Source organism: Chenopodium quinoa, unplaced genomic scaffold (genome assembly GCF_001683475.1).
Source record: "Chenopodium quinoa cultivar QQ74 unplaced genomic scaffold, ASM168347v1, whole genome shotgun sequence".
Classification (NCBI taxonomy): domain Eukaryota; kingdom Viridiplantae; phylum Streptophyta; class Magnoliopsida; order Caryophyllales; family Amaranthaceae; genus Chenopodium; species Chenopodium quinoa.
This window is the reverse complement of record NW_018743292.1, coordinates 4,591,991-4,734,834: the sequence shown is the minus strand read 5'-3', so window position 1 is coordinate 4,734,834 and position 142,844 is coordinate 4,591,991. Positions and strand designations below refer to the sequence as shown.

Genomic DNA, 142,844 nt, shown 5'->3' with positions numbered 1-142,844 from the left:
TAATTTGGGTAGTTGACATAGGCGTCATTTTTGTAAGTGGGATTTTAGTGATATTTGACGGATTCACTAAAAGTAAAATGAACCACCTTGATTGAGGAAAATCACCCCGATTAGTGATTACCAAAAATGTCCTCTGAACAAGACAATTCAACAAATGCGTCCCAATTGACGACTTTTTTAGTGGGTCAAGGTATTTTTTTAAAGTGAAATGATAAGGGTTCACTATATAATCTCACTTTAGGTTTAAAATCGCTCAAGGGTAATTTTTGTAATGGTTTAAAGGTTATGTGTTTAGGCTAATAGAATTGACCAAATAAAGCACGACACCTGTCAAGGCCTTACTTCCAAATAAAAGGGAACAATAAACTATTTAATCATATTCGATCTCAATTAATCCATCGGGTAATTATAATGGGATGTAGGCTTATTTTTATGGAGATGGATAATTATCACAACCTTATACAATTAAATAATTAATCTTAACCTCATGCTTGGAAATGAGGCCATAACCTTATATTAATTATCATTAATTATTAAAACAAGTATGCAAAGTTATGATTCATTCTTGTATTACAAAAGGGTTTGAAATAAAGTGTTCGCAAAAGTATAAAAGATTTTATTTCTAAAATCGTCTTAAAATGAAATTAAAGTTTCTTAAAACGTTTTTTATTTCTGAAATCATCTTAAGATGAAATCATATTCCCAAAAACTCTTTTATTTCTAAAATCATCTTTATTTCTAAAATCATCTTTAGATAAGGTTAGGTTCTAAAAACTCTTTTATTTCTAAAATCATCTTTTGATGAAATTAAGTTCTCTTAAAAACTCTTTTATTTCGAAAGTCATCTTTAGACAAGATTAAGTCTTCTTAAAAATTGCACTTAATTAATAAAGCTTATAAATTAAAATTACATAATATAGTGTAATATAAGTTCCATGACACCATTAGTTTCTTAAAAATAATTTAATACAATTTTTTTAAAAAGTAATTAAGAGAAAAACGTGCCTTTTTTACATTTTAGATAGCTTGAACGAAAAAAATCATTAAAAATCATAGAAAAATCGGAAAAAATTATTGTGGGATATGGTTGGAAAGCTCTTGAAAAATCCTATCACTTGAGCTAAAGAAAGGGAACTGGTTCAGGACATAAGAGGTGTTACATTGGAGATCTTTAGGACGTGGTAGGTTACTCTTTATCCTTGACCATTCTTTACATAAATTCTTACTTTTTTAGATCTTTAAACTCATCTTGAGAAAGAAATTATTCTTACTATATATTTTAGACAAACACATGACTGCATTAACAGTTTAACACTTTATATTTTAATACATTAGACAAAGATGAAATGCAAATGCAACTAAACCCCCCCTTTTTCCACATCCTATCACCTCACCAGTAGGGTTGGTTTTCTAATATGGAGTAATGAAAGATTTAGTGCTAATTTAACACCTAATATCGTCATCACTCCTATTGGTAACATCACATGAAAACAAACACATTAGTTAAAATATTAATAATGATTAAGAAAATTAAGAAAGGAAGAAGAATAATACCTTGAGCTAGATGTAGCTATTTTTAGATAACACCTTTGGCTTACCAAGATTAAAGGATGAGATCTCCTTAATTAAAGTGAATCAAGAGAAGGCTAAGTGATATTTTTTGGGAATTTTTGAGATATTAAGATAAACTAGTAATAATAAAGCTAATGAACCGTTTTTTTTTTAGATTTTTGATTAAAGAAAATAAACTTGAATTAATTCTTGAAACATAAAGTTAGATCTTGAGCAATATACTTTTTCTTTTTGTGTTTAATATAGACTAAAAAAAATTTGGTTTAAACAAAGATAAGAAATAACAATAACACTTGAACTTAAAATAAAATTTTTTTTTGTGGTTTTTTATAGAAATTATAGATAATAACAATACTTAAATAAAAGTAGAATTATTAATTAGTTTATCTAGATGACGCTTTTTTATAAGCTAATAAAGCTAAATTAGAGAGATTTTAATTAAAGCAAGAGATTAGCAAAGAATTTTTTAGAGAATTTTTAGAGAGAGATTTAGTAGGATTTTTTTGGTGTGTTGAAATGAGAAAATTAGGGGGGTACTTATAGGAAAATAAAAGGGTTAATTTGTAAATTAAAAATAAATAAAAGATAATTAAAGGATTTAAATTGTAAATATCTAGATTTTGGTAATAATGAAAATCTTTTTATTAAATTCCTTTGTTTTATATGTAACAAACTAATTAATCTGTTTTACAACACTTAAACTGATAAAATAAAGAAATCGTAACTAAATCAAACTCTACTAATCATATAAAAAGGTTCTAAAATGCCATGGTATTACAAAAAGAAAAAGATATAACTAAGACACGTCAAAACTCAAAAATGCTCATGTGATATATGTATGACAGAGTACCTAAACCACTTAAGTGATTATTCATGATCCTCATAATTCTTTACACTCACCAAGGTAATGAAACAATACTTATAAAATAAACATCTCCCTAAGATATCAGCTCTGAAATTTACTCAAGGGCATAAGGTTACAATACTAGTAGGGTCAGACAAAATATTTTCAAAGCTTATGTATTCATAAGAAATTAACTCTTGTCCCTATTAGACAGTACATATAAATTTACAAAAGGACATCTAATCATGCGACAAAATCTTATAAGCACAATTATTATAAACAATAAAAAAAATGACCCTTACTAACAAAGGTGAGGTATAAAGTAATGTGAATTACCATATATATATGCTATGTAATGTCATACAATATAAAGTAGACGCAGTCAAGGGTAAAATATAATATGTAAAGTCATACAACATAAAGTCACATGGTCAAGGGTAAAGAATTATTCCCTTAATAAGATAATTTTAAAAGGTGTAAACTTTTATCCCGTCTTACTCTATTAAAACACAAATTTAATTTATCAGGGTCGTATTATTTCACTATTACAATTACACATCAAAATTTGACCAGAGATACAAAACTAGATCAAAGCAAAATGTATAAACAAAAAAAAAAAAATGAAAATATCTCACAACCAAGAGACACGATCCACAAAGCAGGGCTTTCATCATGCAAGATACCCATAACTATTCTGTTACAAACTCAAATGAGCTACAGTACTCTTATTCCACCATGCACTCCAAGCTCCACAAATGATCTAGTGTGCTCACTATGCACTCCGACCACTTATACATTTATCACCCTTATTAACTCCTATCCACATACGCGCTTTTTAGTGATAGACAGTTATTGATACAATCGATTTGAATTGATATTTATCGGATCCAATATTAACTGCGAGATAAAAAAGTCAGTATTATTTTAGTATGTGGCTCATAGTGGTAAAAAGTGTACATCCAAGGAGGCTCTTTTAGCACTATGACGTTTAGTACCTTTTTAGGTGTAGCAAACTTTATTGTAGGAAAAAAAAGAATGTTTGTCATTTCCCTACCTTTGTTGAACATTAGTCTTTGGAGTAGTTTACTTTATAAGTAAGCTGACCAAAAATTGAGTATTATGCACAAGTCGTAAAAATTACTATATAAAATAAAAGTAATCTAACACTCTAAATGAAAATACTAATACACTTACCATACTTTAAAGGGTTAAACAATGCTTATTTATAGCTCAGTAAAAAAAATGACACTTTTCCCTGGCGAGACAAAATGTCGTACTTGTATACTATACGATTGTCATACGTATACATATAAAACTACGGTATAATATACACATTTTTTTTTTTACTATAAAAAGAAGATTACCCTTATCCAAATCTCTACTCACCACTTATTTCTTATCTCCTTCTATCTTCCTTCTTACCTAAAAAACCAAGCAAAACCACCATTAGTTCGGACACCATGTTCCAAAATAACCAAGAAGATCAACCTGTCTTCACCTTTGAAGAAGACATGAGGATGATACGGGTGTAATTCATGTAAATTGTGGGGTTAATGGTCCTCTTAATGGCTGCATTAATTTACTTGCTAATTAGCAAGTGAAGCCCGAAATTATTTCGATGAAGCCCGAAATGCAGGTGATGTTAGTTGTACTTCAAAGATTTGTAATTTAGTAGTTTAGAAGTACAAATTATAACATGTATTTCGGAAATTGTGAATAAAAATTATTATTATTATTACTCGTTTTTTTTTATTATTATCTTAAAAATTGTCACTAAGTTTATAAAACTATTTTAGCATATGCTTATGTTATTACCACATAATTAAAAAATGATAGCAAAATAAAAATAATTATTGCAAAAATAACAATTATAATAATAAAAATAATATATAATAATATTGATGATATTAATAATAAATAATCACAATAGTGGGATCAAAATTTGGTGTCTACACAACTCCCAAATACTTTTATATATAAACCTTTTGCACGGTTCCCACTACGGTACATGTTAACATAAATTCCACTACCCACAATAGCTACATTCATATCCCCTATACCAATTGGCTGTTGTTGTAGTGGTGATTGAGACTACATTTGGTGGGGAGGACCGCGTGTTCGATCCCTCGCAATAACAATTGGGAAGGGACTGGAACGTGGAACCTAACCACCCATTACTGATCCCAAACCCGGATTAGGGTGAACTAGGTGGAACATAAAAAAAAAAAAAAAAAAAAAAAACATATCCCCTGTTTTTTATTCATCTTTCCTTATTTCTACGCATAAATCCCCTGCTTCCTTCTTCTTTTTCTCCTTACTAATAAACTAGAAATATTAAAAACAAATGTAATCGATTTAGGGTTTGCTTCAAATTCGTCTCCTACAATTGACTCAAACTTTAATGGCGAATTTAGTTTCAATTTTATTATTTTTCTCTGATTTTTTTTCTTTATTTTACTGAATTTTTTTTTAAGTTGTTTTTTTCCTTCGAAAATCGATTATAAAATGCTTTCATCCTTTAATTTTTTTTGTTCAATAAAATACGTACATTCGGAGATTCATATAATTTCTTTCATTTTTTGTTTCAATTTCTCCTCTATATTCCCCTGTTTCTCCACTAACCTCTGTTTCTCCTTCCTCCTTTACTCTCTCCTCGCCGTATGCGGCGTTTTTTGATTTTACGAAGGCTATCTCATTAGGCCATCCACTGCTCTATCCTTTTCATGGGATTTTACAAACACCCTTGTCAAGTTCTAGAAAAATCCAATACAAATGGGTAAAACAAAGACGAGTCTCGCTACTGGGTCTTCGTTGGTACCATCGTCGAGATCCGAAACTCATTTTTGAAAGAAAAATAACAGAAAACATATTTCGATGAACGCTGCAGTAACGCCTGCGAAATGGGTTTTTATTACTGTGGTTGCACGGCTTGTTGCTGTATTTTAATATTTTTTGTTGATCGTTTTTGGAAATTTCCTAAAAATTTAAATAAAAAGACCAATTTGGGCGTTTTTGGGTAATAATTTAGATCGTTAAACCCTAAACTAATGTTGCCAATTGTTTTTCAAAAATAATTATTCAAAAATTCTAATTCAGTTTCTTTCAAAAAATAAAAATCAGTTAAAAAAACTATGCAACCCTAAACCCTAAACCTAACCCTAAACCCTATCCTTAAACCTTAAACCTTAAACCCTAAACCTTATCCTTAAACCCTAAACCCTAAACCCTAACCCTAAAACCCTAACAATAAGCCCTAATCCTAAACCCTAAAACCTAAACCCGAAACCCTAACTCCTAATTCCTAAACCCTAAAACCCTAACTGTAAACCCTAACCCTAACTTTAAACCTAAACCCTAACTTTACCCAAACCCTAATTTCCTAACACTACCCATAAACACTTAGCCAAAACCTAAAACCCTAACCATGTACCCCAAACCTAAATCCTAACACTAAACCTAAACCTAAACCTTAACCCGTAACCTAAACCAAACGCTAAACAACCCTAACTAAACCTTAGCCTTAGACCATTAACTTAAAGTAAATCCTAAACCCTTCACTAACCATAATTGCAAATTTTTTTCGAAGGAGGGGTGTATGATGTGTGATCATAATCCAATATAAGTTTATTTAACGATTCTTGGAATAATTAAATGTTTGTGAAGAATTTTGCAATTATTTTGTAAATTTTGAAGATCCATTGAGTTTGTTGAGAACCTACATTATCCTTTAGTTCGTTATTATTAAAAATTAGGTTTTTTGCTTATGAGTTTTTTATCTTTCACTTGAAAGGTATTTTTCTAGATTTAGGCTTTAGGGGTTTCAATTAGGATCTTTGTTTATTTGTTTAAATAAATTATGTTAGGATAGAATTAGTAGTTGGTTATAAATATAATTGTTAATTTGTAAGCCAAAATGAATTAGATTTATGATTAAGAAAGATTATCTAATTAGGAGATAAATTAGGATTTGAATTTCTAGTTAATCTTATTTTAGGATTATGATTCTTAGTTATATATCTTTGTACGAATTTTCCTCGTATGTAAAAATTTGGGTGCATACCAATAAAGTTTTTCAGCGTGTGTTTTGTAAAATTATGGATGCATCCCTACTTTTTAGGGGTCGTTTGGTTTGGTAAATTGAAATGGATTGGTATGGGATCTCATACTAGGGAGGTATGGATTCTAAACCCCATACTTGTCTAAACTTGTTTGGTTTATTCTTTGGAATAGATTGTGAATCTTAGGGGGTAAGGTGGGTATGAGATTTCAGGGGAATGAGGTGGAATTAGAAACCCTTCGTATGAGATTCCATACCTAAATTTGTCTAATCAAACAATAAAATGGATGGAATGGACTCTAACTCCATTCCAAAAACTCCAACCAAACGACCCCTTAAAAGTTATGAGAAAATACTTATGAATAGTGTGAGGGCAATTATATCCTTAAAATGTTTGTTTACCTATATGTTCCTATTGATATGATGTTAATTGCATCTAAGCTTCTCCTTATGTAATTTAATGATTTAACTCTTATGAATAGAGTTTGAACAATTATATCCTCTAATAAATGTTTGTGCGTGAATATTTAAATAATAGTGCAAATATTTATACCCCTATAAATATTAATTTACATATTTTCCCTAATTAATATTGCAAACAATTAAAATGGCTTTCTAAAGATGACTAATTGTGGTGCGAGCGCGTTAGCCACCAAGTACCAATAAAGTTTTTAAAGTGTGTGTTTTGTTGAAAGTGGCGTTGCCTTTTAGTTTGTTTGACCACCCACACTTGGCTGATGTTTAGTGTTCCCCTACTAGTTTTACTAAAATGAATGGGTACCACTGCCAAATCGCGTACAACTAAGTCTACTAGTACTAGTGCCAACAAGACACTTTTGAGCTGTTATTATATGCCAGTTGGACATCCTATCCAATTGTACTACTCACTAGCTTTGTCATTAGTCTTAATTACTAATTTTATTTTATTCTCCATAATTAGTTTGCTTTCTAATACTCCAAGCTTCATAGTTTAATTTTTTATCTTGTACTTTTATTTATGTTTTGATCGAAACATTTAGAATCAAGTATATGTACTATTATCTACTCGAATTTTATTTTGTATGAAGATACATATACTTATATAGTTATATGTACTCTATATTATATCTTATTTATTTAGTGTATATTTTATTTTATAATTACTGAAAAAGAACGCCAACTTGGGATGATTTGATAGTGCATCACCATAAACACCGCAAATGATCTTTATATTATATTGTATAATTACCGTTTATATCAAATAAAACATGAATCCATGAGGTACTCGACCTTTCAATAAGCAAAAAATAAGTTATTTTTTAAATGCATGAAAATTATCAACCAATATTGTAATCGATCTTCGTTGTCACACGTAATTTTATAATTAGCACCGCGCATATAATTGTCCCCTTTTCATGGGAAGTAAGTAAAGGAGAATGCAAGACGAAGCCATTTACGAGAAGATTATAGACTAAAGAGTGAGAAAAGATACGTCCATAATTTTCCATCAAATGTAGTGACGCTATTTGGCGTAAAATTCATAAGTATACGTATTAACTTTCAATTGCTTGCATCACTCGATAGACTAGAATACTAAAATAGTGATTAATTAGATTGCATTGTCACCTTTAATTTGTTCTTTTTAGTGGAATTTGGAAGCTCAAGATTTATAAAATAATTTCACTTTTTTGCCTTTTTAATTTCGCCGCTCCTACGAGTCATCTTGGTAATTATTTAAATTAATGGTGTGTTAGACTAATAGAGCACTAAACATCATTATCATCATTAAAGTCTGATTTATATGACGTTTGACCGACAATATTGTAACGGCATAAGCTCCCTACACTGTTTTACTGCCTCTGTAAAGTGTAAAGGGCAAAAAAATGTCAATGAAATTAACAAAAAAGAATTTCATTTTTGTAAAATTTATTAATTTATTGGGGAAAAATGTGGTGTGAATAGATTTGGACAAGTCATGATAGCTTAACACTAGTCAAATTATTGGTGCATGGTAATTATACCATGTTTAACTTAGGGTAACTTTAATTCCAAGACTAAAACTCATACTCCATACTCCACCACATCAGATTTCCACTAATTTTTAATTACTTTTTTATCATTCAGATTCATACAAGACTTTCCACTTTCAAACATTATTCCAAAACTCACTCCAGATTTACTTATCCAATTAATATTAATAACATTAATTTATTTATATATTTATAAATTATTTTTTAAATGGTGAGTTGGCAGCTCACTATTGGACAACATAATTATTTTTGTCCTTTTGTATAATCTCAAGATGAGTTTTGGAATCCAAAACTCATCTCAAGACTATATATAGTCTTGGTAGAGATTATTGCTAGAGTCTTGCTCAAGATTTGTCTAAAGACTCATCTCAAGACTAGGGATAAACTTATCCTTAGCAAGTACAGGTGTTTACTCATCAACAAAAACGACATACGAGTAGTATAAAAAGGCAACTTTGATCCCCAAAATAGCAATTACGGAGTATGATTTAAAGCCTTTTTGAAAATTCTTGAGAAATTTATAGTTGGATGTTTACATTCTTACAATGTTTCGCTTTTTGGATATGTGTACAATTACCATTGTCTTTTTTTTTTTTTTTTTTTTTTTTTTTTGACAATTACAATTACCATTGTCATAGAGAAATGAATGTTCTAAAAACAACTTGAATAAGAAGGATTGCACTTAGATGTTGAATTTTAAATTATGCATAAAACCTATGAATGATTAATTTTCTCCTTTAATAGGTTATAAATTATGCATAAAACCTATGAATAAGAAATGATTTTTGTGGATAATTACACGGAATAATCAGATTTGGTTCATGTAGCCGACCCTACTTATGGGATTAAGGCTTTGATTGATTGATTGAATTGGTTGGGAGTCATTTTTATATTGGGAGGATCACCCTTTCAATTTGAAGTTTTTTCAAAATGTTATACTCCCTCTGTCCCTATTTTTTTGCTCCATTGCCAAAATTTGAGTCAAACTTTGAAAACTTTGACCATAAATTCTCGTTATTCTACAATAGGTAATATAGTCATGTGGAATCTTGTTTGGTTCGTCTCATTGTATATTTAATTAATACCAACTTTTTATAATTTTCTCCCATGTAAAAATGGAGATATAAACGATTTAACACGTGTCTTGGAGACCGTGAAAAGCCAAATGAGGCAAAAATAAAGGGACAGAGGGAGTACTAACAAGTAACAACTAGAGTATTTTGCCCATTTGGGTAGCTTAACTAAGCTTTATTAGTTTCTAATTAAGAAAAAAACAACTACAGTACTTTTCTTCTTCTTCTTCTTTTATTTTTTATTTTTTTTTATTTCTTTTTTTTAAATTTTTTTTTACAGGTTCTATTTGTTCTTTATCATCCCATTGTGGAGTATAAAAGGTCAAAAAATTTAAAAGCAATCCAAATTTATTAACCACAACCTACCTTAATTTACATTTAAGCCATTTTAAACTTAGAAAGAACTTATAGACTGTTTCAGGCCCTAAATCACTCAACTCACCCTGAATTACTAGTTTCATGTAAAATTACAACTAGTGTGTGGCTCGAAAGATGCACCAGATTTTACTTTGAATATCAATACATATTATTTGAGCTATAAAATCATAAACTACATAATTACAAAAATTAAGTGAACAATAATAACTAACAAAACTAAATAAACACTCTCAAATTGATGTACAAATTAAAGTATTTAGTGTATTATAATTGAATATGAAGCATGATTTAAATATAGCAAAGTTGGTAAGAACATTAATTCATTTGCTATTGGCATTTTTATTATGTTCAAACCTTGTAATTAGCATTTTTATTGACATTGAATGTGAAGGGTGTCACGTGGTACATATCTTGTATTAGGAACGCTTTTGAATAGATAAGTATAGATTTTAACTTTCCAAATCTAACACACTCTTTCTTTTACTAGGGTAAAAAAACCGGAAACACACATGAACACAACCAAAGATTCAAAATCAGAGCCAAATTAGAGCTTAGACACTTGAATTTCCAAACCTCCTACAATCAATAAACACAATGACTTAAATAATCAATTAGGACGATAATCAGTCACATTCCAAAAGATGCAAAAGCAAAAACCAAAAGAGAAATCCCAAAGAATACCTTCCAATCCAATCTCAATACTTCGCTTTTACTGTTTGTGACCCCAAATTTTTGTCTCATCACCTACCACTGATAACTCCACACCCACCACTCTCTCTCCTCTTTCTCTCTCCTTCACACAACCATTTTTCACAGATATACTCTCACTTCCCTTAAATTTATATCATAATTTTAATTTTTTCCCCAAATTAATTTTTATTTTCCCATGTTCCTGTTCTTCCCACCTGAAAAATACCACCTTTCTTGTTGCCATTTCTGGGATTTTAGGGTTTTTACTGTTGATTATTTTTCCCAACTAGTGTGGTGGGAGAAAGCTCCATTTCAGCTTAGATTTAATCAATTTTTGCCTTTTCCTGTCATACCCAGAAATTATTTACAATAATATATAATAAATTTAACCTTCCCTTTTGTTTTAAGTTAGAGTTTTCTGAAAGTTCATTCAGTTTTGTATGAAGGTACTGTAGTTTTAATGGTTGTCCCACTTAATGGGCTTTGCAGAATTTCTTGTTGGAGATCCAAGTTGGGTTTTTTTTTGGTGTGATTAATTGGGTTTTGTGATCTTAATTTCACATTTCAATCTCAGGTAATTAAGCAATTGAGTTCTTTATTCAAGTTTATTTAGCTTTGCTAATTTTTAATCTTTATGGTATGTTATTATAGTTCATGTGGGAGGCTGGAAGTTTAATGGGTTTGTTTTACCTGCATTTGGATTACTAATTTTGCTAATTGATGGGGTTGTAATTTTTAGTTGTAGTATAGTTTTATTTATTAATTAGCAATTTAGATGTCCAAGCAGTATATGGTTGTTCACTTCATTCTTGGTTTACTGTGCTTCTGGATGTAAGACTGAAAATTGAATGTGAGTGTATATATGTGTTCACCTTCAAGGTTTTTGATATCCGAATGAGGAACTCGTAAGGGCTATATATATAAGCATTAAATACATTTCTGAAGATAGCACTCGTATTAGTTTCAAAATAACTTGTATGTTGTTGCTGCTGAGTGATATACTATTGGTTGTTGCTGATGAAATTACTGATTGGCATTTGTTTGGAGCATGGATTCTAAAATATTTGGATTTGCTTTCCTGAACTCCTGAATTGTTATTAGGTATTTTGGCTTCTGGAAAATGGGTGATCTTAATGCTCAGTTATCTAAAAAGGTTTTTTTCGGCTTAAAGGTCTGGGAAGTAATTGGGATTGTTGTTGGACTGTTCATCATTATTATAATTGCCCTCATACCTCTATGCCTGCGCAAGAAAGCTAGGAGAGCTAAAGGAAATATACCCGTTACTCAAATCCCTTCGGTATCCAAAGAAATTAAAGAAATTCGGGTTGAGCACATAGCAACGAATGCTTATGTTCCTAATGAAGGGAACTTTATGACACTCAAGGACAAATTCAGTGACAGGGAATCTGATAAGGTGGCCGTCCATGGAGATTCGGGGAAAATGAGAAACGGAGATGTTAGCAGCCAGTCGGGATCATTTCATCGTTTGGAAACAGGTGGTTCCATATCAGGGGATGAAGGGGGCTCTGGGTCATATCTTATGTACAAACCATCTTCCTCTCATCCAATCACAGCTCCTTCTCCACTTTGTGGTCTGCCTGAATTTTCGCATCTGGGTTGGGGTCACTGGTTTACGTTAAGGGATCTTGAGGTTGCAACAAACAGATTTGCAAAGGAAAATGTCATTGGTGAAGGTGGATATGGAATAGTATACAAAGGAAGCTTGGTCAACGGTACCCCTGTAGCTATAAAGAGAATTCTTAATAACCTGTGAGTCAGGAAGTGATCTTATTATCTCTCAAGTTCATTAGACCATGCTATTTTACATGTGTATATATGAAGAGTTTTCTAATTCAAGTTATGCTTATTTTCATGTGTATGATGAGTTTTCTAGTTCAAGTTACTGAATTTTTTATTTTATTTTATAGAGGCCAAGCTGAGAAGGAATTTAGAGTTGAAGTGGAAGCCATTGGTCACGTTCGTCATAAGAATCTAGTCAGACTGTTGGGTTATTGTGTTGAAGGAACTCACAGGTACTTCCCTGGTTTTTTTAATAATTGTGTAACATGGATTTGATCTAAGCCATATCATAGCTGTATGGTATATTTAAAAAACCACAAATATCTGACATCATCCTCTTATGAGTTTCAGGATGTTAGTGTATGAGTATGTTAATAATGGCAACTTAGAGCAATGGCTTCATGGTGCCATGCGTCAACATGGATATCTGACTTGGGAGGCCCGGATGAAAGTGCTGCTTGGCACAGCCAAAGCGTAAGTTGATCAAAGTTTGAAATTTTGAATTGGCTTGATGATTAAAAAAATATGAATTGCTTATCTGCTCCTAATTTTCCCTGGTTGGAAATTAAGTCATTTATAAGGAAAGAACTCCTGGTCTCACTAGACCTAATTTAATTTACTACTTTGCTGCACAAATTGTAGCATATTCGTATATGTAGGGTAATGCCTGCCAATGGTAAGAATATTTGTTGGCAGAGCTGCTATGGATATGTGTGGCAAATCAATAGATAAGAATTACGAAAGGTGCGAAACCACCACCTAATAGTGGATTAGTGGGTGTACTTACTCCCCCTTGTTTTCCCCCCTCCCTCATCCTATGGTCTTCCCCCCTTTTCCATCTTCTTCTCAGCTGCCAGGTTTGATGGTGGCCTGCAAACGTCCTCCGTCTTCCACTTTAGGCCAGTCTCAATAATGACTACCATTCCACTATTGACCTCCTCTTCCCTCTAATGTTTTCTAATTCCCTTTCCTTCCTAAAGGGCCCTAACCATCATTTGTGATTTTGCTACTCCTTTTTGCAATTGTAAGTCTACCTCTACTAAAGTTACCTACTTTATGCCACTCCCCCTAATGTCTTCTAATTTCTTTCCCTAAGGGGATCTAACCATCATTTGTGATTTTGCTAAACCTTATTGCAATTGTGAGTCTACCTTTTCTAGCAGTTATCTACTTCTAATCTTCTATGCTAGTATGCAATATTGTGGTTTGGTGTGTTTAATTCTTTCACATCTTATGGTGACTCAATAACTTTCCAGTTTATGTGTTCAATTCTTTCATATCTTATGGTGAATCAATAACTTTTCAGTTTATGAGTTAAATTTTCCCTTTTGATTTTCTTGATCAATGTTTTTTAGTGAGTACTTCAAGCATCTTTAAGTGGTATGAAGTTGATTTTGAATCAGGATTTCAGTGAAGCTACTATCAATGGTGAAGCTACGTGTTTGGCATCTATAATCCTCCTCCCCCCCAATATGAATATATCATCGTAGAAGAAGTATAATATAAAGTAGATTAGACAATGGAGACTGGAGGGGAGAGCAGATCCCTGGTAGATGTTTGGAAGAGGAAGGAGGGTGGGGAATAATTTGGATGAGTGGGATAAGAATAGAGTAGAGGTATCATTGGGTTGTTGCTAGTTTGCTACAATCTGAATTTAAACTCATATTAGCTGGTGATTGATTGGATAGTACTATTGTTTTATATCATGTGGGCCTCTGTAATGCTTTGAACTGCGGATTTACCGTTTGAAATGTTTTTCTTTTTTGCAGTCTTGCCTATTTGCACGAGGCAATTGAGCCAAAAGTTGTACATCGAGATATCAAGTCGAGCAATATTTTAATTGATGTAGATTTCAACGCAAAGGTATCTGATTTTGGCCTTGCTAAACTTCTTGGTGCTGGGAAGAGTCATGTAACAACTCGAGTTATGGGAACATTTGGGTATGGTGCTTATACATTGTTGACTTTGGTTATATGTCCTGTATCCTGACTTCAAATGACTGCTAATAGCTGTGTATTCTTGTTTTATTCTATTGCCAACTGTTAGAAAGATGCTTGACAATTAATCTGGTCTCCATTGTTCTTCATCTTCAGATATGTGGCACCTGAGTACGCAAACACTGGACTTTTGAACGAGAAGAGTGATGTCTATAGCTTTGGGGTCTTGGTCTTGGAGGCAATTACCGGAAGAGATCCTGTGGATTATGGGCGTCCACAGCAGGAGGTGTGTAATACTGTGTTTTTTTTTAATATGCTCTCTGTTGCAGTTGCTGCTTGAACTTCTGTTGGATGAACTTACTAATACGAAGCATTTACTAATACCAGGGTAATTTTTGGTGTTTTCATTATTGCCAGTTTCTGTTTGGGAATTAGGCCAATTCCTAGTTGCCATTAAGAATTATCAGTTACTACGTTACCTATTGATAGGTGGTAAACCCTGGTAATACTGTAGAGCCAAACTTCCTATGATAGTGAAAGTACGGAAACATGCCACCTTATGTCTTTAGTTGAATTATTTCTTGCATTGTAGCTTCACTTATTGATCTAATTGTTTCTAGGTTGGTCGTCTATGAGCTATCAAGTGGCCTTGCATTTTTTTGATATTGGAAGGCACTTGCTAGTGCTACTAGTGAACTGTCATAAAGCAGCCAAAAGCAGAATTTTGTTCTTGTTTCAAATTAACATACTCTCTTATACTAACAATGTTTTTGCAAGTACAATTCAAGGTGTCAGATGATAATTTAGCTGGACTATATGCCGTGATGGTTGCAGGTAAATTTGGTTGATTGGCTTAAAATGATGGTGGGAAGCCGGCGGTCTGAGGAAGTTGTGGACCCAAATATTGAAGCAAAGCCGTCAACAAGGGTACTGAAGCGTGCTCTGCTCACTGCGCTGAGGTGCGTTGATCCAGACTCTGACAAGAGACCCAAGATGGGCCAGGTTGTTCGTATGCTTGAATCAGAGGAGTATCCCATACCTAGAGAGGTTAGTTATGGCCAATTCCACTTTAATGTGGTTCTTAAAGTTACATGCACCCTCAACTTTTTGTGTGTAATTAATTACTTGAAATTATGTTTTCATAAGTGTAAAGACATTGTTGCTCTGTACTGCACAGTTCTCCTTAGGTTTTTATTTGTTCTGGTGCTGTGGTGCATTCTACTAACAGCTTTCCAAATCTTGTCATGTTGCTTCAAAAGTCAAAACCATCGGGGTGTCATCTGATGATATGATTTATTTGGCAGTTTCCAGCATCTATTGAGCTCCTTCCTCCCCAATCCCCTCCCATTAAAACAGAGAAGATAATAGAGAAATAAGAAAGCAACTTGTATAGAAATTCTCATCACTAGTAGAGTTGTAAGCCTGACTCAAGAACAACCCGACCAAACCCAAAGTGACCTAAATCCTGATACACAGGGATACACTGACTCCGCATGGCCCAAATTCGTTATGATCCTACCTCCTTAGGGCTCTCTCATGACAAAAAAAGAGTTGTTATCTTTATTAATGCCTTGCATATGTTTGTGCTGTTTGAGCGAATATATTCCATTTGTTGTTGCTACTTGATTAACATGAATATGCTTCTATACTCTGAAACACCTTTACATTACAAAGGTTTAATTCAACATATGAAGTATTTGCACAGATTGTTAGAAATTATGGAGTATGTTAAACCTGATCTTGCCAAACCTTAATTATTGCACATATCTTTGCCAATGAGTAATTGATAATCCTGAGTTGTTTGTTGTCACCTTAAGTCAACCACAGTTGATTTTGATAAATGTAGGAAGTTCTTTTTGCTACCTCTTGTGATTCCAGTCTGCTCTATCATCTGTATGATTAATTAAGTTGTTGGCTGCAGTAATTACAATTCCTTCTATTTATGTCTGTCACCAGTCTTATTACACTCAACAGCGATATTTAGCTCTTCAATACTATCAGACTATCAGTTTTTTTTAATTACATAGTATGCATGTAGTATCAGCTTTGCTTTAATTGTCATGTTTTTCTCACGCTGCAACTTGGCACAATGGTCACCCTTCCTTCGTCCACTAACACATGCTCATTGGATTTTCTTTTTTTGCCTTGTATTAGCTTCTTGATGTACTTTGTTTAAAATTAACCTTTACTTCTATTGCCTCCTTTGTTGGCTTCTTGTTGAAATTAAGGCCTTTTTCTTGATTGGAATCTGGCACTCCCGTATGGCTCAATCTTGATTTTTATTTATTTATTTAGACTAGTTCATGGAAAAATAAGTTTAAATTAGAGGCATTAAGTTAGTTAAGTTCATACAAGGGCTACCAGGTTCATTTATAGCCATAAATTAGTTTATTTAGGTTTAGGTAAGTTAAGATTAGCTAAGCCGTCCAAAAAAAAAAAATTTATTAGATAAGTGCAGACATGGATATTTCAAGTGAAAGAACAAATATTTATACATGACTTCTGGATTTCATATATGAAATCATTATTAGCTGGGTCACCCTTACCCAATCAGAAAAGGTTGTGGTACTGTTTTTTCTAGAATACCTTTGGAAATTGACAAAATTTTGCCAAATCTTACACTAAAGTTTCAGTTTGACTGAGTTAGTTCTGGGCTGATAAGTTAAATACATTTCAAGGCTAATAATTTAAGTTTAACGAAAGTTCTGTTCAACTCAACTGTTTAAAGTTAATGAGTTAATATATAGCACAAAAGTAAATTTGAATAAGATCAGTTTTAGGGCCACTAAATTGTGTTCAGGACTAGTAAGTTCAAGTTGGTTGAAATAGTTCAGGATTTTATTTGAAAAGAACATGGCTTACTATCGGATGATTTAGCATATGGAGTGTTGGAGTAGAAAGATTACCTTGACTCATGTAACAACATGAAATTTCTTCCTTCTTTTTCCTACCACATGTTATAAGGTACTTTCTACTGCATTCCAGGATTGCCGACACAGAAGGGCTCGGGCAAATAGTGCAGAGATTGAATCCTCCCAGAGGGATTTATCGGACACAGACAAAAGTGATAATCCAGACTCGAAGTCAGATGGAAGAAGGCTCCCACGAGCATCAGGATAAACTTGCACGCTATTCATGTAAGAGGATCATGATGGGCTGATTCCTGTGATTTTGTCACTCAGATGCTTCCGGCCAACAACCGGCACTGCCATATATATATAAAAAAATTTCTTCTGTTTCTTCTTATCTCGAGCGCTGGTGGAGGGGAGTTCTACTGTAGAAGTCTGTCTATTTTTTTGTCTGTATCATTTTTTCCCCTTGGCTTCTTAATTTTTCTTCTTCTTTTTTTTTTTTTTTTAGTATTAGGTAGACATATTAATTTGTGTATGAAAGTGGTACGGTGAGAAGTTATGAACTCTTTTTTTTTGTTATAATTTAGAGAGGGGGGGGGGGGGGGAGGAGGGGTTGTACAGAAGTACAGTCATTCTAAGCAATTCAAATTTGTTTTATGTACTGTGCTTGTGCTTTTTCCATTGAGATTTGAGATATGAATATGATAGTATTAGATACGATTTCATCAATAGTGATAAACTGATGGTGTCAAGCCAAGAAAAGAGTGATCATAATCCAATCTTCCATCTTATTTTATTCGCTTGTATTCTTAATTTTTTATGAATTTCCTCTATGTTCAAGGGATGTTATTTGGCAACTACAGGTTATTAAGAAAGAGGACATGTTTATACTGTGTAAGATACTCTCTATGTTTAGGTTTAAGAGTTTTCATGAGTTAAACTCGTGTAAGCATTGCTAGCAGATCAAAATTTAAACATGTTATTAGTGAAGAAAGAATCACAATTGACAATAATGTAAACAAGATTTTGAGATCAAAGGAGAATGTCTTAGTGTTTTTTTTTTTTTTTTTTTTTTTTTTTTTTTTTTTTTTTATGTCTTAGTTGTCGTTAATATGATACTCTTCGTATTTTGCAAGGGGTGAAAATCAAACCTCGGTCATAGTAAATGTGAAAGAATTTTACTAGTAACTAATAAGTCAACTTTGATTTGAAGTACTATTAATGATTATTAATAAAAAAAACCTTTAAATATGAATATAATTTAACCATTATACGTAGTACAAAAAATCAAGTGGTACTAGCTCTAGTAGGTTGTGGAATCAATCCCATTAAGAGCTTTTTCAGGATGGAGATTCTCTTACCTCCCTAAACTCCTTAAAAGCTATAATCGTTAATTTGGGTCGAGCTAACCTATATGAGGTCCTAACCTAGCCCAACACCACTTCAGAATAGCGCAATCAACACCAGCTCAAATTTCGGTTGAACTTCATTGTGATGTTGAAGACTTAAAAGGTATATGATTTTTAATAATCGGTAATCAACATTCATCAAAAACTAAATTATATACCTATTACCTAATTTAAAGTTTCCATTGATTTCTTAAAAAAAAAAAAATATAATATATACTTTCCATTGATAAACAAATTTCATTTCTAATTCCTGCATTTTTTTTTCTTGAATTACAGGCGGAATATCATTTAGCAGTTTCAACAAGATCGTGGGTCAATCAAATTTCAAATTTTGCAGGCACATTTTTCTTGAATTACAGGCGGAATATCATTAATCGTCGTAGTAGTTGCATTACCGTGTTTGGGAAAATGACACCCTATTGATCACCTGTTGCAACACAATGTTAAATCAGAGAAATTGTAACACTTTCTTTCTCCGAGTAGTATTTAATACTTATTAAGGCAATGTTGTAATGTTGAAAGCTTAATGAAATAATGAGGGAGGGAATCGTTTGGTTTGCAGTTGGCATCATTGCTTACTTCTGAACGCATTTTTTTAAAAAACTTCAACACCCATTGCTATAAAACTCTTGATTATTATGTACGTTAGAATGATAACACCCTTAAATTATAGTACTCTGAGTTGACTCCTATATTATATAATCCTCTCTCTTTGTAATTATTAAATTTGTACCTTTCGTTGTGAATTTTTGCATGTAAATGTCTTGTCAAAACATAAGAAGGCATAATTAATATGTTATTAGCTCGTTAAACAACAAATTGTTTGTTGCTGCTTGTCAATTGTTTAACTGTAAATTCAACGTGCAAAGTGTACTGCCTATTGTTTATATATCAATAATATAGCCTTATTTTCTTACCATATGTCCGAATCCTGAATTTCAATATTATTAAAGGACCTAGCAGGAACGTCAATCTATTCAACTTAAAAAAAATTGAAATTATGTTGCTTGTACAGTTGTACTCGTATCATTTTCATTTTCTATGATTAAGTTGCTTTGAAGTCTGATTGAAATTATACATTCTATGCCTGCTAATATTACGTAATTTATGTAATGATCATGTTGCATGTCACGTTTAGTACAATTCAATCAGTATGCCATATGTAAAATTCAATTTCAATTCCTTGTAAAATTAAATTTTATTTAGATATTGATGCACTTGTCATGTCTTCCCCACTTTTCCTCTAATGTTTTCTAATTCCCTTTCCCTCCTAAAGGGCCCTAACCATCATTTGTGATTTTGCTACTCCTTTTTGCAATTGTAAGTCTACCTCTACTAAAGTTACCTACTTTATGCCACTCCCCCTAATGTCTTCTAATTTCTTTCCCTAAGGGGACCTAACCATCATTTGTGATTTTGCTAAACCTTAATGCAATTGTGAGTCTACCTTTTCTAGCAGTTATCTACTTCTAATCTTCTATGCTAGTATGCAATATTGTGGTTTGGTGTGTTTAATTCTTTCACATCTTATGGTGACTCAGTAACTTTTTAGTTTACGTGTTTAATTCTTCCACATCTTATGGTGAATCAATAACTTTTCAGTTTATGGGTTAAATTTTCCCTTTTGATTTTCTTGATCGATGTTTTTTAGTGAGTACTTCAAGCATCTTTAAGTATAATATACATGGCCCATAGTTCTCGAATTTTAATTAAGCTGTTCCAGAAATTTGAACTACTGTATCACACACATGGTATATTGTTCCATAGACATGAACTAGTGTTCCAATTGGATGATATGCCCATTATTGTCGAATAGTATTTATATTGTTCCAGAAATATGAACTATTGTCCGATAAATATTATATATTGTTTCATATATAAGAATTAGTATTCCAATTACATTAATGCCCATAGTTCTCGAATTTTAATTATGTCGTTCCAGAAATTTGAACTACTGTACCACATACAGATTTGCTCTTTTTTTGCACTACTTCGAAAATTCTACCAAAAAAATATCAAACAAACTCCAAAAATTCTGAAATTTTGTATGCTTATTCTACACAAAAAAAAAAATAATCAGATTCAAAAAAACAATCGCTTCAAAAGCTTTCTTTATGAGAGAGAAATCTTCATTTGAAATCTGTCTCTTTCATTTTTTTAAAAATAAATATTCAAAAAAAAATTAAAAAAATGGAGAGAGTTTTTTTTTTTTTACATTTTCTATCTTTGCAGTAATATTTAAAAATAAATAAATAAATAAATAAATCTAAATTTACGTGTATATACACGTAATCTTCTATATCTTTCAGCAATCAAAATTAGGTTTAATTTTGTGTTTTTCTCTCTAACAATTTCCATAATATTTACTCCCTTCGAGTTTTTTTAAATGTTACATTTTGACTGGCACATAATTTTAGGCAATTTAATTGACTCAAATAAAATAAGAGGTAAGTGAAATAATTGGAGTATTAAAATATTGTAAAAGAAAAATTGTGGGGTTCATAATTTATTGAAAAGTAATAAATATGAGAGAAAATAAATAATAAAAAAAATAGTTATAGACTTATACTGTAGTAGGTTTGGATAAGAGTACCATGAAAGAAGAGAAATATAATATTATAATAGAAATTTGGAGTATATTTTTCTCTTTACTCTATAACCCCTTTACTTCCTAATTCCAGTTTTCCAATTACTTGGTTTGCAAATATGGACCAAAAAAATCGTGAGAGTTGAAATCTAATGGTCATGATATAATTTTTTTTTTTTTTTACAAAATTAACTAAAATTACTTCCTTCGTTTCTTTTTAGTTGACACTTTCTTTAATCACGTGCCAATACACAAATTTTACCATTAATGTCTTTAATTGCTGATAAATAAAATTATGAAAAGTTAATATTTTGAAAAATAAACCGTGACGAATCTAACAACATTCCAACTAGAGTATAATTTTCATTTTTACTAGAGTGTATGTATAGTGTTAAAGTCAAAACGTATTAACTCAAAATACGGAGGCAGTAATTAACAATTCCCTCCTAAAAAAATAAATCCCTCCAAAACGTCTACAGTGGAGTAGTTTATACGGAGTAATCTATCTACCTCATGAACTGAAAGCCTAAAACCAGGTATTCTGCACTTACGATTAAACTATACTATGAATTGATAATGTTGAAGGAGCAATTTATGTTTAAAATATCCTATTTTCGCAATCTTTACATAAGTATCAATTACACATACTCGTATTTTATTAGTAATCGGTAATCTAAATTCCCCATAAATTGAATTAAAAATTGTCATTGATTATCAAATTTCAATTCTAATTTCTGCATTATTTTTCCTGAATTACAGGCGGAATATCATTTAGCATCTCAACAAGTTCGAGGAACAATTAATTTTCAAATTAAGCAGGCACAATTTTTTATTTCTTTACTTTAATTAAGAATTTTATCTCAATTTCTTAGTATTCCTTGATTTTATATGCTGTCTGAATTTATCTGCATATTTTAGGAGTTGGGTAGTCTTTTGCAAGTAAATTATTGCGAAGTATGTAAATGGCAATTTTTCTGTTTAATTTTTGCTTGAAATTTGAAGGATTCTCCTGAATATTCAAAGCAAATGTATTCACCCCAGGAAAAAATTTAGAACTTGATTAGTTTATTGTAGCTTAACTTCCAAACTAATCCTCCAATAATTACAGCCAAGAAGTAATATACTTGTATAGACGGAGTATCTATTTTAATACTCCGTAGCTGAAAATTTGGTCGTCGAGGGTTATACTTAGGGTGCTCGTCTTGTACTCTCTCCGTTGGGATGTAGTTATCGCATTGTCCCAAGCCCTTGTTATTCTTAGGGTGCTTGTCTTGTACTCTCTCCGTCGGGATGTAGTTGTCGCATTGTCCCAACCCCTTGTTATTAAGAGCATGACATGATCTTACCCAAATATGTAGAACTTCGTATTTGTCATTTCTATTCACCCACAGGCCCAAATACTTAATTTTAGTAGTGGCATTATTGACATTCTGAAGTAGTATGTGTGACATAATTTTGGACGAAGGGAGCATCTGTCCGTTGAATAAACTCAAGAAAAAGCTATCCTTTTACTATATTTCTACTTAAAAAGGAGTTAGGCTGAGCACAAGTTAGGTATCAAATTTTAAGTTTTAATTGTTATTATATTTGACGATTTGACTCATAGGGTTTCTCTTTATGCAGCCCTTTTACCTTAAGAATCTGTATGGGAATTGGGAAATGCTGTTGATTACTTTTTGCAACACAGTGTTCAATCTGAGAAATCCTAACACTTTCTTTCACCAAGTATTATTCAATACTTATCAACTTATGGCAATTTTGAAAGTTTATTGAGGACGGCATTTGGTTCTCGGTAGCATCATTGCTTACATAACTAAACACACTTTTTGTTATTTGTTTTGTTAAACTTCAAAAAAATCTATTGCTATAATACTCTCTAAATTATTATATATTGGTTAGATAGATAACACCCTCAAATTTTAATTCTTCTAGTTGATTCCTATCTACTATACTCCACTGTCTTTCTCTCCTTGTATATTTTTATTCTTTATTTTTCATTGTGAATATTTGGATGTTAATGTCTTGCCAATGCATAAGACGACATAATTAATCTGTTATTAGCTCTTAAAACTACAAAATGTTAATTATACTGCTGCATGTCAATTGTTTAAATGTAAATTCAACGTACGATGTACTTTATACTATTTTTAAGCTAATGGAATGACCTTTTTATTTATTATCAGTCCAGGTCTTGAATTCTTTATTAATTAAGTACCTAGCTTGATTGCAATTCATTGGTGTTAGTAAGCTAAAATTAATTATCTTGTGCAGCTGTACTCATATCACATAATATTCATTTTCTGTTATTCATTAGATTGTTCTATGTCAGTCTTAGGTTATGCAAATTAAGTGATGGTCATGTTGCATGTCATTCTTAGTACATGCATCCAACCAGTGTCCCATATGTGAGAGTCAAATTTGTGATTTTTTATTTTTTTATTTTTTTATTTTAAAAATCTGAATTTTGTTAGACACTGGTGTGCTTGTTATGTTATTTTTTTGCATGTGTATAAAATAATATCATAACATTAAATGAATAGATAAATCCCTCTCCTATTTTCCATTGTCTTCTTTGCGTCCTTTCCTTTCTTGTGCTTTACTATGTCTCAATTATTTGGTGATGAAATTGAACCTCAGCATTCTGAACTGGCAGAGCTTGGTAAAAGCTCAAGATTGTCATTCCGAAGTCACAAGTCCAGTTTCAGAAGAAATACGCCTTTGGACTCTTCAAAAGATGTCCTTGATGAGGAGTTTGCTCAGGAATGGGCTAAAATTGAGAGGTTACCAACCTATCAAGGATCGAGGATGTTATTGTTTGATGATGGAAGCACAACTAATGCCAAGGGAAAACGGATGATTGATGCCTCTATGCTTGGACCTCTAGACCGCTGTCAATTCATTGAGAAGCTCATCAAGCAGATTGAACAAGATAACCTTCGGTTGTTGCAGAAACTTAGGAAAAGAATGGAAAAGTAAGTTTTATCACTATTATGCACGATATATTGATATGAGTAGAATATGTGTACTTTCCCATTGCTAGATATTTGCCTTTTTAAAATCTAGTACTTCTATTGTATTGTTATTTTGTTTTTCAGCGGGAAGGGGGAATGTGGTGATGTTAAATTAGCTAAAAAAGCCAAAGAGACTTTGGCCACATATTCGGAATATTTAGATTTTGTGACCGCTTGTCTCACTAGATTCCCCTTTACTTACCTTTATGAGTACAACATGTGTGCTTCTCTTCATATTTAAGGTTACCTTTATTTTCATTGTTGGATCTTGGAGGATGGAGGGTGGGTGGGATGTTATTCCATTATGGATTTATGGATGTCCTAAGAATGTTTGCAAGATTTCATATAATATATTACTTTCTCACATCTACATCAACATTTACTTTTAAATTTCCACTTCTCTGTAATGTAAATAATGCTAATTAGAGCATATCCTAATCTGAATGGGATTCAGATTAGTGTATATACTTTAGCAACAATGGAGTAATACTGAATCAATGGCTGAATTTTTTTCTAGATATTTAGTAATATTATATATGACAATGTAATCTATATATACTTGGTTTAATAAAATGGCTAAATTAAAATTGATTAGGGTAATATTGGAAAATTAAAATAGTTACTTCCATAAGATTTATTTAATTAAACCTAATTACTGGGATAAATTAGAAATTTATAGATAGTATGTGGTCTGGGCATATGCTAATTTAGCAAGACTGGGCTTCTTAGTGACAGTTAGATTCAGCTCCTTTTAGTTCTCACTTTTTTTTGTAAAATATTATGATAAATATGGAACTTTGGCTAGCTGCAGGTAATATTTTTGGTGGAACCATGGAATTACGATTACCATTGAGAAATAAGATAAAGCCATTTCGGATTAATACAAATATGTCTTGTGGAGGTGTTCTGTTGTGGCATAAAGCTGAATTTTCCTTTTAATGACCTACAAAAGTAGTGTGCAAGTGCTTCATGATCTTTCTGTCTACTTGAAGTCAAAAGGGGTTGCAGCATATAAAATGTTTAGTAGTTTGTATATTTGCAAAGGTGTAGTGACCCCTATGGCCCTATGTACTCATTTGTCACAGAATATAGGATTCACTGTATTTTATAGTTGTAGAATTTACATCTCATAAGCACGGAATTTAATAGTCAGTGAAGTCATATTGTTTGCCTACTGTTTAAATTATTTAATCTAGCAGCTTACTTAGTTACCTTCATGTATTACACTGATTATGATGCACCCAAAACTAAGTGGATGTATCAGATTGTAGCCGCTAGAATGAATTGAATGCAATACTTTATCACTTTTTGAATTATGGTCTTCTCTAAACTTTTGCAATTCTTCTCCTGTGTAGAGTTGGGTTACAATTTCCTGCTGTCAAGGTGAAGTATAAAAACCTTTTTGTGGACGCAAGGTGTAAGGTTGTGGATGGCAAGCCCCTTCCTACTCTGTGGAACACTTTTAAAAGCAGTCTCTCTGTAAGTACATGAAGAATTTGGAGAATTGCATATGTAATCGTAGCTCTTAGTTGTAACTTGCATTATGTATTTATGTCGTTCAGTCATTGTTTGGTGTCTGGATTATGACTTCATTTACCAATATTTTACGAATGCATGAAGCTCAATAGACGCTAATATTATTGGACATTATTATTTTCCAAGCTAAAAAAAATGTCGAATTTACCAAAAGGAAGACTTTAGTCAGTGGCTCTGAGTTATCTACTTGTACGGTCCTGTTGTACAGGTCTTTTCCAAGTTATTGGGGTCTCAGCTGCAAGAAGCAAAGCTTAGCATTATTAAGGATGTCAGTGGTATCATCAAACCTGGGAGGTCAGTAAATAATTTGTCTACAAATTGAGTGTTTTAACTTTGTGCTAAAAAGAGTCAGACAGAACAACCGTTTCATGTATAGAAGCTTGTATGTGGTCTTCCCTCATTTGGTGCTAAGAATAGCATGAAAGAAAGAGCAAACTACTTTTATGTGAAGAAGGTTGCGTGGCTCTTCCCTTATCTGGATCGAATATTTTTTTGGTCAAGTGTTGATCAATGTCATGCTGCTGCTACATAATACGATCTTTCAATATATATCATTTGTCAGGGTGCTTTCAGTATTATGTTCTCTCCTTGATAAAGTTTTGTGCTGATTAATTCGTATCAAAAGCCAGTATGACTTACTGGTTCAAAGATGATCACATGCAGATAAGTTAGTACAATATTCATTTTCGTTCTTGTGGGTGGCCTTTCCAACCATTATCACAATTCACATTAATGTAACACCCTAATTCTGCTGGAAGCATGACAATATCTGGCTATGGTGTTTGTAGATATTTTCTAATATTCTCAGACTGAAGTGTTTGAGACAACATTACACTACCATACTCCTTTACTGCTAGTCTTCTTCTAATTTATGATAGAATACTGATGTTATCTGTCATAATTTATGGGTTTGCTTTTTCCTTTTCTTCTTTAGATGTGCTTAAAATGGCATATCACTAATCCTATGTGGCCAAGTTATGTGGAAGCAAATTAAAGAGACATGAATGGGGAGTGGGGAAGACACAAAGTGTAAATTCCTTAATTCAAGCTTTCACCTCATATATGGGGTCTGCTACTCTGCTGTATAGCCCTATAAAGAACTTGCTTAGACTTAAATTTTATTGTAACTTGTAACTTTCGAATTTGTGAATTTTTAGCTTTCAAGAATTCCTAGTTTTTTAATAGCTTCAGTTCTCTATAAGGAGTAGCACGGTAATACATCTATTATTCTGCAGATTGAAGTTTGGAGAGCTTCAACTAATTGACTGTGTTGAAATCTATGATATCTATCTCTATGTTCAGAGTAACTATGAGGCTACTAGCTTTGAGATTCTGTGGGATTAAAATGCTGTCAATTCTCAGCTCTCCTGATAATTACATAACATCTATAAGTCTGTACATCTTATTATCATATGTATACTAATTTATTTGAGTAATTTCTATTTTTTCTTGGGGGATTAAGGTGGGTGAGTTGGAAGGGTTGCTAGTGTACAATAGGTGAACACTAAAATAGCTGTATTAGAATTCTTAATATCAACTCACAGATCTCTAGATTATCAAGATGTATTACGGTTATCTTTCCAAAAGTCTTCTGGACAAGTGCCTTCATGTAGTTGCTGGTGTTTTTGCAGGATGACTCTACTACTTGGTCCACCTGGTTGTGGGAAGAGCTCCCTTTTGTTGGCACTTTCAGGAAACCTTGACAGCTCTTTGGAGGTTATAATTAAATATTATGACCTTGCTTTTTCTCTTATACACTTACATGATATTGTCTAGTGCAGTTAAAATATACTCCGTACTTTTTACTTCTGTATTTCCTTATTTCTTGCTTTTTGGTTCTGGAGATGGGAGGTTTTACTCGAGGCTTTACTGGACTTAAGCTGTTAAACCTCATCGTTATCAAATGCATGATTCTATTTTGAAAGATGGGGCTAGGAGTTTTCATTTTCGAATGGAACCAGTGTTTTGCAACTCTTACACATATTGTTTCTTCTTCTTCTTCTTTTTTTTTTTTTTTTTTTTTTTTTTTTTTGGCAGCTTAAAGGAGATATAGAATACAATGGGCACAAATTTGAGGATTTTATTCCTCAAAAAACTTCTGCTTATATAAGCCAGCATGACCTGCACATTCCTGACATGACTGTGAGAGAGGCTATTGATTTTTCAGCTCGTTGTCAAGGTGTGGGTAGCCGTGCAGGTATGTTTTATTCTGTTCCTTATTAATGGTTTTTTTTTTTTAATGACCATTCATTACGTCCAAGTAATAATGGAAGTGTGTTGCCTCTTTAGACTTGTTAATTGAGGTCTGTAAACGGGAGAAGCAGGAAGGAATCATTCCAGATGCTGACATAGATGCGTACATGAAGGTATTCCAGCTATGACTTTGTCTTTGCAGTTCTATGTATGCTGTATTGCCAATCTGATCCCTTGCTTCCTTCAATTAGGTATGATCTACTTTTTCGATTGCACTAGTTGTATCTAAGTTTGAATTTGACAACTCTCACTATGCTTTCGACTCAGGCAAAATAGCATTGCAATTGCATCATATTATAAGTTGAAAGGTTTGTCTGTGGTTAAAGATAAGTAAGTGATTATCCTGTTAAAGCTCCCTGTGATATGTGAGCTATGAAAATTACCTCAGTTTGGCATCTTGCTTTGCACTTTAAATTTAAATACTTCCTCCTTTTGTTTAGATGCATCACTTTCTATGTATGGAAGTTTCAATTTAGATGCTTTACTTTCCTTTTTAGTTAATAAATTCTCTCTATCTCTCTCATATCACATGGGTGCTCTTTTTTATTTCCCTCTATCTCTCTCATCTCCAAAAATTGCCTAGGAGTCTGTGATTTTATAAGCAACAACAACAAAGCCTTAGTCCCAAAATGATTTGGGGTCAGCTAACATGAATCGTCATAAGGAATTGTACGATATAAAGAAAAGGACATTACAAAATATTATTTAAAAGAGTTTGAAAAAAAAGTGAGTAAAGTGAGTAAATGAAAGAGCATTTAAGAAAAATTAAGGGAGTTTTAAAATTAAGGGAGTCTGTGATTTTATAAGTAATGCATCTTAAAAAAATGAAGGAAGTACCAATTTAATATAAATCAATCCAGCAAAGGAAATGCTCTTGATTCTAGTCTTTCTTGTGATTATTTTTTAAGATTTGATTCTGGTTGCACAGATTTTAGTGGTGAATAACCCTGTCATTATGGTCATTGAAGAAAAAATAACTCCCACAACCTCAACAAGTTAATGAGTTCCTCGTCCGCTGATCCTGAGTGTATATTCTAAATAGAAACTCCTCAAGAAATTGTCTGTATCTTCTTATTCCTGGAATCTCTCCTCCTTCACGAGGATTATATGAGAGTATATGAGGCATTTGCTTATTTTTGTCTATTTTCATTCAATTACCTAATAGTGGAACTGACAGTGCTCTTCATCCCTTCCTGCTAAATCTCTAAACTAAGTGTTTAAACTTTGAATAAATCAATAAAGTAAATCATACATGTGATGTAGTATGAAAAGAGTAGCATAATATTTTTTTGGTAATGTTAATCTCTGATTTTACTATAGTAATGTTTTTATTAATTTTTATTTTCTGAAGTACCATACTACTTAGTACACGTGTGTATTGACTCTTTGTTTACACAGGCAATAGCTGTCGAAGGATTAAAGAGTTCCCTGCAGACAGACTATATACTAAAAGTAAGTTTTTTGGAAAACCTGCTTCAAATTTGATTTTTTTAGTTTGCTGCTAATCATGCACTCGACTACTTGCCATCTGTTCTCTGGCAGATTCTTGGACTTGATACATGTGCTGACACTATGGTAGGAGATGTTATGAGGAGAGGTATCTCAGGTGGTCAAAAGAAAAGATTGACTACAGGTGCTTCATTGAATTGTGCATAAAATAACTATTCTGTAACTTAAATTAGAACATACCCCATCAGTCTGAACTCTGAAGATTTGTTGTTATAATGGAATTTTATAGGTGAGATGATTGTTGGGCCAACCAAGGCATTGTTTATGGATGAGATAACAAATGGCTTGGACAGTTCTACTGCATTTCAGATTGTCTCGTGTATTCAACAGTTGGTTCACATAACAGATGCATCTGCATTGATTGCCCTTCTTCAGCCAGCACCAGAAACCTTTGATCTTTTTGATGATGTAATTTTAATGGCAGAAGGAAAGATTGTGTATCATGGACCTCGTGATTGTGTCCTGGAATTTTTTGAGACCTGTGGTTTTAGGTGTCCCAAGAGAAAGGGAATAGCTGACTTTCTTCAGGAGGTAACAATTTTCAAGTCTGGTATGTGGTGATGTAGACTTATTATTATGAAGTGATTGCAGAGGTGCAATTTCCTCCACTTTATACCCTTTTTTCTACAGGTAATTTCGCAAAAAGACCAACCACAGTACTGGTTTCGTGAAGAACCTTATGGCTATATCTCTGTAGATATGTTTTGTGAGAAATATAGGGTATCTCAGGTTGGAAGGACTTTATATGAGGAGATTTTGCAGCCACCTGTGAAGACGCAGGTTGATGATTGCGCCATCTCCTTTTTCAAGTTTTCTCTGCCAAGAGGAGAACTTTTCAAAGCTTGTATGTCAAGGGAATTCCTGCTTATGAGGAGAAACTCTTTCGTATATATATTCAAAATTATTCAGGTACTGTACAGTGTGCTGCTCCATTTCTTTGCTCTCTGGATTTTTGTTTTGACCGATAAGTTCAATTGTTGCTTTTTATTCATGCATTTTCCGTGGCACGCCTGTATATGCTTGTTGTGTGTATATGTGTGCATGCGTGTATTGTTTAAACATATATATAACCTTTTCTGGCTTAGTTATATAAATAGCAGCTATAAAACTACGAGGTTACTGATTCAAACTTCAAATATCTCCTGTACTCCTTCCCTTAAATGTAGTGTGTATATATATATGTAAGAGCTAAATGTAATTGCAGCCTAATTATTATTTTTTTCCTGATATTTCCACTTGCAGTTGGTCATTATAGCTCTGATAACAATGACTGTATTCATACGTACACGGATGCAAGTTGACATTCTTCATGCAAATTATTATCTGGGTGCTCTCTTCTATGGTCTTATCATGCTTCTTGTTGATGGATTTCCAGAACTGTCAATGACTGTCATGAGACTTCCTGTTTTCTTTAAACAGAGAGACTTATATTTCTACCCTGCTTGGGCTTATGCAATTCCTGCCACTATCCTGAAGATCCCTTTGTCCATTTTGCTAGCTGTTATCTGGACCTCACTTACTTACTATACCATTGGATATGCTCCAGAAGTTGGAAGGTAAGTTTTGAGGAGTTTTGTGCTGTGTACCAAAAGTAGTCAATATATACCCCAAGAAAGGATGCTTCATCACAATGATACCATATATACATCTACCCTAATCCATTGAGGTGAAGTAAATTTGTATGCTATCGTCTTATAAAATCGCCTTTCACCCTTGTGAATGAGAAACCTCTTTCTCCCTCTGTACATATGTGGTTGTGCATATAGTTCCTGGTGAATTGGTGATATAATTTGATTCTTAAAATTGACTTGTCAGACTGAAGTTTTTTTTTATGTAGCTCAGCTTACCTTATGCAAAATTGCATACATCTATACCTTCTTCAACACTTCTAATGCTGGGTTCTTCCTTGGTTTTTACTGTCATTGTTTGGTTGCTGTGTCTGATTCTAACACTCATCGATCTTAGTACTTTTTAAAAAAAAAACAAAAAAAAAAACTGTGGTTAACTGGTTGGAGTAAATTTTTGAGAAGTTTCTGTGTATGTCAGGTTCTTTTGCCAAGCTCTTCTATTCTCGGGTGTGCACTTGGCATCAATATCCATGTTCAGGCTCTTGGCTTCTCTGTTTCGTACCACAGTTGCTTCCACTTTTGCATCCGTTATCTTCATACTGTTTGTTTTCATATTCAGTGGATTCATATTCCCACGACGTAAGAATACTTGTGAAGTTTTACCTAGCAGAATTTCTGACATCTGATATATTACTTACCTGTGTGTTAACTTGCAGCTTCGATGCCAGTATGGTTAAGATGGGGATTTTGGGTTGTTCCACTTACTTATGGAGAGATTGGTCTCGCAACTAATGAATTCCTTGCTCCAAGGTGGCAAAAGGTAAGCTGTTGAAGGCATGACAATAACGATGCAAGTTTATGAGTGAAGATTTGACCTGCTAGATTGAACAATAGGATTGTATGATTGATCTTTTGATTTGGTGATTTATCTCAAGGATATATCAAGAACCTGCTACAAGATTATCTTGTTGGCCATTCTTGTTTGTGTATCTATGTGTTGGGACTGATTATTGACAACTACAACAGCTAGCTGGCTATCAGCTATTCAGCTCATGCCTTCTTGGATAATGATATTCTAGCTTGGAGTGTCATACTGTAATCCTCTCTAAGTTGAACGAGATCATTTGATGGGCATCTGCTTTCAATGCCTAAATATTTAGGCTATGGGCCTCTGACACTTCAAAGTGTTGCTGGTGTTTAAGTACTTGATGTATGCTGTCCTCAGCCGTTGCTGATTCTTATTCTTATCTGTAGATGCTTGCTTCAAACACAACGATAGGTCGTGAAGTTCTTCAATCCCGTGGACTAATGTTTGATGGTTACTTTGTCTGGGTTTCGGTTGGCGCTTTGTTTGGGTTTTGCGTACTTTCCACTCTGGGGTTTACTCTAGCATTAACTTTCTTAAAGGGTGAGACTCTTTTGACTTTTCCTGAAAAAAAAAGTCATAGTAGCATTACTGATTTACAATTTTCTTGATTATATTTGTAGCTCCGGGAGCATCTATGGCTTTCATCTCAAGAGAAAAGCTTTCTCAATTACAAGGATCAGAAGATCCATGTCAAGTAGACAACGAGCTAAAGAGTTGTGGGAAGAAAAGTTGTGTAGAATCTAATAAAGGTTCAAAACATCCATCTGAATTTCCAGTTAATTAGCATTGCTAGTGTGGACATTTTTTTTCTTATAACATTTTGTCGTCCAGCATTCTAAAACGTCTGGTAATCATGGCAGGTTATATGATCTTGCCATTCCAACCCTTTACTGTAACATTTCACAATGTGCAATATTACATTGATACCCCAATGGTAATCTCAAAACTAAAATTTTTAAGCTTGAGGTCCCCTTCTGCAGTAAGTGTTTCATAAGGACTCAGGAAAGTGAATGTGTTATAATAAATTTTCTTCTCTTAGGAAATGAGAGAACAAGGCTTTACTGAGAAGCTCCAACTTCTGCATGACATCACTGGTTCTTTTAAGCCAGGTGTCCTTACCGCGTTGATGGGTGTCAGTGGAGCTGGAAAGACGACTCTTCTTGATGTTCTTGCTGGAAGGAAAACTAGTGGAACCATTGAAGGGGAAATTTGTATTGGAGGGTATCCTAAGGTGCAGGAAACATTTGCACGAGTATCAGGCTATTGTGAACAAACAGATATACATTCTCCAAATATTACCGTTGAGGAATCACTGATCTTTTCTGCCTGGCTTCGGCTTCCTGATAATGTTGATTCAAAAACCAAAACAGTATGACAGTTATTCACATGGAAAGAGTTGCAAGTCTAGTTCCAACTTATTATGAAGATTATGTTGCAAAATTATCTTAATTTCTTTTCAGGAATTCGTTAACGAAGTCCTACAAACTATTGAGCTCAATGAAGTTAAAGATGCCTTGGTTGGCTTACCTGGTATTAATGGTCTATCAACTGAGCAACGAAAGCGGCTCACTATTGCTGTGGAGCTTGTGGCCAACCCATCAATTATATTTATGGATGAGCCTACAACAGGTCTGGATGCAAGAGCAGCTGCCATTGTAATTCGAGCAGTAAAGAACGTTGTTGCTACTGGTAGAACTGTTGTTTGCACCATCCATCAACCAAGTATTGACATATTTGAAGCATTTGACGAGGTAGGATACGTAGGATACTTGTCTCATTGATAAAAAAATAACTACGGATTATATCCTTAGAAGCAGTTGCTTGCACCCTGATGATGTATTACCACTAACTTAACTTTATTGAGTACCAAAAAAAAAACTAACTTAACTTTATTGCAATTCATCTACTAATAAACTTCACCATTTAAGAGTGTATGGAGTTATACAAGATACAATAAATATCTTATTGTTCCAGTAATTCCTCTTTATCTATGTAAAGACCTATCTACTGATGATGACTTTACAATTTTACATGATGTGATGCATCATTGATTAATTGTTATCCTGAAGTAACTGAGATATTTGTTTCTCACTTCATCCTCTACCTCTACTGTTTAATATGGAATTGTCAGGTGGGAGGTTGAATTTTAATGGTGTGTATGTATTGTTTTACACTTTTACTACAGTTGATGCTTTTAAAAACTGGTGGGCACATAATCTATTCTGGACCCCTGGGTCAGCAATCAAGCAAAGTTATTGAATATTTTCAGGTTGGTCTTTCTAAAATATCCTTATTTTGTGCTACATCTTTTGTTTCGTAGTTGAGTTAGATTTTCACTGCCTCATAGATTTTTCTCGAGTCTTACCATCGTAATTTTTTTTTCTTTTATAATTGAATAGACAATACCTTCCATGCCCAAGATTAAAGATAACTATAATCCTGCAACATGGATGTTAGAGGTCACTTCTGCATCTTCTGAAATTGAACTGGGAATCAATTTTGCCGAAGTTTACAATAGCTCTGCTCTATGCCAGTAAGTGTGTTGCCGTCTAATGACTGTGGTACTTCTTTCCTTATTTATTAAATTTTTATTTTATCGGTTCTTTATGTATCTTCCTGCATTATGTTGACTCCAGGGACAATGAAGAGATTGTACAGAAGCTAAGTGTCCCTTCTGTGGACTCTAAGGATCTCCATTTCCATAGTCGCTTTTCACTATCTGGTTGGGAACAATATAAATGTTGTCTTTGGAAACAACAACTATCTTACTGGAGAAGCCCTTCATACAATTTGATGCGCCTCTTGTTTTCCTTTGTTTCATCTCTAATATTTGGATTGTTGTTCTGGCAACAAGGGAGGAGCATGTAAGTTGGGGCAGTTTCTTTAGGAATCTAAACTAAATCCATTCTTTCAAATTACCAGCTGTTCTACAACTAGTGTCAGTATGGAAATATAATATCCTGAAAAGATGCACCTATTGTAGACCTAATTATTGGGTGGGTTGGGGTGAGGTCAATATGGGTCAATAAAATGTCACCTTGTCATTAGTCAGGATACACAAAGTGGGTTGTAGACTTGCATGTCGATAATGGGTGTGTTAATAAACGAGCAAGAAAAATTAAAAAGGTGAGAGACAAAAATGAGCACAAGTGAAAACAAAGCTATACATGTAATTTATTTATTTTTTGACTAATTTAATTTACAAATCTATTGGGCTACCATTTTGGCCCTATATTGACCACCTTTTTAACCTGACCCTAACCCTATACCCATTGGGTTACCCTATTATTAGCTAGGCCTACCTAAATGTCTGGTTTTCATATATCCAAATATATGCATGCCATACGGCAGAGAAAATTTAGAATTATTGCAAGGTTTTCATGCTTTAATATATGTACTGGTATATACTTTTTGTTTATTTTGTTATATTATTTGCTTTTATTGTTTACTCAACTCGTGTTTTACGAATTTTTCTTATTTTTGCTACAGTTTTCTCAAAACTTTATGTTTTTCACTCACGTGTTTTCCTCTCTTTTTTTTTATCCCCTTACCACTCTTGTAAAACTCTCGTAAATATATTAGTATACTCTTTCTGTTTCTCATTTTATACACCTTTTTTTTCCAACTTTATTCAATCAATTATCTTGTTATGCTCTTTTTCCTTTTTGGACGGTTCCTTATGTTGATCATGTTAGCCGACCACAAATCATATTGGGACTAAGCCTTTGTTGTTGTTATGCTTGTTGCATAGCAAGGTTTTCATAATTGTACAAAAAAATTCTATTTTGCCTTCATTTATGTGATTTCCTGAATTATGAAGTATTTTCAGTGAGAAATATTTGGTTACAATTGTTTTAAAAGTTGCTGTTCAGTAATATGTGATGTGTGCTTGCTAACTGCTACATTTTGGCTTCCATGTCAAATTATATTTTAGATGGGATTTTGGTCCTGATGTTCTTTAAAATGTTGCTTACATATTTACATTGGCAATATGCTCATTGAAATGGCAGAAAAGATGAACAAAGTATGTTCACGATATTTGGTTCGATGTTTGCCTTTGTAACATTCTTGGGGATAAACAACTGTTCAACTGTCCTTCCTTTCATCTCAACAGAAAGAAGTGTTGTTTATCGGGAAAGATTTGCTGGGATGTACTCCTCGTGGGCTTATTCTTTTGCACAGGTATAATTCTTTTATTCATTCCTGGTTTCATTTGCGACATTCTTGCAGTCACTAGAATTTGTTTAGTTACGGAGTATCTTTAAAAACAATTTTAGCTCACAAATAGCAATCAAAAACCATTTTTCTTTTTCTTTTTTTTTTTGGTTTCATCTTAAAGAGCATCTTTTTATTTTTTTATGAATGCAAACAAGTATTCAGGTCAAACTTTGTAGTTCTCCTTATATCTTCACAAATTTCCTTTGAACACCTTTTTTACTTTTTTTCTTTTGGGGGGAGGGGGGGTTTGCTTCCAATATTGGACAGAACATGAAATTCTTGATTTTTTACTCAATTATTTTGCACTTCTTTGTTGGCTAGTTTAACTTATCTAGCTGCTGATTTTACAGGTCACTGTTGAGCTTCCTTATCTTCTTACAATAGCTCTAATATTCACAGTTATTTCATATCCAATGATTGGGTATTACTTAACGGCCTACAAGTTGATCTGGTACTTCTATGCCATGTCCTGTACTTTGGTGTATTTCAATTACTTGGGCATGATGCTCGCATCATTGACACCAAACTACCAGGTGGCTTCAATCATAGCATCAGCTAACTATGCGCTGATGAATTTGTTTTCTGGATTTCTGATCCCTAAACCGGTGAGTTATTTATTTCAAATATGCCCTTGACATCAAAAAAAATCTTGGAAATGTCTTCCTTTTTCATTAAAGAAAAATATACCTTTCCCACAGATGACTATGCTAAACAAATCTAGGAAAAACTTTGTTGCATATTAAGCATATACTAAATGATTTAAGCATTATTAAGTTGATCTTGTTATGCCTTCTGTTAGAAATGTTAGTCACCGGTACTATTTTGGGGTATTAAGAAAGGATAGCCACCTTCTTAAAGTAGTGGAATATAGTTCCTAAAAATATCCCCAGTGACGAAGTGAAGAGTATGGCTTAACAATTATAAAGGTATATAAAGTGTAAACTATCATGTAAATAGTGAAACAGTAAACTGTCTGGTCAGAGCTTCTTGGTTATATTAGACTTCGGAGAAAGGGGGTCTTTATCTTTTCATTCTGGCTAGAATTCAAATTACTGGACTAAAACAGGAAATGTTTATCGAGTTTAACTGTCTGGTCAGAGCTTCTTGGTTATATTAGAGTAGCAGATAGTTTGCTGACTGATCAAAGGTCAATTAAGATTAACATGGCAAGGCTGTTCATATTAGGCTTCCCTCATTCTCTCATGTGCTGGTGCCTCTGTTCAGACATGTTACATCCTGTGGCTATGGTTGACCAGCCTTATTTTCCATTCAATTTTAATAACCTTATATCAAAGGGCAACTGTAACTGAAGAGGTTTCAGTACACTCAGATCATTTAGATGGGTTGCTTATGGTTAGTATTCTGTGTAGAGGCAGAAAATAGGCTGTTTGGATCGTGTTCGGCTCAGATCATAATTGGGTAATGAGTCATTCAGTTCACGTTCATTTTTTTTAGGAAGCTCCACAAGGGGGATTCCTAATATATAGCTCACGCTCAGGTTGGTTCAGCCTTTTTGAGTCTATTGTTAATTACTCCGTAGCTTTTAATGATAAATTAGTCTATATTATTCACACTGATTTCAGGTCAGTAAATTTTGTTGTGTGAGATTTTTGTTATGTAATCTCGCAAGTTTGGATCAGATAATCAAGCACTAGTTTTTTTTTTTTTTTTTTTTTTTTTGTTGGCAATCAAGCACTAGTTAGTATTGCTAGATCTTTTACACATACATACCTCTTATTAGTTTGAAAACTGAGATTGCAGTGGTATTCCTTGCAGCAAATTCCCATGTGGTGGCAGTGGTTATTTTATCTATGTCCAACTTCTTGGACTCTACACGGTCTGCTGTCTTCCCAGTACGGTGATATACATGAAGAAATTACAGTATTTGGCAAAAGCACTACAGCCTCTTCGTTCATAAAAGACTACTTTGGGTTTGATCATAATCATCTTGGCCTCGTTGCTGCTATGTTACTTATCTTCCCTCTGACTTTTGCGTCTCTATTTGCATTTTTTATCGGAAAACTTAACTTTCAGAGGAGATGACTAGCTGCATAGTGCGAATATGATGGGTTCATCATTTTGTTAAGGTAGGATTTCATTAGTTTGGCTAGCTAATTAATATGAGCTTGATTGGTTAATACTTGTGTTTTTCTTTTTGTCTTTTACAGGAGTTTGTTTTCAAATTGTCAGCAGTAAACGCTTGGTAGATGCATTTATATATATGTTGAGCTTTACTGGATTCATGAAAATTTAGTTGCTTCTTTTGTATGTTTTTACACAGGAAGCAACCAATTTTTCAAGTACTGGAGCCAATGTACAATGTATCAACTAGTCAACCTGTTGCTGTTTAGAATATTTATAATTAAAGAAGCATATATGGAGAATTTACAAACAATGTAACAAGTCGAAATGAATTTCCAAGTTTGAACATACTCCATAATTGTTTTTCCGGATAATATAGTTATGGTTTTGGCTTATTTTTTTTTCTAGTATGTCATTAATTATATGAATTGATATAAATTTAGTAGAAGGCATAAACTATTTAAGTATTATCAATGGTAGCTTTGAAAAAACTATGTCATGCTTTTAATTATGAAGGTAGCTTTGACACAATGTGATAATAAATTTTAATAAATTTTTTTAAAAAAAGTTTTAATTTTATTTGAAAAGGCAAAGAAAGCTGCATCACTAAAATAAAGTGACCTTGAATAAGATTATAACAAAACTTAATTAAATAATTCATGCTACGGAGTACCTTATTTTTTTATTTTTTATTTTTTTTAAGTTTGCTTAAGACTTAACATATATACGGAGTACTTTTTTTTTTTTTTTTAAGTTTGCTCAAGACTTAACATATTTGCTTATTATATGATCTTTTTATTTTGACTTATAATAATTTAATTTATATTGACAATGATCTCCTCGGTCTGCACATCATATTGGACTATATATTCATGTGCTCTCTTCCTTGCTTGTACAGGGATATACACGAAAAAGACAACTTTGAATTATCATCGTTTTCCTTAATATTTTTTTATTAGGATTGACAAGTCATGTTAAGATATACGTCAGATTATTTTAAATAAGTAAAATTCAGGTGATAAAATATTTTTATATTCTAAGAATCACTCTTAGCATCTCATTTTGCATATTTTAGTGGCAAATGGACTTTTCAAGGGAGATGATTAAAGCCTGCAACACACAATAATTGGATAGGTTCATTTTTGTGGTAGGTAGATTCAACCAATTTGTTGTTTGGTCATTTACGACTACTAAGCAACTTTTGATAACTTTACTTGTATTTTGTTTACAATTAAGTGTTTGACTCATATTGCTTTCCTTTGACTGGTGCAACTTTTGTTCTACTAATTGTCAAAAGACAAAATTTTGGTCAGCACTTGCTAAGTTGTTACGATTGAGTGATTACCCTTCTTTACTCTCCTTTAATCTACATGAAAAGTGGGCACTTCAGAATAATTAATGTATTAGAGCACGTTTATTTTGAGGTATAAACATTGAGTAAATCGATAATTATTAATCATTCTACTATACAATCAATGCTGTTAACAATTTGTTCACTATTTAACGTCTAGTAAATTGATTCTAAAATAACAAAAGTAAAGATTGATGTGATGTCAAAGATGAGTGAAAGAATACAGAGTGATACAGAATAAAATTTTAGGTCCAAGTAGAAAATGTTGGTTAGTTAGCTTAAATTATTCTTTTTTGTTAAATTTAATATTTACTTCCTATTAACGGTGGAATTCAAGTCTACGGGTAGTTAAAAAGGCATTGTTAGGAGAGCTGGGTTAGAGAGTGATAAAGAAAGAAATACGAAGTATAATGTTAGAGAGTCAAATGGATAAGTTCTTTGAAAGAAATACTGTTAAAAGGATATGAAGGCAAGATAGATGAAATTTATTAGACATTTTGTCACAGTGTCAAAAGCGCATGTCAAAAACTCAAATGGCTAATAACCAATACAAAAAATTAATCTAATACAGGTACCAGGCAATAGGCAATATTAATTAATTAATTACCTATGGTTTGCTCATTTAACTAGTACTATCCCACAGAAATAGATAAAGGACAAAGATACAAGTTTACAAATTTAATAATAAATGGACACTGAATACAATATCTTAAAAAATTGAGACAAAAATAAATATCAAAGATGGAGTAAATAAAATTAAAACAATAAAAAAGAAATAAACAAAATTATAACCTTGAATATATTCCACTCAAAAGAGAGAGCTTGGAAGTGGGAGTGTTGCTTGTTGGCCTGCAGCAGTAGCTACTGAGTGGTGTTGAAGACTCGTGAGACTCAGACATCTCACATTTCACAATTTTACCATGTCTTTTTCGTACATACCAATTTCCATGTTTATGTTTCCATCATGAAAGCAAGTTAATGGACCCATATGGTGGCCATACCTGCCTTCTGCTTCATTTTCATTATGTGGTCTACACCACCTAAACACCTCCCAACTATAACCTGCCTTCTGTTCTGTGTCGAAACTCGACACTAGAACGAACGGACATAATGTGAAGACTTGGTAAAAACAATACAAGAACAAAAGAAATTCGCCTGTATGTATGCATCAAGAAGACGGTGAAATTATTTTTGTAACGCAAATATTTCATAACTACTATCAACGAGCACACATTACATTTTTTCGGTTGCTGCTCGGCAGCTGATCCCTTTCTAGCACTGTAAAAAAACATACATATGCAGCTCTTTTACAAACATAATGCTGCCATTTTACTACTAACAAAACCTCCCAACAACCACATTTCTGTTTCTCCAACAATCAACTTACCCGCAAACAAAGAAATAGAAAAAGAAAGGGAAACTAAAAAGACATTAATATTGTGGCCCATACAAAAGCATTTTATATATTCCTTTTGGTTAGAGAGCAGCTGCAGCCTGTGGAGGAGATCCGGGCACTTGCTTTATTGATCAAAAATATTAATCAATGAATTCATAGACTTCACTCGACTTCTCCGGTTTAAGCTTGGGGCTTCTCCCACTTGAGGGGCTTGACAGTCTCCCATGTGAAGTCTGCGTCGTCCCTACCGAAGTGTCCGTAGGCGGCGGTCTTCAAGTACCTGCTGCCACCCTTTAGAAGGTCAAGGTTGATGGCAATCATACCGGGCCTGAAGTCGAAGGTCTCCTTGACAATCTTGAGGATCTCTTTGTCTGGGATCTTTCCGGTTCCGTAGGTGTCAACGAACACAGACAAGGGCTCGGGGACACCAATGGCGTAAGAGATCTGGACAATGCAGCGGCGAGCAAGGCCAGCAGCAACAATGCTCTTGGCTGCCTGCCTGGCGATGTAAGCACCACTCCTGTCAACCTTGGTTGGGTCCTTTCCAGAGAAAGCACCACCACCGTGGGCACCCCATCCTCCGTAGGTGTCGATGATGATCTTACGGCCGGTAAGACCAGCATCACCATGAGGTCCACCAATGACGAAACGGCCAGATGGGTTAAGGTGGAAGATGGTCTTCTCGTCAAGGTACTTCTCTGGGATAACAGGCTTGATCACATGCTCCTTCAAGTCAGCGGCAATCTCATCGTTGGTAACAGTCTCATCGTGCTGAGTAGAGATAAGGACGGTGTGGACACGGATTGGAACCATGGCACCGTTCTCGTTGTAGTACTCAACAGTGACTTGGGTCTTGCCATCAGGCCTCAACCATGGGCAGATACCATTCTTACGGACCTCAGTGAGGCGGGCACCAAGCTTGGTGGCAAGGACGTGACTGAGGGGCATCAACTCAGGGGTCTCATCGGTGGCATACCCAAACATGTGACCTTGGTCACCAGCACCAATCTCCTCGGGGCGTTTGGTAAGGTGACCGTGGACACCCTGGGCGATATCAGGGCTCTGCTGCTCAATGTATACCAAGACCTTGCAGTTGTCAGCATCAAGACCCACATCGGCAGACACAAACCCAATGTTGCGGCATGTCTGTCGGACAATCTTCTCGTAGTCTACATTAGCCTTGGTGGTGATCTCACCAAAGACCATGACCAAGTTGGTCTTTGTGCAGGTCTCACAAGCAACCTTGCTCTCGGGGTCTTGCTCAAGGCAAGCATCAAGCACTGCATCAGAGATCTGATCACATAGCTTGTCTGGGTGTCCCTCGTTCACGGATTCGGAGGTGAATAGGAAGGTGTCGACTGCGGCGGCCATTTTTAAAACTGTAACATAACAAGAATAATTCACATCAGCACACACAACTTGCAGCATACTTCACAAGAAATATCTAAGGATAAGAGGCATAAATAAAGCTTCAAATCAACATTCCTTAAAATAAAGTTTTATTCCCTCACTATCACTCCTAGAATCTCAACAATCAAATGGTATAAAGAATCAAAACAAATGCCGCAATATATTGTTCTCCAGATCTACAACTCACTCCCAACAAACTGCAATCGAAGATCGAATATTTTATTCCATTCCTATAAAATTCTCATTCTTCCTTTCCATTCAATATTTGTTAAATTAAATCAATTCACCAGATCTAACAAGCTCAAAAGGTTTTCATCATACCAACAGACAATAAATCAACATTTACAACAGCATACTGTCAAATTAATCAACAAAAATCGACAAATGAAAACCCTAATTTCCCAATTTAACCATTTTCAATCAAAAATTACTCCATTAACATTCAGATCCTTTCAAAATCAAATCATAACACCAACTAATCCTCGTAGAATAGAATTAAATCCTCCAAAATCACGAAAAAAAAGGGTAAAAATCAAACAAATATGCTGGATTAACATTTCATACAATAATCATTTCAATTAATTCTTTTCAAACTCCAGATCTTTAGGTAGTAACGGTAAATAACCAAGATCTAACAGAAAAAAAGAACGAATCAATCATTTTTCAGCATTTCAACATCACATCTTAGATCTAGGAATTTTCAATAAATTTATCATTAATTCATCAATTAAATCTCAAAAAAGTCAAAAGATGATAACAACGACATAGAAATGAAGCTCAAAAATCCAGCAAAAGGTAGATTGTTACCTGGAGAACGAAGAAATCCCCGAGTAGCAAAAGCTGGAAATGAGGAGAGAGAAAGTAGAGGGAGGAGAGAGAAAGTCCGAGTCTTGTTATATGATTTGCAGACCGGTGTAAGGCGAGTTGGAAGGGAAGACTAAAGGGGGTATTTATAGAGAAATTAGGAGAGAGAAAATGAGTAAAATCTACCAAGCTGTTTGGAATGGGTAATCTCAACCGTTCAATTTTTGGGGTGGATTGGATGGTCGGGATTTAGCGGGGTCGGTGAGAGAAATTTTGTGGGGTCAACTGAAATGACGGTTTTACCCCTTGGTTTAGAGTGTATGGTTGGTTTACCAACTTTTTGTATGGCTAAGGTTGGTGGCTTGACGGCTTGGCGCCGTCGATTTTGTGTGAACGGTGTCGTTTTGAGGATTGGATTATAATATAATAATAATTGAATCTGGACTTATATTAGTGTAACATACAATATTAGTTTAATGTAAGATATTGTGATTTTGTTGTGATTTTCTAGGAGATTTTTGGGTTTTTTATTTTTATTTTTTGTTAATTATTGGACCATTTATTATTATTGCGTCAATAAGTAGAAAGTGGTAAATGATTTTTTATTTTGTAGGAAATTACTCTTTGAATTGATTGTTATGCCACGTACCTGTATAATTTGTTTCCTCACACAGAAAAATATTTTCGAATTTATATTTAAATTATTTTGAGAAAGTATATGGTGCTTATTATGTACAGTATATTTTGATTTTCCTATTATTGGTAGAATTGAATTCACTCCGAATTGAAATACAAAACTATCACTTCTTTTTTTCCGCTAGAATACTATTTTGATGCTAAGCTAGAGTAGAATATGCTTACTCATTAGTAGTGGTTGTTCAAAGTACGGAGTATTTGGAGGTAGCCTATATAACCTTATTGTTGTGGTAACTCAATTGTACGCAAGTATTGTATATTGAATCATTGGTAACAAAGGGGTGTGTATGTACCTTGTTTGCATCACTTGTTTTTCTTTTATATTCATGAACCTCATAAACTTTGGCATTTCACTTAAGTGATTTGTTTAAACCATACGAAGTACGGAGTATCAATTAGTCCTACATAATTCAATTCGACTGAATATACATGTACTCCATAATATTTGTATGTTTGACTTTTTTGTCTCTAAATGTAGCTAACGTGATGCTCATACACCCTTTTTTAATGTGTTTTTTAAAAAACTTTGTATATAATTAGCTCTAGGCTAAAAGCATGATCACCTTTATTATATTTTATTTTATTAAAATATGAATTACTCTAATTGAAACTCAAATATTTCAAATTTTACTTTTCCTATATTTGAGTAGCCTTTTTGAAAGCTAAGAGTTTTAATAAGACATATGTTTTGAACACTCGGGTGTATAATAACGCTTTTTTGATTTATCTTTTCATCGTTTTGAAGTGGGTGGGAAAAGGAACTACCGACCTCCTTTCACTCCATTTGACAAATGTTTTAATCACTAAAACAATATCCCACCAAAAAAAAAAAACACCTGTTTGAACTTAGGAGAAACGAATGATATGATATCTAATTATAAGTGACTTTCTATATGTGCAACTTTTATTAGTTGGTAAAGGTTGGTAATTGCCTAACTCGTTAGTGGTCAAGTAGAAGAATTTTGATAGAAACATCATAGACAGATTCTTACACCAAATTATTGATTCAGCATGCAAATAGTTATATATATGTACGTGGTACGTCAATTTATTCATAATAAAACATAACACGTACATATAAATGCCTTATAAGTTACTCCGATTCGTAAATAAGTCACTTTGAATTTCTTTGTTAATAACCAAGATTAAAGCATTTAACACCGACTGTTTGAGTAATCCCAAATTTTCCTACTTAATTGCAATTATTCACTCTTAAAGTCTTGCTCTCTTGCATAGTTGAATAAAAAACGATGTATATATATACGCATCTTACTTGCATGGAATTGCATATTTATAGAATCAAATTAATAAATCACCTCTTTTTACTCTAATCTACTTTGATTCCTTATCAGACAACACCTAGTTAAATTGCTCGTATAATAAGAAGTATTATTATTATTATTATTACTATATGTTAGTAAAAGTAAATGACAATAAGTCATAGTTAATGCCGAAGATAACGGATTACGGACTAAGAAAGAAAGGGTGAAAGAATAAAACATCTTGGACAAACTTGAACTCCAATGTCTCACCAATTAAGTCCATATGAATCCATTAAATTGCTAACTAGTTAAGGATATATAGATTTTAAAAAATATTACAATAGCTTTAAAGGGCACTTTCCATATGTACGTACGTTACATAGCATTATTAGATCTAACATTGTCCAGTATAAAAAGAAAGAAAATCTAAATAAAAATATATAATAATAAAAACAAAATAATTTAGAGTCAAAGAATATGGACTCCTCCTATAAATAGTCCTACCGACACTAGTACACTACTTTAGTATTGAATTAATAATTAAATATATTTTGTACGCAAACATTATTATAAATTTATTAAAATAAATCACTGATTAAGGGATGATACTGATACTGTGATATATTGTTGATCCCTAAATAGTGTCTTTTGTAAGTAATGGAAAGTGAGGTATTTGCACTTTTAGAAAGAGAAGAATAGAAGTATGTAGTAGGAAGTAGCATATGAACAGCTAGAGAGTAGGAAAAAGTAACAAAAAGTTCTGGCAAAAATAATATTAGGATTAATCCGATCGTAATATATCTGGTATTTAGCAGTTAAACACAGATAATTGGCAGGTTGTACCAGGGTGTCACTTTGCTTCAATGTTGTCCTTTTTTTTCAAGTGTATCTCAGATCCACCGCTGGAGTGTGAATGAATTAAAGACTACTCTGATCTAGTATAGTGCTGCATACATTACTATATATATATATATATATATATATATATATATATATATATATATATATATATATATGATACACTTGACATTCCCGCCTTCGCGCGGTCACTATGGTGCTTAAAGGTGGGCACGGGCCATGCCGTACAGGTCCGGCCATGTCAACATACCTTATTTTCAAGTGGGTTGTGTTTTAATGAAATAATAAAATAATCGTATCGTGTCGGACTTGTACCAATCCTTCATAAATTAAACAAAGTTCATGCATGCACAACTTAGCCCATATGTGTCTTGTGGCCACCAATGGGCTTGTGATAAGCTCGTGCCAAATTGGATCATTTTCATGTTACGCCTAACCAGTTCTTGATGTCAGTTCGACCCATGCCCAATTTTACTAGCTATATGTTTCAACAAGGAAACTAAAGGTGCCGACGTCTAGTCGTCATTTGCTCTATGTTCGGGTCTACTTAATTCGATTTTGGGTCATCATGTTCGGGTGTGATGAGTCATGCAATTTGGTTGAATCCAAATATGATTATTGTTCGCCCTAATTTTTGGATTGTCCCTGCTCAACTGCGGAGTAACTCTTAACTTATTTAAATAAAATTATTTTTACAAATTAAAATTGGATTTTATTAAAACTATTATTTCACTTAAACTTATAAATTGATAATAAAGTGTAAGACCTATAAATCTAAAATACATATGAAGATGGAAGAAGAACTTAGGAAAACCCTAGTATATATACTAATTTTTATTTTATTTTTTGAATAATAGTATATATACTAATTAATTGAACTCGTAATACTGTTTGTAATATCTTAAGAATTAGTTGCTTGATTATATTTATATATATTTAATTTAGGCCATGTTCACCTAGTTATTTTAAGTTATTTAAAGATAAATAAGTTCAAACAATATAAGAGTGATAGACCGATAGGGGTTAATAAGAGTTACTCAAGTTTTTTTTTTTTTTTTCATTCACATATATCACGTAAGTGAAAATCATATGTCAAAAAATATATATATATATATATATATATTTATATATATATATTTGAAATTGTGGCATTTTTTTTAAATAAAAAAGCCAATATCACAAAATTCCCGGTTCATAATGATGGCAAGTTACCGTTATTATTTCTTAATGGCAATTGGCAACATATTCATGGACCTTAAATTTAATAAGTTTACATGTGTTTACACGTTCATAATTTTGTTGTTTCTACTTTTAATTAACAATGTACGAGTATCATTTGGCCTATTAATATATTTTTTAAATTAATTAATGAGCCAAGTTGAGATGTTTAGCATATGAAAGCTTGGGTTGGATGAGTTAATTGTTAATTAAGGACTTAATGACATGACATCCACGTACGAAGCAGTTGATTAGAGGGCAGCAGTATTAAAACGACTTTTTGAATTTTAAAATAAATTAGAATGCTTCAAATCTTCAATAATAATACGAGTACTACTAGTAGTTGACTGCATTTGTATACCTTAATATTTTCTTAAGCTGGACCTTCTTGACCAACTTCATACCTACAACATAGTACAAGTATAATTGTATAAAGTATGCTAACGTGCATGTTATGGCCTTTGAATTCGATATTAATCACCTTCTTAAATTTTTGTGGGCAGATTATTCATCCGTCTATAAGACTGGTGCATTTTTCATTCGTCTATTGGACAAAATTTATTTAAGTTGAGAGTTAAATTTAAATACTTCGTATTTTTCAAAACCCATTTTTTCAACCTTATCTTAATTACTTACTATCAATTCTAAAATGGGAGGAAATAAGGTGAAAAGAAGTTAGCTACATTTATTTACTTGTTTACGGATACTGGGATATTTTTTTTACTGAGTAATCGGGTAGATATAATTTGCACCAAAATCCATCAAATTGCACCAAAAAGAATACAAGGATACAACCTTAATATGTTAATGTAGCTACTCGGAATTTTTTGACAAAATCGCGTATTGTTAATACGAGTAATTATCATTACTAGTATTGTTTATTAAATAATAACTTGCTCATGTTATAAGCAATTTATTATTCTAATTAAGCCATTTGAGACTTGTAAATCGATTTATAGACGAGCAAAATATCCATTATTCCATCTTGATGAGGTTCTATCAATTGTTTTATACAAGTACATTAAAAAAAAAAAATGTATAAATGCTTACTTCCTTGAACTTTGCCCTTTAATATTCCGTAATTCAAAATCAAGCCATTAACTTTTAAATTATTTGTCAGTGTCAAATGACTTCAGTTTCCATGTTCTTCTAAAAATAAATAAATAAAAACTAAACTCATGTAAACTGCAACACTTTAGCTTAGATTCTTTTTATACTATCGAAAAATAAATTAATTGTACTCCTCTTTTAATTTGATTTTTGGATGACTTGAGGGTAAAAAAGGAGACCTTGTTAAGCAATTTCATAAGTATTTCAAAGATTTTTTCACTAGTTACGCAATTAAAAGATGACAATGCTATGCATAAAGGTTTGGAGTTTACCTAGAATACATGATTAATGATGAAATTAGGGAAATAGATACATCTACTCATTAGGGTAAATTATCCACTCCTAATTAACAATTTAAAACTAATTTTTGTTATTGATTAATTAAATACCGCCATCGAAAGTCCATGTTCAAATCAATTCTAATTAAAACAATGTCATTCTACAAAAGTTATTTAGTAGAATGAAGAGTCGGATCGAACCTGACCCAAAAAAAAAATCAATTTCCCACGGACCTTGGACATACAATTTTAAGTTTTTTAGTTATATTTTTGCCCGAAAAAAAAAAAAAAAAAAAAACCGATTAAGCCCAATTCAATTTTGCAGGTTTTGCGCGAGTGTTTTCGATCCAAACTTTAACGGGACCAAACCAAGCTAACTGTAATTTTTACTCTCGACTTGTCCCGCCCTTTGATCACCTCTAATTATAAAGAGAAGTATATATAATTCGTGCGTCATTGCGTCAAGTATATATGATATGCAATATTTGATCAGGATATGTATTATTTGATAGATGATATGTACAACTTGTTGGAGGATATGTGTTATTTAGTAGAGGATACGTATAGTTTTGTTGTAGGATATGTATTGTTTGTTATAGGATATGTAGTATTTGATAGAGGATATGTACAATTTATCTTTGGTAGAGGATACTACAGTTTGTTAGAGGATATCATCATATAGCCAATAGAGGATATCGTCCAGCCTATAGATGATATCATAGACGCAATTATAAATGATATCATATAACCAATAGAGGATATCACCCAACCTATAAATGATATTATAGACATAATTATAAATGATATCATATAACCAGTAGAGGATATCATATAGCCAGTAGAGGATATCATAGACACAATTATAAATGATATCATATAGCTAGTAGAGGATATCATCCAGCCAATAAAGGATATCATAGACACAATAAATGATATTATATATATAGCCAATAGAGGATATCATCTAACCAATAGAGGATATCATAGACACAATTATAAATGATATCATGTAGCCAATAGAGGATATCATTTTGTCTATTGATGATATCATATACACAATAGATGATATCATCTAGCTTATATCATGGCACCAATAGAGGATATCATCCAACTTATAGAAGATATCATAAAAACAATAGAGGATATTATCAAAACAATAGAGGATATCATCCAACTCATACAAGATACTCGTATCATAAAAACAATAGAGGATATAAAAAAAACAATAGTGGAGACATCATCCATCTTATAGATAATATTATAGACACAATACATGATATCATCCAACTTATAGAGGATATCATCCAACTTATAGATCATATCATCCAACTTATTATAGATGATATAATCTACACAATAGTATTTATTTTATAAAAATAATTAAAAGGACAACAATGGCGAAACCACCATTGAAGGTCTCGTACTAAGCTTACGAGTATAACATAACATGCTCATTTCTCAACCAAAATACATGCATTTGTTATCAAAACAATCACAATTCAACATACAATCACATAGGACAATCAATTTCAACAATTATACATCACACAAGAAAGCCCCAAATCGATTTTTTTGAGCATTTTGCAAAAAAAACCGAGAATGTCAAGCAATTATCAAGCCAATTCTAGCATAAATCATGGACAAATATAATTAACAATCTTTATTTTCTCTCTCCTCTCCATCCTCTTCAATTTAAGCATAAATCATGGACAAATAAAATGGAGGAATTTAGCAAAAAGTTGAGGAGAGAGAAAATAGGGGTGGGTTAAAGGTGAAGGAGGAGAGAGAAAGTGAAGTAGGATTAAGTGGGAGTACTGTTGGTGGTGATGAGTAGAAATGAGGGTGTGAGAAGTTTGTATTGTCGTACAATAATAGCTGGAGTGACAAAATATTTAGTCAGACTGAACCTGACCCAATAGTTTGTAAATTATAAATGCAGTTATCATCTATTTGACTAATGTACAAGACTATTATGAATTTATCACTAATATATAGTTCCATTTGTTGGGACTTGGGAGTACGTGGAGCTGAGGGGGGTTATATAGAGTTTGATTTTAGTGCTTCTAAAATGAGGTCGCACATTTTAGTTCTCACAAAAAAAAAAAAAAAAAAAAAAAAAGGTCGCAGTTTTTAGTGCTCTACTCGCAATAAATTAAAGAGTATTCCGTATCAAAATGAATTTGAGACGAGCCCAAAATTATTTTCCCATATATTTACTGAAAATTGGTTGCTACAAATGAATTTGAGCCGACCCATGATCACAATTACTCGTAACAATTATTACCTCCGTTTTATATTGTATGCAACATTTATTAAAGATGGTTGTTATGCACTATATATGTAACAAATGTTTTCTTTTTTTTTTAAGGTTTAAATTCTCTCTATCTCTCTCCACATCACATACATTGCTATTTTTTTCTCTCCATTCGACACTCACAAACAAATTTTGTCTATAAGTCCGCGCAAATAATATAAAATAGAGCAAAGTAATTTTTACAAATATTTTTACGCAACTAGTTATTTACAATCAGCTAATATATCCAACTGATCAATCAGCTATCAATTAATTTACATGATCACAAAATAAATCAAGTACAAATTTGATAACTTAGTAACTTGTAACCATAAAATAATTTTTTTTTTTTTTAAAGAAATGGCTTTTGCAAAGAGCGGGAGGACACCACAGCTTTATTATAAGGACACATGTCATATGTAACGATCATAGAACTAGAAATTGGCCCCTTTATGTTACCCGCTGTTTAAGGACGATTTGCTTATACCAGTTACTTCAATGGCCCCTTTCTCTTTGCTTAAATTTAATGACTACCACAAATTGTTTTTATTTTTCAGTTCTTGTTCTTGGATGTTTTCTCAACTCCAATAGCTTCTTGCCACATCCTTCAAATCATTCTAATAGTAGCATTGTTTTTTTAAGCATAAGTTTGCTTAATCCTACTAAGTTATTATGCACTATTTTAGACTATTGGATAAAGAAATATGGTGTCTAGCTTAGGAACAAGAGTGTAAAATGATGAATACTATTAGAAATTGAGAGTAATAAACTTTAGTAAATTTTATGTCATATGCGTGTTTAATTATAGAATTTGTTATGTACACCCCAATACACCCGGGGTCATTTGCTTATTTTATCAACAAATGAGCATAATAATTGTTTGCTCATTTGTTAATTAAATGAACAAATGACCTCGGGTGTACATAACAAGTGCTCGTTTAAATGTTCAATTATATCTAGTTGAGATAACATGATCATGTTTATAGATTAAGTATTTTTTAGATCGAGTTGCATGATTTCATCCATTTAAATCAATGGTACATGAAAGATTATATAATCTTATAGGTAGTATTATCTTTATTACATGAGCCGATGTTTGATTGATTAGTTTGACATCCATCTAATATACAATAACTAGAATATCTTACTTCTATTCTTTTGAAATTTGACATTTTTTAATATTAATAATCTAACTTTATTATTCATTTATCACACATTATATAATTTATATACTTCGTATGAGGGCATACAGTAAGTTTTTATAATAAAATATTATTAGTCCCTCTCATACAAAATATTTGTCATTTACGAGTATTCATTCGGGTCCATATCAATGTTTTATAGTGATGCATAACGTGCATGCTTAATTGCTTACAAGAGTGTCAGAAAGCTTTTTAAAGGAAAATTGTCTAAGTAAAGCATGTAACCATGAAAGCTAAGGCTTCGATTTGTTTTTATTTACGAGGGAGAGAGCTCAACTTTTTTAGCTCCACGTATACTTACATTTATTTTATTTTTCGTAAAAAAACGAAAGGATGAAACAATATATTTTTTTATAACCCCACATTTTTTGATCGTGAGGTCATCATTCATTCACAGAAAGAAATATAACGAGTAATTCAAAATTGTTAATTTATATTTTATGAATTTCTATCTTCCATCTGCATAGATCAAAGTTTTGACCATAAATTGTTTTTTGATAAAATAAATAAATGGATAAAATTGACTAATACATAGAGTAATCATAAACTCTACAACGTATTATATCAAAAAAATTAAAAAAAAAAAAAATTAATCTAAGACTTATTACTTCGTAATTCTTAAGTCCTTAAACTTTATGCTCCATATTTGTAATGTCACGAAAATAAGAAAAATAAATAAATAAACTGTAAACTGTACGTAAACGAAAATGTTTATTAAGTCGTTTGAGAGAAAAAGAACAAGTAATGAATAGACAAATATTGTTGAATTGATATGACATAGAAAGTGACATATGGTAGGCAGGGAGTGCATAATTTATAGTTCCTCTGTTCCACAAATCAGCCCCTATCCTGAGGGTAGGCAGGGAATGCCCTGGCCTAGGGCCATTGGGGGCCCAAAAAAAAATTATATACCCTTAAAACTATTAAAAGACTACATCAGTCATTAGCTTCAATTATATGGAGTACATTTTAATTAACTACTCCACTATGAATGAAAATAAGAAAATCATTGATTTAATCATCTCATTGAATCGTTTAGTGTCCACTAATTGTGTTTATCCTCTTTGACATTCAGATAAAATTTCTCTCTCCTTTCTTTGTTTTTATCCATGGAAAATTATTGGAAATTACTGTTTAGTTTAGACACTACATCCCAAAGCAAATTTTATATATTAAATATCTATAATTATAAAAAGTTTATATTGTGAAAGTATTTTACGAGACGAATCTAACAAGACCACACATGACTATATTTTACTTTACGTATAAATCACAATATGTGGTCAAACAAGCGTGATGAATAGTGTAAAAGTCCAGTTGTTGTAATATTACTAGAACGGAGGAAGTAAGAAAGAAAATATTGAGACGCTTAATGTATAATAACGTGTGAGAGAACATGAGACACAATATGATAATGGAGCTCCATCCTAATTTAAAATTCCTCCTTTACTTACACAGTTACACCTAGCTATTTCTCCACCGCTCAAGAGATAATTATTGTTGGTAATAAAAACCGGCCCTTAATTAAAAACGCGGTTGATTATACTTTGAAGAAAAAAGATTGCATTAATAGAAGATAGCCAAATGGCACTTACAAACAATTTCTAAAAAATCTAAAATTCCAACACAAATACATATCACCTTAGAACTAATTCCATCGCAGATTCGATCAACGATCGCCATAATAAAAAACTTCATTCGAAGCAATACAATCTGTGAGTTAGCACTAATTCGACTTGAAATCCACTGATGCATAATTGTTTGAGTGATAATACTCATATGGTCTTCTAGATTATGGAAATTATGATACCTATATCTTCAATCATCGCCAGATGAACAAAAAAAGAAATTAAACCTAATAGAATAATCACCACCTTAAAGATGGGATCAATTTATTGAAGGCAATTAAAAAGTTTTTAGGGCTTACCACCGGTAAAAATATCAGTGGAAGCCCCTACCAAGATTAATGGAGATCAGAAAGAAAAGAAATGAAAGAGAAGGAGAGAAAAGAGAGAAGAGTGAAGGAAAACCTTCAAAAAAAATCTAGCAATGGAGGCTAGAAAAACCCTCCCAAGAGAAAAACCCTAGAGGGAACCACTACTAGAAAACAGGCCATTTCCGAAGAAAATTCCGTCGGAAAAGATTTTGTAGGAAAAACGACCTTTCCACGGAATTCCTTCGTCAGAAGAGATTTTCTGGCCCCGGAAAAGTCCGTCGGAAGTTTCCGACAGACACAATTCCGACGGAAATTTCGTTGGAAAATGATTCAATGAAATTAAAAAAAACACACCGCACTACCACCGGCACGGCGTATCACCACCTCCAACCCTAAACCCAACATTAGACTACCACCGCCACTACTCCCCACATCAGACCACCACCAGCCCCTAACTAACCCTAACTATAAGCCCAGACGACTCTCCCCAAACTAACCCTAAGCCCAGATCTAAACTATCCCCACCCTAACCCTAAACCCACCTAAGCCCACAGCCACTACAAACCTAGCGTCACTCACCACACGGACACACATCACACACGGACACACATCAACCACACCCACCACCGAAAATCCTAACCCAGATCCGCACCCACCACAACCCACAACGACCCACAACCCACCTAATTATTTCACCACCCCTCATCCCTTCCACCCAACACCAGACCCACCACGACCACAACCCAATTTTTTTTTTTTTAAGAAAAACAACTCAGAAACAAAAAAAAAAAAAAATTATACACGAAAACATCCCTCAAAATTGAAATAGGTTTCAAGGTCGAATTTGGCCTATAAAACCTTAAAAAATCAAAACCATGTAGAATCGGGCCGGCATTAAGCGGTGAGGGACTTGTCGGCGTGTTTATCGTCGTCATCGGGGTTAAAATCGGCGGAAACGATGGATCGGAACCCAGAAAGCTTCGTAGAGAGGAACATCACATCTTTGGGTGTTGGGAAAATTGGCGGAAAAAGAGAAGAGAGGACGAGAAAGAAGATAATAGGCGAAGGAGAAAAAGAGAAGAACAGAGGAGGATAGAGAAAAGAGAGAAGAGAGGAAATGAGGAGAAGAGAGAGAAAGAGGAGATAGTGAGAAGAAGGGGAAGGCTGATACTCTATTAGGGTTTTGTGGGTTTAATTTTTTTTTTTTTAAAAAGAATTCCGTCGGATATTTCCGACGGATAATATTCTATCGAAAAATAAATAAATTCGTAGGAAATTTCCTAAGGAATAAATCTGTTGGAAATTTCCGACGGAATTTCTAAATTTGTCGGAAATTTCCTACGGATTTTAAATCCGTTGGAAATTTAGTATTTTCCGACGGATTTTCGTGTCCGTAGAAAATTGGCCTTTTTCTTATAGTGAACCAGAAAAATCCTCTCAAGGAGAAACCTTAGGGAGAACGATAAATAAATAAAACTTTAGAATATGATGTTGTGATTATACTACTACAATGGATACTGCTAAAATCAAGAGTGGGGGCTAGTAGTCCATTCTCATGGTTGAATAGATGACTAAGCACCTGGGTTGAATTCCAGCAATAAAGTTTATCAAACCTCATTAGTCATTCAGTGACTGAGAGTTGGTGAGAATCTATATCATCATATAGGAATCTTCTGTCGGATTCTTGTTCTTTCAATTATATTATTAGCAAGAGATTCTAGTATTATTAGAAAGAGATTCTAATTTAGAATTTAAGATTTTTAGAGTATGATGCATTGATATTATTATTATTATTATTATTATTATTATTATTATTATTATTATTATTATTATTATTATTATTATTATTATTATTATTATTATTATTATTATTATTATTATTATTATCACGTTCTAGTTGGAGCAGCTAATTCTGGAAATAATTAGGAACATTCAATATGATTATTGGTTAAGATACATTATTCTGGCTAATAATTTTGGCACATATATTTACTAAAAAAATATAATAAGTAGCATGATGATGATGATTATGCTGATTTGTCTTAAATTAGCTAGTGCGTAAGTATATAGTTGATCCACCATCTAATTCCATTTTATTGAGTTGGTGAGATCTTGACATAATACTCCATAATTCTACTTGAGTTATTTGTTGGTGAACGTTAGATCAGGTTTTCCAACTGGTATTCTTTATGACAATGAATATATAACTAATCCGTCATCACAATATTATACTTCCTCTATTCTTTTTTACTTGATCTGTTTCTTCTATCACGCTTGTCAATGCAAAATTTTAACGATCAATAACTATTATGATAGTATTTATTGAGACGAATTCAAAAAGATCTCATCACATGAATATGTTCTTGCTTACATATTATTCACAAAAGACGGTCAAAGGAGGGGTGGTAAATAGTGTAAAAGTCAAAGCGGGTCAAGTAAAAAAGAACGGAGGAAGTATACTGCAACCGTACAAGTAGAGGTCGGTTTTAATTGAGTTTAGCTAGCTTGCAAATTATTCAAGCTTGAGCCAATTTTTGTATGATGAGACTGAGCACAACTAAGTTCGACTTAAAAGAATATGGATAGACATTCAAAGTACTTCTTAACTAATCGGACTATTTATGTTACCTAATATAATATACGAGTGTAACCTAAAATTTTGTACACTGTAGTTGACATTTATTTTCATGAATTTTCCAACAATTAATTCTCAATCTTTATCCCAACAATCCCCAACCCTCATTCCTACATACCAAACACATCGATTGTGATGAAAATTGTGCTTGTTAAACTATTTATTAGTCCAAATTATATTGGATTGGATTGAAATGAAAACTAAAAACCACAATATTGTAAACTAAAATCTCAAAGGCTAAATTAATTATGTTAGGATTAAAATGGAACCCTTCCGTTGGTTTCCAAAAAAAAAAAAAAAAAAAAAAAAAAAAAAAAACAAAAACAAAACTGAACCATATTGACAAACCAGCCCAAAATTGTATTTCATTTTCTTATTCATATACTAGTACAACGTACTTTGTATATTTTTATACAAGTACTAGTAGCAGAGAAAATTAAAATTAATTTTTTTGTTTAAGGGTAAGGAGGACCTTGACTAAACCTCAACCCTCACAGTTTTTTTTATTTAGTATTTGCAGGCTACATTTGGAAGTAGTGGGAGGGTAATGAAATCTCTTTGAGGTGTCAATTCGGATGATCGGATCGGATCTAATAAGGTTGGGTTGGATCAGGTCAAATTTTAAAGTTGAGTCATGCTAAATTATTATGTCCACGCGAAACCAAATCTGAAACGTATATTTTTTGGGTCGGTTTCGAATCGGGTGTGATTTTGACACCTCTTCTACCCCCAAGTACCCTCACTTGGCCAAGTGAGCCAATACTTTGTCGGTAGAAAATTAAATTTAATTCCTTTACTTGGATTTGAGATTTTACGATAACCTTTCACACACACACAAAAAAAAAAAAAAAAAAAAGCATTTTACAAAATTTATAACTAGTTAAATACTGCAAATTAGTTTTCCATATACTTCGTTCAAAGTTTTATGGAATACATTGTATGTTGAAGGCTTTCCCAGAACATTGTCAGTGTCAACCTTCAATTTCCATCTTTCTTCCCCGAGAATTTGGGAATTACAGAATTAGGCAAGTAGTAGCAGCAACATCTTCACTCTGCTTCATTGCTGAGACGAAAACTCAAAGATGAAGTTTCAAGCTCTGCGTTTTAATGGCGGTACCTCTCTTTTTCCCATAATTTCTTCCTCCTTTCCTTTTCATTTTCGAAATTGTTGCCATTTTTCCAGTGAAAGAATTGTTGCAATTGATGACCGTAATTTAATTCTCAATTCTGTTAGAGAACAATGCAAATTAGGGTTTTCCGATCTTAAACTTCCACAATCTCTCTTCAATCAATTGACCTCTTTGCGCCCTCTTCCTTCTGTTATCGTTTTCAATCAGCTCTTTACTGCCATTTCCAAATTGAAACACCTTCATCCTCATTCCACCATTACTTCGCTCTTCAGCCACCTTGAATTTCTTGGTATTCGACCCGATTGGCATTCTATTGGTATTCTTGTCAATTGTTACTGTCGTTTAGGCCGCGTTGATTTCGGGTTTTCTATCATGGGCTAAATCCCTTAAACTTGGTTATCCCCCAAATGATTATACTTTTAACACCTTAATCAATGGTTATATCCTTAATGATATGCTCCCTCAAGCTGCTCAATTGTTGAATAAGATTATCAAGTTAGATTTCCAGCCTGATATTGTTACATATGGTGCTATTTTCAAAGGCCTTTGTAGAATCGGCGACAATGCCAGTGCTCTCACTTTGCTTACCAAAATGCATTCTGCTGCTCATTGTAAGCCTAACCTTGTCATATACAACACTATTATTGATAGTCTCTGTAAGGACAGCTTATTACAACAAGCTATGGACCTCTTCTCCGCTATCAAAACCGATGGCATTCAACCCGATGTTGTCACCTATAATACTTTGATTCGAGGCTTCTACAATTCTGGATGCAGGGAAGAGGCTAAGGGTGTATTGACTGAGATGTTAAAGAGCAACATAACACCTGATGTTACAACCTTCAGCATACTGGTTGACATGTTTTGTAAAGATGGGAATGTTAAGGAAGCACAAGCCACATTGCAGCTCATGACTCGTAAAGGTGTTACTCCAAACATCTTTACTTACAATGCTTTACTTGATGGTTATTGTTTGCGTGGTCAGATGGAAGATGCAGAAAAGCTACTTGATATCATGACCCAGAATGGTTGTGAGCCTAATGTTGTAAGTTTTAGTACTATGGTCAATGGATATGTCAAACATAAAAACATTGTCAATGGATAGTTCATTGCTTGATGGCCTATGTAAATGTAAACGGCTTGATGAGGCAGTGGCATTACTTGAAGATATGGAGGATAAAGGTATTAGGCCTGATATTGTCACTTACAATATCCTAATGGACAGCTTGTGTGAGGCTGGGCAACTTGAAGATGCAGCAAAATTCTTCTCTGATCTTGTGTTAAAGGGTCTGCAGCCTAGTCTTAAAACATACAATATATTAGTTAAAGGCTTTTGCAAGAAGGGGTTAATGAATGAAGCTGATGATGTGTTGAGGAAAATGGAGAAAGATGGTTGTTTATCAGAGGATATATTCTTAGTAATGACTTTTCCAAGGCATTATACTACCGCGATCTTATAGTTAGCAAAGGATTTCAAGCTGATGCACACACTTTCATTATTTGTTGACCTCTTGTCTTCCGATAACTTAAGTGACTCATCCAAGGGCTTGCTTCAAAAGTTTATCAAATGAATTGTAATGCAAGTTTTTTTTAGTATTGTTGATCTTGGACCTTGGATGTCAAACTAATTGCTGATACTAGGATATTGTTATGATCTTTCTGTAGTGTGTTGTTCATTTAATTGTAGTCTTAATCATCTGACTTTGATTTCCCATTTAGCATTCTAATTTTAAATCTAGGTTAGCTTATCCTTAAGCTGATGTCTACCTGTAGGCAACTACGCAAGTTACTCCCTCTTAACAGAAATGCTGGTAAATGAGAACCTTTGTGGCAATAGGTGCAGATAAGGAGCCTTAACTAGACATCAAAACCAACTTTGGTAGTTTGGTCGAAGCTCACGTGCAGCTCCCAACAAATAAACATCTTTATAAGCGATGCTCATTCTTAATGATCCAGTAAGGTGTGATTGTCTTGGTATATATAGAGGCTATCAATATTACACAAGTATGTCGTTTCTACACAGCTACAACTTGTTCATGAAAGTGGGCTCTCAATTCATCATTTCACCAAAAATGAGTACCACATCATTCCTTACCAAGTAACCGGGATCATTAACAACTATTAAAAGTGCAGCAAATGCAGATTACAAAAGAGAAAATCTATAAATATTTCCAGGTGAAACTGTTCTCGGCACTTTGCTGCTTGGTGTTAAGTTTGCCAGAAGGAGAAGTTCATCGATTCGTTGGTACTGCCTGGCTCAATTTCATCAGTCTCCTGCCCCCATCATTTCTCCAAACCCCTCTAACTGAAGCAAGAATTGAGTCTTGATCAGGTCTAACCACCATCAGATCAGAGGCCAAGTCAGAACAGCTGCTATCTGGAACTGCTGATGCTGAACTTTCACCTAGGCGAGCCTTGAGGAACTTCGACTTTTTCTTCATTTTCTTTTTGCCTCCAGCTGTAGCTTCTCCTGGAGAATTGTTTGAGCCACCTCCACTCACATGACCCACATCTTCAATAATTGAAGTCTTGGAATTTCTTTCGAATAAACGTTCCACAACCTTTAATGAGGGAAAATCCTCTTCCCGAGGCTTAGCATCCAACTTTAGATCCTTAAAATTATTTGCAATGCTATCCAACAAGGACTCCCCTTTAATGCCGCCACCAGAATCTCCGCATTTTTCCTTTCCTTTATTGGAAAGTTTACTAGCAGTTGTTTTACAGCTCTCTTTCCTCGGCCTGTTTTCAATACTGTTTCCCAAACTGGTCATATGAATTTTCATGAGTTCCTTTTGCTTCTGTGGATCAGGACAAAGTCTAGCCAAGTCAACAATAAGATGAGCAAGGCCAAACTGATGAACATATGCAAAGTATTCTCCAGCACCAATCTCACCCTCACGATATTCTTTTGAAATTATTTTGAAGGCGGCATATTTGTCCTTGTCATATTCTAAGGAAGCACATATTTTCTCAACCAAGGACTTGTTCGCAGCCTTAATGTCATCTCCAATTACTGTACCCTCATTAGATGCTTTATTAATGACATTTGGAGCTGAAGAAGATGGGGCCACATCTTCAACACTAATAGTTAATGAATTTGCAGAACTAGCAGATGCAATGTCACTTGACATCGAAGAAAGCAGACTATAAGAACTGATCGAGTTAGAGGATGGGGAGTGACCAACTGCCAAAGCTCCAATCTGATGTGAGATAATTGGGCTAGATTGTGATAAATGTTCTGCATCTGACAACCTAAGTTGCGATGAACTGATTGCTGGTGAGTGATTGATACCAATTTCCTCCGACTTCTTTCTAGATTTGTGTCGTCGTCTTTTTGTTGATCTAGGCAGTTCGGAACCATTTAGAAGTACACTTCTGAAGTCCAGTGCTGCTCCCTGTCGGTGTCCTGAAGATGGCACAGTAGTTGCAGCAGAACCAATATCACTAGTCTCTCTGTGAATAGGAATTGCTTGCACAGCTGATGTAGCATCATACAGTAAATTGGTGTTGGTTCTTTCACCATTAGCTGAATTAGCAGAAGAGAGTCGAACATTAGATGTCCCAGGAAGTGAAGCATGTGCTCTAACATGGAGACCTTCGTCCCTTTCCCGATGATGAAAGCATGCACGTAGCTGTGTTATTATAATGTTAATTGAGTTAATCACAAGAATGGGATTTTCTACAGAGCATATGCAGCTTCTTTAAATAGAAACAGAGAAAACATAATTTAACAGACCACTACAGCTAGAAGTCCAGCCCATCTGGAGTTGACATATAGAGAATCAAAGCCCATCAGCTAGAATTCATAATGGCAAATGTATTAATGAATTTGCAGATCAATAAAGGGACCACAAATACCTGCAAAGCATTTTGGCGTTTTGAACGAGACATTGATCCACCATGTTCCAAAGCACTATGATGCTGAAAATAAGCAAAAGAATCCCATGAACCAACTGCATGAGCCAATGATTTTTAGCATACAAAGCTCAAGAAAATTTAGCCCCACATTCAGTGAGATTTTCATGTCATGAAAGAGTAACATATGCAGTAAGAAACTTAATTTGCAAGGTGCCTAGGTGGTAAACAATCTTTAAAATCCAGGGCTTTTGGCTTTCCTCCATCGGACAGGGGCGGACTTGGCCTTGTGCCTGGTGGGTCAAATGACTCACCAGGGCCCAAAAAAATTTCTGTCTTTTTTTTTTTTAAAAAAAAAAAAATAAAAAAAAAAAAAATTATTAGTTTGTTAATTTTAGTCTTGTCAATTTTAAGCTTGTTAAATGTTAGTTAGTATTGTAATCTTGTCAATTTTCTATTTGGATGATCTTTGTAAATAATTTTTTTTTGGGAATTTTGGTAAATTTTTTTTTTTTTACATATTTGGTTATCGATTGTGAGTTTGTGACTCACCGGTCAGAAATTCCTGGGTCCGCCACTGCCATCGGACCAAGTGATTTGGCAATGCCACCTAACTTACGCTTTCCTCACAAACAAAAATGAAAAAAAAAGGGAGAAAAAGAGACCTTCATATCAGCTATTGTCGAGAAAACAACAAACTTCTTCTCAAGGCATGTGTCATCCTCACAAAGAAAATGAGCTTCACGGAAGTGGTTCTGGGAAAGATGTAATATTTTTTACTGTTAATTATTTTTTTTTTGTTAAAAAAAAAAAGAAGTGGAATGAAATTGACAAGTGATACAAACAGCTAACCTCCAAGTCATTATAATCCTTGTAGTATTCAAATGGAGTAGACTCAGTAGAACGCAGCCTGCAATGGATGGATTTTGGATGCAAGTAGTTTCACTTAAACTGAGAGAAAAACAAGTAAGCTTCTTACAAATAGAAAGCTCATTCTACCTCTCGCATATGTGGCAAGTATAATGTTCAGTGGACATGTGGAAGTAAAGTTCATTGTCACCATAAAATGGTCTCTGACAGAACTCGCAGAATGGATGTCCAGAAAACCCACATCTTTCATTTTCACTACCGTCAACATCTGAATCACCATAGCTTATATGCTGTCTTAACTGGACTCGACTATATAACTTCTGCTCAGATATGAACACCTGCTTCAAAGTAATAATATAAATCTATCATACTACAAGAAACATATGCTTATAGATCAAGTGTAATAAACAGTAATGTCTGCCCACTGGAAGGCAAGATGTAAAATTCATATCTAATATAAAAAACCATGACATAGGACCAATTACAAGGGACGAAAACAAACCAAGTAATGCTACCAAGCAGCAATGAAACACTCTACTTTCAGCCACTAAGCATAAAAAATCAATTTGTTGAATCAATGGTACCCTGACCCAGAGTCTCATATTCAAAATTGGCCCATTGTTCACAGCGTACAATAAGGTATTAGCTGAACGTAGATCTTTCAAAAAGTATCAACATTTTCTATGGCTTGCAGAGAAATGAAAATTGGGCTTTATTATCAACATTTGAGAAGAAATTAAAAAAAAAAAAAAAAAAAAAAAAAAAAAAAAAAAAAGAGCTTATGGGATTAAGGCGTTCAAGAAGAAGAAGAAGAAGTATATCAGTTATCAACAGGGTTCTATGGCAGGCTAGTGAGACCATGACCTCTTGGATGTCAAAGGTGTCCTAGGGGTGATCTCCGTTGATGGATCTAAGGTTATTGATAATTATCTAGGCCACTTCAATTTTTTAATCCGATAATATTAATTTTCTGATTACTATAATGTTCTAACTTCTGTAGATATATCAGATCAAGATCCTGCTTAAGAAGCGAAATGAAAAATGATTAAACTAACCCATTCACATTCAAAAGAAAACACCATCCGCGAAAAATGACTTGTCTAGTTACAGAGTAATGATACACAGATTCATATCAGATCAAGATCCTGCTTAAGAAGGGAAATGAAAAATGATTAAACTAACCCATTTACATTCAAAAGAAAACACCATCCGCGAAAAATGACTCGTCTAGTTACAGAGTAATGATACACAGATTCATAGTAATAGACATATAAACTGGCTTGAACTTTAAGTAACACCGCCTAAAACCACAATGAGGAAGTTAAAAGAGTTAAATCAAAGACACAAATAAGTAACAACCCCATGTAAAAAACAACAAACACGCCAGCATAATGAAGTTAGATCAAAAGAACATTTGCAGCAATAATAACAATTCTGCTCTCCATATGCTGCCAAAGGATGGAATAAAAAAAGTGATCAAAAAGGAACCACAATAAAATACTAAGACTTGCTTTTCATTCCATGATGGGATAAATGATCATGAGTTGTATTCAACTCAACATTTCTCACCTTCTTGTATTCTAAACAGAGACTGCAAAAGAAAAGTTCATGTTGATGGGATAAATGATCTTTGAGTTGCTCAACACTCTTAATTTTCCCTTTTCTTCTGGAATTTCTTTTCCCTTCAACCCCCAACTTGTCACAAACACTGCATGAGAGCTTACACATAGCTTTGATGATCTTGTACTCATCCAAATCATCAAAGTATGCTTGTGTGTCCTCATGATACCAATATGATCCCACCTTACCATCTTTAGCATCAGCTGGAAGAATTGAAAAGTCATTTATTACCCTCGTGAGAGATCCTAATGCCTGCAGCAAGGAAAATTAATAATTAGAAGATAAAACATAAATGGAACTGCTTCACAAATTCAATAAAGTTGCAATTTTAGTGTTTTGCTCAATCAAGATGCTAAAATTAGTAGGGTTCCATTCCCCCCTCCCCCAACCCCTCTCTTAATTCCAAACATTCTATGAAGGTTCATCATATGCAGTCAAGACCCGGCATTGCTGATTCTTTATTCTTGTGGAATGCAGAACATCGAATGTTAGTATTTTACTTAGATTAATAACTGTCACACACTGCAAGATTTTTTGTAAATTTAAACATCATAAAATTACTGACCAGACTCCTAAACCAGTAAATTCACTCCGAATCCCGATCCGGACCTAGAATGATCCACAATTCAGATCGATACATACATTCCATAGTAAAATTTGTTTGCTGCCCACCAGATTCCAGTAACCTACAAATCAATCCACCTATCATTCTTTCACCAATGGGCTACCTATCCCATTTTAAATGCCTCGGTTCTAGATCTATAACCTCTCAATTTAGGATCCAGGTCCCCTAAGCACCAATTAGGCATCTTTTCTCCTCCAATTTTAACCTTGACCCTTCTCTCTGCATCTCTGCTTCTGTATATCTACTTAAACTAATACCAAGTCGAATAATAGTACTCTTTCCAAATCTCTAAAATCTCAACTCGAATACTTAGACCATCATTATTCACATGATCCTGATTAAAATCTCCTTTGCTCAACCCACTTCTACATATATTTGAAAACTAAAGCAAAGCCAAATAAATAAGAGGGGAAGAGGGAAGGAGAGGAAAACCAAGTACTATATTAAACCACAAGAGAAAGAGGAAAACAGCATCAACCCTGAAAGACAATTTAGGCCTCAAACAGTATAACTCGCCAATTTAAGTTTACTGTTTAGTGCAAATCACATAAGTTGAGTTTCATTTCATACTTGTAGCTATTATTCACGCATCTCACATTTCACTTCCATCAAAGGTACTTTACTTATAACAAGTGCATTATCAAAAATATGCTTACTGTTCTGTATCCTTTTCACAATTTCATTGCTTTCGTAAGCATCCAAAATTCCAAACTTTCACTTCAATTCAACTTTTCGTTCCCAAAATTTACCCATGATCTTGTTCGTTTCCTAGCCCCCAACCTACCAACAGTTGAAGCAATTATTCTCCAATTGAAGCAATTCCAAATCCAACTACCTATCTTAATGTAGCTAAAGATTATGACGTCCCAAATACGAAGTACCTAATTTTGTTCACTAAAAACTTCTGCTGTAAAACCTGATACCTAGCACCGTCATGATCGAGAAAGCAACATAAACATAACAGTCAATTCATTGATATGGATTATGGGATACTAAGGATTATACAAAGTTGGTTTACGAAAACATCGCCTTCTAAAGCATATGCATTACCAATGGGAGTAGCTACTATCTAAAGTCAATTAGACAACTTTTACTGTATCCAAACAACACAATCATTCAACTCGAAAACCAGTAAACCACACCGCCCCCCCTCCCCCCCCCCCCCCCCCCCCCCCCCCCCCCCCCCAAAAAAAAAAAAAAAAAAAAAAACAAACAAACAAACAAAAATCTAACAGAAAGACAGATTTATACATGACCAAATCCAAAATAGCACCATTTTCCAACAATGTAGATAGCTGAAAATGTTCATTTTTTTTTAACCTTGAAAAATCCCAAAAACTAAAACTTGGTACCCTAAACAAACCCAGAAAACAATCAACATGGAGAAAGCATAGATCAAAAGGGGAAAATCCGTAAAAATTATTATCCAAATGGGGCAAAATTCACAAATCCTGAAATTGTCTCACGTGGTCCCCCCAATCCCAGCGCAAATATAATCAAATAAAAATAAATAAAAACTAATAAATGGGTATTATAACAAAATTTATTTAATTCAATTTTAATAAATCAAAATCAAGACTTTATTAATTTCAATTGTCATTTTTTAAGTGGGTAATTAAGAAAAAAAAAAGAGGAGAGAGAAAGAAGGAAAGAGACCCGGGTGATGAAGACGGAAGGAGAGAGAGACTGGCAAATGCAGCAACGGCGATCATCGCAGACGAATCGGAGACGAGCGATGCAGAGTGCGCAGACATCGCGGTGGCCGCACGGGCCGTACGCAACCCATTCGAGTGTTTCAGCACACACAGCGCAGCTTCCGTCATCCATTGATGTTAGTGTTTCTCTCTCTAAGATTGATGGATCCCTGGATTTTCTCTCTCTAGGATGGAAAAAGGACAAGATGGAAATAGGAGTTTTAGAAAGAGAAAATAGGAGAATGTTGGGGGAGGAAGGGAGTCAATACGTAAGTTATACGGCAGGTGGGACTGTGGGAGTGGTAATTTTTTTTTTTTTTTTTCACGGAGTATTACCATTTAACTTAACTGAAAAAATAAATTGACTTGAAAATACTTGTTGAAGAACATGTTGTAAGAGTAGCAAGACTTAGGGGTCGTTCGGTTCATTAGGGAAGTGTAAATTCCCATGAAATTTTAATTTGTGGGAAATAAATTTTATCATCAAAATCATGGGAATTCAACAAATTTGTTTGATTAAGAATGGAGGAAGTAAATTCCATGGGAATTTCAACTTACCAATGGGAGGTAAGGTAATTGAATTCCCATGTTTTGTAGAAAGTCAAAATTTCCATGAATTTTCATTGCCCCCATTTTCACTTTTTTGTGCCAACCAAACAACAAGGTGAAAATGAAATTCATGGGAATTTTGACTTCCCACAAAATATTTAGCCAACCAAATAAGGCCTTAAGGGCTAATCTTGCTCTTACTAAGTTACTCCTTATGTCTTGTTTTAATACTCCGTATAAGTTAAAAAAAAAAATAAATAAAAATAAAAATTGGTAAACATTTTCATTTAATTCCGACTTCATATAAATAATCTCAACTCCAAATCATAATCTACTTTTTATTACAGTAATATATAACGTGACGAATTTAACAAGATCTTACATGAATATACTACCTCCGTTTTTTTATATGTGCAACTTTGGCATAACTTGCGGTTCACGAGGCAAAAGATTGAATGACAAAAATTAAGAAAAGCTAGTGGACTTAATTAAAGGGATAGGAGAGAGAAAGTATAGCCACCCACTTGCATTGTTGGTGGGAAAATTTGGCAGAATCCACATGGGGTGGATTTCCCCCCAAATTTTCACCAAAAATTCGAATTTGTTAAATTTTTGGTGGAAATTTTGGGTCCCTCCATTTTTTAAAAAAAAGCACATGACATCCTGAATTTTTAGAAAGCATTTAAAGCCTTTATTCATCATTTAAGGGGGCTACAAATACCAACCTTCATTGTAGCACATTAAAGTACAATCATTAATGTTTTCAAGCTGGGTCAAACTTTCCAGCAAAAACAAAGTTTCCAGCAACAATTATGAATCCAATTAAGGCAACCCAAGCCTACATTCATCATTAAGTTAGCATAATTACACATTAACTACCCAATTAAAACAAAAAAAAAAACTGCTAAGCTGATATTAGTCCTGCACATCAAGCTGCATCCTTCATCTACTCCACAAAAAATCAATAGCCCCCCCTACATCATCAAGTTGTGCTGAAGAACAAAAACACATGGCAGAATTTGTTGATGCTATTTTTTCGATGTTGATCACATACTAAATGAAGAACAGATGGCAAAATTGTGGTATGACCATGAAGAAGAAATGCATGATGCAGGCATATGGGACTATGAATCTGAAGATGAAAACATGGAAGACAACCAAGAAGGAGAACAACAGCAGCAAAACACAGAAGCTGAGGTTGCTTCCCCACAAATGCAACAACAGCTTCATCAAGGGACTTAAATGGCAGACAGAAAGCAACTGACAATGCACAAGAAAAGAAAAATTGTTGATGCAATGTTGGTCAAAATGCATGAGGGAAGATTACCAAGGGGTCACATGAAACATTTATCATCTCAATTCAATGTTCACAAATCCACCATCACAGGAATCTTCACAGAAATAAAATAAAAAAAAAAAAAACAGTTGGCAAAAGGGGACTTGATTGATGTCAGGACTAAGAAGTTTGGAAAAATAGGGAGAAAGCCATTGCAAATATCTGATGAAATTCTACAGGCAGTCCCTTTGCATTTAAGGCAGACAGAAAGGAGTTATGCAGGAGCACTGAAGATAAGCCATAGTATTGTTCACAGTTTGAAGAAAAGAGGAAGGCTAAGAACACACGCATGCTGCAACAAGCCAGCACTGACATCAGATCATAAGGTAGCCACACTCAGATGGATTTTGTCACACATAAATCTAGTTACAGGTAATGAGGACCCCACATTTGTTGACATGAAACATGTCATACACATAGATGATAAGTGGTTCTATTTGAACCCTGATAAGAGGAGGTTTTATCTACAACCAAGTGAGGAGGATCCATACATGGCAGTACAGTAAAAAAGATTCAAGCTGAAAGCAATGTTTATGGCAATTATTGGGAAGCCATTGTATGACAGAAATGGGGAACTCCTACATGATGGGAAGTATGGCATATTCCCATTTACTATCCAGCAAGTAGCACATAAATCAAGCAAAAAAAGGTCCAAAGGAACTTTGGAAACAAAGGCACTCCAGAATGTAAACAGAGAAGTAATTAGAGATATGTTGTTGACAAAGGTCATACCAGCAATCATCTCAAAGTGGCCTGAAAGTCTGGCCAAAGATGTTGTCATCCAATGGGACAATGTAAGGCCTCACCAAGTTCCTAGTGATGCAAAATTTATAGCAGCAACAACAGCAAATGGGTTCAACATTCAATTTGTTTTTCAGCCAGCACAATCACCTGGTTTGAATGTGCTTGATTTAGGGTTATTTAGGTCTATTCAATCTTTGCAATATCAGTCTTTTCCTAGAGACTTAGATGAGCTAGTTGAAAAAGTGAGAGACTCTCTTATGACACATTTAATCCCCAAGTTAACAAGTACATCTGGGTAACTTTGCAAAAATGCATGATAAAGATCCTCAAGGCAGAAGGTGGGAACAAGTACAAAATACCCCACATGAACAAAAAAAAAACTTGAAAATATTGGCATTCTACCAGATAAAGTAGAAGTGCAGAAGGAAGTAGTGATGGAGGCTGTGGAATACCTAAACACTATGTTTAGGCCAGCAAATCAAGGCAATGAAGAAGCAACAGAAGATATGGAGGTGGATGCAGACTAGGGGACTCATCACATCAATGAGACAACACATGGACTGCCATACATAACCACTATGTTTTTTTTTTTACTAAGTTACAGTTGGTTAGGTGTATTTTGTTGATTACAATGAGTCAATCATGTAAGGTAGTTTGTTGTAAAGTCTTTTGATGAAGGTATGGTCCTTTTGTACCCACATTTTGAATGGAATAGAAATGACAAAGAATCAACTGTTATGTGGGCACTCAATCCATCAGAAGGTTTGTATGTCATTGTTGAATACAACACTAAGTCACAAGGTTACCTCAACAACAAGAGCATTAAACAAAATGTTGGAGCAAAACACGTGTTTAGTGAAATTCAATGGAGTCCCTTCATCATGTGGATTTGAATAAGGTAAACAACACACTACAATAGGGGACTCAATCCAAAACAGGATACAAAAGAAAATCAAAGGGACTCCTTTAAGAAATTTCTAAAACAGTAAGGGACTGAGAAGCCAATAATAATCAACAACAACACAACAGCCTCATCATTCATCAATCAAATCCCCATAGCCAACATAATCCATCAAATTAATAAAAAACTAACACATCCATCCAGTAAGGGACTGACTACACATTTATCAACAACAATCACTAGGATATGATGTAAAATCCAACAAGCCAGCATATTCCAACAAACCAACAGATCAGTCAAACACACCGCAACATACATGAAGCCAACTTAATCAATAACAACAAACACAGCCAACAGATACAACATCATAACACAACCAACCAGCCAGCACTTTGAAAATCAGAGAAGTGAACTCAACAGAACCAAACATACCAGACAACAAGCCCAACATAGCCAAAAATCCAACAATCCAAAAAAATCCAACAATCCAACATATCAGACAACAAGCCAACATATCAGAGAAATGAACTAAACAGACCCAAAAAACCAACAATCCAACATATCAGACAACAAGCCAACATAGCTAACAACCCACCAGATCAGAAATAAGCAACACAGCCATCAACCCACCAGATCAAATCAACATACACCCAAAAAAATCAAAGGAAAGGGACTTAAAAAAAATAGTAAATTTAGGGTTAGGAATCGTTACGCAAGCAGTCAGTTGGAGGGTTGAACCCTAGGGTTCATCCGCCTCTCATAGTGCTGCAAAGGAGGGCCCTGCGCTTCACCAGCTTCTAGTGGAGGGCAAGGCTTCTTAGGAGGAGGTGATGAAGCCTCCTCCTCTTTAGGCTCATCATTAGAGGAGAGAACAACATACTCCACATCTGGCAACCCACGCATCCTCCTTCGAGCCACCAACGCCGCCTTCCTTTTAGCCCGGATCTTGGTGGATGGCCTCGCCCTTTTAGATCTGGCGTTTTTTGTGGCCACGGAACTCCCCTCACCACTGTCATAGACCGGATCTACAGGTACAGAAGTGAAATCAAGCCATTTTTTGCCACGGGACTCCCCCTGACCCTCAGCCTTCTTCAAACGCTCCTCCTCCTCACAACTTTCAAGCACCTTGCCCAGAGCCTTGTAGGTGGTGGACGAACAGTAAGGACCAGCCTCACCAGACTCGTAAAATTGCCGAGGAAACGGAGATCCGGTTTCAATGGACTGAATAAGGGACAAAATAAAATTCCCCTCACCGACGTCGTCGTCGGTGGCAATGTAAGCATCGTGAAGTGGATCAAGGTTCACCATGTTGTAGGTGGGGACTCGTTTTTGGCAAGATTTGATGTCTGAAGGTCAGATCTAGGGAGAAATGTTGGAGAAAAATAGCGACGAACAGGAGAGAGTAAAACGAAGAAGATGAACTAGGGTTCATCTCAGGAAGTCTCCAGAACATAAAGGGAAGCCCTGCCATCATAAATTAATTTTTGGTGGTTGGGAATGTGAGTAATGAGAGGAGTTGGGGGGAATCAGAGAAATAAATGGAGGGTGTCATTTTAATTATGTTTAGATTAATTTGATTAAAGTAAGATAAGGGTAATTTTAATAAAATCTGAATTTTTAAGTAAGGGTAAATTTGTAATTTTCGGGGTTTTTGTTTACTAAAAGTAGAAAGAAAATAGAAAGTTGCACATAATTGTGAGCGGCCTAAAATGGCAAAAGTTGCACATAAAAAAAACGGAGGTAGTATATCATCTCATATACATTAACAAGAATTTATGGTCAAAGTTTTCAAAGTTTGACCCAAAACAGAGTATTCAAAATGGGAAAAATCATTTGGAGGCGGAGGGAGTACATTTTTCTACTTTTGACTTCTTATGTGAGGGTGGTTTAATTCGTTTCAATGTATATCTTTGAATATTAACATTTTTAGTTTATGTTTTATTGATAATTGAATATACTGATGTTGACATAAAATCATTAATTGACAAATATGCCTAAAGAATTGTTAATTATTAACTTAATATGAAACAAAGGGAACATTTTTGATTGAATTTCCTTGTTTTTTTTTATATTTTATTTTTATTATTATTTTTTTTAATTTTTTTAAATACAACGTATTCACTTTTTTTTTTTTAGTAAACAATGTATTCACTTTAATGCATCACTATTTTGGCATTAAAAAATGGTTGATAAAAATTGTTTTCAAAAAAGTACATCTTACAACAAAACTTAATGTAATGGACCTAATGGTACTAAGTTATGACTTATGAGATATATCGATAGTAACTGGAGCAACTGAATTAATGATAAATTGTTAGTGTACTATTCAATAGGCTTCAATACACCTAGCATGATCTCAATCCCTCTCTTTGTATTACACACTCTACCAATAATCTCTACAAGAACAAGTTCCCTCCTTGAACCTATGAAATCGAGCTCGATCCCTGACTATGATTTCACGATTATAAACCTTTGACACTAGCTTAATCACAGCATGACAATCCACACATATTCGAAGGTTCTTGATGACTTGAATTGGAGTTTCATGGCTTGTTGTTAGCAACCCAAACGCCACAGCTAACTTCTCACTATGATAACACAACACATACTCTTTATCCTCCTCCCCTATGTCGTGCAACACAAATCTCGTCCCTGAAACATATCCATGCTCCTTAATCCTGTACATGATTTCATCCAATTTTGCATAGATCGCTCTCCAACAAGGGTGGCTTTGATCGCCGTTAATGAACTTGTGCAATACACCACCAACTTCGGTGTAGCTAAATCCAGGAACCTTTTTCGAATCCTTAATGTTCATCACCTCCCTAACTCGTCCTACTTCATTCCATCTCTTATATGAAGCATATACATTTGACAACAGCACATAATCTCCACAGCTATCTGATCCCATTTCAACAAGTTTTTGTGATGCAATTTCTGCCAACTCCACATTTCCATAAGTATTGCAAGCACCGAGCAAAGTTTGCCAAAGGACAATATCAGGCGAAATTGGCATCGATTTTATGATTTCATAAGCTTCATTAAGCCTCCCTGCTCTTCCCAACAGATCAACCACGGTACCATAATGCTTCACATTATGTACAATCCCTTTCTCCTCCATCGAGTTAAACAATCGATGCCCCTCCTCAACCAAACCGGCATGGTTGCAAGCGCACAACACCCCAAGATAGGTTATAGGATCAGGGCAGACCCCAACACAGTCCATCTCGTTGAGAAGCTCAATTGCTTCAACCCCAAGTCCATGCATTGCAAACCCCATTACCATTGTGTTCCACGTAATAATATTCTTCTCACAACTCATACTCCTAAACACATCATAAGCTTTATCCACAAATCCGCATTTACAATACATATCAATCACTGCATTACACACTATAACCTTCAAATCCAACCTCTCCTTCTTAACATAACACCACACCTTATCCCCTTCTTTCAGAACCCCCATTTGAGAGCAAGCCGAAAGAGCACCGAGCACGGTAACATCATCCGCCTTCATCCCCATCCTACACACCCTATGAAACAACTCCAAAGCTTCATTAGGAAAACCCCCTTGAGCCAACCCACAAATCAAAGCATTCCAAGAAGCAACATCTCTCTCAGGCATTTCATCAAACACCTTCCGTGCATCCCCAAATTCCCCAACTTTACAATACAAATCCGTTAATGTCGTCTGCAAAAGCAAATCCAACATAAACCCAGATCGAATAACGAACGAATGCATCATATACCCCTCAAACTTCGCCAGCGCGCGCGCGCAAGCCTTGAGGGCGAACGAGCAAGTTACAGCATCGGGCTTCTGCGACGCGCGCAACATAGAGATGAAGAGGGTGAGCGCAATTTGAGGAGTTGAGCTCTGAGCATAGCCTCGAATGATGGGATTCCAGTCAAATGTTGATGGGTTGTTGATGTAATTGAAGATGAGGGTTGCGTAAGAGAGATTGCCATAGGAGGAGATTGCGGTGAGCTCGAGAAGTTTAAAGCGAGAGGAAGGAGAAAATTGGAAAAAACCAGAGGAAATGAGGTGGGATTGGATTTGTTTGATGTGAGAGAGGGAATTGCATTTTTGGATTGCGGTGTTGATGACGGTGGTGGTGGATTTGGCGATCATGCGGTGGAGTTTGCGGCGGAGCTTTTGAGAGTGTGTGTTGATGTGGTAAGGCGGGTAAGAGGGAGAAATTTTGGAAGCTTATTCAAATCGTAGGTACCCGCGTAGGCACAAAACGCTTTTTTTTGAAATAGGAAGCTTAGTAATTTGAAATAGTAATTTAATGATGTTCCAACGTGTACTTAATTAAATTTAAATGAGTATTACACCGTGTTTATATTATTTGATTTGATTTATTCTATAGTTATTATTGTTCTCTATCAAGTGACAATTCTATAGTTATTATTGTTCTCCCGGTGCAGTAGACAAGAAGCGGTCGTCCTCCAGGATAAGCACGGCGCTGGAATTTATGTGCACTCACAAACCCGACTGGAATTCAGAATATTTGCCCAGAAATAAAAGAACAGTGTTTAGTGGTTTTTAAGAGAGAAGAGGGAGGAATGTTTTTTCTGTGTATTTTGCTGAAGTGGGACTGGGTTTATATAGGCAGCAAGGAGGAAGATGGCCAGCAATGACCAGCAAGAAAAAAAGGAAGAAACGGCCATATGATTAAGGTCGAAAATCAAGCAAAACGGCTGACCGTTACTTTCCAAAATCAGAGACAAAACGCAGTCAAGAAACTGTCCAGGGTCAGTCAAAAACCACAATTAATGTGTGTAACGGTTTAGCTGTAATCAAGGGATTAACGGCTAATAATCAGGGAATCCCAACAGTAAAAAAAAACGGCTAGAATAAATAAGGAATATTCTATCAAATAAAATTCCTCCAAAAATAAAAGGACCCACGCCCGTGCATCGCATTCCCCAAGACCCCAAGGCTGACCCGACTCGACACGCGCGCGTTTGCGTGTGTGGTACAACACCCACCTCCAAGTCACTCAACTAAGAAGTATTAACATAGTATAATATAAAAATAAGGAGAAAACCTTTCCCTCCACCAATGTGAGATTTTTCCCTTTTCATTTGTGACTCTCACTCTCTCTTGTTTTCTTTCCTTCACTCAATACTCTTATTTTTTATATCAAGAACTTCCAACATTAATTAGTTGTAACTTTCAAGGGAAGTGACTTGCATTGTTGACACTTTGAACCTTTTTAGCATAACAATAATTTCTTTGGAGTAAAAAATTATGGAATACGTAATTACGGGTAACATCTATTTTGTTTAATCTTGTTGGTCTAAGCAGTAAAAAAAAAAAAAAAATATGGTGTAACCAACAATGAAAATGTAAAATTATTTATTATCATGTTAGGAATTGAAAAAAAAAAAAAATTATTCTATGCTCTTTCTCCAATCTAATAGGGGGACAAAGGAAGGAATATACTTTGTAGAAACACAGAGAAACATACTACTAATACTATTATTATTAATTAAATAACAACATCACAATACATCAACAAATAACTTCATCACAATACATTTAACACAAATTAAACACATTGAATAACTAGGATAGTAACAAACCACACGTACAGACGATACATGACATATAATTAAAGCTAACTACCTCAACTAGGATAGTAACAAGCATATCTTAATTAAGACACAAACTCAACCAAACTTACAATATACTTCATCTTACTCTCTAATTAAGGACTTAAAAACTAGCTAATTAACTAATCTAGGCTACTCCTTTCATGGGAAGGGTAAAGGGGTGTTGTTCCCAATTCCACCTCCACTACCACCAGTAGAACCAGGGTTCGTAGGTTCAACACGAACACAACCGAGACTCGGGACAGAGCAAAAGTCCACAGACGAGCCTCGACCAAGCCCGGTCCTTGACCCAAACCCAGCTCCTCCAGTGCTAGGAAAGATGCCACCAAACCCTCCAAAGAAGTTCTCAGGATGCACCGCCTTTTCACCTTTCTTCGGCTCCTCTTTCAGATCCCTAGCACCCTCAACAGACAATGACATTGCAAGTAGTCCTACAACTACAAGGAGAGTAAAACACCACACTATCTTAGAACTCACAGCTCTCCCCATTCTCTCAGCTCTCTTTCTTTTACTACTAGCTAGGGCAAGTTAAGGGTATGTACATACTCTAGAAGTGTAAGGATGGTCCCTTTATATAGGACTTAGAGCAAAAAAAAAAACCCTACTTATTTGGTACGTACATTATTATAGTATAGTGTGATAATATGACAAGTAATGAATTGCACAAAGAGTGACCCCAACAACCAAAGTACAAGAATATTAATGCAGTTATTTATTTTCTTTTGTGAAGTATTAGCAGCAGTATATGTATGCAATATTAGATTTCTCAGGAGAACGTACTCTCTATTCTCTAACGAACGTACTCTCGGTCTAATGCTGTAATGATGTGAATGGTCGACTAGCTAGAAGCCCGTATAATACTCATTTAATTTGTACAACTTTTGGCTTTTTTAAATTATAAACATACGTATATATATAGACTTTAGCTCTTATGGAAGGAAGATAGATAAATATTAGAGACTTATTTGGTAAGGAGTAATAAATGCTATAGTGATGGTAATAAATTGAATTTGCAGGATTATAAATTCTATTTTCAAAATTCATATTGGATAATGGAACTATTCATCTCCAAACATGTGTATTTTTCATGAATCCATTTCTAATAGTGTCACTTGGACACGTGGTTAAGTGTTACTTAATTATTGAAGATTAATAATGAAAAGGCAGATATATAAAAACGAACAATTATTATCATGAATATCGGCGTAAATATTTTTGCAAAATATTATGGTACTCGTAATTTCACTTTTTTTTTTTTTTTTTTTTTTTTTTTTTTTTTACGGGAATTTCACTTTTAACTTCTAATAATATATACTACCATTACTTAGCTTTGCACCAAAAAAAATAAGTAAATCACTTACAAGTTACAACTCTACTTACAAGTACATAATTTATTAGTCGTTGTATCTTCAAGAGTGAAGACTTAAAAAAAGTTAAAAGTCGAAAGGTTTAAAAGTACATTTTTTCAATAAATATTTATTTCCACAACTAGCTTTGTATCTTATTGCTTAATGTTTATGTAAAAAAAAAAAAAAAAAAAAAGAAATATTAAATGAAATTTATATTTACAAACATTGAAACAATAATAACTTCACTTTTAATAAGACACAACGCTTTAAATTTAATGTTTAACCTTGTTTAATTAAACATAAGTAAATGCAGGTGCAGGGTGCAGCTTGCAGTAGCTGTACCTATGAATTTTGGACCCGTTTATCGTATTTGATATCCGTTTATACATATTGTTTTCTTTCATTACCCATTATGTTCAATTAAGGTAATCAATATTCAATACTTTCAATTGAATTTTTAAAAATAAATTCAAGAGTATTAAATTCTTCTAACTACCACTTCAAAAATCTTGTGTTTGCCCATATTTTATGCACTGGAATTAATATGCCACAACACGACCTATAAAGTATAAAGGCTATAACTAGTGAGTAGTCCGGGCATTGCCCCGGATTGCTACTTTAGTAATTGTGTAATTGGGGTATTTTTATTTTTTTTGGAGAATTTTGAAATCATAAATCGACATTATTGGATGTGTTTTTTTTTTTTTTGATAATTAAATCATTTGGTTTACAGTTATGTACATTTCGTTTTCATATTTATAACATGTTTGATAATGGGCTAAGATGGTTAAATAGCCAACTTTGTTATAAGTGGTTGGGTGTTCGAATCCCCTTAACCTTATACTATTATAAACTGCACTTTGATAGTTAGATAAATGATTTTCTTGGTGTATTCTCGAGTTATTAAGGGTTGTTCAACCGTCTAAGCCCTGACCAAAGCAGAATTTCAAAATTGAAGAATAGGTGATGGGACCGGTTTTGCTCGGATCATATCCGAACAGGACCGGTTCGGACCGCTTTTAGTTATTTTCTATATTTTTAAAATTATTTTTATTATATTATGAGAAAAAAAATCTATAAGGAAAATTATCATTTGATGCCTATTTTGAACATCTAAAATGAAATAAATCATAATATAAATATATTTATAGCATGTTGATCGTAAAAATTAAACATATTAAAGGTTTTATTCATCATTACAAACCAAAAAAATCGATTTGGTCCAAGACCGGATTTTAAGGGGTTTTGGACCGGATTGGATCGAATACCTTTTTTAAATATTTAGACCCGGAGACTGAACTAATTTCTTCGATTCGAGGTCGGTCCGATCCAAATATGACTCCATCCTATGTTTTTAATAATTAAAATTCTAATTTAATTTTACTATCATATGTATATATATCCTCTTATCTCACGCTATTTACACAAGCTCTCTTGCTTTATCCACTTTTTTGGTGTTCATTGTTTTTATTTCTGATGTTCTCTACTTCTTTTGAATTAGCCCTTTATATCCTTTTAGGGAGATGTTATGCATGCATTTCTTGTTTTGGGGTATGCCATTTTGTTAGAAGTGCATAGCTAGTAAAGGGTGTTCAAAAACTAGTCAATATAAGAAAAATGGATTATTGGATCAAATCGGACCGACTCTAATCACCCTATACTGAAGAGAGTTGTTCCGGTCTTTGAGTTAAGAAAATTAAAATTCCGACCTTCAGTCCAGATGTCCAGTCTAATAATGATTTTGAATTGGACCATTTTTTTTCTATAAAATTATGACTATAACCTCTATACTTCGTAATGTTTAATTTCTTCTTTCAAATTGCTAGATATATATATTTATATTATAAGCGATTATTGTAAAAGTTAGATGTTCAAAATAAACATTAAACAATTACTTTCTCAATAAATTTTGTTTATAATAATGTTTGTTTTTTATTTAAAGAAAACTTTATAAGTGATTAAAAGCATATACGTAGTATAAAAAAAATTAATCGTTTCGGTCCGGTCCGGTCCAAGCCATGTCCTAGCAAAACTATTCCAAGGTGAACATTTATGTGCACGCATTTTGGGTGCAACGTCTAGCAATTGTAATTTGTAAACTCTCATTCGACCTCCCAAAAGCTCCCGAGTCCCTGCACTATTTTCGTTAATAATTGAGAAGATGAAGATGATGATGAAGAGTACATCTCTGTGTTTTAATGGCGGTACTGTTCTCTTTCCTCCTTTTACCTTAATTTCTCCCCCCTTTCCTTTTCATTTTCGATATTTTTCCACTAAAAAAAGAATTGTTGCAATTGATGATCGTCACCTATTTCTCGATTCTGTTAGAGATCATTGCAAATTAGGGTTTTCCGATATCAAACTTCCAATTTCTCTCTTCCATCAATTGACTTCTTTGCGTCCTCTTCCTTCTCTCATCGTTTTCAGTCAGCTATTCACTGCCATTTCCAAATTGAAACGCCTTCAACCTCACTCCACCATTATCTCTCTTTCCACCCACATTGAATTTCTGGGTATTCGACCTGATATGCATTCGTTGGGGATTCTTGCTAATTGTTATTGCCATTTAGGTCGTGTTGATTTTGGTTTCTCTATCATGGCTAAATCCCTCAAGCTTGGTTATCCCCCCAATTGTGTTTTCCTTAACACCTTAATTAACGGCTATGTCCACTGTGGTAAGCTCCCCCTAGCTACTCAGTTACCGAATAAGATTATCAACTTAGGTTTCCAACCCGATATTGTTACCTATGGTGCTATTTTCAAAGGCCTTTGTAGAATCGGCAACAATGCCAGTGCTCTCACTTTGCTTACCAAAATGCAGTCTGCCGCTCATTGTAAGCCTAACCTTGTCATATACAGTACTATCATCGATAGTCTCTGTAAGGACAGCTTATTACAACAAGCTATGGACCTCTTCTCCGCTGCGAAGACCAATGGAATTCAACCTAATGTTGTCACCTATAATACTTTAATTCGAGGCTTCTACAATTCTGGATGCAGGGAAGAGGCTAAGGGTGTATTAACTGAGATGTTAAAGAGCAACATAGCACCTGATGTTACAACCTTCAACATGTTTTACTTGATGGTTATTGTTTGCGTGGTCAGATGGAAGATGCAGAAAAGCTACTTGATATCATGACCCAGAATGGTTGTGAGCCTAATGTTGTAAGTTTTAGTACTATGGTCAATGGATATGTCAAACATAAAAACATTGACAAGGCTTTTACTGTATTAGAAGAAATGTTTCAGAAAGGCATAACACCAGATGTTGTAACCTACAACACCCTTATTGATGGCTTGTGTAAAGCCAATAGACTTACACTTGCACGCCAGTTGTTCACAGATATGCAAGCTCACGGAGTTACTCCTGATGTTGTCTCGTATAGTTCATTGCTTGATGGCCTGTGCAAAAGTGCACATCTTGATGAAGCAGTGGCAGTACTTGAAGATATGGAGGATAAAGGTGTTAAGGCTGATATTTTCACTTACAGCATCCTTATGGACAGTTTGTGTGAGGATGGACAATTGAAAGATTCAGCAACTTTTTTTTTCTCATCTTGTATCCAAGGGTCTGCAACCTAATTGTAAGACATACAATATATTGGTTAAAGGCTACTGCAAGAAAGGGCTCATGACTGAAGCTGCTCGATTATTGAGGATAATGGAGGACAACGGTTGTTTCCCTGATGGTATCACCTATACTACAATCATCAGAGGATATATTCTCAATAATGACTTCGCAAAAGCATTATACTATCGTGATCTTATGGTAAGCAAGGAGTTTTAAGCTGATGCATACACTTTCGCATTATTTATTGACCTCTTGTCTTCTGATAAAAAAAGTGATTCGTCCAAGGGCCTGCTTCAGAAGTTTATTAAATGAATTGTAGTGCAAGTTTGCCAAGATTGGAGCTTTTTTTGGACCTTGGATATCAATCAAATGGTTGTTCTTGAGGTATCTATTTATCTTTTACTGCAGTAAAGCATTATTTATTGACCTCTTGTCTTCTGATAATAAAAGTGATTCGTCCAAGGGCCTGCTTCAGAAGTTTATTAAATGAATTGTAGTGCAAGTTTGCCAAGATTGGAGCTTTTTTTGGACCTTGGATATCAATCAAATGGTTGTTCTTGAGGTATCTATTTATCTTTTATTACAGTAAATTAACTGCTAATGCTAGGGTCTCTAATCTTTTCCATGACTTTCCAATTGTATAATGCTGTGTGCTGTAGTAAAGTTCATTGCTCTGTTTTTCCCCTCTTCTTATATGCTGTATAGTGCATATTATGAAAGACTAGAAATCTCAATCTGTATAAGTGATAGGGCTTTGAGGTCTGATATCACAATTACTGTATCCACTATTTGCTGAGCCCGGATGGCAAATAGTGAAAAGGGAAAAGGGAAATGGTGGAGTAGAAGGGGAAATCGAGGAAGAAGAGGGAAAAGGGAAAAAAAGAAAAAAAAAATTCTAAAGAAGTCACGTGCCCAACACGTGACTTTATTTTGGCCAGAAAACGGGAGTCAACGCCGGAGTTCTGGTCAACGGACCCTCCTCACAACCCAAATGCCTTAAAAGGACCTTTGGTGCCACCTTTTTCATAAAAGGACCTTCCTCTCAAGGTGGTCACCTTAAAAGGACTTTCCTCGCAATTTTTCCTATTAATTATCCTACAATTCTTTCTAATTTCACCTTGAATGCCAGTGAGAACCTCAATGGAACCCATATGAACCATTGCTTTACCAAACTTGTTAGCCCAAACACCGCCTTGCTGATTGTAGTTCCTAACCAAACTTGCAGTCCTAGGACTACTCATAAGACATTGATCCGAGGTTAACAATTCCCTTTTGTTAAGTACATTTTGATAATACTTGTTGTCCAACCTATTAGGTGTGATAAAATCTTGAGCAACGGTAGGATCAACATTGCTACGAGCATTACTAGGACACCGGGATTTCAACATATTAGCAAGCCTAGGATCCATTGATGGGTCTTGTGGGTTCGTAGCGTTAAAGGTGTAAAGTCTTTTGGTGAAAGAAGAACAATGTGAAACTCCAATTGAATGTGCCCCAAAAAGGGTGACCATTTCCTCTACAGAAAGGCCTTTTCGTTCAAAGCTTTTTTGTAGTTGTTGTAAGTTGAAAAAGAATGGAGGTAGGTTACGGTTCGGGTCATCCTTAAGTGAGACCCTCCCATCACGTCGACCTGATTGTACAGCATAGTGTATCCCTCCTAACTTGGAGGCACTGTCTCGTGCTGCAAAGGCTATGATATCTGTACAAGAGACTGTTTATGGGCATCGAGCTTCGAGATGCTTCTTTGCCTCATCTATCACTTTATAACCTCGCATGCTTGGGTTGTTTGCTTCATTGTCTTTCTCAGCTGGGCTGCCAGGGGTTGAATCAAGTAGAATTGAAGCATCACAACCCTGAAATTTGAATTATAATATGGAAAATGAAGTTAGTTTTGGAAAGTACATGCAACATAAAATTAATGTAAGTGTGTTACTTTAAAATTCATCTTGTTGGTTAAATATAAAGTATATGTTTTTCAATAAAGAATTTTAATAGCTACGTATACATAGAATTTTTCAATTTTTAACTTTTATTCCCTTTTATTTGTACACTCTAATTTTTAATTTTTTAATTTTTTAATTTTACTACATGTGTCCTTTAAGTGTGTTTCTTTAAAATATTAGTAAATAATGTATTGTATTGAAATAAGGAGAAAATATAAGAGATGGAGAGAGAATTAATTCCTTTATTATTCCATAGAGTGGGGATATATATACATACAATATAATTAGGGTTTGCTTAGATAACAATAAACCCTACATCTAGAATATTCCGGAATGATACAAGGAGGATAATTGATATCCACAAATATTTCATAACATGTATTTTATTTTTTTGTAAGAAATTATTAGGCATGATTTGCGAATTGAGATGGAAGAGTTATTATTATTTTTTTAATTTCTAATACTTCCAAAATTCCTTTCAACCACAAATCCCCAAACGTCACATATTATATATACTCTAACAAGTGTCCCTCATCCTGTCTTCACAATAATAGTATTGTTTTGTCACTAAGTAATTGACACAAATTGTTACTTTTTTGATTAAAAAAATTATGCCTCAAATTAATTGTAAAATTTATTAAAAAATTGAACCGAATTACTTCAATGCTTATGTAGAACGGCATAACACGAAGAGGATGGTAAATAGATAATTACATCGTTTAGCGTGAGCTTCGTTTCAACCACAAACCCCCAAACGTCACACATCATATATGCTCTGACATCACCATTATATCAAACACTCTCCCCCTTTTCAATTGCACTCTATCATTTGTTTCCTCTTAAATTTCCTTTCTCCACGATAAATTCATTTTTGCCAAAAAATGGAAAATAAGGGCGATTCAAGTCCTAGGCTTCAATCAGATGAAGAAGTAAAACAATGGGAAATTTCCCAACCTCATCTCAAGGGCATGCAACAGAAGACAGATGAAGGGCCAAGTAAACGGTGAAGAAGGGATGAATTCGTGATTGTTGAAGCAGCGAAGGAAGAGCCGGAACATCAACGGGTTGTTGTACCACCACCACAAGAAGATGAACGAGTTAGGGATAAAGAGTCACATGAAGAGGAACCTTCATTTGAAGAAGGGCAGGAAGAGGGCTTTGAAGATGGGGATGGTTGGTCCGATGGCTCTGACCATGATGCCTAGGAGCCACATGGTAGTGACATAGAAGATGATCAGGAGCCAGATGATCACATTCTTCCCCCTTACTTGTCTGGTTTAGGAACTGATGATGATGACTCTGTTTCAAGTTCAGGTGATGATTCCGACGCTTATAGTCGCTCTCCCTGCAACTTCTACAACATGGTATAGGCCTCGATCTCTTTGCTCCATTGTTTTTTGGAAATGTAAACAATATTTAGTAGATTTATTTTGTTTTTTAAGAATTAACTTAGTTTGGTTGCCTTTTTGTTCTCTTATTTTGGTAATCTGAACAACGGCAAGTTAGGGGTTAAAGTAATGTTTTTGTGTATATGTTGATTAAACAATTGCTTTTGTGGAATGGTTTGTGGGTTATGGTATATTATGAATGCTTGTTTGTGGAATGGTTATTTACTGAATTAATTTAATAATTTTCATTGTCATCATGCCGAGTTTGGGATTACTGTTAATATGCTTAGTTATCAAAACCTGGTTACTCTATCTCCAGTTATCTAGTTAAATGAACCTGAATTTTAGTGTCTTTTTATTTTTACTAATCAATTTCACAGAGGTAGGACTTAGAAGTCTAAGTTTTAAACTTATTCGGCAGCTTGGAATGCAATTATCAATCATACTAATATGCAGCGTAGTAGTCTAATCCTTTTGGAATGCATATAAATATTACATGTTTTTGGTAGATCTCAATTTTTTATTGTCTTAGAATTAGTTTAATAGGACCCTGGAAGTGAATTTGTCCTTCATACAATTTTCCACCCAAAGAGAGCCTTTTGTACAATGCGCTTGAAACATGTTACGGGAGTAGTAGGTACAAATGGATGTGACAAAACACATATTGAACGCAGTTCTTGCATTGAAAGTACATCATTATGATAGAACTCTTTAACATTATAGTTCATCTTAGTATTAAAAATATTTTAATCCACCTACTATCTACTTGGTTATAGTTTTGCATACTAAATAATCAATAGTGTATTATACTTTCCCTACATTTGCATCAACTTATACTATAAACGAATAATTTGAAGATGGTATTTCAATGTCCCTAAAATATGTCTTTGTGGTTTGAGCATCTCAATATCTCATACAGTACAAATTACCTACTGGACTCGATCCAACGGGCTAAGGATCTTTGGTACTTGAACTTTTTAATTTGACTAATAAGATGTGACTGGGCCCAATTTTATTTTATTTTTTTAAACATAGTATGTTATTGAAACAAGTTACAGTAGATTAACTACTAAGATGTTATAGGCCCAATTTGGCCCAATTATTTTTTGGTAAACATAGTTTTATTACGAAACAAGTTATAATTAAAACAAGTTACACTAAATTGACTAATAAGATGTGACAGTCCCAATTTGGCCCAATTTATTTTGGTAAACATAGTTTATTAATTAAACAAGTTACACTCCATAGATTGACTAATAAGATGTGACAGGCCCAATTTGGCCCAATTTTTAATTGGTAAACGTAGTACTTCGTATATTATTGAAAAAAATTACAATTGATGATCACATTAAACATAAACTAGTTTAAAGTCATTAAGTGAGTGGGGATTTGGGTCAAAACATAATAGTTTACATACATAACCTACTTTCCCATTACTCACAACTATATCTGGCCCAAATATTATATGGAGCGACATACTGGCCTTCACCATTAGTGAAGTCTGACCCATGTTACCATATTGGGCTTCACATACTTACAAATTGTCATATTAGACTTCCCCTAATTCAACTAAATTTTATACTCGTAACAAGCAGACCATATTGAACCACCCATGTATGTATTTGAAGAATGCGTTACGCAATACCATTTATTCTAATCTGGGATTTATGATAATAACAAACTAATTCTATTTTCTCATTTAAATTTTGCACCTATTTTTTATTTTTGACGATATAATTAATGTATGTAATGAAATGCAATAACAACGGTTAATGACTAATGGGGTAATGTGGAATATTTTAATTACTTAAGTTTAATTTATTATGGTACAATTGGTTTAAATAAAACATAGCTGAGAATTTGAGGTCATAGTGGTAAAACAAATTAAAACAAAGGAATATCAATACATCACTTTTTTAAAAAAATAAAAATTCAATCATTAAAGGGGTAGTTGCATTTATGACACATGGGGTGGATGGGAATAATGTAAGTCATATAACGGAAATTTTTTTGGTAACGTCCATAAATTGCAGCAAGTACACGTCAACCTGCATGTGTGGCAAATATGCTGAGTCACAATAAATGATATTACCAATTTGCCCCAGATTTAATGATGGAAAAGACAGTTTTACCCTGTTGATTGACCAAAATAAATTGATGGGTTTTTCTACATGGTGACCTCGTTTTTTTTTTACTTTCCTACGTTGTGACCTGACAAATATGAATTTCTACGCTGTGACCCTAAATTACAAAAAGTGACTACATGGTAACCTCGCCGTTAAGCTGCCGTTAGTGTATTCCGTTAACTTAATGGGAGTGCGTACTGTTAGTCTGTTATTAGTTTTGGGGGGAATATTTCCCTCCAAAAAAGCCACTGCCTCCCTCCTTTCTTCTTCTTCTTCCTCCTTCTATAAATCCCCTGATTTTTTCCCCTTTTTTTTAGGTTTCAATTGAAGCAATTTAGGTTTCAATATAGGTTTCAATTTAGGTTTCAATTGAAGCAAGAAGCCATGTCTAGTTCTCGCTGCTCGTTCCCCTCCAATTCATCCTGTTCGTTGCAATTCTTGAGCCCACGGTGTTTTTGCAACCCTCCAAAACTGGCAAAGTTGAAGATTTCAACAACAACTCGCAACCCTAGGAAATCGTTCTTTAAGTGCAACGATTGCGGGTTTTTCAAGTGGATGGCTGAAGGTGATGTGCAGGGTCTTGAAGCATTTAGGGCTGATGAAAACGAAATTGCATCTGTGAAGGAGAAAATAATAGAGCTGATTAGCTACATTAGGGAAGTAGTTAAATTTGGTGTTTTTATGTATGTTGTGTTACTCATAATTGTGCTGTTTAAAAGGGTGGGTTGAAATGATTGTAATAGAAAGATTGATGTTTCTTTTTTATGTTAACGAAATTGATGGAAAAACTTGTTTGTTTGTTTAAGTTCAATGACATTTCAATTTGTTTCAGTTGTTGTGATAGTAATACTATAATGAATTCCACAGTACAACTATCATAAACAGGCAACATATGTAATATACTAACAGCCCAATATATACATAATGTTAGTAGTTTGACAGCCAACATCTAACATCAGTGTTTAACACCCAAAAAATTATCCACCATTTCCTAACATAAGTTTCACAACCCAAAACATAATCACATGAGGCTTTAAATACAAAATACAACCAAGTTTGTTCTCAAAAGAAGCTCCAAAATATTAACAGTAGTTTAAATGTGGCCAAAAAAAAAAAAAAACCCCACAGTGATGCTCAAATCTTCCATGACCTGTTGGAATACAGGGGCTCATAACATGGCAAGTATGTTCAGTATCTTTTGCCTTTTAGAAGCTGTAGCTGGGGTAGGCTGAGAGAAAAGGGCCTTCAAAGGCTCTCTGTTTCTGTTCCCACATGGCATCACAGGTTGGCTTGAGCACCCTACATTTGAACGAGTTGAGCTGGTACCAATCATCTGTTCAATCAAGTTGAAATCCATCTCACTCTGGCTGGTTTGCTGCCTTGTTCTCTTGCCCTTTGTTGCAGTGTTGGGTGCCTTTCCTTGCTGCTCCAGAATCTCCTTCTTAGTCAAACCACCCTTGCAAGTAGCAGCATTATGCCCATGTTGTTTGCATTTCTTGCACTGAACAGTAGCAGACCTCTTCCCTTTTATCTTCTTTCCCTCTTCTTTTCTCCTATTTCTGGAAGGTCTGCCCACACTTCTTTTCATTGGAGGTGGGACTAGTTTGGGAACATCCATGTTAGGCCATTGCTTAGGGGATGGAATGGGCAATATATTCTCACTGTATGCCAACTTATACCTAGCCACAGAGTACCATTCCCTGACAAAATCATTTGGATCGTTCCCAGCATCAAGTATGGCCCTAATTCCATGCCTACATGGAATGCCACTTACTTGCCACCTACCACAGACACATGACCAACTGTTCAAAGAGACTGGGAGCATACTTCTACCATTAGACACTTCATATTCTCCCCTCCCAGAAGGATATGCATAGCATAACCTGGACTCTTTTGTCAAAGCCCTAACCCTCTCTCTAATGTTAGGACAGATGCCTTCCTCCACCCGTTGCTCAGCCAGTTGTTGCCTTGAAGCATGCCTAACCATAGCAATCCTCCTAATGCCTGTCATGGTGTAAAAAGAATAGTGAAGTCAATAATCAAAGACCAACATATATAATGATATTGTAAAAATATATGCATTACCTTCAAGTAATGTTAGGATGGATAACACCTATCAACACCAATAGTATTGTTGAAACTTTCAACAAAATTGTTGGTATTCTCATCAGAAGACAGTTAGGGGTCAAATTTCCACCTGGTCCACCTATCAAGAGGCCCCACCTCCTTAAACCACTGCACAGCTCCAAGTCTAGCAGTAGACTGTATTTTTTGTAGAGCTTTTTTGAAACTGAAGGCAGAGTAGGCATTAGTCACCCCCCAAAACAGCTTGTGCATTAAGATACCTTGGTAATCAGCCTTGAAATTTTTGCATAAATGTCTTGCATAGTATCTTCTAGGGACTTTTGGCCACACTTGATCCAAAGCAGGGTCAATTCCCTAGCACAGATAATGACATATTAGTTAAACATACTATGAAAAATAATATCCACACAACTTAGTCTTAATTTACATAGAGAAATACAAACCTTCTGCCTATCTGACATTATAGTCCAGTCAACCCTTCCTGTGCCAGTGAGAGTGTTCTTAAGGTGATGAAAGAACCAAGACCAGCTTTGTTTGTTCTTTGAGTCTACTACAGCTACTGCAACTGGAAAGATTTCATTATTCCCATCTAAAGACACAGCTGGTAACAGAATTCCTCCATAGTTGCCTTTCAAATGGCAACCATCAACACCAACTAAGCCCCTGCATCCAAGTATTAACCCTTCAAATTGTGCTGCAAAGCTGATGAAGATAGACTTGAATTGGAGAGGGTGCTCAGGATGCTGCAAGGCTTTCTAGGTACAAAATGCCACTGTCCCTGGGTTTCTCTCCTTCAGAAAATGGCAGTAGACATTGAGCTTGTGATAGGACTCAATGCCCTCCCTGAATGAGGTCCATTGCAATACTCCTCGTTTTGTATAGGGATGAGCAAGCCATTGTAATACCAAACCTCTCCCAAAGTAATTGATTCAGTGTTTTCCCTTTGATGTCTGGGCTGGCTCTAATATCTTCCAACAACTTCTGAGCTGCCCACTTGCAATTACACATTGGGTTATTCACCATGTTCAAGTCACATGTATGCCCATGCTTTATGCTCTTTATGGCCCAAGTAAACCCATCTATGAGCACAGTAGCATAAATCCTCCACTTGCATCTGCTGTCAACACATTCAACAGTGTATCTATCATGTTCAGATTTCCTGACTACCAAACTGAAACCTTCTTGGATGCAATAGTCTCTAAGGGCATCCTTAAAGTGATGCTTATCAACAAACAATTGCCAAGGTCTTAAGGAAATTCTCCCAAACTCTGCATCATCATACACCTCACCCTTTTTAAGCACCTTTCCCATGTAACCCCCTTCAGCATCAAAATGCTTCTCACTACACCTTAATGGCTCCCAACCTCCATCTACAAAATTTTGCTGCAGTAACTCAGCCACATTCTCCTCCACTACACTTGGATCACCATCCTTACCTTCACTCTCAATCTCATTATCTTGCTCCACTTCAGGTATGTACTCACCATCACTCTCAAAACTGCTATCATCATCAATATGCATGTTATCAACATCATTAATCTGGACCCTAGTTGCACCTCTTCTCCTAAGTACCCTACCACTCTCACCTTGTGGTGTACTTTGGGATGACTAAGTTTGTGGAACATACATACCCTTAAGCTTTCCAATGCTGTTGGGCAATTTCTTACCATGAGGAAAGAGAAGTACTCTGGTTTGGCAAGTTCTGGTTTTCCTGGTTGGCTCAGATGGGGATTCATTTTGGTTATTTTATGGTGGTCTCAATGGTGCCACATTCAGATTTGGGCTGGAGTTAGCTTGCAAAAGCCTTGGACTTCTTCTGTGTGGAGGAGAAACCATTTGGGATTCAGAGTTATTTGTATGAAAGAATTCATCATCACATAGTGTGATATGTGAGGGAGAATGAGGGGATATTTCTTCTAACATCCTAGGTAACCTCCTAGGCCCATTGACCGAGGGGGAAAACTTTTGGGGTGACAAGGAACCACTCAACCTTGGGCTCCTCCTAACAGGTTCTACTATACTCAAGGTCCCTGATCCAATACATTGCTGTTTAGGTTGTGTAGGTTTTCTGTTTTACCATGTGGTTAATTTTGGTTTGAAATTCTTAGGTGGGCCTGATTTGAAGGTGCCTGGTTTAGAAGAACCTAGTTTAGATGTGGATGTGTTAGATGGGCCAGCTTCATTTGGGCTTGTGAAAGGTGGATCAAGGCAAGTAGAAGATGGCCTAGCAACAACAGGTGGTCCAGTAGCAGAAGATGGGCCAGTAGCAGAAGTTGAGGCCTGTGGCTTAGGCTTTATTGATTGGGGTTTCACTGTCCTAGCCAAATTCAGTATAAAACTAGGCTCACTCAAACAACCAACCCACAAATCTATCTCCTTGCTTTGTATAGTCCCAAACATTTTCATCAATGTACCATCATCCACTAAATTAACAGCCTTTTCATTATAGCAATAATGTATCCCAGGATACTCAGGGAACTCAAACCCTCTTTTAGCAAATTCCTCACACATATCATTAATCACATCAATTAGCAAACATTTATCAACATCATCAATTGTTAAATCTACACAATTACCACGATAGTGGATTTTCAAAATCCTCTCTTCCTCCATCTGCAATATGTTACCAATGCATCTATCAATATTTAAGCAACTTTAGAGCAATTAAACTAATCATACCCCCCCCCCCACACACACACAAAAATTAGTCACAACTAAACTGACAAACAATCACGCCAATTATACAAAATCGAAACAACCCACAATCGAAATAACCCACTAACGAAATTACCCCCAAACGACATAACCCACAACCAAAGCACGCAAATTTCCACATAACCACCATATAAACAACACAAATCAACAAAATTTTCAAACTTTAAGAACTCATCAACCCAATACATTCATAATTCGACAAGTATGGAACAACTGTAAAGGGGTGAATAATTGACCGAAATATATACCTCCATTGATGCTACTCCTCCACTCCGAGATTGATCTCCACGAATGGCAGACTAAGATTTTTGCGCAAGAATTTTCGCTAATTCTGTCTCAGTTTCTCTTCTTAGGGTTTTTGATCAATGACTGAAACAGGGGGAATAAAGTCAGAGAAGAGGAGGGAATTTTGAAGGAGAGAGAATGTGCTTTGAGTGTACAGTAACAGTTAGGTGACGGAATAAATGCCAACCCAAACGTCCGTCATAAATGCATGCTGACGTAGGTTACTGTATAGTGACTATTCGTAGAAATTCATATTTGTCAGGTCACAACGTAGAAAAGTCAAAAAAATGAGATCACCATGTAGAAAAACCCTAAATTGATTAAGAAGATCAACTTGTATTTTGTGCTTGAAGATACAGCAGGAACGCCTTGTCAGTTGTCACCCTTGAATCTTCGTCTTGGCAAAGTTTACTAGAAAACTCAAAGATGAAGTTTCAAGCTCTGCGTTTTAATGGCGGTACCTCTCTTTTTCCCATAATTTCTTCCTCCTTTCCTTTTCATTTTCGAAATTGTTGCCATTTTTCCAGTGAAAGAATTGTTGCAATTGATGACCGTAATTTAATTCTCAATTCTGTTAGAGAACAATGCAAATTAGGGTTTTACGATCTTAAACTTCCACAATCTCTCTTCAATCAATTGACCTCTTTGCGTCCTCTTCCTTCTATCATTGTTTTCTGTCAGCTTTTCACTGCCATTTCCAAATCGAAACATCTTCATCCCCATTCCACCATTATCTCTCTCTCCAGACGCCTTGACTTACTTGGCCTTTCTCCTAACAATTATTCCCTCACCATTCTCGCCAATTCTTACTGCCATCTGGGCTGTATCGATTTCGGGTTTTCTCTTCTTGGTAAAAGGCTTAAGCTTGGGTATCCCCCTGATTGTGTTATCTTTACTACCTTAATTAATGGCTATGTCCACTATGACAAGCTTCCACTAGCTGCTCAGTTATTAAATAAGATTATCAACTTAGGTTTCCAACCAAATATAGTTACCTATGGTGCTATTTTCAAAGGCCTTTGTAGGATCGGCGACAATGCCAGTGCTCTCACTTTGCTTACCAAAATGCATTCTGGAGGTCATTGTAAGCCTGGTCTTGTCATATACAACACTATTATTGATAGTCTCTGTAAGGACAGCTTATTACAACAAGCTATGGACCTCTTCTCCGCTATCAAAACCGAGGGCATTCAACCTGATGTTGTCACCTATAATTCCTTGATCCGAGGCTTTTACAATTCTGGATGCAGGGAAGAGGCTAAGGGTGTATTGACTGAGATGTTAAAGAGCAACATAGCACCTGATGTTACAACCTTCAGCATGCTGGTTGACATGTTTTGTAAAGATGGGAATGTTGAGGAAGCGGAAGCGATTTTAAGACTCATGACTGACAAAGGTGTAGCTCCTGACATTATTACTTACACCTTACAGTGGTTTACTTGATGGTTATTGTTTGCGTGGTCAGATGGAAGATGCAGAGAAGCTACTTGATATCATGGTCCAGAATGGTTGTGAGCCTGATCTTGTAAGTTTGAGTACTATGATCAATGGATATGTCAAACTCAAAAACATTGACAAGGCTCTTACTGTATTAGAAGAAATGTTTAAGAAAGGAATAACACCAAATGTTGTAACCTACAACACCCTTATTGATGGCTTGTGTAAAGCCAATAGACTTACACTTGCACGCCAGTTGTTCACAGATATGCAAGCTCACGGAGTTACTCCTGATATTGTCTCGTATAGTTCATTGCTTGATGGCCTATGTAAATGTAAACGGCTTGATGAGGCAGTGGCATTACTTGATGATATGGAGGATAAAGGTATTAAGCCTAATACTGTCACTTACAACATCCTTATGGACAGTTTGTGTGAGGCTGGACAATTGAAAGATGCAGCAACTTTTTTTTCTCATCTTGTATCCAAGGGTCTGCAACCTAATTGTAAGACATACAATATATTGGTTAAAGGCTACTGCAAGAAAGGGCTCATGACTGAAGCTGCTCGATTATTGAGGATAATGGAGGACAACGGTTGTTTCCCTGATGGTATCACCTATAATACAATCATCAGAGGATATATTCTCAATAATGACTTCGCAAAAGCATTATACTATCGTGATCTTATGGTAACCAAGGAGTTTGAAGCTGATGCAGACACTTTCGCATTATTTATTGACCTTTTGTCTTCTGATAAAATAAGTGATTCGTCCAAGGGTCTGCTTCAGAAGTTTATTTAATGAATTATAGTGCAAGTTTGCCAAGATTGGAGCTTTTTTTGTACCTTGGATATCAATCAAATGGTTTTTCTTGAGGTATCTATTTATCTTTTATTACAGTAAATTAACTGCTAATGTTAGGGTCTCTAATCTTTTCCATGACTTTCCAATTGTGGGCTGTAGTAAAGTTCATTGCTCTGTTTTTCCCCTCTTCTTATATATGCTGTATAGTGCATATTCTGAAATACTAGAAATCTCAATTTGTATAAGTGATAAGGCTTTGAGGTCTGATATCACAATTACTGTATCTACTATTTGCTGAGCCCGGATGGCATAGCTTGTTTCAACCAGAGAACTAGAAGGGGAAATTAACCAGGTGCCAGATAACCAAGCTCATGTTAGGAGACCAGCACCTTCTGAATTTATGATTGAAAATGGAAAATTAGCTATGGAAATACTGAATTGGTGCAGGTATCTTTTAATTAATTTGCTCGCTCTTGTTTTGTCTTGTGTATTATTCAAAAAAGTTGAGTAAATGTACAAATTACTTAAGCTTATTATACTATTGTGTTAAATCAATATTTTGAGGTTGAAAAGTGGACAATAGCTGGGTGTTATGTATAGACAAGTAAGCATGGTCGTGAGTGTGTGAAGTAATAGATTTAATTGTTAGAGAATAACAAGATAAAAGATAAGCATTGACTGAATAAATACAAAACATAAAGCTAAATAATATGATAATTAGTTTATTTCTTTACACGCCCCCGCAAGATGGACGGCCGAAGGGAAAGTCCAATCTTGAAAGACAATTATGCCTTAACATGCCCGCGCAAGACGGATGGTCTGTAGACGAGGCCAATCTTGGAGCACAAGGGAGTGAAGCGTGTGACTGTAAGAGGTGTAGTGAGAGCATTTGCAAGTTGATCATCACCAGAAATATGTTGAATTCTAAGAGAGTAGTGAGTGGGTTTCTCCTTAAGAGTTTGGAGAAATAAGTTTATGCTTGACAACACTTGGTAGATAAATTATGGGTTGTCGAAAATGGTTTTGTTTCTCCGTAAGGGATGTGGAGACAAAAAAAAAAAAATGATAGTTGGCTATCCTTGTAGAGAGATTACAAGGTGCCGAATTATGGATTTGTTTCTCCGTAAGGGATTTGGAAAGAAAAAAAAATAAAAAAATTGATAATTGGCATTCCGTGGTAGATAAACTACGTGGTGCCGAGTTAAAAATTAGCTTTGCAGGCATTCCATGGTAGATAGATTACAGGGTGCCAAAGAGGGATTGTTTCTCCATAAGGAGTTTGGAGCTATCCGAGAGGGAAGTTGAATATGGTCACCATCATTTGTCGGCGTTGACAAAGGGTTTTGATGGTGTAGCCATGATAGTAGCGGAAGCGGAAAAAAAAAGTTGGATCAATAGCATGATAACATATTAGATTAGCAAAAGCTATGAAGGTTTTATATAATTGAATAATAAACCAGAATTACAAAGCTATATTTATAGCTAACAATGAACGAGATAATCCCACAAAGCTAGCTAACAACTATCAAGATAAACCAGAGGGATAAGTATATATCCTTATTATTAGGAAAGCTATCATTTAGTATAGTATTGGAGATTCAGAGTTAAGAACGTGTAAAATGTACTTAAAATAGCTGATTCTTATATAGAGTATTAGAGTGACTTAATTAATCTCTATCTTGGATAGTTCCCAATTTACTATGCTTAGGTGAGTTACATTTTGCAATGCAAATGGTCACTAGCAGCTTCATAGTTTCATCTGTTTGTAGTTTTCTTAGGAATTAACATACTATAATCATATTCTCTTGGAACTTTCTTTGACAGGTTGGTTCAAATTCGAAGCCTGTTGAAGGACAGGGAGCTTGAACTGCTCACTAAGGAAGGCCAATCCATGACCGCCTGGCTGAGCCCCAACGGCAATCACAAATCCTAGTACGGAGTAATATTTTTAATAAGTAGTCTAAATAATAAGTAATATCCTAGTATCAAGTCAGCATTACTTGATTTTTTTTTTTAATAGAATCACACATATCAAGTCTTAATCAAATTTAACTGTCTGTATATATGCTGTTATATATGTTTAAGTATATTACTGTCATTAATACATGCATCTGCTAATTAAGTACTTCATATATCTTATTTCAAACTTGTACGATTCATTTCTACCAATAAACTTGAGGCAGTTCAAATTCATAGCAATGCCCACTATATAAAAAATATTCCAAAAAAGAAAAAAAAAAATCTCATTCATATAAATTGTAATTTATAAACATATATACACTTGCGTTACGAAATAAAAGAATGAATAAATAATCCTCCACAATTATACTCTAATTCAAAAAATAATCAAGATGAAAACTATCAAACCATCAACTATTATTAATTATCCTACAATTCTTTCTAATTTCACCTTGAAAGCCAGTGAGAACCTCAATAGAACCCATATGAACCATTGCTTTACCAAACTTGTTAGCCCAAACACCGCCTTGCTGATTGTAGTTCCTAACCAAACTTGCAGTCCTAGGACTACTCATAAGACATTGATCCGAGGTTAACAATTCCCTTTTGTTAAGTACATTTTGATAATACTTGTTGTCCAACCTATTAGGTGTGATAAAATCTTGAGCAACGGTAGGATCAACATTGCTACGAGCATTACTAGGACACCGGGATTTCAACATATTAGCAAGCCTAGGATCCATTGATGGGTCTTGTGGGTTTGTAGCGTTAAAGGTGTAAAGTCTTTTGGTGAAAGAAGAACAATGTGAAACTCCAATTGAATGTGCCCCAGAAAGGGTGACCATTTCCTCTACAGAAAGGCCTTTTCGTTCAAAGCTTTTTTGTAGTTGTTGTAAGTTGAAAAAGAATGGAGGTAGGTTATGGTTAGGGTCATCCTTAAGTGAGACCCTCCCATCACGTCGACCTGATTGTACAGCGTAGTATATCCCTCCTAACTTGAAGGCACTGTCTCGTGCTGCAAAGGCTATGATATCTGCACAAGAGACTGTTTGTGGGCATCGAGCTTCAAGTTGCTTCTTTGCCTCATCTATCACTTCATAACCTCGCATGCTTGGGTTGTTAGCTATATTGTCTTTCTCAGCTGGGCTGCCAGGGGTTGAATCAAGTAGAATTGAAGCATCACAACCCTGAAATTTGAATTATAATATGGAAAATGAAGTTAGTTTTGGAAAGTACATGTAACATAAAATTAATGTAAGCAAAGTTAAATTAATTTTGTTCCTTACCCTAACAAAACAATCATGATAATGCATTCTAATAAGGCCAGCACCTAAACCAGGATTCCTAGTGACTGCAGTGCTGACTACATTCCTCACAATAGCCTCCGCCGAGGGACAAGTCCGTTGATAATATCCCACCTTCAAAGACGACGACCATGACAAGGCAGTAGCTGTACACATACATGCCATGGCAAGAAAGAAAAGCATACAAAGCACTGAAAGCGACATTTACACTTAAAATAATTGAGCTGCTATTTCACTAGATCAGTTTATTTTTAATACTGTGTTATAATGTGCTGTATCAAAGTGTTGAAAATAAATGAAGGAATGATGAAGGATGAAGTAACTGGAGAGTAATATGGTGGAGTTTATATAGTTAGGCGTGTTAAGTTTGATTGTAGAAAACGTGTAGCCACCTTAACAAGCATTGAATTGAATAGTTCCATACAATTTTACTATTACCAAAATTGGCAACTGGCAAATGGGTATTCCTAGCTATATGGTAGCCACTACCCAGCAGTTTCCTGTCTTTATTATTCACCTAAATGACTACTGATATAATTTGATCCAGTTGCTCGTTACTCATCTTTTTATCCTGCTAAGATAATAACTTGATGATTCGGATACAATTCTAAAATAATCTTTTTAAAAAAGGAATGAATCAACAATGAGACAATTTTAGTGGGACAAAGAGATAATAAAAAGTACTCCGTACAAATATACATAGACTATTAGAAACACATGCGTGAAGAGAAGAATAATAATTATTTTGAGCATTTTCTATTATTGTTCTTTTATGATAAAGAGTATAATGCTACTCGTAGAGCCGTAGTAGTATAGTGACTGTCAAGTTAAGTTTCAAATTGCCAAGTATCAAGTTAAGTTTCAAATTGCCAAGTATAATACGGAGTATTATTTAAATTGAAGTACCATTTAAATGGGTTATTAAGTACTTCAAGGCAGACATCATTTATAGTTTGATAGTTTCTATTAACAATACAAGTTGACATGCATGAAGGATTATATTAACAGTAACTTCGTATTAAATTTTCTGTCCTTTCTTATTATAAAAATGGTAATACTTTTTTTCTTTATAGTTTTAACGTACTTTAATTAATTAACTAAATCAAGTATGGAGTATGTAGTCTGTAATCTGTATTAGGTAATCACTAAACAATCATCGAGACATATAAACGAACAAGATCATATATGATAATTAATATTATAATACTACCTATTTGTATGTGTAATGATAAATTTCAGCCAAAAAAATTTAAAAACTTAATTTGACCTCAAAATATTTTTTTGTGAAGTGAAGGGTGTATAATGTATATGAAGTGATTATGAACCTATTTGAAAAAATTGAACGTAAACACATTTGTTTGCTCAAACCACACGTGCATGTTAATATAATTTGGATTCAGTTCAGATAATTGAAAGTCAAAGTTCTGATAAAGAAGGCTTGACCCAATAGCCAACCTCCACTACAAAGAACCTACGTTAAATTGTTTAGCATACAAGTTCTAGCTTCAAACGTAGTAGTTGAAGAAAAACATTGGGAGATAAAGTTTAGAGTAAAAATTATATCTAAATTATATTATTATTGTTATTATTCAATTGCAAATCGCATAGATTTATTGATTAGTTCAAATGTCTCTTTTTCTTGGGTAAAGAAGTTCAAAGGAAGACGCACAAATAAAATTCAGATCCATTTCTTCATCACATTCCTTATATACGTAAACGTAATTAATAAACTTTATACATAATAATTAATGAAGTATTTTAATGAGATGTTCTTAAGAATTGTTGTAATCATTAGGAATTTTTATACTTCGGGTATCAACTATCAAGATTATAATTTATGGTATTTAAGCGAAGTAAACCAATTACTGTATCACATATAATTAGATGTGATCTATCCAAGTGTAATAGGAGTACTTCACTTGGTAGGTGAAGGTCACAAATTCACATAATTATTGGTAGCTACGGTTTGTTACTTGTTGGAGCTTTGCTAACTCCAACCCTAATTATTTTAGATATGAAAGTAAAGAATTTTATATTGGGACAAAAGACTTTGTTGTTATTGTTATGTGGATAAGATAAGATTTAATGTTTTTCATGCAAAAATCTCTTAAAGAGGCAAAGTTACAAAAAAGTTAACAATTTATGCCTATCAATTTTCAAAATTCGAACATTATTCAATCCATCTATGTATTAAGCAACAAAAACTGAGGATGCAGGAGTTGGAGGGATGGTTAGTCCCTCCCCCCCACCCCAAGTGATGGGGTTTGTTTTCTCATCCCCCATCCTGTGTGATAGGAGGGGGGTCCTCCCCGTTTCTTACCGTTTAAAAAACAATAAAATAAAATAAAAATTAAGCAACAAAAGCTACTATTTGAAGAAAATATAAGCTAACAAAGGCTTTGAAGGAAAAGGTCAAATGAGTGAAATATGTATTTAATTCAATTAACTTTAAAATTGATCGAATTCAAATACAAAGTAAATTTAATGAAGTAGTTGAAGAAAAGATGAGTTTATAAATATTAAATAGTACTTAATTAATTGCCAATTGCATGAAATAGTTGATCTATTCAAAGGAAAACAAGCCCAATATACGGCCCATTTCTCTATATTTCTTCACACATGATGCAGGTTGTTCTTGTCACACGTTTTTGTCCAAATATACATTGAATAAATGATTTCCCATTTGTCACCAGTCATATATATATATACACACACCTTAAATTATCTAAATATCATCTTTCATTTCTTTAATTTACTACAAAAACATTAATTTTCCTGTCTTAGCATTTTTTTCTTCCAAAATACTTTGTTTTATTCATTAGCTAACATATTTTAACAAGCAAACATGCAAAAATACATTGGTTTTAGCTTTGTTTTACTTCTTGCAATGTCAACGGCTTGTTTGGGATCCAATCTTCAGGTTGGTTTTTATCAGCAAACTTGTCCTTCAGCTGAATCTACAGTCAGGAATGTCGTAAACAAAGTTGTTTCGCAAAATCCGAGATTAGGAGCAGCACTTATTCGCATACATTTCCATGATTGCTTTGTTAGGGTACGTATAGTTCTATACATCACTTTCATAGTGTACGAAAATTTTTATTATTGAGTAAACCTCATGGTAGTTGTTTGATTTTCAGGGATGTGATGCATCGATTCTACTAGACTCAACACCGGGGAACCAAGCAGAGAAGGAGCATCCGGCAAACAACCCAAGTCTACAAGGGTATGAAGTCATCGATGAGGCTAAGGCAGAGCTCGAAGCCAAATGCCCAAACACGGTCTCTTGTGCAGACATCATAGCCTTTGCAGCTCGAGATAGTGCCTTGAAGTTAGGAAGAATAAACTATGCTGTACAAGCAGGCCGAAGAGATGGATTAGTCTCAAACATAAATGATCCAACAGGAAACATCCCTCGACCATCCTTCAACCTAGAACAGCTACAAGAAAATTTTGCTAGGAAAAGCCTTTCATTAGAAGAAATGGTCACCCTTTCCGGGGCTCACTCTATTGGAGTCTCACATTGTTCCGCGTTCAATGAAACTCACCCACAATACCCTTCTTTGGACCCTAGAATAGCCAATGTTTTAAGGGAAAGGTGCCCAAATCCACCTGCTACTACTGATCCAACAGTTCCTCTTGATTTTACTACACCAAACAGGTTAGATAACCTTTACTACAAAAACTTGCAGACTAATAGGGCTTTGTTGACCTCGGACCAAGCTCTTATGACTTCACCAACCACGGTTCAAATGGTGCGCAATTTCGGCTGGCAGGGTAAAGTTTGGGCTAACAAGTTTGCTGATGCCATGGTTCATATGGGTTCCATTGAGGTTCTCACTGGTGCTGAGGGACAAATCAGAAGAAATTGCAGGGTTGTTAATTATTAGAAGAACAGAGCTACATAATAAGTTATGCTTACAAAAATATTTGTTTATTTTTTCATTTACATTACAGATTTGATTTGCTATTCATTGAATTTCAATTGTTAAAAAGGCTAATGTTAATTTCAAAGGAAATTTTGAGTGAATAATAAGTTTTGCTGTACAATGCACAAGGATTATATATATCCCAGCTAATTAGTTTATATTTAATCACAAATTAGTTTTTTTTTTTTTTTTTCTCTTTATTGCAAATTTATTTTAAACTTAAATTTGTCATATTCTATTTCGCTTTTTCCTAGTACCGTCACCAAAGACTAGTTTAAAATATTATATTTTATCGTTCTTAAAGCTGAAAAGTTATTGTCAAACATATTTTATCAATAGATGGAAACTACTCATAAAGTTTATACTAATACCACTATGACAAAGTCACAAAAGGGCTGCTAGGCGCTAGTTAGTATATGTTTCGTGTAGCATAGAAGTAGCCATAATTCTTTTTCCGTTTGAAAGGTTCAACTTTCACCATATAAATGAGTTACCATAAAAGTTTATTTTTTTCAATGTTTGGTAAATCAGTACAATAATATCACCAACACTTTGTAACTTGGTTTCTTGTAAAAATGAAGAACAAACGAACCAATTATAACCAACCATTGATATATTATACAAAGAAAATTATATAAAGTGCTAAATTCACACGCTTATTACTATATTTCTCTCACACCCTAATATAAATATCCATTGCTCTCTGCTTGCTTTCTTCACACTAATTACATGCTTTCATTAGTCCACAATATGACAGGATCAATCTTCTCATTGTTGTTTTTCTCTTTGTTCATTACCTGCACTGCAACCCTCGAGGCCGGATTGTATCGATCCACATGCCCATCAGCCGAGGCTATTGTAAGAAGATCAGTAAACAGGGCGATAACTCAAGATCCTGGTTTAGGAGCAGGTCTTATTAGAATGCATTTTCATGACTGCTTTGTCAGGGTAATTGATCCTTTTAGACCGTGTTTTCAACTTAGTAAAGTTCAGTTTAAACAATAAAAATCAGTTTTAATCGATTAAAACCATATAACACAACAAATGAATGAAAAGTACTGAAGTTTTTTTTTTTCTATGGTAGGGTTGTGATGCATCTATACTACTCGATTCGACACTGAGTAATCCCTCAGAAAAGGAGAACCAAGCAAATGGTCCAAGCCTAAGAGGTTACGAGGTGATCGATGAAGCGAAAGCAGAACTCGAGTTTAACTGCCCTGGGACTGTCTCATGTGCAGACATCCTAGCATTTGCAGCCCGAGATTCTGTGCTAGAGCTTGGAGGGATCAGCTACCAAGTCCCGGCAGGTAGAAGAGACGGCAGAGTATCCATCAAAGACGAACCAACACAAAATCTTCCTTCACCAAACTCGACTGTTGAACAACTACAACAAATGTTTGCTACAAAGGGACTTAACTTACAAGAAATGGTTGCACTTTCTGGTGCACATTCAATTGGCCGTGTAACGCGATGTTCTGTATTTTCTCACAGACTTCACACCTTCAATGCTACTCATGTACAAGATCCTGCAATGGACTTAAATTTTGCTAGCGAAATGAAAAACAATTGTCCTTCAATTACGAGTGCAGGAGTAGTTAGTGACAATGTTAAAGTCCCACTAGATGGTTTTACGCCGAGTAGGTTGGATAACAGGTACTTCAGGAACTTGGAGACAGGGCGAGGCTTGTTGGCTTCTGATCAAGCTCTAATGCATAATCCTCGGACGGCATCGATGGTAAGAAGGTTTGCTAAGTATGGGAGGGTTTGGATGCCGAAGTTTGTTAATGCTATGACTCGTATGGGTTTGATTGAGGTCTTGACTGGTACACAAGGTGAAATCAGAAGAAACTGTAAAATTGTTAATCTGTAAATATTGTATTAGTATGAATTTATTGTCAAATTTATGATACTTAATGCTAGGGATAATGATGAAACTATCAAATGTAATTCTCGTGTTCTAAGCAATTGATTATAAATTGCATGATTATTGCAATTGTAAAATACTTCTTCTGTTCTTTTTTAATTGCACCATCTAATAATACAAGTATCATAGAATGAAACAAGTCTAAGAAAATGACCTAAGAATTGTTCATTGGGCAGCACAAGATATAGTAAGATTGCTCAAGTGTTGTATAAGAAATATTTTTGTTCATAATTTACCAGTCTAAAGATATTCTTTGGCTGGGACTAACTAGGAAGGTCATTCGAAATCAAAGATTTTCAAACCTACCATGATCAACAATTTTTGCAATTGCAAAAAGTGGTACATCGTAAGCTTTGTAGCTACGACTTTGTTGGTTCCCCCATTTTACCTTATTTTTGTGGGCCAATACATAATTGGGCCTAATACGGTAATATAGATTTATAGATAAATCTTTGGGCCTAAACGTTGAAAACTCAAAAAATCGGATTTTTAAGACAAATTTGGGTTAAGTTTCTTGGTTCTGAGTCAAACGACTTTATATATTTCCTGTCCAAATTGATTCAATTTACTAAAACACGATGAATAGCTAAAAATATTTTTACTAATTATGCAATGAATCACTCAACTCCACTCTATTGATTGTACACAAATTTTTTTTGAAGCAAAAGCTAAAAAAACAAATTAAATAAATTTTAATTAGCTCTTTACCATGTGAGTGAATAAACCTTTCAAAAGTATAATGACCATCATTTTAAGATAATAATGATCATTTAAATAATTTATTATAACCAACAAATTAGAATATATATTTTTTTATATATATATCAACATAGATAAAATTTTCAACGTCATATTCACTTGAATATTCAAAGTACAAAAGGTTAAAGAAATATGCATGGAGTAATAGAAAAACCAAGTGTCAAACGTCACAATAAAGTGTGTTATGAACTACTGGTAGATTAAATTATTACGGAGTGTCGTAATTACTTTGTTCTTTTTTAATACAATGTTGAAATTTCAACTTTACTCATGCATATTTTACTATAAATTTTTTATCTTTAAGTAAATTTATAAATATATTTTTTTATATTTTACGAATCTAAGTAAAATTTTATATAATTATATTTTTTTTTTAGTAATTTAATTATAAAAGACGGTCAAACGAGTGACACTGTATGTGTGAATAATTGACTGAGGAAGTAATTCCTTTCCTATCAATTCAATTTCGGATAAGGAAAATTCTCAAATTCATCAAATAATAGCTAATTCCCGCCAATAACTTTCACTCCTCCCGCCTTTTACCGCATCCATTTTCATAAAATAAAACAAATAAACAATAACGACGTCGTTTTTCCACCGCCACATTACCCTATTACAAAACTGTCTAGAATACCCAAAATAACCCTCATACAGCAGATTTCATTCGCTTAGTTAAGGGGCAATCCAGTAAATTCTAATCTCCAAAACGGTGGCAAATCCCGTAATTTTCCTCAATTTTAAACCCTATTTGATAAACCAATATCTCCATCTATAAATACCCTTTTTCGAAACAAAAAAAAACAAAAACATTTTCATTTCGCATTTTCTCTCTCTTCTTCATTGTTCCACTCACTCTCTTCAATCTATTCATCCCTAATTTCTCATCAATTCATCAAATTTGATGAATTTAATCTCTCCTTCATCGTATGATACCCTAATTTTCCATCAATTTCTTCATCTTCTTCGATTATTCTGATGATCGAAGAAGAAATCAGTTGAATCTTGTTTAATTGAGCATCTCAATCGCCCCAAAACTCGAAAGAAAACCCTAACCCTAGCAGCATCATTTTTAAGCGATGTCGACGAATCCATACCAAATCAATTTGGAGAACTTTTCGAAGAGATTGAAGGCTCTCTACTCAAACTGGAAAAGTAATCCAGATTTATGGGGAGAAGCTAAGGCGTTAGCAATCGCAACGCCGCCAGCGTCGGAAGATTTGCGATACTTGAAATCTTCGGCGCTTAACATTTGGCTTTTAGGTTATGAGTTTCCTGATACGATTATGGTGTTCACTAGGAAGCAGATTCATTTCCTTTGTAGCCAGAAGAAGGCATTGTTGCTTGAAGTCGTGAAGAAGGCGGCTAAGGATGCCAAACAAGTTGAAGTGTTGACGTATATAAAGAGGAAAGGCGAAGACGGTTCGTCGCATATGGATACCATTTTGAAGAGTCTGCGTGCGTTAGAGGAGAAGCCCGTGGTTGGGTACTTGTCGAAGGAAGCTCCGGAAGGAGGGTTGTTGGAAATGTGGGTTGATAAGCTGAAGAATTCGGGTATGGAGCTGAGTGATATTACAAACGGGTTGTCGGATTTGTTTGCTGTCAAGGATGCTGGAGAATTGGTGAATGTGAAGAAGGCCGCGTTCTTGACGGCTTCTGTGATGAAGAGTCATGTTGTTCCGAATTTGGAGAAGGTTATCGATGAGGAGAAGAAGCTGGCGCATTCGGCTATGATGGATGAAGCTGAGAAGGTGATTTTGGATCCTAGCAAAATTAAGGTCAAGTTGAAGGCGGAAAATGTGGATATTTGTTACCCTCCGATCATTCAGAGTGGTGGGAAGTTTGATTTGAGGCCGAGTGCCTCGAGTAATGATGAGAATTTGTATTATGAGCCTGCTAGTGTGATTATTTGTGCTGTTGGGTCTAGGTATAATAGCTATTGCTCGAATATAGCAAGGACGATCTTGATTGATGCTAATTCAGATCAGAGTAAAGCATATGAGGTTTTGCTTAAGGCGCAAGAAGCAGCCATTGGTGCTTTGAAGCCTGGGAATAAAGCTAATGATGTTTATCTAGCCGCTCTTGCTGTGGTTGAGAAAGAGGACCCGGGATTGGTGGCGAATTTGACTAAATCAGCGGGTACTGGTATTGGCCTTGAATTTAGGGAGTCGGGTTTGAACTTGAACGCTAAAAATGAGAAGGAATTGAAACCAGGGATGGTTTTTAATGTTGTTTTAGGATTTCAGAACATGAAGACTCAGGCAACTAACCCCAAAAGCCAGAACTTTGCCTTGCTTTTAGCTGATACTGTCATTGTTGGGGAGAAGAGCCCGGAAGTTACAACTTCATTGAGTTCAAAGGCATTGAAGGATGTTGCTTACTCATTCAATGAGGAAGAGGAAGAGGTTGAGCCACCAAAGGTAATTGTATTGAATATAATTTTTCTGGATGAATGGTCTTTTTATAGTGAGCTGTTACTCTGATTTGTGGTTAATTTAATTACACTTTTACTTTCATATCTTCAAACAATAGCTGCAAGTTGTTTTTGAAAATTTTCCTAGTGTTATTGATGATTAACATGTGCTTTTGTGGCTAATCTAAGAACATGGTTTGAAGATTTATGTTGTAAAAAGTTAATAGAATAGAAAGTGAAAAGTTTGTGTATTGGAGTGAGTTGCTTATGGTAATATAAGATGTTCTGAAGAAGAATAATTACCATCAGTTTAGCCAAAAAGAAATTGGTGACAATTTTATGTCTATTTATGTTGAATTTCATGATGTTTGTGCTTTATAAAGTATTTTTGTTGCTGTCTCTGTAAGGAGATCTGTGGGTGTATTTGATCTTCAAGAGGTTCAATATTGCCTGAGGATGTTATCATATAATTAGAGTTAGAATATGTGATTGATTGCTTCTTCCCAAGGTGCACCTCGGTGAAGTGATATTATTGTGACGTTTATAAGAGATGTTTTTGGCTTCATTATATTGTCTAATTAGGTAATGCCTGAACCTTTGTTGACGTGTGTAAAAACTTGACATGTATATAAATCTCTATTTTTTTATACATTTGGAATTTGATTTATAGCTCAATTACTTTTTGATCAAATTGAGACCGTCTCACCTAGCAAACAAACATAATTTCACTTTCAACGATAACCATAAATAGGTTGAAGAATTTGAAACCTGTAATCTTTCTTTTCCATTAATTTATGACTTTGGTCGTAAGAGGAATTATGAAATGCTAGGAAATTGAAGGAGGAGAAAAACTAAAGTGGGAAGATTATTCCCACTAAATCAAGGAGATGGAATAGCCAAGAGAAAGAGTAGAAGGAAAAGTGGGGAAGGGAATAAGAGTCATCAGATAACTTTTTTAAATTATCAAAAAGATGTAGAGTTATAGTTATAGTAGACATTGGACAGCCAGACAACCTTTATTTTCATGGGAAATTTGGAAAGGAGTTTTGCAGTTGCCAAAGTGACAAGTGTTATTTTTGTCTTTTTTAGGATGTAATCCAAAGCATCAAATTAAAGCTGTAAAATGGGAAAAGAAAAAATAGTTTATGTGAGTTGGGTCTGGAAATTGGAGTAACTTTGGGAGGGTAGCCTGTAACAATGGAGTCCTATAAATGTGAGATTCAAACTTGCTTTGTATCACCCTCTATGAGTTTCTGTGTAGTCATTCATTGCTGCTTTTATAGTGACTTCATCAGATGCACTTTGCTATTTTGTTCACTAAATACTTCACTCGTGACTTTCTGGTAACATAATTTTTTGATGTTGGTCAATGGCTTTTGAAATGATGAGCCACTACAGAGTATAACTTATAGTGATTGTGATAATGACTAGGCTTTATTTGGAAAGGTATCTTGGATGCTGCTCATGATGTTATGTGTTTCTATTGCATGTCTTACACATTCAGTTTCTGCCATTTGTTGCTCTACTAAAATTAAAATTAAGGTGTGATTTACATGACCAATAAGCTGAATATGTGGCTACTTTGTATGAACAATTTATATGTGATCCCTTTTATCTGTATTTTCTTCTCACTTGATTACCTTGCCAAATTTTGTCTTCCACAGGCCAAGCGCAAGGTCAATGAGGCTGAAGCTGTTCCTACAAAAACTACTCTAAGGTCGGATCATGGGGAGATTAACAGAGAAGAGCTTAGGAGGCAGCACCAAGCTGAACTTGCTCGTCAAAAGAATGAAGAAACTGCTCGGCGACTTGCTGGTGGTGGTGCAGGGGCAGGAGATAATCGTTCTTCGTCAAGATCTTCAACAGAGCTGGTAGCTTACAAGAATGTAAATGATCTCCCACATGCAAGGGGTGAAATGATGATTCAGGTTGATCAGAAGAATGAGGCCATTTTACTGCCCATCTATGGAAGCATGGTCCCTTTCCACATTGCCACTGTGAAGACTATTACCAGTCAGTCAGACACCAATCGCAATTGCTATGTCAGGATAATTTTCAATGTTCCAGGCACACCTTTTAGTCCACACGATGCGAATTCTTTGAAGAATCAGGGGGCAATATTTGTGAAGGAAGTTTCATTCCGCTCAAAAGATCCGAGGCATGTGAATGAGGTGGTTGCGCAGATAAAGACACTTCGGCGGCAGGTTGCTGCTAGGGAGTCTGAGAGGGCTGAGAGGGCAACCTTGGTTACTCAGGAAAAACTTGTTATTGCTCAAAATAGATCCAAGCCAATGAGACTGGCTGATCTATGGGTCCGCCCTGCTTTTAGTGGGCGGGGAAGAAAGCTGCCTGGTACTCTAGAAGCACATGTGAATGGATTTCGGTTTTCTACCTCCAGGTCAGATGAACGTGTTGATATTATGTTTGCTAATATCAAGCATGCATTCTTCCAGCCTGCAGAGAATGAGATGATAACTCTTCTTCATTTCCACCTTCACAATCATATTATGGTGGGTAACAAAAAGACAAAGGATGTGCAATTTTACGTCGAAGTGATGGAAGTGGTCCAGACTTTGGGTGGTGGGAGACGATCTGCCTATGATCCCGATGAGATTGAAGAAGAGCAGCGAGAAAGAGACAGGAAGAACAAAATTAACATGGATTTCCAAAATTTTGTCACCAGGGTAAATGAACTTTGGGGTATGCCACAGTTTAAAGATCTTGACCTGGAGTTTGATATGCCTTTGAGGGAGCTTGGCTTCCATGGTGTACCGTATAAGGCTTCTGCTTTCATTGTCCCCACTTCGAGCTGTCTTGTTGAGCTGATTGAAACACCCTTCCTTGTGATCACCCTGAGTGAGATTGAGATTGTGAACCTGGAGAGAGTAGGCTTTGGGCAGAAGAATTTCGACATGACAATCATATTCAAGGATTTTAAGAAAGATGTGTTTCGAATTGATTCTATCCCCACCAGTTCTTTGGAGAGTATCAAAGAATGGCTAGATACCACTGATATTAAATATTACGAGAGCAGATTGAATCTGCATTGGCGTGCCATTCTGAAGACTATCACTGATGACCCAAAGAAATTTATAGAAGATGGAGGGTGGGAATTCTTGAACATGGATGCAAGTGATTCTGAAACCGATGAGTCAGAGTCAGATAAAGGCTATGAGCCATCTGATGTGGAGGCTGAGTCAGAGTCAGAAGATGAAGCCTCTGACAGTGAATCTTTGGTGGAGTCTGATGAGGACGAAGAGGAAGAGGATGAAGAAGAAGAGGAGGAAGAGGAAGGCTTGACTTGGGAAGAGCTAGAGAGAGAAGCTAGCAATGCAGACCGTGAGAGGGGAGATGAATCTGACAGCGAGGAAGAGAGACGTAAGAGGAAGATGAAGGCAACTTTTGGGAAATCCCGTCCTGGCCCTAGCAGCAGCAGCTTGCCTAAGCATCCCAAGGGTAGGAGGTAGATGGGTTTGGCAGACTGATCCATTATCTTGGTAAGTTCAGTTTTTTGGTCGGATGATATGGGTTCTAGATAGGTTCTTTTGGGTTGTGTTCTTCTAGATATGGGTACTTTTTCGTTGCTTTTGTTCTTGTTATGGTTTTTGCAGTGGGCATTGTATAACGTTCATCCCAGAAATGAAAGAATTTTCACATGTAAAATGGTGATTTTATTTGTTGGAACCAAGTACCTTTTTTTTCTAGCATAATTCTTTCTTCATTTGTTGATATCATCCCTCATTTTTGCAAGTTGATATCTGTCATGTTTTTTCCTCTCGCATCCCGTAGGCTGTATAACCTGTATTACAGGTACTAAAAGCAATATGGTAAAAATTCTTTCAAAAATTAATGTGCATATTGCATTGTTTGTTAAACACTTGTAGCAATGATTGTAACGATTGCTGAGATACTCATATCTTAGTAGTGTGGAACGGAGCTAGTTAGTTGATGTCATGCTGATGAAGGAAGAGACCCGATGAAGGTCTAGAACAAGTTCCTCGTCAATTCAGGAGGTCCAAGCAAGTTCCTCCTCTAGGTTTAGGACATGGGTGGTATTGTGCAAAGGGATTGGAGTTCTGATCCATCCGAAGAAGTGTAAATTATCAAATTTGTAGATTTTTGAAAATGAGACTAAGGTTGTGTTTCTTAACTTGATCTACTCCGTAGAATATAATTGAATAAAATTGTCAAACTCGTTGATTAACTTGGACACCCTCTTCAACTAAAATTATTGTTCCTTTGTTATTTTTTTATGTCAAGCTAATAATGTACTAGTATATTCATTTGTGATGAAATCACTAAGGGCGAAGGCACAAAAATATAGGTGCCACCAAATCCAAATCCATTTTTATCATTATCTTTATGAGAAGTCTATTACGGAGTAGACAAGAAAGGGAAGGGGCCAAAGGGCACTTACCCATTTCAAACATTTTGGTGCCCTTTGGCCCTTTGCTAATTGCCCAATTTCAAAGATATACTCCTACATGAACAATTACCCTCTAACTACATCCGCTAACACCACTTCTAGAATTATCATAAGCGTTGTCCATCCCTTTCCCATTCTAGTTTCCGAAACCCATTTGTCACCCTTTAACACCTCTTTGTCAAGGATGCATAAATGCACACGCTAATATCTAACCATGAGATACATATATGTAGTATTATACGAAGTATATATTTAACCCTGAGATGCATTAATGATTCCACCCTTGGAATGAAGATATGTACAATCATCAAAATGGTCTAATATAATGACAAATATGAAATTTGGTTTTGGTATATTGATAACTACTACTAAAATTAAATCACAGCTTTTTGAAAAGCCGTCGAATTGAAACCAAGTAATTTAACTCAAACTTTATATATATATATATATATATATATATATATATATATATATATATATATATATATATATATATATATAAAATAAATAAAAAAAAAGAAAAAAAAGTAATTTAACTCAAACTGAAAAGTGTTAGGGGGAAGATTCGAACTTGAGACCTAAATAACTCAATTTCACCCAAAATCAACTCAGCTACTCCAGCCTTATTGGTATCCCAACATTAGGGAAATTATAAGAGTATAATATAATATAAGAGTATAATAAACCAAGGGGGGCCAAAGCCCACCCCAACCCCTTTGGTTCCGCCCTGAACATACAAGTAAAATTCTTAACCCTCATAACATTTCAATTGATAGCAAAATTCACTACAAAAATAATCATTTGGTCCACAAAAAAATGTTTATACCACATATATTTAAAATGTTATCGAAAGATATAAACTAGCATAACAAACACTAACAGTGCATAAATAAAATTCAAAATACTACTTCCATTTCATATTTCTGTATTTCAAATCTTAGATATTATAAGTATCACGAATAATTCCCATAATTACAAATAACTAGATGGAAGCCCGTGCGATGCACGGTTTTTTCATCTAAGATTTTTAATTATTTGATTTATTGTATTTAATAATTTTAGACAAAATTACAAAAGTTTAATATTTATTTATTTTTTTACTATAATTTATAATGAATTTATTAAATACAAATAAATTGTAAATATGATATTTTTTCAATTATATAAAATATTTAATGTGAAATGATAAATTTTTAATAATTTAAATCCTAAATCATTATTCATTGTTTTACCATATCTTTTATTTCGATAGAATCACCAACCTCGTCCACAACCAACCTACTACATCAATGGATAAATTGAACCGTGAAATGCTAGCCAAACTGAAATTGATATAAATAAATCTTTACATTTATATAAAATAAATCAATATATTTACCAATAAATGAAAAATTGTTGCGATATAAAATCAAATCTATGCATTGGAATTTTTTCATCATCTCCAAAAATAACCAAAGTCATCCATATATTAAGTATACAACATCTAATCGTATGCTATTACATAAACAAATAATTGTTAAGTATCCTAAATAAATACAATGTAACTAATAATTTCAAATATAAATTTAAACATAAGATTTTAGAAATTACCCGAACATTGTTGACCAAAAATAAAACATAAACATAAAATCATTGAGTATCCCAAATTAATACAATGTAAGTAATAATTAAAAATACTAATTTAAACATAGGATTTTAAAAATTAAGCTAAAAATTACCCGGCCATTGATGACCAAAAATTAACACAAAATTACTAACACAAAATTCGCTTGATGGGGTTTTTTATTGATACGAAATTTTGTTTGGTGTCGTATGATGTGTCAATTTATAATGGTAGGTATCACAAATTTTAATTTAATTATAATTAACGAACAATTTGTATTTCTTATCATAAATACTATCAAAATTTATCTTATAATAATAGGTATCAAACTTTATTATAAACGTTTATCATTTAAATAATTTTTAGTATATTTTTTTTGGATTTCTTATGTACGTAGTATTAAATTAATAAATTTATCTTTTCCTATATTTTTACTTTATTTTTTGTCCATTAAAATAATTTAATTCGTGGATTATAATCTACGTGGCATTAAAATTTTAGATATATCAAAACTAATTCGTTACTTTTATCTAGGTGGCGACATAATTTTTTATATCAAAAATAAAATACAAATCTTTCTTCTTATTGGTCGAAATAACTATATTTCTTATGTGGCGCTACAAATGCTCTCAAAAAATGTGTACTTTATTTATATATATATATATTAGATATGTAATATGTATTGGTACTCTATGAAACAGAGGTAATACTAATATACCATCCGCTTATAGTCCAATATATCGGAGATAGATTTATCTTTGCTCGTGTCGTTCTCCCTTAAAAGTCACGTTCTAAAAGTCTCCCTATCTTCTCTCTCCTCTCTCTCCCTGTGCAAACTCCCTCTTCGAAGTTCAAAGCGGCAGTCTTAACAAACTGACGAAAATTGGTACTCAACCCCTATCTCTATGTGCGATTCCATACCACCGACCCCAGATTTCCCGCTCTTTCTCTCTCCTCTGCACATGAGTTCTTGTTAAGAAACCAATCAATCATCCAATTTTTACTGGAGATTGAATGAATCATTGCTGATTAGTGAAGAAGAAGAAGAACAAGATTAAGCAAACAATTTCTCTCTTTTTTGCCTCTTAATTCGGTATGAAATCATTCTAATTGCTTAAAACATCATTCATTCATACTTTATTTTGCTTAATTTATTGTACTCAATTGGGAATTTTTTGAATTTCAGTGATTCATCGCTTGCTTGAACCCTAATTTAGTTGTTTTTGAGGGTTTTTGGGGTTGATTTGTTTTCTTGTAAATTAAAGTGGGAAAACCTTTGCTGAAATCCTAGAAATTTAGATGGAAAAGGATAGGATAATTACTGTATCAGAAGCAGTGCATAAGCTGCAGCTTGCACTTCTTGATGGTATTGAAGATGATGGTCAGCTTTTTGCTGCTGGGTCTCTAATGTCTAGGAGTGATTATGGTGATGTAGTGACTGAGCGTACGATTGCTTATCTATGTGGTTATCCATTGTGCCCGAATTCTTTGCCTGCGGAGCACCCGAAAAAGGGGCAATACCGCATTTCGATTAAGGAGCACCGGGTGTATGATCTTCATGAGACTTATTTGTATTGCTGTTCTAGTTGTTTGATCAATAGCAAGGCGTTTGCGGGGAGTTTAAATGAGGAGAGATGCTCGGCTTTGAACCCGGCTAAGGTTAATGAGATTTTGAGTTTGTTTAAGAATGAGGGTTTGGAAAATGAGGAAGAAGAGAGCAAGGGGGAGAATGGGGACTTGGGGTTGTCAAAACTGATGATTAAGGAGAATGTTGAGACGAAAGGAGGGGAAGTTTCGATGGAGGAGTGGGTTGGTCCGTCAAATGCAATTGAAGGGTATGTTCCACACAGAGATCGTCTCTCCAATTCATCAGGATCAGAAGCTTTTGCAAAAGGTGAGAGGAGATCGTCCTAGCTTTTGCACATTGATTATGTTCTTATTTTCGTGGAAATTGGTTCATGGTTGTGCATTTTAATTGTTCTTTTTGTTGAATGGTTGCACATTTCAGGATCTGAACCAGGTGATGTCAAGTTGAATAAGCACAGTGATGCCATTACAAATGGGTCTGACTTCGAGGTTACTGTTATTAAATCCATTGATGGCACAACTGGTTCTACAGAAGTTCTGAAAAATGACAAGAAGTTTCAGCTCAATCAATCAGAAACAATGGAACCTTTGCTAGGTGATATAAACTTCACCAGTATGATTATAACCAATGATGAGTTTACTGCTCCTAAGAAGTTAGAAGGTGGCTCCAAGCCAGTGCAGTCTGAAGCCAAAAAAGGTAATATTGGCATATGTGGCTTTTAATTTGAATGCTTTATTCATCAATACCATGGATAATCTATTTGAATTTTCCAATAACTCATCTGTGTAAATTAGTTCCATTTAGTCTGAAACGAGCTTGAGTTTACTACAGGCTCAGTAGCAAAGAAGTCTCTCTCGACAAAGGGCAAAGATTCATTTTTTGGCAGTGTAGACTTTACGAGCACCATCATTACCCAAGATGAATACAGTGTCTCCAAATTGCCTTCCAGTCAAGTCAAATCTGATCTGAATCAAATGTCCCGAGAATTCTCTGGAAAACTGGATCTTGGTAATCTAAGTAAGGAGTCTGCTTCTGCTGGGGACAATAATCTACGGAGATCTATGGATTCAGCTTTAATTGGGGCTGGAAATAATTTAGATCAGAATGCAAGTTTAGCCGAAGTTTATTTTCACCAAGATAAGAATGGTTCCACTTCATGTAGCACACATGTAAAAGATGAATCTCATTCTGAGAAAGTTGTTCACTCTAGTTTATCAAAAGGAAAATCTGCTCTTAGAACTTCTGGGGTAAAGAAACTTGCACGCTCTGTAACTTGGGCTGACGAGAAACCCAATGGTCTTTCCATTGGAAATCTCTGTGAGTTTAGAGAATTTAATAATGCAAAAGAAGGTCCAAGTACTTCAAGAAGCGAAGAGGCAGGGGAAGAGGATGATTCCCAGCGATTTGCCTCTGCTGAAGCTTGTGCGATGGCATTGATCCAGGCAGCAGAAGCAGTTGCATCTGGGCAATCTGATGCTGATGATGCTGGTATAATCTGCATTCTGTATGGCTGTTAGTTTGAGAACATTGTTTGTGTGCAAAAGCCTAATTGCACTGATTTTTTTTATATGTTGGTTGTTTGACTTCAGTTTCTGAGGCTGGAATCGTAGTGTTGCCACAGCCAAAAACAGTAGACGAAGGGCAACATTCTGTAAGAGATGATGCATTAGAAAACCTAGCTACTGAAAAGTTGCCTAAGACACCAGGCAACTTGAATCGTGTCTTTGACTCTGATAACTCATGGTTTGATACTTCTCCAGAAGGATTCAGCTTGACAGTAAGTTTTAATAATGTTACAGCCTGTTTGGTAAGTGGTAATAAATGGTGGTAATGAGATTGAATATCTATATTATGGAGTAATTTGTAAGAAAAAATCCAATGTCCATTCTCATGGTAATGCTAGTTCACCCCAAATTATGTAAATTTCTTCACAAATTTTCATTACCATCCATCCATTTGGGGTGGTATTGGGTGGAATTGAACAGTAATGAAGAAAAACGTATGTTTAGGGATAAGGTTGCATTTCTATGTACATATATATCTTTACACTCTATTTCATTTCCACTGTTTTTAACTGGCTACCAAAAGTGCTATTAAGTTTTACTTCAGTAAACATGATCATTTTTATATGCTCCACTAAACATTGTTTGGATCTTCAGTTGTCACCATTTGCCTTGATGTGGGATGCTCTCTTTTCTTGGCTGACATCATCCTCACTGGCTTATATATATGGAAGAGATGAGAGTGTTCATGAAGAGTATATGTTTACAAATGGAAGAGAATATCCCAGCAAAATAGTGCTTCCTGATGGCCGTTCTCCAGAAATCAAGCAAACATTATCTGGTTGTCTTGCACGAGCTTTGCCTGGATTGATTGCTGATCTAAAATTGCCAACACCAGTATCTACTCTGGAACGTGAAGTGGTACTGACCTCTAATTATCCGGGTTTTTTTTTGTAGCTCCTTGTAGCCATGCTTTGGCCATTGAAAACGACATATGTCAATTTCATGACTGTTTAGTTTGTTTGGCATGTCTATTGCTGGATATTGTATTTTGATCTTGAACTCTTGGTTATTAATTGCTTGAGCGACTTCTCTTTCCCTGCCAATCAGTGATTAGTTGTGTTTATGCATTGACTAAGATCATGCTTTTTTAAAATTCTAATGACCACTGCATGATTACTGCTCTGAACTCTTTTTGCTGTCATTCCTTGTATCTACTTTTGTAATGGTGGTTACCAGTTCTAATTTTTGTTGATTGATTTATCCTGTTCTTTGTACTGTCTCCCCCCCCCCCCCCCTTTTTCTCTATTCCCCTTTGTGGTCATTAGCTAATTATATAAAGTGGCTCTGGCTGTTTTTTTTAATACCCTCTTTTCTCATTTTCTTCTTCCTCTTCTCTTTTTTGCAAGAAGTCTATTTGTTCAGTCCTTTGTGCTGTTTCCAAATCTTTGAGGCCGGTGTTCACTAATAAGCTTGTTTGTATGCAGACCTGCTTGCTGGAAACGATGTCTTTTATGGATGCACTTCCTCCACTTAGAATGAAGCAATGGCAAGTAATTGCTCTTCTATTCATTGATGCTCTTTCTGTCTGTAGGATTCCTGGACTATCTGCATACTTGACTAGCAGGAGAATTCTAATCCCCAAGGTAAGATTTTTTGCTTATTAGTTTCTAACTCTTAGTCCATGTCCTCCTTTTGTTTGCACCCTTTGTTCTTTGGTGAAGCTTAGTTGGTAAATATCTCTGCATTTCCAAATAAAGTTAAAAGTCTTTTATTTGGCCATTTTCTGAGTTTGATATTAAATAATCAAATGTCTCATAAATTGTCCTAATGCCCTCTACTTGTGATTAATTGTTTTCCTTTTTTTTTTCCTTTGATTTTTTTGTTCCATTTTAGTATATATGATTGATTGATCCTATTATGCATTCTTTTGCTATGCTTCTCTCTGAATCACTCCATCTTAGTCGATGTTAAATAGCCTATTTCCATGAATTTTAATTTTGTGAAAAGCCAAGTTGAACCAAGGACTAAGGCGATATAATCTAGAATAGTAGTTGTAGATTTTTTGATTGATTATCAATAAGGGATCTAACATAATAGCTGCTTTGCAGTCGCAGGGGCAAAATGATTTAAATCTGACCTACATTAACCCGCTTTAAAGAGGTCGGGAGCTTTGTTATTAGATATTCATATTCTCCAGTGGAGCACTCCATTGAAGATATTTATGTGCTGTGATTACATGAAATCTTTTTACTAGACTCAAAATTGTCCCAAAACTAAGCTGATTACTTCTGGTTTTGAGCATACAGTTGCCAAAAACTTGCCAAACCCAAACAACTTGCTAAGTAATGTGTTGAATTTGACCTTCTATGGGTTGAGGCATCAAAAATTGACTTAATCTAGAAATTAATTATCCGATTGTAATAATTTTGTTAAACATTGCTAAGGAAGCAGGATTAGACTTGGTTTGATAGATATAGTTTTAATAAATGTGTAGAGTAGATCGAAGAAGTCTTTAGTGGGCTTGATGGAGGACAACGTTTTCACGTGTTTTGACCACAAATTGTTTTCTAGCGCTGAATTTAATTGGTTAAAATGTATTTGACTGTAAAAGATAGAATTTGTATGAAAATATTCTAAGTCCGAGGAAATAGTTATGTTACCCATTCCGCCGGGCCAATGTCAACATCAGTGTATGTGGTTTTAGACTTCCGTGTACAGAATACAGTTGGGCTCTCTGTTTGAACCTGGTTAGGGCTGCGCATAAAATCACAAGTGCATGGGCTTTTACGAAGGAGAGAGAAATTAGAAATTACATTGATCTTTGTTTTTTTGAAAGATCTTGATGGTTTTTCAGATCGAGGATTTTATTGAAAACCTTGTATTTACAAATCAAGCCATCAACTAATGAGAGGTTAGGTGGGACTTTTGGTCACCTCACTTGGATAACTCTCACAGTCTCACTGAGGTAGTTTCATTGGCTTTTGATGGCTTGATGGTTGCCAGAAGAGGACATGAGAGATATAATGCATAAATATTGTCCTTTTAAGTTGAAGAAGAATCTGAGTAGAGAGAGAGAGAGAGAGAGAGAGAGAGAGGACCTGCAAGCAGTAAGCAGTTAAAAAGCGAAGTGGGTCACATTAATAGAGTGCAGCTGAATAATTTTTTCATCTCATTTGTATACTGGCTACTGGCTAGGGTTTGAGAACAATAGACTTCAAGCCTTAAAAGTATTGTATCTAACAACCTATTGTTATGTATCAAATTAATGTTGGCACTGAACCTTTGTTCAGCCAGTAATGCTTTGACTTGTAACCAGTAGCTGATGTTAATTCGGGGCTCTCTTAAGTAACTGTTTTGGTATGTTGGTTAGGTGCCTCTGATATGAAGTACATACTGTTGGTTAGATGTGCATGTGGTTGACAAGAACAGTGTTTGAATACTTCTATAGTTCTACGAGAGTATTAGCATGACTTTGCTAGTCGGTTGACAATCTAGACGAGAAATTTGGGGTAATAATGCTAATATTATTGGCAGACTTAAAAGTACAGATGAACAAAGCTAGGTATGGAGATCAATTGTATTAGGGACAGGTACGGGTACAGTATACCATCTCTGAAGTGTGCTTGTTGGCCCTCTTGAATGTGTATAGTTAAGGCGTTGCTAAGGAATTGGGACTAGACGTCTAGACTTGTGTGGAAGTGACAATAAGAAACTTAGTGTTGGACATGGAGATACGGTTGATGGATGTACTGGTTATCATGGTCCTTGAATATGTATAGGGCTTATTGTTGCTAGAATTCCAATTGCATTATATTACTTGAATGTACAGGAGAGAAATTAGTATGAAAACATCCCCATGCCTGAGTGATTAGTTGAAGTACAGTTGGTAAAAAAATTATGTAGTGAAAACCTGCACTGTTGCACACATGCTACAGCATATTTATGAAAGGTCATTTGAGCGATCCTAGCATTTGATACTCTATGATTTAGAGAGAGGAGGGGGGGCGGATGTGTCATCCACAGAGATGTAAAATTATCTCCTCCCTGGTGCAGCTGCTAACATCTTGTTTCAGGGGGTTTTCCATGTGTCAAAACCCACATGCATTGGAGAGTGTCAGGTAGACATGGTGACAAACGAGGTTTAAGTGTAGAATCTGTAGGTTCATTTACTTGCATACAGTTAGACACAAGGTAGTTTTGTTGTGTAATAAGCATTGTTAACAGTTTAGGATGTTAGTGCATTGTTCTTCCATGGTGTAGATTTTACTGATTTCAATGTAAAGTACTTGTTTACTTCACCAAATAGTCCATATTGAAAAACTATAGTCTTCTGTCCAATATGCTTTAATGAAGTGAATGTAGACTCTGAAAGTCGTTAATTTTGTTCGTCTAGTTTTTATGTTGGGATTTCATGGTCTCTGACCTTCTGACCATGTTAGGCCATTGTGGAATGTTGGAGTTTGATTGGCCCAATCCATTGCCAAATTTTCTTATTGGTTATGTCCATGTCATTTGCCTTTGAGCAGAATAGCTAACATTCGAAAATTTCTAAAATTTATTCGGAACTTGTCACCTAGGACATATGAACATGTTTAAAGTTGGCTGCGTTTGGATGTTGCCTCTGTAGGTCTTAAGTGGTGCCCAGATAAGTGCTGAAGAGTACGAGATCATGAAAGATTTTGTGATTCCGCTGGGTCGTGTGCCTCAATTCTCAATGCAGAGTGGTGGTTAATAAACTGTACTTACAACAGCTTCGACATGTATGTTGCTGCCTCCTACCTGCTCACTAGTGCTGATCGACTACATCGTTCCATTGGATTTCTTTTCGTTGCAACAAATTCTTTATGCCTACCATATCCTAAAAAGGGGGATTCTTTCTTTTTTTTTTCCCAGGATGGTATAAATAGTACCTTTTTTTTGGTTTTAAATGCTCCTTGGAGCAACCATATCCCCTAGTCATGTTAATTCCATCCCAGAGATGTGCAAAATCATCTATTCTTAAGGCTTTTCCACTGAACATATAAAAAAAACCAAACATTTATGTATGTCAAGATTTTAAAGATGTCCAAGATTGGATTTTTTTTTTTGCCCAACTCTGAGATGGATTTATCATCCCTTACATTGCGCCTGGGACAGTTTTCGCCAAAGCTATAAGATGTATGATGTAAAAGCTACAGAGTGCTCAGTAATTTTTGTCTTATACAATGCCAAAATTATTTGTATCAGTAAATGTCTGTACAGAACAGTTTGTTAAATTTAAACAAGACCCTTGGTTCTTGAAATTGTGATCAATCAGTTGAAGAGTTGAACTTTGTTACTCCCTTTGCCCCACTAAGATTAAGATTATTGGATACTCCGTATAGGTTAAGCTGGACAATCATACTAGGACAAAGGGAGTTCTCATCTACAGATATGAAGTCTTGATTTTGAATGATAGAATAAGGAAGTACAGCAAGTGGGGCCCATCTGAGTGTATTTTAATAGTGTTATTAGTAAGGGCAATTATAGATGAATATTTGACTATTCAGTAGCAGAACACAGAAGACATGACAGTACAACTCTTTCTATTTGTTGCTTTCCTATTTAAATCTATTAAATTTAACAATAATTTTAGTATGTCATTTTCCTTGATTTCATGATTTTCTCTGTTTTTTTGTTTTCGTCTTATCCACCATTTTTCATCCTCTGAAAAATTTCGTCTTCCTTTTTTTTAGATTTTTTTTTTATGTGGTCTGTATGAAAGATGCATTCTTTTCTTTCGGTAAGAGCAACGTCATGATTGTTACGGAGTAAATTAAATTTAGAAATTTATCGTATTAAAAGTCTTATGTCCATTAAAGTGATTTTACATCACATGAAAACAACTGCCAAATTGTGTAAAAACATTTAAGCAATGTGTGTGGTTTTTGGGCAGATTTTGATAAACTCCGATATTTATCAAACTTTTTATGTTGAAACTCGAAGGATGGCTTGGTCTAGCGGTTGAGTTTATTGTTTCATCTTCGGATATAAATCAATACAAGTAAAATTGGGGTAGGCATGAAGATCAAGAATGCTGGACACACACTCGAGTTAGGGTTGTGTCTAGGTTGCCCTTCGAAATCGTGACATGACATAACGTGTAGCTATTGACCTAGGGCTAGTCAATGTTAAGGCACGCTGTCTTGACAAAAATAGATCGGCCTTTATTTATAGCCTACACTCGAAAATAGTGATAAGCATGTTATTTCGCTTATTTTGACAACAACGCGTAACACACTGCTTGCCATTGAATTCCATCAAGAAGTTCAATTTGTGAGCTACATTTTCCATGTCATTCTAACTAACGCATTGATTCTCATGATAAAAATTAAATGGTTGTTGAATTGAATTGATTTTTAAGTATATTTTCTAATAAAACTGTACTTTGGATGTCCTTTTCAACTAAAAATGTATTTTAAATAATGTGAAAATAAATAAATATATAGGTAGATAATATTGTTCTTGACGTTTGAGGTTGAGCATTAAATCTTGTTGGAATATGTCTGTGGGTGTAGATTAATTGGTCAAATATTATTAAGCAATTATTGGTTAGTTAGCCTTACTACCTTTTTAGTGTCTCCTTCGTTTTAGATTGAGAGAGAGAGAAATTGTCCAAATAAGCCCAACTAGAAGATTCACAGAGTAGGCAGCTGATTCTTTGGACAATTTTTGCATCTTCACCTAAAATTCTACTTTTAATTTATGAGAAACTTTGATTTCATCATTAATTCAGCTCATATAAAATTATTATTTGGAAATTTCTTTCTCATATCTAATTAAACATCACCTAACGAGGAAAGCAAATGCCAATGACCGTATGATACTTTGTGCCGTACGACAATAGGAGATCCGACCAATCGACTATATAATCATAAATCGATATATGTTACATTATTTAAGCTACTTGGATTACATGTGGATATCAATTAGCTTAATTAAAAGTGAATAGCAAGACATTTAATCAAATCTCGTTGTATACTCACTACCTTTTGTGGTTTTAACATTTGTATGACACGATGGATTATAGTGAAAAGAAAACAAGGATTATTATTTTGCAAGAGACTTTACGCAATAGATTGTAAATTGGCTAGACTATATACATAATGGGATAATGAACAAAAAGAAAAAGGAGATTCAAACATCTAGTGTTCTACAATATACTTATCATACATTCATACAATGATAATCCAAAGAAGAGGCCTTCATATTTGATACTGTACTTGGAGCTCTAAAAGTGACAGCAGTAATAATTATTGGTACCACAATCTTCTGAGATCCTAATACTTCTTTAATCACCAAGAAGCTTGTGCATAATCATTACTTCACACTTACCTTGTCCCCCAACCTAAGATAAAGAATGCTTGAAAGCAGGATACCCAAAGCATATACACCTTTCACTAGACTACAAATTTAGTAATGTACAAAATATTTCACTTAACTTCTAAGATCTACTTAACAATCGCAATGTATCACTCTGATGATTTATTACGATGGATCGCTTGTTAAATTTTATTTATTATTATATTTTAATGAATATTATATGATTATTTTTTACTAATATAAAGTATATATATACAGAGTAAATTTCTTAGAGTTTTGTAGATTTTTTTTTAATGTCATTATAAATACTCAGTACGAGCACTATATATATATATATATATATATATATATATATATATATATATATATATATATATATATATATATATATATATAAACACAACAAATTGAGACAACAACTAATTTCCTGTTGCAAATTGGAAACCAATAAATGAATGATAGAAAATTATTTTAGGTTTGTAAATTAAAAATTAAAAATGTGTAAATAATTGGTATTATCATGGATATGAGGAAAGTGGGTGCCCATCTCAATTGTCATCATATTGGCGCCAATCCTTTCCCATCCACACACTGAAAATCTCTGACTTACTAATTTATTTTTTACAATTTCATTTTTAGCACAAATTTTAAATGTTTGAACGGTCCAATAAATAAAAAATAACAATCGACACCCTCAACAATTAACATTAGCCAATCCATTCTGTAGTTATCATTACCGTCCATAAAGCTATTACATTGTTTAGTTTATTCATACAATATTGATACTTAAACAAAATAACTTTAAGAAAAAAAAAACCTTATACAAAATAATGATACAAATAAAGGTTATGTTTTAATATACTCTTAACCTATAATTAATTAATTATTGTAGTCAAATACAAATATACTTTTTTTTTTTTCTTACTCTCTCCATTTTTTAATATTTGTTCCTCTTTTCATTTAGAAAACTTTTACAATATTTAATTCATTTCTCTCAACTAGTGAACCCAACATAAATCATATTTTATTAATTTCATAATCTCTCTCCTTCAATTCTATCAACTAATTTTTCTTTTTACTATTTTTTATTCTTCCACCTACCTCACTACCTCTATATTTTATTACTTTCTCCTATTTCTCCTAAAACTCCGCACATGAAGAAATGTAACAAGTATTTTAAAACGGAGAGAGTATTAAATTAACAAAAAGTAGTAGCTCATATGAAGTAATTTATAAGTGTTCATACTAGACTATTTTACTTCATAAAATTTCCTTATTTTATTTGGTTATTCTATTTTCATGTGAATACAATTTTAAAAACTAAAACATCTATAAAAATAACATGAAGATAAATGTAACAAACTCTCACTCTATAACATTATTTTTATGATACAAACTATATTTATACATACTGCAAATCGGCAATAACTAATAGGCTATTCAACATTAAAATTTTAAGTATCAAAGTAAACCTTAGTGTAAATACTAACTGGTTAAATTTTTTTTTTTTTTTTTTTTTTTTTTTTTTTTTTGACGATATTGATAGAGTTAAGACCAATGTTCAACTTTAAGTAACCATTGTTATTTAGGGCATGTTTGGATTGAGGAAGATGTATTAGTAGAGTAATAAAAGTCAAACTAAGCAAAATAAAAGTGAATATAGGGAAGAAGGAGGTAGTGATGATGTGATTGTAAGGAAAATTACGTAGTAATGGTGTAGTATGAGATAAAGAAAGAGGAATTAATACCCTCATTTTGGGGGTAATAGTTACAATAGGGGGAGGTGTGTAACTATTACCGTCATTATGAGGATAATAATTTCTTCATCTCTCTCTTTTCTTCATGGCACTATTATCTTATTTCATTTGTAAACACCTTGTCTCCTACAACAACACTTCTAATTTCTTATGTATTTTAAATTTGACTTTTATTACCCCCTTAATATATTACCTTCATAGAATTTTGTATACTCCGTACTTGGGAAAAAAAATACAATTAAAAGAAAAAAACAATAAATGAATAAAGAATTCCTTTATCTTTTCAATGTCAATATTTTTATGCTTTCATCTTTGACTGTCACCCAACCCATTACGACACTAACACAGAAAGAAGGACCCAAAAAATAAATAAATTTAAAAATTAAAAAAAATAAAGTAAAATCCGAGGAAAATAACAAAAACACTCAGACAGCCTCTTCATCTTTCTCTCTCCTCCGTATGGATCTGTTCTTCCCTTCTTCTTTCTCTCTCTAATTTTCTCTCTCCTATTATTATTATTATTATTATTATTTTTTGATCCAAACCTCTGTTCCTTTCTTTCTTCTTGGTGAAATCTGCTGTTTTTTGCCTGTAAATTTCGCAATCGATTGGTACTTTGTTTTTCTTTCTTGGGTTCTGCTAATTTGTTGTGATTTTACACAAATTTTGCTGCTTTTTCATCTTTAGTGGGTTTCATTTCTAGGGTTTTGATTTTTTCATGCATCATTTTTTCTTGTTTTGTTGGTTTATTTGGATCTGTCTTATGTTTTTGATGATGTGTTTATTTGGGTTAATCTCTGTGGCTATTATAGACCGTTTATTTGTTAATTTTTTTTGAGAAATTTTTCTTTGTTAAAAAATTGGATAGGAATAAAATGAAGTTTGAGGATTTTGTAAAATTAGGCAATGATTCCACTAAGGTCAAGCTATGAAATTGTAGAAAGTTGCAATCTTTGATGTGGGTTTTTCTTTTCATCATTTGTTTTGCTAAGTTAAGTTTTTTTTTTTTTAATTAATTTTTTTTTAATGTTTTGTTAAAAGCATGCTTGTTAAGCATACTCCAATCCAATAATCACACACACACACAAAAAAATGATTTAGCTTTTCATTGATTACTTTCTTTTGGTTTTAACAGATTGTAATCCATGTTCAAAGATAATTTCAGTAGGACCTTAGTGATGATAAAAAGTAGTCATTTTCTTTTCTTTGTAATTATTAGTTTGGAGAATGCTTAACAAGCATGATTTTGAGCTGCATATATGTAAAGTCACTTGAGAAGCTGCTAACATGCTATTATTACATTTATGTAGTGAAAAATAGAGAATGATTTTACTGGTCGTAGTGAGAGTATAAGAATGATCTGAAGCTCGAACTTGGTATTTGATGCTTGAATTCACCCTTTTTTGTTGTTGTGGTGCTGGTGTGTGTGTTTATGGGTGCGTATGTGTGTCTGTTGTAGCTTAATTGTTATGCATATTTTGATGATTCTAATGTGAACAGATTTCGGCGATTATTAGGGGTTTTTTTTTTATCTTATCTGTAATGTTTCTGAGGTGCATTTATTTATAATCTAATGGAGAAATGGATAGTGGCGATGTATTGTTAAGCTAATTGTGGTTTTGTCTTGTATTGGTAGATGAATGAGTGATTGAGTTGAGTTAACGAACGTTGTGAGCAAGTATGGCTTCAGTAGGTGTTGCACCTACTACTGGTATCAGAGACTCTAGTGGTCATGGTGTTGATAAGCTTCCCGAGGAAATGAATGACATGAAAATTAGAGATGATAAGGTGAATGATTGATTCTTTTCTTTAGCGTTTTTTTGTTTGTTCTCTTGTTTGTTATTAGTAACTGATAAGTGTTTTTGTGATTTAGGATATGGAACCAACAGTTGTTGATGGCAATGGCACCGAGACCGGGCACATAATAGTGACAACAATCGGCGGGAAGAATGGCCAGCCAAAGCAGGTAGAGTGCTATGTTTCAATGCCAATAAATATTTTTGTATGTCACAAATCGAACATTTAGAAATTAGCTGCTCATCTATTGTCTTTCTATTGGCTCATTTCAGACTATTAGCTACATGGCAGAGCGTGTTGTTGGACATGGTTCTTTTGGGGTTGTTTTTCAGGTAGACTTTTCATCCTCGTGACATATGAGATACTGTTGACTGTCTCTTGTCCATGTAATTGGTTTGCTAATTTGTGCTCTTATACTCGTGTAGGCAAAGTGCTTAGAAACAGGGGAAACTGTGGCTATAAAAAAGGTTCTTCAGGACAAGAGGTACAAAAATCGTGAGTTGCAGACAATGCGTCTTCTTGACCACCCAAATGTCGTGTCTTTGAAACATTGTTTCTTTTCAACAACGGATAAGGACGAACTTTACCTTAATTTGGTGCTTGAGTATGTTCCGGAAACTGTCCATCGAGTGATCAAGCACTACAATAAAATGAACCAGAGGATGCCTCTGATTTATGTTAAACTATACACTTACCAGGTACTGAATTTAAATGCAAACTTGTAACTATGTTTATCTTTATCCGCATTGTTTCTTCTGTTTTTACTCAATGCTAATTCTTTGGACTTTGCAAAATTCTTTGATGATTGCAGATTTTCAGAGCCTTGTCATACATTCATCGCTCTATTGGTGTTTGTCATCGTGATATTAAGCCTCAAAATCTCCTGGTAAGTTTGCAAGCAATGGAAAATTTGTTTTTTGTTTAGTTTTCTGAGCTGTTAGCACTATTGTCTTTACTTTATGTACACCACACCCTGATTATGGACATGCACATCTATACACTCGACATTTTCATTACATGGTTGCATTCCTGCTTGTCTATAGCCTATGAATTGGATACTTCTGTCAGTGGTTCTTACTGGCTTTATTTGTAATTGTATGTAGGTAAATCCTCATACGCACCAGCTGAAGCTTTGTGACTTTGGAAGTGCAAAAGTTCTGGTATGTGGGTAAATTTGTTTTTAGTCATCACATTACTTCAGATGTATGTTACCTTTGTGTTATGCCATCTAATTACCATCTCCTCACCTGCAGATAAAAGGCGAGCCTAATATATCTTATATCTGCTCTAGATACTATAGAGCACCAGAGCTAATATTCGGAGCAACAGAATACACTACAGCTATTGACGTCTGGTCTGCTGGCTGTGTGCTTGCAGAACTGCTTCTTGGACAGGTAGCTTGATACTCTTGCAAGTTTTCTGCCATTTTTACTTAATGGTTGGCACCTTCTATGTGTATGTATATTTATAATCTGTTTTATATTATTTTTCAGCCTCTATTTCCTGGCGAGAGTGGAGTTGATCAGCTTGTTGAGATTATAAAGGTATAGACAAACTCTTATGGTCACCTTACAGGGTGGCTTCCCTTGTCATGTTGACTATGGCGTTTAAAGTTTTTGTTGTATCTTGGCTTGCCAAATGTGTCAGTTTTTGTTGTTTCTTGGCTTGCCAAATGTGTCAGTTTTTGTTGTTTCTTGGCTTGCCAAATGTGTCAGTCTTGGAACTTGGTAGTCATTTCCTCTGTGGTGCTTCTTGAATGTCTATTGACAATGCCTGCCGAAAACTTTCTCAGGTGTTGGGCACTCCAACGAGAGAGGAAATCAAATGTATGAATCCCAACTACACGGAATTCAAATTTCCCCAAATCAAAGCTCATCCATGGCACAAGGTTGAATTCAAGACCAAATTTTGGATCTTCTCTTTTTCCTTTTTTTTATTTTATATTTTTTTGGTTAATTGATTTAATGCTGATTTTTTTTTTTGCACCAGATATTTCACAAACGAATGCCTCCTGAGGCTGTTGATTTGGTTTCTAGGCTCCTACAGTATTCTCCTAATCTCCGATGTTCAGCTGTAAGTGCTATATATAAAAACTTTGTACTCGTACGTTAATTCATTCATTGGCATTATCCTTCCTGCATCAGTAGTATTCTCCTGCAGGTCATGCCTTTGTTTGAGTGAGCTGTTGTAAAATTTATTAAAATTGATGTTATATTCCCTTTTTTTTTACTGTGTTGCTTTCTGTTATTCTATGTTTATTTACAAGTCTTGGCACATTACTTAGTAAACGTGTGTTTATTTAGTTTCTGAATTCTTTTAAAGCTTGTTCATACCTCAATCACCAATTAGCATCTTAATCCCTCTCTATCAGTGACTATGTGGTTCTGGTATTCTAATGTGGTTTTTTTTTGTCTTCAATTTTAGCTGGATGCCTTGACTCATCCCTTCTTTGATGAGCTAAGAGACCCAAACACCCGCTTGCCAAATGGTCGCTTTCTTCCCCCGTTGTTTAACTTCAAGCCTCATGGTAAGAATTGATCAAAGGAAAGACTATGTTGTTGTGCCACTACTCCATCTAAGATTTGAGTTGACTTTTTCTCTTTTTCGCAACACTGAACAGAGTTGAAAGGAGTGCCAGCAGAAACAGTTGTCCGATTGATCCCCGAGCATGCAAGGAAGCAATGTCCATTTCTTGGATTGTGAAATCAAATTTGATGAGATAATGAAGAGCAGAGGAAATCATTATTATTATGGAAGATGTGGTTTCGTAGTCTGAGTATCTGTTCCTTTTTACTCCTATTATATATTTTCTGGTGCCCCCTTCTGTGTTAGTATCTTTTTTCCCCCTTACACCCTACGTTGTAAAAGCAGCTTTTAGAGAGAGAAATGAACAATTGCAAGTCCTGCACAAGACCTGAATATGGCTGTCTTTTTTACTATGGTTATATTTCTAACTGGTTGTAATTTATCACTGAAAGTAACAGCCAACTTTAATCTGAAGTGTATGTTGTGATATAGAATTATAGCCCAATGGTTGCGACTCACTTTTTTTGTCATTCGTAATATAATTAACAAATGACTTGGTAAGAAGCTTGGATGTATGAGAAATCAATTGATACTCAACAAATAAGAAGGCACTGCTTGTGTAGTATTTTAATGTCAAATAAGGTTTATTAACTTAAACAATGTTGTATAGAGTATAGACCCTCTCTATTTTTCCTTGGTGTATAAAAGTTGATCATTGATGTTCTTGAGCATTTTTCGCTCAGAAATCGGGAGGGTATTCGGCAACAAACTAGGGAGAACCAAAGGTTACTAATCGCATCTACTTTGGACTGATTTTTACTTGAAACTTGAAATTGGTGGGTGAGTTCAGAATTAGTTCATGCCTGAAGGCCAAATCTTATCAATGTAAATATTGAAAAATCGCATATGCCTTGAATGGTGAATTAGTTAGACAACAATATTATACCTGTGATGTAACTTCAAAAGTCCTGGTGCAAGATAAATACAGAGTATGTGACATATGACACTAAAATATTAACGAAGTAATACGGAGTACTATTTCTTAAATTTAGATGTGCTTAAAATGAAATTTTTTGCTAGAAGTTTACAATTCACAGTTTCCCTCTGCTTATAAACCTATTTCAACTTTCGAAGACTCCATTGAAAAATAATACTGTACATAATACTTTATAATTAAGAATATATGGTAAAGTTGCAATTTAAAACCAACCCGAAATATAAACCATAGTAATTTAAGTTCAGAGACTCTTGTAAGAACCTATTAGTAATTGTGAAGTACATTCAGACTTAGCTCATATGAAACAGATTCAACATAATATATCTCTCATCACATACACCAGCAGTATACTACAATCGAAGTGAAGCCCATAGCCATTACAAATCTACAATCTAACTATGAAGAGATAAAATACAATTAATTCGCGAAGAACAAGGAAAATGAACATGTATGCTGTCCACCAAGAGAAGCAAGAGAAAGTGAGCAAGTTCCATATTTTTAGCCACTGAGCCAGCAATTTTTTTCTGATCTGTATCAATCAGAGAACTAACCAGTTCTAATCTCTTTATTTCTTCCACCTGTAGAGCATCAAAAATCAGGATGTTTCTATCTTTTTCTGTAACAATAAATAAGTGTTTCCAAATCCAACAGTCTATGCTTTGTGTGATAGAACCAGAAACTAAATCAGCTAAATATCCAGCAAAATTTAATCAAGCACGATAAGTTTCCAAAATCATTGAGCCATTTTTCATAAGCTAAGGATCAAAAAAATAATTTGAAGACCAGCATGTCTGGTAAGAATGGTAACAAATGAAGTTGCTAACAGGCCGACATCAGCTTAAGGACAAGCTAGCCTAAGATCACAGACATGCAGCAGAGTTGAAATTCAAATTTGGAACGTGAAACAGGAAAAAAAAATTCATACCATTCACAGATGGTTTTGCGTTTTCAGACCACAATGGAGGAACATCTCTCTATAGCATCAACAGTAAATTTGATATCCACGGTCTAAACTCTCCAATCGTAGGAAACTTATAATTCATTTGATAAACTTTTGAAGCAAGCCCTAGAAAGTATCACTCGAGTTATTGGAAGACAAGAGGTCAACAAATAAAGAAAGTGTGTGCTTCAGCTTCAAATCCTTTGCTAACCATAAGATCACGATAGTATAATGCCTTGGAAAAGTCATTATTGAGAATATATCCTCTGATGAGCGTATTGTAGGTAATAGCATCGGGTAAACAACTATCTTTCTCCATTTTACTCAAAACATCAACAGCTTCATTCATTAACCCCTTCTTGCAAAAGCCCTTAACTAATATGTTGTATGTTCTAAAACTAGGCTGCAGACCCTTTGACACAAGATCAGAGAAGAATTTTGCTGCATCTTCAAGTTTCCCAGCCTCACACAAGCTGTCCATTAGGATATTGTAAGTGACAGTAGTAGGCTTGATACCTTTATCCTCCATATCTTCAAGTAATGCCACTGCCTCACCCAGCCGTGCACTTTTGCACAGGCCATCAAGCAATGAATTATATGTGACAACATTAGGAGTATCTCCGTGAGCTTGCATATCCATGAACAACTGGCGTGCAAGTGTAAGTCTACTGGCTTTACACAAGCCATCAATAAGGGTGTTGTAGGTTACAACATTCGGTGGTATCCCTTTCTCAATCATATCTTCTAATATAGTAAGAGCTTTATCAATGTTTTTGAGTTTGACATATCCATTGATCATAGTATTCAAACTTACAACATTAGGCTCACAACCATTCTGGGCCATGATATCAAGTAGCTTTTCTGCATCTTCCATCTGACCACGCAAACAATAACCATCAAGTAAAGCATTGTAAGTAATGATGTCAGGAGCTACACCTTTGTCAGTCATGAGTCTTAAAATCAACCAACGTGTTGTAAAAGCATTCAAGCATTACCATCTTTACAAAACATGTCAACCAACGTGTTGTAGGTCGCAACATTAGGTGCTGTATTGCTCTTTAACATCTCAGTCAATACACCCTTAGCCTCTTCCCTGCATCCAGAATTGTAAAAGCCTCGAATTAAGGAGTTATAAGTGACAACATTAGGTTGAATGCCATCGGTTTTCATAGCGGAGAACAGGTCCATAGCTTGTTGTAATAACCTGTCCTTACAGAGACTATCAATAATAGTGTTATATATGACAAGACCAGGCTTACAATGAGCAGCAGACTGCATTTTCTTAAGCAAAGTGAGAGCACTGGCATTGTCGCCAATACTACAAAGGCCTTTGAAAATAGCACCATATGTAACAATAGTGGGTTGGAAACCCAACTTCAGAATCTTATTCAGCAGCTGAGTAGCTAGGGGGAGCTTACCACAGTGGACATAGCCGTTAATTAAGGTGTTAAAGATAACACAATCAGGGGGATAACCAAGTTTAAGCCTTTTGCCGAGAAGAGAAAACCCGATATCGATACCGCCCAAATGGCAGTAAGAATTGGCAAGAATACCAATAGAATGCATATCAGGTCGAACACCCAGTAATTCAAGGTGCCTGGAAAGAGAGATAATGGTGGAATGAGGATGAAGCCATTTCAATTTGGAAATGGCAGTGAAGAGCTGATTGAAAACGATAACAGAAGGAAGAGGACGCAAAGAAGTCAATTGATGGAAGAGAGATTGTGGAAGTTTAAGATCGGAAAACCCTAATTTGCATTGTTCTCTAACAGAATTGAGAATTAAATTACGGTCATCAATTGCAACAATTCTTTCACTGGAAAAATGGCAACAATTTCGAAAATGAAAAGGAAAGGAGGAAGAAATTATGGGAAAAAGAGAGGTACCGCCATTAAAACGCAGAGCTTGAAACTTCATCTTTGAGTTTTCGTCTCAGCAATGAAGCAGAGTGAAGATGTTGCTGCTACTACTTGCCTAATTCTGTAATTCCCAAATTCTCGGGGAAGAAAGATGGAAATTGAAGGTTGACACTGACAATGTTCTGGGAAAGCCTTCAACATACAATGTATTCCATAAAACTTTGAACGAAGTATATGGAAAACTAATTTGCAGTATTTAACTAGTTATAAATTTTGTAAAATGCTTTCTTTTTTTTTTTTTTTTTTTGTGTGTGTGTGTGAAAGGTTATCGTAAAATCTCAAACATAAATTTTAAAGGTAAATTTAACGAGAATAATCCAATCTTTGCTCGATTCTCCCAAAATAATCCAACCTTTCGATTATTCTTGAATAATACAACCTTTAGGGGGTATTATATTTTAACGAACCTAAATGACCGGTTACCTAAAGATCGGGTAATTTTAATTTTTTTCCCTTTTTTTTAAAGCCCACCAGTCTTTTATCTCTCTTCCCCCATGACCACTTCTTTCTCTCTCTTCCTCCATGACTACCTCTCTTCCCCTTCTATGACCACCTTTCTTCCTCCTTCATCAAGATAATCAAACACAAACTTCTTCCTATCAACCAAACTAGAGGGTGACACTTCGCGAAACCACTAACCTTACCCCCACCCATACCCTGAAACCCCAACCCCACCTACCCAACGCCGAAATCCCAGCCCTAACCCCACCTACCCAATGCGGCGCGCAATCGTGAGTTGGTTGTTTGTTGAGGGTGTGGGTTGGTTGATGGTGGTGCAGAGGTGGGATAGTGGGTTGGGGTTTGTGCGTTGGTTGATTTTCGTCACGGGAACACAGAAGGTGGGACAGTGGGAATTTCTGGGTTGGTTGATGGTGGTGCGGAGGTGGAACGGTGGGGTGTTACTACGGATTTTGGTGATGGTAAATCGACAGTGGGGCATTGGTGGTGCATGATGTAGTGCTGTGGGGTTGTGGCGATGCGGATGATGGTGGATTGACGGTGGGGTTGATAGTGGGAAGCTAAGGGTGGTTGGAGGTTTGTGGTGGCTAAAGGTGTTGGTGGTGGTGCTGGATAGAGGTATTGTTATTGGTGGGTAAGTTAAAAGGGAGGTGAAGTGGTAATGAAGGGAAAGGAGAAGGAGAGAGATAAAGGGATGGTGGTGGTTGGTGGGTCTGGTGACTAATGACTATGGTGGTAATGGGGAAGGGGGAGAAAGAAGAAGAAGATGATGGTGGGGTATTTTTTTAAAAAATTTTTTTAACAACTCAAAATTAAAAATAAAAGGTAAATTATTAAAAAAAAAAAAAGCAAAAAACTAATCATGAGGTGCCACGTCAGCATTCTAACCGGTTGTAATGGTCAGTGACCTGTAAGGGTTGTGAGAAAAAGGGGTACAAAGGTTGGATTAATGAGAAGTAATCAAAAGGTGGGATTAATATGGGAGAGCGGACAAAAGGTTGGATTATTCCTGTTAAATTTTCCAATTTAAAATACAAACAGAGGTAGTATGGGCTATTTGAACTCTACAGTCCCTCGTGTAGGGTGCAGTTCTTTTTCTCTCGTCTAGGGTTTAGTGCTGTGGGGTTTTCCAATCAATTTCTTCCAAATTTTGCCTTGTTTTTTCCACAATCTGATCTCACCGAGGGTTCTGTCATGCTTGCTGATTATGGATGACAATCTAATGAAGGAATGGGAGCGTTTGAAGTTGACTGATGAGGAGAATTTTGTGTTTGGACAATCGAATGTTGCTTCGATCGGGGAGGGGTCGAACTAAAAAATTGCCCTGTCTTTGGTGGGAAAATTACTCACTAGGAAACCTTTTAATGTTGAAGCCATGAAACGGGTGCTAAAGAATTTGTGGCGAATTGATGAGAACATTGCGATCCGTAACGTGAATACAAACCTGTTTATTTTTCAATTCTTCAATATTGAAGATAGGAGAAAGGTGCTGGAGGGTAGGCCATGGGTTTTTGACAATCAAGTTCTGCTATTGAAGGAGATTTGTGTCGATGAACAACCTTCGGATGTTGTATTTGATTCATGTCGTTTCTGGATTAGGCTTATTGATGTACCTTTTGGTATGCGTTCGATTCAGTTTGCTCATGATATTAGGGACTGTATTGGAGAATGCGTGGAGGTAGATGAGTCTGATCCTCTCTGTTAGGAGGAATATATGAGGGTTAAAGTAATGGTGGATATCACTAAGCCTCTCTATAGGGGAATGAAAGTTGTTGTGGAGTCTGGAAGTACCAAATGGGTAGGGTTTAAGTACGAGAGACTTGGGGATTTTTGCTATTATTATGGTCGAATTGGTCACACAGATAAGGATTGTGAACACCCAATAATAACTCGCAACCGTCTCATCCTTGATGACTGCATAACCAATCAGAAAGTTATGGTTCGTTGGAGCCATCCCAATCATCTCAACCAGTGGGAACTTGTACTTGTTTGTCTTGTATGTTGAATCGATCAAAATCACGGATGGCCAAGACTTGATCATATCAGCACAATCAGGATGCACAAGGAATAAATGAGTCACCTCCGATGTCTCTTCATCAGAATTAAACCTGAACATGTAACCACGTGCTTGTGCCTGGTGTAGAAGCTGCTGAATAGGGTTCCTTCCCTCTGACCGTTCAAACCTCAGTTTCTGTCTGACGTTGAAGATGTGTCTTCGGTTTGGCTGGTCTTCAGGAAATTTCTCTAACACAAATGCTAATATTTTAGCAAGCTTCACTTGAGCATCACTCATTTTTTTGACAACTAGTTTTGCAGCAGGACTTAGGCTGCTTAATTGTCGATGACCCACTTCATATACTATCATCTCATGGTTGTGATACCCCCATTTAGAGTAACCCTTCACTTCCCAACCGTAACGACTTTGGTGTTGCCGAACCTTTACTCTGAACTCACACCCACAACCTTTCCGCTTTGTATCAAACCGAATTGCTGTACGCAAATTTCGTTCCTCCCTTTTGCAATAATGGTCGCATCTCAAAATGCAATCCATTCTACCACCCCGCTGAGATTTATGAGATGCGACTGCTAAACAAAAACCAGATCTAATTGCAACCTGTTTTGCCCAATCAATCGCTTGTTGAACATCTTCGAAGGGACCATCATGTACAAAAATCCCACTGTAATCAACACCGTCTCCACCAAAATCCTACAACAATTAAATAATTTTAAATACATAGAATTATATAAAGATTAAATTAATACATTTAACACAAAATTAACACATAAGTAATTTCTAAAATTTTTATTTGTAAATTTCATTTCTATATTTAACGCATAATACATTTAATTTCTAAATTTACACAAAATTAACAAATAATTATGTATAAAAGTATTCGTACATATACAAAATTAACACATAATTATGTATAAAAGTATTCATACAAATACAAAATTAAAACATAATTTTAAATTTTTTTATTGAAATTATGAACACATATTTAATTTACACATACAAAATTAAACAATAATTTTATTAATACATATTTAAAACATAATTTCAAATTAAAACATAATTTTATGGTTTTTTTTTTTTTGAAATTATTAACACATATTTAATTTCAAATTTATCAAAGTTAAAAAACCACAAAAAAAAAACTTTTAAATTTTTTTTTTCGAAATGTAGCGGTGGCGGCGGTCAGGCCATCCGCCGGCCAGCATTTTGTAACTTCAAAATGCAAGGTACCTCACTTTCCGACGACGATAACGGCTCTTCGATGTCCCTCGCCTCTCCGGCATCCCTCGACAATCCAGTCCGGCTCCACATTTTTCGAGAGAGAATAACGTTTTAATAAAAGTTAGAAAAAGACAAAAGTGTCAAACTAAAAATAATTATGGGCTTTATGTAGAAATTTGTGGGTCATGTTTAAACACTCACGTCAAGGGTCACTAAATGAAAAACCATTAACCATCTTTTTATTATTGTTTCTTCATTTAGTCTACATTGCCACTCCCTCAGGAGTCAGGACAGTGCAGAGGAGAGAGAAAATGACGGTAGGGAAATACTACTGCGATTACTGCGACAAGGAATTCAAAGATACAGCGTCGGCAAGAAGGCGTCATCTTCAAGGTATTGCGCATCACCGCAATCGCAAACTTTGGTACGATTCTCTCTCTCTTCCCCAAGGTACAATCTTTCCCCTCTAATCCTCTCTCTTAAACCCTCTTATTCTTCTTCTTCGTCTAATTTTTCGCCATTTTTCTTTTAATTTCTCGGATTTACAGACCCTAATTTCACACAACAGAGTTTTGGTAATGGAGTCTGCAACCGCTTCCTCAGAACGGTACGCCCTCTTTCATAAATTATCTTTCGAAATTATCTAGTGTTTTTTGCAGTGTTTGAGGTATAATTTGTTAGCTTAATTATCCTTTTTTTTTTTTGCAATTATTGCTACAATTGTAATGTTGTATTGAGTTGTATTATTAATTGGGTTAAAATATTTGAGTGTTGTAGTTCTGGTTTATCTTAGGAATTCAGCAGGACAAATTAATTGATTAATTAGTGTTGGAGAGACTCAGTGTATGCTGTAGCATACACGGGGGTAGTATTTTTTTATTCGTAAGGTGTTTTGAGTCGAGCAATGTAGTTTTCTGCTCTCGAAAGAGTGAAGAATTCTATGTACTGCATTTGATGTTATAATGATGTTTTTGTAATTAGTTGGCGTAGTCTGTAATTCCGTTTAGAGTATTAACAATTTTGAAGAATTATCCCAATGCTTCGCTTGGGGGAGTCAGTGTTTTGTTAGCCTGTGCTACTGTGCTTTCTTTGGTAGGGGGCGGGGGGGGGGGGGGGGGGCGGGTATTGTCCACCTACAATTTCTGAGCTTTGATTGAATACTAAAATTATTATTTCGGAACACGTTTTCTGCAATAAAACGTTGAGAAGTTTATTTCATGAGATGTTCTACTCTCACTCTTAAGGTTCAGCTTATAGGTGATGGCTTTTCCTCTTTAGTCACTAAAAATATTATATTGTGTGGTGGAAGTGGTTTTTAATATCTGTATCCAATTTGAGTTTGATTTGATTGCTCTTAACTCTTATTTTAAATTTCAAGGGTTTTTGCCCATACGGAGATTCTTGCAAATACCATCATCCCAAGCATAACTTGCAAGGTCCAATAACTCAGGGTCAGGGAACGCCTAGTAAGTTCTTTTTGCCATATCTTTCTTCTGGTTCTTTTTTTTTTTTCCCTTTTTTTTTTTTTTTTTTTTTTTTTTTTTTTTTTTTTTTCTTTGTACTTTTTTTTGGTTGTCCTTCAAGAACTTTATAATTATCGCAACTTCTTAGAAGTTTTGGAGTTATCTAGAAGTATTAAATTTGGATTCTTGAAAATTTTCTGACTTGTTACTAGTCAGATTTATGTATATGTCCATTCAAGAAGGAAGATGTGCTAACAACATTTGGATGGCGTTATAAATTGGAGATTTAGAGCTTTAACCCTAGGTGCCAAATTCTTGTGAGATAGTTGGTGATGGTTATTTTCTCTATTTTGCGGCAAGTATGAATAGTCTCCCTCCCTAATACTCTGTACAACAAAATGGTGACAGGTTTTGCTGAAAATTTGCAACCGCATGTAGGAGGATTACAAGGTACAGTGAAGCTTTACTGCTGTGAAAATATTTTTGTATACTGTCAACCACTATCTGTCTGGCATAAAAAGCTCAGCAATTAGCTCTTTGTGGCTAAGCCAATCTCCCTAAGCTTTCTAGTTATACTCGTGAACTCATGAACTATATGTTAGCATTGCTTATATTTTGTTACATGCAGGACATGTTGCTAGCCAAAGCTTTGGGATGTCATTGGGGAATTTACCTCCATCATTGAGGCCTCCTCCTGAAGGAGGATATCCACCGCTACCATTTGTTGATTGGGAATGAGCCGTGAGTGTTTTGTAAGGAATTGTTTTTGTTTTTGCTAATTGTTGTGAAGCCTGTTCTGCATCGTGGAGGTTGTTGTGATGATAATAGAGAACTACAGGTGTGGAATAATACTTGTAATATTCTCTCTGAAAGAGAATTAAATTCAACTAATTATATATCTAACAAGACAAAATTATTTTCTCACCTTTTAGAGAATAGTAATTCTTATCACTTCTGCATGCCCTATATTAATCCTTGATGAAAGGGTCTATCAACTTCCCATAATGCATAATCCTATGTAGATAGAGATTTGGCATAGTAGTTACAGTAGTGGAAGAACTGATACCCATGTAAATCTATGAGAATATCAACCAACAAATCTATCCTACCACCATTGTGGATTATTAAAACGAACAAGTTTCTCCAATAAACCCAATAAGAGAGGGAAGAACTCTCATAGATGAAGATACAGTTATCAGAATAAAATAAATTTGCTAAGTCTAATTAAAAACAAGGAAATTTGGGGCTTACCCACTGGCAAATGACAATGGCCTTCCTACAGTTAGCTACGATGGATGTTAGGGTTTTGGAGGGTATAAAGGAGAGAAAGAGGGAGAGCAGTAATTGTAAGAACTTCGATCCACCTAGCTCTGAGAAGGATTGGGGTCTGGCGGTCTGCTGATATCAGATAAACATATTGAGCTTTTTGAAGTCCTAGCCTCAAATTAGATGGCTGTAATAACTACATCTTTATAGACAAATGTAGGTAATGTAGGTCCTTCAAGTTTGGCATTTAAATGCCCTATTCTCAGCCTAGCTAATGTGTGTGTGTTTCTAATGAATAATCAAATGGAAATAACTAGGCCAAAGGCTAGCCCAGGTAGCTGTCCCATGGATCGGTGGATATGCCATTAGTACCGTGGACAAGGCAAGGGAAAGTGTTACAGTTTGGTCGCTTCAAGGAGGCTGCACTTTGTGTTATCTTTGAGAGCGTTTTGAATGGCTGGTAGAAAATGTAGACTCAAAATCGCCTTTGAGTTTAGAAAATCCATTTTGCAACATATAACCTGTGTTTGTTAGACTCTTTTGGTGGCTCGTGGTGATCTTAATAGATTAGGATGTATGTCTTTCTAGATCTTTCAATGGATTTTTGGGAATATAGATGGCATTACTCTACCTCAGCTGACTCTAGCAAAGACATATTTTATTTTTTTATTTTTCCAGGAGATTATTGAGACAATTGTGGGGAGCCTTGGAAAAAACTGGACTGAAGGGTTTTTTTTGCTCTTAAGCTACCTTCTGGGCTTGATTTGAATTGATATTCTATATGTATGACAGAGGACTATACTTTCCTTTGGTAGGTATTTTTGAAAGCTTAAATTCAAGTCTGTTGTATATTTCTTGTAGTGGATGATGGGTGAATCAAAGACTTATGGAAACCTCATTGAACTACCCTACTCTGGTAGCATAGATGACTTAATACTGAAATTAGTTAACCATGGAAATAACATAAACACAATCTTAGGAATTCTCCTGTGGGATATCTTGAATGTAATGAAGCTATAGTGATAGACTCCCAAGCAGCCTGTTTATGTTGCTAAAGATATTAAGAACTGTATATGACTAGTGGGATTCTTGACAAAGCTCGGAGGGAAATTGTCTATTGTACCAAGAGGTATCTTAAATCTAGACTCCGAAGCATCCTCCAAATGAAACTAGCCTCCTTTAGTCCTTGGGTGCTTAAAAGTTACTGTATACTTAAATGGTGGCATCTTAAGCTTTGTTGTTTACAATCAAACCTGATGCCCTTAAAATCCATTTATCCTGCAGCAAATTGTAAGCATTTCAGTATCTTACTCAGTTTGCACTGGAAATTTTATTCAATTATGAACATTACCTTTAACATACGAAGAATGTGACACATCTTTGTTCTGTTGCATTTTTTTCATTGGAAATCCCCTCATGTTTATTACTACCGCCGTTTCATATTATTTGCAACGATTAGACATTTTCTACTCATGCTTTATGTCAAATCGTTGCAAATAATATAAAACGGAGGTAGTATAGTACACTTAGAGGGTGTAGTCGGGTTGTTCGGGTAGGGTTCTTATCGAGTCAATTCAGGTCATTTTTTGGTAAGACTCGTTCGGGTTGATTTTGGGTCTATTCGGCTCATTTTCGTTTCTATTGTTAATATGTCTATTTTAATATTATATAGTCAATATTAATTGTCAGGTCAGTTTTGGTCGGGGGGTCAAAATTGTGATTTCAGGTAGCGTTTGGGTTTCGGGTAAGGTAATTGGGTATGGACCGTATGGTTCAATTTTGCTGGGTGTATGTTACAAAGTAATTATGTTTTGTATAATTTGACATTCAGCACAAATCCAATATGGAAAGAACCATTTGCTCAGAAGAGGTCGAAATGGAGAGGCATAACCGTGTTGAGCATGCTAGTGAAAGAAGCTGTTTGCAATTTGATGGCAACTGAATGAACCCACAGAGATAGAGACTTGGAAGAAAAGAGGTTAGGGGGACTATCCTATAGACTAGCTCATCTTTTCTGGCTATTCCTTCTATCAGTGGTTTACATGCCCATACTATCATCTCTTCTTGTACAATAGGTTATATCTTGTGTACATCCCATGCCCCTGCAGCCCTGCACACCCTTTGCCATATCGGTGTGGTTTCGTGCTATGTATTATATGTTATGTAGACCGTGGCCTATACGTGTTTGTTTCTAACAATTTCATGTATGCCATGTGGGTTTTCATGCTGAACTCCTATTAATTTTTTAAATCTAGTGCTTGAAATAATGTAAATTGGTGGCAGAATTATGTTCCATGTTATATGCTACCGTTCAGGGTTTCTCATTCACTTCCTTTTAAAATGTGCACTTTTTATTTATTTATTCTACTATAAGCTATTGAACTTGAGTACTTTTAATCATCATTTAGGAAAAATATTTACAAAAATACAAAGTATGTTAATTTGACAATATATACAAGTATATATATAAATCATAAAATATGGTGAAAGAATGAGTGAATAGGGTAAAAAGCATGAATGGGGCAAGTATTAAAGAATGGAGGAAGTATAAGTTATGCTATTTTTCTGTAGAATGAGTTGTATATCATTTGAAATTTTACTGTATATCTAGTTTTTATTTTGCTATTTTGTAGAAGTACTTTTTTTTTTTTGAAGGGATTTTGTACAAGTACTTGGGATAGCGTCAATATATGTTTTCACTATGAATTATTTGAACGATCTTCATAATTCATACTGTAATACAACTAGCTAGTTGTAACAAGATACAACATTCAACATTTTTTTTTGGCCAATTTGTGTACAAGCGCATTGGCAAAGATATAATATTGAATGTACCATACGCAAGATATATGTCATACAACGGATTGTATCTAGAAAATTGACCACATATTCTGCTTTTTAACTCATTCAAGTCGCTAATATTATCATAACCTACTATTCAACATAATTATTATGTGAAGAATATGGTTCAATCTTGTTTTCTTGTGTGACTTGTTTATGTGCAATAGATTAAACCAACACTTTATTTAAATAAGTGGGTACAGTTGTTTTAGCATATGTGGGTATGATCTCAATTTTCTAGCATAAGTAGTGGGTATGAATGTATGATCTCATATACGAAGTATATACATTTTCCATTCAATTCAATATATATTTTTCTATTCAGTTCAATTTTCATTTTTCTATATATCCTTTGACACCTTTTTTGGTCAATTATCTCTAATTCATTTGCTAATGTGTACTTGAATATAAGCCGGATAGAGATATGTTTTAGAGCAACAAAATAATAACGAGAATATCAGGCAAGAGTGCAAATTGTTACTAAGGTATAAAAATTGTTGTAATCATAATATTGTTTGATAATTTTTTACTGCGTATTTTAGAAGTATGAACTTTAATTAATTATTTATTTTTTATTTATTTATTTATTTATTTATTTATTTATTTTCCATTAGATGTATAATGAAAATAGTTAATGTCTGTGTCAAAAAAAAAAAAAGAAAAGAAAATAGTTAATGTCTATGTTGTGGATTGACAAACAAAGTAAAACTGTTGTAATTGACGACAGTTCAATATCGAAGTTTCTAGTACCATTTTAAAAAATAACAAATAACTAATAACAATCTAATAATCATTTTGATTTTTTTTATCCCGACTAATTTTCTTCAAAACTTAAACTCATCCATTGTTTACTAATTCCTTCACTATTTGAGTTACATAATAATTGTATTAGTATTGTATTAAGATCAATTAGATCATGTGATATTCAATTAACTAAGCTGTAAAGTGTAAATTTTTAAATATAAATATTATATCAGATACTCTACGCTTGATATGAAAATTCCATACTACCCAACTCATACTTAAGCCCACATTGAACTACAAATTCTTCGGAATTATAATGTGCATCATGCTTTCGATCAAAGATTTGATTATAGCTAAACCTCCATATAAGTCTTAAGGTGGAAAGTGCTTATTCTACATTTCTACCAAACCAAAAAAAAAAAAAAACAAAAAAGGGTAAAAGATAGAATAGTGCAAATCATCCTTGGAGTCGGCGCCACTGCCAGAGTGAAAGTAAGTTGGGTCTGCCATGCCTAATGCCACCACCCCCGCCCACAGCCCACTTCTATCCCACTTGTTTTGTCTTCCAAAATTTGTACTTGCTTACCTTGCTTCAAAATTGTATATTATCCATTATAAAATAAACGTTTTTTATTTTTTTAATTTCTACCCACTTTTAGTGTCCACTTTTAAGTTAAAAGTCTCTAAATATCATTAATTAATGTTTGATTTAAGACAAAAAGACTTTCTAACTAGTTAAGAGCCCCTTGACCAAAGTGTATTGAATATTGACCTCATATTTTGTGTTAACTTACCCTTTAATCACT

The 142,844-nt window shown here is 34.7% G+C and overlaps 13 protein-coding genes and 4 pseudogenes across 20 annotated transcripts; 11 read left to right on the top strand and 6 right to left on the bottom strand.

The window, feature by feature from the left end:
• Positions 1–10,592: 10,592 nt before the first annotated feature.
• Positions 10,593–17,969, top strand: LOC110736559 (probable receptor-like protein kinase At5g18500). Its single transcript, XM_021916802.1, has 8 exons — positions 10,593–11,197; positions 11,725–12,393; positions 12,552–12,656; positions 12,775–12,897; positions 14,193–14,363; positions 14,517–14,646; positions 15,195–15,407; positions 17,346–17,969. Exons 2-8 carry the CDS (start codon positions 11,744–11,746, stop codon positions 17,478–17,480), a joined length of 1,527 nt encoding a protein of 508 aa, XP_021772494.1. The 5' UTR covers positions 10,593–11,197; positions 11,725–11,743; the 3' UTR covers positions 17,481–17,969.
• A 5,670-nt stretch (positions 17,970–23,639) lies between these two features.
• LOC110736558 (pleiotropic drug resistance protein 3-like) lies at positions 23,640–38,656 on the top strand. Of its 2 annotated transcripts, none has more exons than XM_021916801.1 (25): positions 23,640–24,180; positions 25,575–25,698; positions 25,964–26,049; positions 27,387–27,471; positions 27,793–27,952; positions 28,045–28,121; positions 29,407–29,460; positions 29,551–29,641; positions 29,747–30,048; positions 30,148–30,426; positions 30,760–31,073; positions 31,564–31,724; positions 31,802–31,905; positions 32,340–32,493; positions 32,574–32,702; positions 32,814–32,887; positions 32,993–33,322; positions 33,414–33,704; positions 34,139–34,222; positions 34,353–34,486; positions 34,590–34,817; positions 35,964–36,135; positions 36,522–36,776; positions 37,948–38,258; positions 38,453–38,656. In XM_021916801.1, exons 1-24 carry the CDS (start codon positions 23,810–23,812, stop codon positions 38,212–38,214), a joined length of 4,326 nt encoding a protein of 1,441 aa, XP_021772493.1. In that variant the 5' UTR covers positions 23,640–23,809; the 3' UTR covers positions 38,215–38,258; positions 38,453–38,656. The 2 variants fall into 2 exon arrangements, with proteins under 2 accessions (XP_021772493.1, XP_021772491.1); XM_021916799.1 differs by having other exon boundaries at positions 23,641–24,180; positions 38,340–38,656.
• A 2,133-nt stretch (positions 38,657–40,789) lies between these two features.
• LOC110736557 (S-adenosylmethionine synthase 4-like) lies at positions 40,790–43,354 on the bottom strand. Its single transcript, XM_021916798.1, has 2 exons — positions 43,218–43,354; positions 40,790–42,379 (listed from the first exon to the last, which is right to left on the bottom strand). The coding sequence occupies exon 2, from the start codon at positions 42,369–42,371 to the stop codon at positions 41,181–41,183; it is 1,191 nt and encodes a 396-aa protein (XP_021772490.1). The 5' UTR covers positions 42,372–42,379; positions 43,218–43,354; the 3' UTR covers positions 40,790–41,180.
• A 14,455-nt stretch (positions 43,355–57,809) lies between these two features.
• LOC110735846 (putative pentatricopeptide repeat-containing protein At1g12700, mitochondrial) lies at positions 57,810–58,937 on the top strand. Its single transcript, XM_021916025.1, has 2 exons — positions 57,810–57,815; positions 58,179–58,937. Exons 1-2 carry the CDS (start codon positions 57,810–57,812, stop codon positions 58,935–58,937), a joined length of 765 nt encoding a protein of 254 aa, XP_021771717.1.
• Positions 58,938–59,707: 770 nt separating this feature from the next.
• Positions 59,708–66,750, bottom strand: LOC110736553. Its single transcript, XM_021916796.1, has 7 exons — positions 66,459–66,750; positions 64,127–64,429; positions 62,687–62,895; positions 62,540–62,597; positions 62,353–62,442; positions 61,691–61,753; positions 59,708–61,464 (listed from the first exon to the last, which is right to left on the bottom strand). The coding sequence occupies exons 1-7, from the start codon at positions 66,627–66,629 to the stop codon at positions 60,064–60,066; spliced, it is 2,295 nt and encodes a 764-aa protein (XP_021772488.1). The 5' UTR covers positions 66,630–66,750; the 3' UTR covers positions 59,708–60,063.
• A 5,550-nt stretch (positions 66,751–72,300) lies between these two features.
• LOC110736555 (pentatricopeptide repeat-containing protein At1g34160) lies at positions 72,301–74,350 on the bottom strand. Its single transcript, XM_021916797.1, has one exon. The coding sequence runs from the start codon at positions 74,153–74,155 to the stop codon at positions 72,410–72,412; it is 1,746 nt and encodes a 581-aa protein (XP_021772489.1). The 5' UTR covers positions 74,156–74,350; the 3' UTR covers positions 72,301–72,409.
• A 4,603-nt stretch (positions 74,351–78,953) lies between these two features.
• On the top strand, positions 78,954–80,893 carry LOC110736556 (annotated as a pseudogene).
• An 8-nt stretch (positions 80,894–80,901) lies between these two features.
• On the bottom strand, positions 80,902–85,406 carry LOC110735845 (annotated as a pseudogene).
• Positions 85,407–91,394: 5,988 nt separating this feature from the next.
• Positions 91,395–93,785, top strand: LOC110736554 (annotated as a pseudogene).
• Positions 93,786–95,173: 1,388 nt separating this feature from the next.
• On the bottom strand, positions 95,174–96,897 carry LOC110736021 (peroxidase 5-like). The gene is made up of 2 exons (XM_021916180.1): positions 96,595–96,897; positions 95,174–96,495 (listed from the first exon to the last, which is right to left on the bottom strand). The coding sequence occupies exons 1-2, from the start codon at positions 96,814–96,816 to the stop codon at positions 95,719–95,721; spliced, it is 999 nt and encodes a 332-aa protein (XP_021771872.1). The 5' UTR covers positions 96,817–96,897; the 3' UTR covers positions 95,174–95,718.
• Positions 96,898–99,352: 2,455 nt separating this feature from the next.
• LOC110736020 (peroxidase 5-like) lies at positions 99,353–100,865 on the top strand. The gene is made up of 2 exons (XM_021916179.1): positions 99,353–99,664; positions 99,750–100,865. The coding sequence occupies exons 1-2, from the start codon at positions 99,458–99,460 to the stop codon at positions 100,497–100,499; spliced, it is 957 nt and encodes a 318-aa protein (XP_021771871.1). The 5' UTR covers positions 99,353–99,457; the 3' UTR covers positions 100,500–100,865.
• A 290-nt stretch (positions 100,866–101,155) lies between these two features.
• On the top strand, positions 101,156–102,539 carry LOC110736552 (peroxidase 5-like). Its single transcript, XM_021916795.1, has 2 exons — positions 101,156–101,486; positions 101,623–102,539. Exons 1-2 carry the CDS (start codon positions 101,268–101,270, stop codon positions 102,406–102,408), a joined length of 1,005 nt encoding a protein of 334 aa, XP_021772487.1. The 5' UTR covers positions 101,156–101,267; the 3' UTR covers positions 102,409–102,539.
• A 1,465-nt stretch (positions 102,540–104,004) lies between these two features.
• LOC110736551 (FACT complex subunit SPT16-like) lies at positions 104,005–109,365 on the top strand. Its single transcript, XM_021916793.1, has 2 exons — positions 104,005–105,638; positions 107,296–109,365. The coding sequence occupies exons 1-2, from the start codon at positions 104,298–104,300 to the stop codon at positions 109,096–109,098; spliced, it is 3,144 nt and encodes a 1,047-aa protein (XP_021772485.1). The 5' UTR covers positions 104,005–104,297; the 3' UTR covers positions 109,099–109,365.
• A 3,075-nt stretch (positions 109,366–112,440) lies between these two features.
• Positions 112,441–120,035, top strand: LOC110736550 (putative RNA polymerase II subunit B1 CTD phosphatase RPAP2 homolog). Of its 2 annotated transcripts, XM_021916792.1 has the most exons (8): positions 112,441–112,753; positions 112,847–113,554; positions 113,669–113,944; positions 114,080–114,736; positions 114,838–115,025; positions 115,408–115,671; positions 116,238–116,396; positions 119,381–120,035. In XM_021916792.1, exons 2-8 carry the CDS (start codon positions 112,960–112,962, stop codon positions 119,483–119,485), a joined length of 2,244 nt encoding a protein of 747 aa, XP_021772484.1. In that variant the 5' UTR covers positions 112,441–112,753; positions 112,847–112,959; the 3' UTR covers positions 119,486–120,035. The 2 variants fall into 2 exon arrangements, with proteins under 2 accessions (XP_021772484.1, XP_021772483.1); XM_021916791.1 differs by having other exon boundaries at positions 112,441–113,554.
• A 4,135-nt stretch (positions 120,036–124,170) lies between these two features.
• Positions 124,171–128,701, top strand: LOC110736549 (shaggy-related protein kinase alpha). 3 transcript variants are annotated; one of them, XM_021916790.1, is made up of 13 exons: positions 124,171–124,308; positions 125,488–125,639; positions 125,725–125,817; positions 125,921–125,980; positions 126,074–126,346; positions 126,460–126,534; positions 126,752–126,808; positions 126,902–127,042; positions 127,142–127,192; positions 127,441–127,536; positions 127,638–127,721; positions 128,073–128,175; positions 128,269–128,701. In XM_021916790.1, the coding sequence occupies exons 2-13, from the start codon at positions 125,532–125,534 to the stop codon at positions 128,349–128,351; spliced, it is 1,224 nt and encodes a 407-aa protein (XP_021772482.1). In that variant the 5' UTR covers positions 124,171–124,308; positions 125,488–125,531; the 3' UTR covers positions 128,352–128,701. The 3 variants fall into 3 exon arrangements, with proteins under 3 accessions (XP_021772482.1, XP_021772481.1, XP_021772480.1); XM_021916789.1 differs by lacking the exon at positions 124,171–124,308 and adding an exon at positions 124,311–124,442; XM_021916788.1 differs by lacking the exon at positions 124,171–124,308 and adding an exon at positions 124,315–124,462.
• Positions 128,702–129,387: 686 nt separating this feature from the next.
• Positions 129,388–133,920, bottom strand: LOC110736545 (annotated as a pseudogene).
• A 2,051-nt stretch (positions 133,921–135,971) lies between these two features.
• On the top strand, positions 135,972–140,781 carry LOC110736548 (zinc finger CCCH domain-containing protein 3-like). 4 transcript variants are annotated; one of them, XR_002514250.1, is made up of 6 exons: positions 135,972–136,174; positions 136,273–136,331; positions 137,103–137,190; positions 137,404–137,491; positions 137,596–137,637; positions 137,816–137,911. XR_002514250.1 is itself a non-coding variant. In XM_021916787.1 (6 exons), exons 1-5 carry the CDS (start codon positions 136,036–136,038, stop codon positions 137,923–137,925), a joined length of 438 nt encoding a protein of 145 aa, XP_021772479.1. In that variant the 5' UTR covers positions 135,974–136,035; the 3' UTR covers positions 137,926–137,928; positions 140,285–140,781. The 4 variants fall into 4 exon arrangements, 2 of the variants coding, with proteins under 2 accessions (XP_021772479.1, XP_021772477.1); XR_002514251.1 differs by having other exon boundaries at positions 137,400–137,491; XM_021916787.1 differs by lacking the exon at positions 137,404–137,491 and adding an exon at positions 140,285–140,781 and having other exon boundaries at positions 135,974–136,174; positions 137,816–137,928.
• Positions 140,782–142,844: the final 2,063 nt, after the last annotated feature.

What these genes read in the sequence shown, in the direction of transcription:
- LOC110736553 (XM_021916796.1), bottom strand. Translation starts at nt 66,629, where the DNA reads ATGGATGACGGAAGCTGCGCTGTGTGTGCTGAAACACTCGAATGGGTT. An exon ending in CTTCCGTCTTCATCACCCGG is followed by an intron (nt 64,430 to 66,458) that starts GTCTCTTTCCTT and finishes TCCTTGCTGCAG; the next exon opens with GCATTAGGATCTCTCACGAG. An exon ending in ACTTGCCACATATGCGAGAG is followed by an intron (nt 62,598 to 62,686) that starts GTAGAATGAGCT and finishes CATCCATTGCAG; the next exon opens with GCTGCGTTCTACTGAGTCTA.
- LOC110736550 (XM_021916792.1), top strand. Translation starts at nt 112,960, where the DNA reads ATGGAAAAGGATAGGATAATTACTGTATCAGAAGCAGTGCATAAGCTG. An exon ending in GCAGTCTGAAGCCAAAAAAG is followed by an intron (nt 113,945 to 114,079) that starts GTAATATTGGCA and finishes AGTTTACTACAG; the next exon opens with GCTCAGTAGCAAAGAAGTCT. An exon ending in CTACTCTGGAACGTGAAGTG is followed by an intron (nt 115,672 to 116,237) that starts GTACTGACCTCT and finishes GTTTGTATGCAG; the next exon opens with ACCTGCTTGCTGGAAACGAT.
- LOC110736021 (XM_021916180.1), bottom strand. Translation starts at nt 96,816, where the DNA reads ATGTCGCTTTCAGTGCTTTGTATGCTTTTCTTTCTTGCCATGGCATGT. An exon ending in ATCATGATTGTTTTGTTAGG is followed by an intron (nt 96,496 to 96,594) that starts GTAAGGAACAAA and finishes TTCAAATTTCAG; the next exon opens with GGTTGTGATGCTTCAATTCT.
- LOC110736555 (XM_021916797.1), bottom strand. Translation starts at nt 74,155, where the DNA reads ATGATCGCCAAATCCACCACCACCGTCATCAACACCGCAATCCAAAAA.
- LOC110736549 (XM_021916790.1), top strand. Translation starts at nt 125,532, where the DNA reads ATGGCTTCAGTAGGTGTTGCACCTACTACTGGTATCAGAGACTCTAGT. An exon ending in CTTTTGGGGTTGTTTTTCAG is followed by an intron (nt 125,981 to 126,073) that starts GTAGACTTTTCA and finishes ATACTCGTGTAG; the next exon opens with GCAAAGTGCTTAGAAACAGG. An exon ending in GTTTAACTTCAAGCCTCATG is followed by an intron (nt 128,176 to 128,268) that starts GTAAGAATTGAT and finishes AACACTGAACAG; the next exon opens with AGTTGAAAGGAGTGCCAGCA.
- LOC110736559 (XM_021916802.1), top strand. Translation starts at nt 11,744, where the DNA reads ATGGGTGATCTTAATGCTCAGTTATCTAAAAAGGTTTTTTTCGGCTTA. An exon ending in CTGCTTGGCACAGCCAAAGC is followed by an intron (nt 12,898 to 14,192) that starts GTAAGTTGATCA and finishes TCTTTTTTGCAG; the next exon opens with TCTTGCCTATTTGCACGAGG. An exon ending in ATGGGCGTCCACAGCAGGAG is followed by an intron (nt 14,647 to 15,194) that starts GTGTGTAATACT and finishes TGATGGTTGCAG; the next exon opens with GTAAATTTGGTTGATTGGCT.
- LOC110736020 (XM_021916179.1), top strand. Translation starts at nt 99,458, where the DNA reads ATGCAAAAATACATTGGTTTTAGCTTTGTTTTACTTCTTGCAATGTCA. An exon ending in TCCATGATTGCTTTGTTAGG is followed by an intron (nt 99,665 to 99,749) that starts GTACGTATAGTT and finishes TTTGATTTTCAG; the next exon opens with GGATGTGATGCATCGATTCT.
- LOC110736558 (XM_021916801.1), top strand. Translation starts at nt 23,810, where the DNA reads ATGTCTCAATTATTTGGTGATGAAATTGAACCTCAGCATTCTGAACTG. An exon ending in TAGCTGACTTTCTTCAGGAG is followed by an intron (nt 30,049 to 30,147) that starts GTAACAATTTTC and finishes TTTTTTCTACAG; the next exon opens with GTAATTTCGCAAAAAGACCA. An exon ending in GGGCTTATTCTTTTGCACAG is followed by an intron (nt 36,136 to 36,521) that starts GTATAATTCTTT and finishes CTGATTTTACAG; the next exon opens with GTCACTGTTGAGCTTCCTTA.
- LOC110736551 (XM_021916793.1), top strand. Translation starts at nt 104,298, where the DNA reads ATGTCGACGAATCCATACCAAATCAATTTGGAGAACTTTTCGAAGAGA. An exon ending in AAGAGGTTGAGCCACCAAAG is followed by an intron (nt 105,639 to 107,295) that starts GTAATTGTATTG and finishes TGTCTTCCACAG; the next exon opens with GCCAAGCGCAAGGTCAATGA.
- LOC110736552 (XM_021916795.1), top strand. Translation starts at nt 101,268, where the DNA reads ATGCTTTCATTAGTCCACAATATGACAGGATCAATCTTCTCATTGTTG. An exon ending in TTCATGACTGCTTTGTCAGG is followed by an intron (nt 101,487 to 101,622) that starts GTAATTGATCCT and finishes TTTCTATGGTAG; the next exon opens with GGTTGTGATGCATCTATACT.
- LOC110736557 (XM_021916798.1), bottom strand. Translation starts at nt 42,371, where the DNA reads ATGGCCGCCGCAGTCGACACCTTCCTATTCACCTCCGAATCCGTGAAC.
- LOC110736548 (XM_021916787.1), top strand. Translation starts at nt 136,036, where the DNA reads ATGACGGTAGGGAAATACTACTGCGATTACTGCGACAAGGAATTCAAA. An exon ending in TCAGGGTCAGGGAACGCCTA is followed by an intron (nt 137,191 to 137,595) that starts GTAAGTTCTTTT and finishes AAATGGTGACAG; the next exon opens with GTTTTGCTGAAAATTTGCAA. An exon ending in GCATGTAGGAGGATTACAAG is followed by an intron (nt 137,638 to 137,815) that starts GTACAGTGAAGC and finishes TGTTACATGCAG; the next exon opens with GACATGTTGCTAGCCAAAGC.